Source organism: Oncorhynchus nerka, linkage group LG7 (genome assembly GCF_034236695.1).
Source record: "Oncorhynchus nerka isolate Pitt River linkage group LG7, Oner_Uvic_2.0, whole genome shotgun sequence".
Classification (NCBI taxonomy): Eukaryota; Metazoa; Chordata; class Actinopteri; order Salmoniformes; family Salmonidae; genus Oncorhynchus; species Oncorhynchus nerka.
In genome coordinates, this window is record NC_088402.1 from 64,999,717 (window position 1) to 65,143,895 (window position 144,179).

General features: G+C 41.5%; 3 protein-coding genes across 3 annotated transcripts; all 3 read left to right on the forward strand.

The window, feature by feature from the left end:
- Positions 1 to 27,696: 27,696 nt before the first annotated feature.
- Positions 27,697 to 94,812, forward strand: cntn3a.2 (contactin 3a, tandem duplicate 2). Its single transcript, XM_029664533.2, has 22 exons — positions 27,697 to 27,751; positions 27,900 to 28,035; positions 30,389 to 30,564; positions 30,769 to 30,864; positions 32,519 to 32,722; positions 33,837 to 33,939; positions 34,275 to 34,459; positions 38,801 to 38,937; positions 39,501 to 39,630; positions 39,777 to 39,927; positions 41,583 to 41,710; positions 45,482 to 45,651; positions 47,094 to 47,211; positions 59,303 to 59,461; positions 60,080 to 60,229; positions 72,807 to 72,877; positions 73,747 to 73,981; positions 81,817 to 81,926; positions 84,493 to 84,679; positions 85,059 to 85,171; positions 85,457 to 85,622; positions 91,625 to 94,812. Exons 1-22 carry the CDS (start codon positions 27,697 to 27,699, stop codon positions 91,720 to 91,722), a joined length of 3,078 nt encoding a protein of 1,025 aa, XP_029520393.1. The 3' UTR covers positions 91,723 to 94,812.
- A 2,782-nt stretch (positions 94,813 to 97,594) lies between these two features.
- exosc10 (exosome component 10) lies at positions 97,595 to 110,497 on the forward strand. Its single transcript, XM_029664534.2, has 25 exons — positions 97,595 to 97,774; positions 98,427 to 98,563; positions 99,086 to 99,209; positions 99,316 to 99,420; positions 100,640 to 100,805; positions 101,044 to 101,152; positions 101,243 to 101,318; positions 105,190 to 105,300; positions 105,477 to 105,620; positions 105,770 to 105,960; positions 106,125 to 106,281; positions 106,388 to 106,536; positions 106,811 to 106,861; positions 106,968 to 107,079; positions 107,873 to 107,920; positions 108,031 to 108,106; positions 108,203 to 108,315; positions 108,468 to 108,557; positions 108,641 to 108,709; positions 108,857 to 108,950; positions 109,040 to 109,113; positions 109,210 to 109,387; positions 109,533 to 109,597; positions 109,776 to 109,852; positions 110,148 to 110,497. The coding sequence occupies exons 1-25, from the start codon at positions 97,661 to 97,663 to the stop codon at positions 110,176 to 110,178; spliced, it is 2,661 nt and encodes an 886-aa protein (XP_029520394.1). The 5' UTR covers positions 97,595 to 97,660; the 3' UTR covers positions 110,179 to 110,497.
- A 10,986-nt stretch (positions 110,498 to 121,483) lies between these two features.
- On the forward strand, positions 121,484 to 128,691 carry srm (spermidine synthase). Its single transcript, XM_029664535.2, has 8 exons — positions 121,484 to 121,754; positions 122,516 to 122,636; positions 122,792 to 122,884; positions 122,998 to 123,151; positions 123,298 to 123,381; positions 123,739 to 123,884; positions 126,962 to 127,084; positions 127,235 to 128,691. The coding sequence occupies exons 1-8, from the start codon at positions 121,624 to 121,626 to the stop codon at positions 127,250 to 127,252; spliced, it is 870 nt and encodes a 289-aa protein (XP_029520395.1). The 5' UTR covers positions 121,484 to 121,623; the 3' UTR covers positions 127,253 to 128,691.
- Positions 128,692 to 144,179: the final 15,488 nt, after the last annotated feature.

The window sequence follows — 144,179 nt, forward strand, 5'->3', positions numbered from 1 at the left end:
TGACCAGGAGGCAGAGACCATCGTCGACGCCCTGACAGCGGGGATGTTCAGCAGGTTTGGAGCTGCAGAGTCCATCCACAGCGACCAAGGCAGAAACTTTGAGTCCCGTGTGTTCGCCACCATGTGTGAGAGGCTGGGTATGCACAAGACCCGCACTACTCCTCTCCATCCTCAAAGTGATGGCCTTGTGGAGCGCTTCAACAAAACGCTTGGACAGCAGCGTGACTGGGACAAGCACCTGCCTATGGTCCTCATGGCATGCCGCTCCGCTGTCCAAGACTCCACCTCCTGCACGCCTGCCCTCCTCATGCTGGGGAGAGAGATCCGCACCCCTGCGGAGATGGCGTTTGGTCGGCCCCTGGATAGCCCTCATGTTCCTCCGGGGCCGGAGTATGCCCGGAGACTCCAGGACCGCCTGGAGACAGCCCACACCTTCGCCAGAGAGCAGCTGGTGAATGCAGGTGTGAGGCAGAAAAGGAACTATGACGTGCACACCCGGGGAAGGCACTTTGTGGCTGGGGAGCTGGTCTGGGTCTACAGCCCCCTAAGGAAAAAAGGCAGATGCCCCAAGTTGGACAGTCACTGGGTGGGACCCTGCAGTGTCCTGGAGAGGGTAGGGGAGGTTGTGTACCGGGTGCAGCTTCCTCCCAGGGGGAGAAAGGTGGCACTGCACCGGGACAGGTTAGCCCCATACAGAGGGGCCTCTTCTCCCCAAACCCCAGGAACCCCCACAATTCCCCTCTCTGGCAATGACATTCTCCAGGCACCCACCCTCAGGTGCCGCAGACAAGGCTCCAGACAGCCCACTCCCCCTGTCTCCCCCCCTGTGTCACCGCGTGGTTCCCCAGAACCACGGACTGTATTACCCGTTCCCGCTTCCTTGTCCCCCATATCCCTGCCTTCATCCCCTGGTTCCCAGAGGGGCACTCTGCGACCATCACGGCCACGCAGGCAAAGGAGACCTCCGGGTCGCTTCAGAGACTTTGTTTGTTCCCTCGGGGACGAGGGACTTTGTGGTGGGGGGGCTGTGTAGCGACCCGCACAGACAGCTGTGTGTTATGTGCTAGGCTAGGAGGTGGTTGTGTTGTACTGACCAGTACCCGGTGTTCGCGGGGTCCGACATGTCAATCAACCTGCTATCTGCCAATCACGGGAATGCCTGGAATGTTCTGATGCCGGGCATCCTGGTGGTTGGCGGAGTGGCGTGGAGGGGGGTTGGGCATTGGAAGACCAGGTTCAGCCTTTGTTCTCTCTCTCTTACGTCTGGGCTTCACAAGAGAAGGTCACGATTGGCTTGTGGGTTATCTGTCATCTATTTGGCGTGTGCTACGGCCCAAACAGTAGCCTGTGTAAAGTTGGTTCAATAAACCGTCAATTCGCAAACTCAAGCCTCTGTCTGGACAATTGTTCATTTATGATCTAGTCAGGTCATTACAATATTCATGCTACACCATGTTCAGAAATAAAAACAAAAATAATACATCATCCGAACAGTTCTGTGAATGTGAAACTCGCATACAACACTTTCAGTCTGTGCGAAAAATCATATGCAGTATGATGACCGCCTTACATATTATCTAGACTTTAAAAGGATCACACTGACACTTCAATATAGACCATGCATGTTAAATAATACTTACCTTCGTAGTAAAAAGTAAATCCAACGTAAATGATGATTTGCATGTGGTGCTTCAATCAACTTTGGGTGATAGCGAGCTCGCGCTCCCCCAGAGTTTAGCCCCATAAATCACTTTGCCGGTTGTCAAGAGAATGACCCAAACGTTTGCATAATTTATACATTGGAAACAAATGAATACAACTCCTTGTCATGCAAACTGTAGAGAAAAACTGCGATAATTGCGTTCAGCTTTTGGTTAGACAGAGCGATATACAGAATCATCACAGGTGAGGCCACCGTTGGTACCCACGTGATTAAATAATATACTGGTAAATATAAACTAATATTTAATGTATAGGCAGCTGGCAATATATTTCCCCCTCCGCTGTGCAATGTGCCTGCGCACGGGGTGTTGAAAGCAATTTAGAAGCTTTCATTCAAATCCCAAAATCACATTGATCTGTCAAATTCGTTTTCGATTCGATTCGATTCGATTCGATTCGATTTCTGCCAAATTTAATATAATAAGTTAAATTAACCAAAACCCAATTTTTATCATACCAATCAAAAAAAAGCACTTCAGTGTGATGAACCTTGTCCTTGCCTGAGATGTAAAACATTTTGCTTGCTACCAAAGCTAGTGCCCAGGCTTTAGCTCAGCATGCTAATACAATCTTGTGGTGTGCTGGAGACCAGGTTCAAACCCTGGATGGTCACACATGGCATACTGAATATTCAATAAAATAGATCTAAACTTCATTATAAATTCCAATTACATGTGTTATTGGCGATTATAGAGGACAATCATTGTTCAGTCAGGCATGCTATTGCCCTCTCCACATATCTAAAGACATTTCACATACTGGCTGGACATTTCTTTTCTTCATCTAATCTCAACAAATACTGCAGTAACTTCAATTCACAGAGAATAATTGGAGGATGGCATTTGACAAAGGACACGCTTCTTACCAGATGATTGAGGTGGCACACGTTCTATGACAAATTATTTGACTTTGAATCGCAGAGAATAAGTCCATGGACAGCAAACTAGTTTTATAGGCTCCCACATTTTCAAACTCCATACAATACAGTTTATTTTATGAATTGTGTCAATGACAGATAACTTTGTTTAATTCACAGGACTAAGCTCACTCGGAGCACAGAGGATGAAGAGATATTGTAAATATTACACAGATGTCACAGCTCTCTTTACCTAAGTTATAGCGACGTTATAGCTCTCCTATGTCAAATATATAATATGACTGATGAGAGAGACTTACTACCCAACTTAATGTAGTGTTAGTCACATTCACATTCAAACAACAGTTTTTACCACTCAGTATAGAATTAAAATCAACCCATGAAATCATCAAAATGGACCACCATGAACACAGGGCTTTAAAACTTTAAATATTATTTGGTGCATTATCAATATTAAATAGTAATTTTGTTAGCAAGGATGGGAATCTACTACTCATTTGTGTTTTTTTTGTTGTGTTTTTTAACTTGTATTGTTGAGGGACAGTGTCATGCATATACATGTATTTACCTGGAGTGATTGAGGGTGGAGCTATTACTAATTACTACAGGAGATTATCTGTACTTGAACTTGACCCATGTCCTCAGATATACACTTTGTTCTTCTATCCGCATCCCTGCCTCAGTGTGCTCTATGTTACAGACAGTGACAGTCGGAAAGAACTGTAGAGGGAGACTGATACAAGGGGATAGAGAGAGTAGGGGACGATGCTACTACTAGAAAATACTCTGGTGTTCTACTGCAGCATGTTTAACCTCTGAAAAGAGAGCTTTTACACATAGCCACAGGAAGTAGGGGTGCTGAGGGTGCTGCAGCAACCCCTGATGAATCAGAATGTTAAACCAAAACAAAAGTAGTGCACTGGGCCTTTATTACTTGTGTATGAGCAGACCAAAATAGCCGTCAGCAGCGCGGGGATAAAAAAGTTATGTCAGGAAAAACCATTTTACATTCGTACGGTGTTGTACCATCACAAGTACAGCTCTTCTGGTTTAAAGCTGACCTGTCATCCTTGAGGTAAAGCAAATAACTCAAATCATGTTCAAAATGAAAAGTGCGTATAGCATAGAAGGTTTTGTTGTCATGGTGATGAAGCAAGGTTATGACCAACTTGATAGCCTTGCTTGCCAGGATGCAGAGCAAATGGGGAAATAGAGTGTCTGGCTATGTGAGAATACCAACCAGACAACTGATTCTCCTGTAGTACAACTCTGCCCTCTAGTGATATCAGTTGTCCATAGACAGCTTATACACCATTCAACTCTAAAACCCATTGTCATCATATGGTATGGTTTTCGAGTGTCTCAAATTAGGAGCGCTGGTTCCCCGGTCCATTTATGATAATCTAAAAGGCAAACCTGATCCTAGATCAGCACTCTTACTCTAGGACACTTTATGAGTATGGGACCAGAGCATTTAATTGAAAAAATATAAGGCTTTAGTCACTGGCTCTGGAATGCTCTTGGTGAGCTCGATCCACTGAAAAAAAGACCATTCTGAAATCCTTTACCTTTATAGAAATATAGTGTAACAACATGTAGGTTCAGTGTAGACCCAGTGTGCAAAAAGGGCAAAAGTGATGTGACATAAGTGATTAGACATTCCAACGTTCGAACCCATCAACGCGTTTGCGCAAAATAGTACGCAGCATCGTCTGGATATGTATGCAACAAAAGTTCAACATTCACCTTCTGTTACCATTTCTGTCAAGTCGCCTACACATACAGTTTGACACATACGTTTGATAAATCCAACACAGAACGCATTGCAAATGCCCCTGCAACACAATGCTGCAAGGCAAACATAGTGTTTCATTGGAAATGAATTCAATTCTGGTGTACCAAAATGCAAACGCTGTCGGTGTGATCGAAGGGTAAGTCTTCTACAGTACTTTCACTACAATCCACCAGAGGACACTGTTCTATTTCTCAGACCAGTTTCAAAGGAGAGGACATACAGTTTGACAATTGCTTACACATGATTTCTGAACCTCTGGCTCCTTTTCTATGTCTACACACAAACAAACAAAAACACACACAACATGCAAAGTGTCACACATCTCTTGCAAAACCAAACACTTAATTCAAAATTATTTTAATTCTTCTCAAAATTGTGATTTGCATCAAAACTACACACAAACTATCAAATGATTCGCTCTTATACACGCCAACTACACACGGATGTGAAAAATGTAAAACACTACTATCTTGTGTCTTTTGCGTGTTTAGTGTGCAGCGGAGTCCAAGGCAGTTTGTCATAGCACTCACACGTACATGTACGTGCACAAATATATACAGTATGTATTCATATTCAGTATATATTTACACTAGAAACAGAAATGAAAGGGGGGAAATAACATGTATTTCCTGCTCAAAACATTGTATTTTCATCCAGAATTCGGGATGAACAGTAACAGACAAAATAAATACGGTAGAAGATAAACAAATAAGCTCTGATTTCTAAGCGAATAAATTAGCTATAAGTGTTTTCACACGTGAGCTCTGGGTGTAGGTAATCGGTAAAGGAGTGTGGCATTTTGAAAGGCAGTGTTTTCCAAACAAATCACAAGACCTGTTACTTTTTTTAAAATACTTTCCTTTTATTGTAGGAACACAAAGAAAGTACAAATAAAGTCAAATAAAAGAACAACAAAAAAAATCTGGCAGTTACAGTGCACTTCATACCTTCATCATCATATCATCATATTAGTTACATTGACATCTTTGAATTAGACCTTTTCCAAGTACGAAACCCATTTTTCCCAGTATTCTTGACCTCTCTCCTGTTGAGTTCTTAAAGCAAAGGTCATACTCTCCAAGTGGTGTATTTCTTCTACAATGTCTATCCATTGTGTCACTGTGGAAGGGTCTTTTTGTAGCCATTTCCTAGTAATAGCCTTTTTACTGGCTGCCAGTAGGACCTTCAAGAGGTACTTTTCTCTATTGTGTAAGTAATCAGGTATTTCACCCATGTACAAAAAAATGAATGTTTGTTCTATGTCAAATCCCATTATTTTTCCAATGTTAGATCTTATTTCTCCTCAGTAAGTTTCGATTGCGGGGCAAGTCCAAAAGATATGAGAGTGGTCCGCCCTCAATAGACCGCATTCTCTCCAACAAGGGTGTAGTCAGCCAGTCTGTTTTGATTTCAGTTTAGGTGTTATGAATTCTCTCCATGACCTTGAGTTGGTGGAGCTTTGTTGAGTCTCTAATATGTTCAACCATGTTTCATCAGTTAAGTTCAGTCAATGTTAAGTTCCTCCTCCCATTTCTTTTTAATATAGTTCGTAGAATGTTTCTTTGAGGATTGAATACCCAAGTAGAGATTTTTGTTACTCTCCAAGTTGTATGCATTAGTGAATACTTGGATTAATTTTGGAGGTGCTCGAGGGTCAGTCACTTTTATCTCCCTTAAGAAATAGTGTCGAACTTGTAGGTATCTGTAAAAATCTTGTTTATCCAAGCCAAGTTTTTTTTACTTAGGTCCTGGAAGTTATCTAGGTTCCCATTCCTTAGGATTGTACTGCATTATGTGATGCCTTTCTGCATCCATTGTTTAAACCTGCTGTCCTGAGTTGCGGGGATGAAGCTGGGGTCGTATGCGGGCCAACTCAGCAGTTTGATCTCTCTGTCTAAATTATTTTGTTTAACTACCCTAAACCATGTCTTCAGAGAGAAATTAATCCACTGATTTTGTCTATTGTCTATTTCTTTTACCATGTCCTTATTTCCCAAAACCGACTGTATGGGTGTCTCTGTCAAAGTAGTCTCCATGTCTTTCCATTTGGATTCGTATTCTGAATTGCACCAACACACCAGAGGTCTCAATTGGGCTGACACATAATAATCTTTTAGGTTTGGTAAGGCCATACCCCCACAGTTTTTTGGTAACTGTCATGTTGTATATCTAGTTCTTGGTCTCTTACTGTTCCAGATAAACCTTGATTTCCGTTTATCCCATTCCCTAAACTGTTTAGGCGGGATTTCTATGGGCAGTGGTTGGAACAAATACAGTAACCTTGACAGGATGTTCATTTTGATTGTTTCAATTCTACTACTAAGATCTAAGGGAAGTGAATTCCACCTGTCTAGGTCATCATATATTTTCTTGTTAATGTGATCGTAATTTATGCAATAAAGTTTGGGTGTATCTTTTGGTAAATTTACTCCCAGATATTTAATAGATGAAGAGGTCCAGGTGAAGTTATACCTACTCTTCAGCTCTTCCTGTGGGGTATAATTATATACTAGGGCTTGGGTCTTGTGTATGTTAAGCACATACCCTGAATATGTTCCAAATGTTTGTAAAACATCCATCAATCTGGGTACACTTGAGCCTGGGTCTTTAAGGAATAACAGAACGTCATCAGCATACATGCATATCTTATGTTCACTGCCTCTTATTGTTATTCCCTCTAAGGTTGGGTCCTATCTTATTGCCTGTGCAAGGAGGTACAAGGAGAAGAGCATGGGTGAATGATTACAGCCTTGTCTTGCCCCTCGCTCTAATTTTATCGTTCGTGACAAATGTCCATTTATCTTTATTCTAGCGGTCGGACATGAATACAGTGTTTTGATGCACTGTATCACTTCTTTGTTGAAACCAAATCTTTCCATAACTTGGAATAGGTAATCCCATCCCACTGAATCAACTGCTTTTTCTGCATCGAGGCTGATTAATATTGCACTTGTCTTATTCTGAGTAATGTGGTTCATGACATGTAGTGTTCTCCTTATATTGTCCTGTGTCTGCCTATTTTGTATGAAACCAGTTTGATCTCCGTCAATCAATTCTGGGATTATGTTCTCCATTCTTTTGGCTATTATTGATGCATATAGTTTATCATCTGTGTTGAGAATTGCGATAGGTCTATATGAACTGCATTCTTTCTTATCTTTACCCTCTTTTGGGATTACTGATATGATGGCCTCTCTCCATGACGGTGGGAGACCCCCCTCCCTCAGAGTCCAGTTAAAACAGGCCTTAAGTAGAGGTGCTAATTGTTCTCTGAAGGTTTTGAACCATTCTGAAGGGAAGCCATCAGTGCCTGGAGACTTGCTGACTTTTTGTTGAGATATTGCTTTATCAATTTCTTCGGTGGATATTTCTGAAGTTAGTCTATCATTTTGCTCTGTCCCAATTGACGGGAGATCAAGTGAGTTCAAAAAGTGCTCTATTGTCTGTGCATCTGCCTTCTCTGGTTGCTTGTACAGATTTGTGTAATATGATTCAAATGCATTCTGAATTTCATCTAATTTGCATGTGATCCTTTTTGTTTTGGGGTCTTTTATTTTGATAATGGTATTCTGTGCTTGTTGTTTCCTGAGTGTCCATGCTAGTAATTCGGTTGCCTTTGAGCCTGCTTCATAATATCGTTGTTTCAGGAACCTAAGCTTCTCTATAAATCTGGTCTATTTCCTGTTTTACCTTTGGAATCTCTTGTAATATAAGAGGGTCTTTGCATTGACTATGAGATCATTCTACATATCTTAGGGTTTCCTGTCATTTCAGCAGTTTCTGTGCTTTAATCTTTTTCTTGAGAGATGATGTGGCTATGATCTTCCCTCTAATAACCGCCTTAGCTGCATCCCACAATATAGCAGGAGATACTTCCCCGTTATCATTATTCTCCAGATAGATGTTCAATTCTGTCTTTATTGATTCCTTGAATGCTGGATAATTCAGCATGCTTGTATTAAGTCTCCATATAGTATTTCTTGGTTTGCTATCAAGGTGTAGAGTTAGGTAAACTCCATTATGATAAGTCGCTCTGCCCTATCCTACAATCCTTAAGTCTGTGTCTATCTGCACTGTACATAAAAAAGTAGTCTAACCTGGAGTATTCAGTGTGGCGGGCTGAGTAAAAAGTATATTCCTTATCGGTCTTGTGGGTGTCACGCCATACATCGAGCAGTCCTTGATCCTGCAGTATCCTATTGATCTTTTTGGCAACTAGGCTCATGTTCCTAATTTGGTTTGTGCTGTCCAATTTTGAGTGTAGAATTGTGTTAAAGTCCCCTCCACAGATAAGAGTGCCAGTGGTGTCTGTGGCAATTAAATCAAACACCTTCCCATAGAAGACCATGTCACTCCCTGTTGGTGCGTATACATTAAATAATGTAACTTCCTGTAGAAGACCATGTCACTCCCTGTTGGTGCGTATACATTAAATAATGTAACTTCCTGTAGAAGACCGTGTCACTCCCTGGGGGTGCGTATACATTAAATAATGTAACTTCCTGTAGAAGACCGTGTCACTCCCTGGGGGTGCGTATACATTAAATAATGTAACTTCCTGTAGAAGACCGTGTCACTCCATGGGGGTGCGTATACATTAAATAATGTAACTTCCTGTAGAAGACCATGTCACTCCCTGGGGGTGCGTATACATTAAATAATGTAACTTCCTGTAGAAGACCATGTCACTCCCTGGGGGTGTGTATACATTAAATCATGTAACTTCCTGTAGAAGACCATGTCACTCCCTGGGGGTGCGTATACATTAAATAATGTAACTTCCTTGTTATCCAGTTTACATTTAACAAGTATAAATCTACCCTCCTTGTCTTTTATTTCTGACATATTTCTGACATAAACTCAAAATTAACTGAATTTGGGATCAAGATTGCAACTCCCCTTCTACCCATTTTGTAACAAGAAAAAAATGTGTTCCTATATCACATTTTCTTGAGTTTCTCGTGTTCAGGTGTGGAAAAGTGAGTTTCCTGCCAGAATTGTATGTCAACTCTCTCCCGTTTCATCTTTGCTATTACCTTACTTCTCTTGAGGTCACTCCCCAGTCCGTTTACATTGAGACTTATGACCTTAAATTCCCCATGATGCATCGATATAAATAAAAACCCTGTGCAACACATCTGCCTGCTTATCATGAACCTAAAAATGAACGAAAAATCAAGAACGATAATAAAAGTAAACCAAAGTGGGAAAATACTTTGGTATTTGGACTCCCATGTCAGAGGACTGTCTCTTGCCTCTGGGGTATGAGGGGATGAGCCTGTCCGCAGGATGGGCCCCTCACTCAGATATGAAAATGCGTGACGTAGTCACAAACAAGACCTGGTGGAACCGAAAATAATAAGGGCGCCTATTTCGTCGCTTATACACATCGGTTAATTACAAGTGAAAACTATATTGGTCATGCTTGCATATCATGAATCCTCCCCTTGATATGCCCTTCTGTCGCCCCGTTGTCAATGTGTCATTAATCCTTAGCTAATATATATGTTATTAACGTGACGGTACTTAGTGTGTTCGTAAAGAACACATGCTTTTGGCTGCTCACCCTTGTTCAGCATTGGGGGAAAATAGGGGATATATTTGACCTATTGTAACGTCAACCGTAAAAACCCAAAGACGTAACTGCTCGCGGTAACTATTAATTCTGTTAAATCCGATTCAGTGTTTTACATCTTCCCGTTGGAAATGCCTGAGTCTCTCTCGGATGTGAACGTCCTCTCGCCGAGATGGTTTCCCTCTTTCTCCATGACCCTGCTTGTCAACAATGATCCATGGGAGAGCTTGCTCGAGTCTTTCCACTGGTGATGTCGCCTTTCTCCTGGCGGTATACTCCTCTGGGAAGCCCCTTGACTTCAGGTCCTCAGCCGCCTCGTCTGCATGCTCGTATACCCTTCTCGAATACCCTTCTCTTTAAGCGCTTTCTTAATGGGGGTGTATTCTTTCCTTCTTTTCAGAATCTCTCACACGTAGTCATGATCAAAGAACACTCGTTGGCCTTGGAAGTTAACAGGCTTTTTCCAGGTTGCAAGTAAGACTTTCTCTTTGACTGAGAATTTTAAGAACCGTACTACTATGGATCTTGGTGGGGCGCCGCTGGGGGGTTTTGAGGCCAGAGCTCGGTGTGCTCTCTCGATTCCCAGGTCAGTGTTGTCTTCAAGTATGCCCTTGAATAGACCCTCCACGAAGTTGGGCAGAGAGTATTTTTCTGCGCCCTCTACTACGTTATAAAGTCTAATGTTGTTTCGACGTGAGAAACCTTCGAGTTCTGTCACTTTTGCCTGTAGTGCGTGTTGGCTTTTCAGTGACTGTTCAAGTATTTCCTTGACTGCGGAGTTCTACATGTCCGTTTCCCCAATGTGCTGTTCTGCGTCCCCCATTCTTGTAGATATGCTGTGAAGTTGTCATTTGTTTTCTTCCAGTTTCTGGATAATGTCCTTTTTGAACTCATTTAATTATTTTCTTACATCTTCTCGAAGTTCCTCCTTCATCACCTCAAGAAATGAGGGTTATTTTGCTGCTGCTATCTTATTTGCACTAGCATTAGCCATTTCGGGTTCATCGACGTTTATATCTTCTGCTGTCTTGTTACGGGCTGTTGTTGTAGCTCTGCGACCTTTTCCTATTTTCCCCTTTACCATTTTGCGTAAGTTATTATAATGCTCATAGTAAATGCTTGAATTTAGGGGGGGAAATACCCAACCGATGTGCAGTACGAAAAACTAGGCAGCCATTTCCTAAGTTGCGTCACTGGAAGCCAAGACCTGTTACTTTTGAATGATGTGTCTAATGTAGAGAACTGTGTTTAGTGTTTTGCAAAAACTGTGTTTTACAAATGCAAACTGAGTGTAAAGCAGATGATGTGCTTGCGGTTTTGCAGACTTGGTCTGAAGATTAGGTACATGAGTTAATGGTTTCACTGAGTATACCTCAAGTACCACTTTTAGTGTGAAAGCGATTGTAAAAAACTAATTTTCAACCACAGTATAAGAGCCCTGAAATCTCCAACACCGGCATATAACCTTGCATGATTCTCTATGTCTAAGGAATATACTGTAGATCTGTCCATGCCTGCTTGAATGGGGAATCTGTCCAATTTAACACAACACACTGTGGCAATGTTCTGTTCTGTTCTGTGCTGTCACAAACAACAGTAGATGGGGCTTCTCTGTAAATATATGCAGTGAATTCATTTCCAAAGCATTGTTGATCCCTATGATATTTCCAATGAGAAACACTGTAGCGAATACATTTTCTGTATCTCTCCATTTTAGATAGAACAGTTTAAATATACAGTGGCAAGAAAAGGTATGTGACCCCTTTGGAATTACCTGTATTTCTGCATAAATTAGTTAGAAAATTTGATCTGATCTTCATCTTAGTCACAACAATAGACAAACACACCAATTCTTGTATTTTTCTTGTCTATATTGAATACATCATAAAAATTCATAGTGTAGGTTGGAAAAAGTATGTGAACCCTTAGGCTAATGACTTTTCCAAAAGCTAATTGGAGTCAGGAGTCAGCTAACCTGGAGTCCAATCAATGAGATGAGATTGGAGATGTTGGTTAGAGCTGCCCTGCCCTATAAAAAAAACACTCACAAAATTTGAGTTTGCTATTCACAAGAAGCATTGCCTGATGTGAACCATGCCTGGAACAAAAGAGATCTCAGAAGACCTAAGATTAAGAATTGTTGACTAAAGCTGGAAAGGGTTACAAAAGTATCTCTAAAAGCATTGATGTTCATCATCCACAGTAAGACAAATTGTCTATGAGGTTTAGAAGAATCCTAGAGTGTCAGCTAAAGATTTACAGAAATCTCTGGAACATGCTAACATCTCTGTTGACGAGTCTACGATATGTAAAACACTAAACAAGAACGGTGTTCATGGGAGGACACCACGGAAGAAGCCACTGCTGTCCAAAAAAAGTCTCAAGTTTGTAAAAGAGCACCTGGATGTTCCACAGCGCTTCTGGCAATATATTCTGTGGACAGATTAAACTAAATTGTAGTTGTTTGGTAGGAACACACAACACTCTGTGTGGAGGAAAAAAGGCACAGCACACCAACATCAAAACCTTATCCCAACTGTAAAGTATGGTGGAGGGAGCATCATGGATCATGGTTTGGGGCTGCTTTGCTGCCTCAGGGCCTGGACAGCTTGCTATCATTGACAGAAAAATGTATTCCCAAGTTTATCAAGACATTTTGCAGGAGAATGTTAGGCTATCTGTCCACCAATTGAAGCTCAAAAGTAGTTGGGTGATGCAACAGGACAATGACCCAAAACACAGAAGTAAATCAACAACAGAATGGCTTCAACTGAAGAAAATATGCCTTCTCAAGTGGCCCAGTCAGGGTCCTGACCTCAACCCGATTTAAAATGCTGTGTCATGACCTCGAGAGCGGTTCACACCGGACATCCTAGGAATAATGCTGAACTGGAACAATTTTGTGAAGATGAATGGTCCAAAATTCCTCCTGATTGTTGTGCAGGTCTGATCCACAAATACAGAAAATGTTTGGTTGAGTTTATTGCTGCCAAAGGAGGGTCAACCAGTTATTAAATCCAAGGGTTCACATACTTTTTCCACCCTACACTGTGAATGTTTACACGGTGTGTTCAATAAAGACATGAAAACATATAATTGTTTGTGTGTTATTAGTTTAAGCCGACTGTGTTTGTCTATTGTTGTGACTTAAAATTGGATCTGATCTTCATCTATGACCAAATTATGTAGAAATCCAGGTAATTCCAAAGGGTTCACATACTTTTTCTTGCCACTGTAGAATATCCGTATGGGATAATTATGACTGGGATTTATCAGTACTTTGGTACAGTAGCAGTGTCTATACAATGTATACTCCAGTCGATACAACATAGCTGATGAAAAATATTATACCTGCTATATCATTGGTGCAATGATGCTGTTAAGTTGAAGATTGGGTTGTTCCACCAATTGAGTACCTTTTGGGTGTAACTTTGTAAACAAAATGTGTTATTTCACCTAATTTTAACATTCTGTCATAAAGCGCACATGTTCAACTTAATAAAAAAATCCCATCTCAAGAGGTTAAATAAAAAAAATACTATAGTAAGTTCTTATGAAGTGCCAAATAAAGTAACAGGGTTGACTGTAACAGGGTTGATGATTACATCTTAAATCAAAGGGAGGGGCAATTTTAATGCAAGCTTCATTTTTTCTTTACATTGATAAAACATTTCGGGCCTGTCTATCTATGGGTAACAAGGTTGACGTGTTAAGTTGACCGCTCAGTTCATCCACCACAAAACACTACAAAATGGCCAAAAAGAGGAGAACAAGCTCACCTGCTTTTAGCTATGATTTCAAATCAAACTGTATTTGTGCAGAATACAACAAGTGTAGACTTTACCCTGAAATGCTTACTTACAGCCCTTAACCGACAGTGCAGTTCAAGAAGAGTTAAGAAAATATTTACCAAATAAACTTAAGTTTAAAAAAAATTAAGTTACACAATAAAATAACAATAACGAGGCTATATGCAGGGGGTACTGGTACTGAGTCAGTGTGCGGGGGGTACAGGTTAGTTGAGGTAATTTGTATATGTACTGTAGGTAGGGGTGAAGTGACAATGTATAGATAATCAACAGAGAGTAGCAGCAGTGTAAAAATCAAATGGAGGTTGGGGGTGTCAATGTAAATAGTCCGGTGGCCATTTGATTAATTGTTCAGCAATCTTATGGCTTGCGGGGTAAAAGCTGTTAAGGAGCCTTTCACTCTGGTACCGCTTGCCGTGCGTTAGCCATACCAGGCGGTGAAGCAACCGGTCAGTGTTTTGGACCATGAGAGTTTGTTGGTTATATGGACACCAAGGAACTTGAAACTCTCGACCCGCTCCACTACAGCCCCGTCGATGTTAATAGGGGCCTGTTCGACCCTCTTTTTCCTGTAGGACACGATCAGCTCCTTTGTCTTGCTCACATTGAGGGAGAGGTTATTGTCAAGGCACAACACTGCCAGTTCTCTGACCTCCTCCCTTTAGGCTGTCTCATCATTGTCTGTGACCAGGCCTACCGCTGTTGTGTCGTCAGTAAACTTAATGATGGTGTTGGAGTCGTGTTTGGCCACGCAGTCATGGGTGACCAGGGAGTACAGGAGGAGACTAAGTACACACCCCTGATGGGCCCCAGTGTTGAGGATGAGCATGGCAGATGTGTTGTTGCCTACCCTTGCCACCTGGGGGCGGCCATTCAGGATGTCCAGGATCCATTTGCAGAGGGAGGTGTTTTGACCCAGGGTCCTTAGTTTAGTGGGCACTATGGTGTTGAACACTGAGCTGTAGTCAATGAACAGCATTCTCACATCCTTTTGACCAGATGAGAAAGGGTAGTGTGGAGGGCGATTGCGTCATCTATGGATCTGTTGTGGCGGTATGCAAATTGGAGTGGGTCTAGTGTATCCGGAAGGATGGTGTTGATGTGAATCATGACCAGCCTTTCAAAGCACTTCATGGCCACTAACATGAGTGCTACGGGACGGTAATACATTTTTTTAAACTAGGCAAATCAGTTAAGAACAACGTCTTATTTACATTGACGGCCTAGGAACAGTTCAGGGGCTGAACAACAGAGTTTTACCTTGTCAGCTCAGGGATTCGATCTAGCAACCTTTCGGTTACTGGCCCAACGCTCTAACCACTAGGTTACCTGCAGCCCCATTTAGGCAGGTTACATTCGCTTCTTTGGGCACAGGTACTATGGTGGTTTGCTTGAAACATGTAGGTACCGTATTACAGACTCAGTCAGGGAGAGGTTGAAAATGTCAGTGAAGACACTTGCCAGTTGGTCCAGCATGCTTTGAGTATACGTCCTGGTAATTTGTCTGGCCCCACGGCTTTGTGAATGTTGACTTGTTTAAAGTTCTTGCTCACATTGGCTACAGAGAGCGTTATCACACAGTCATCCAGAACAGCTGGTGCTCTCGGTGTTGCTTGCCTCGAAGCGAGCATAAAAGGCATTTAGCTCATCTGGGTGGCTCCCGGCACTGGGCAGCTCGCGTCTGGGGTTCCCTTTGTAGTCTGTAATAGTTTTCAAGCCCTGCCACATCCGACGATCGTCAGAGCCGGTGTAGTAGGATTCAATCTTAATCCTGTATTGATGCTTTGCTTGTTTGATGGTTCGTCTGAGGGCATAGCGGGATTTCTTATAAGCATCCGGATTAGTGTCCTGCTCCTTGAAAGCGGCAGCTTTAGCCTTTAGCTCGATGCGGATGTTGCCTGTAACCCATGGCTTCTGGTTGGGATATGTACGTATGGTCTCTGTGGGGACCACGTCATCCCAATGCCATTGGATGAATCCCGGAACATATTCTAGTCTGTGCTAGAAAAACAGTCTTGTAGCGTAGCATCCGTGTCATCTGGCCACTTCCGTTTTGAGTGAGTCACTGGTACTTCCTGCTTTAGTTTTTGCTTGTAACTAGGAATCAGGAGGATAGAATTATGGTCAGATTTGTCAAATGGAGTGCGGGGGAGAGATTTGTATGCATCTCTGTGTGTGTGGAGTAAAGGTGGTCTAGAGTTTTTTTTCCTCTAGTTGCACATGTGACATGCTGGTAAAAATTTGGTAAAACTGATTTAAGTTTGCCTGCATTAAAGTCCCCGGCCACTAGGAGCGACACTTCTGGATGAGCATTTTCTTGTTTGCTTTTGGCCTTATAGAGTTGGTTGAGTGCGGTCTTAGTGCCAGCATCGGTCTGATGTGGTAAATAGACAGCTACGGATAACATAGATGAGAACACTCTTGGTAGATAGTGTGGTCTAAGGCTTATCATAAGGTACTCTACCTCAGGCGAGCAATACCTTGAGACTTCTTTAATATTAGACATCACGCACCAGATGTTATTGACAAATAGACACACACCCTTACCCCTCATCTTACCAGACGTAGTTTCTCTGTTCTGCCGGTGCATGGAAAATCCCGCCAGATCTATATTATCCATATTAACATGTTAATTCAGTTCACGTAACAGGGTTGACATTAAAATGAGTGACTGACAGAAATGAATCACTAATAAGTAAATAAGTAATAATCTCCAGAAATGACTTTGTCAAATCAACAAAATGACTAGGGCATAACTAGGGCTTTACAATTATGGTGAAAACATGGAGAAAAGTTAGGGTTAAATGGGTTAAAATCTTCCAAGAAGTCACAGAGGGACATGTCAAAATACTGGACTTTGGAACTTTAGCAAGCTCTATGCAGTCAGGCCATCTGACCAATCTGGACAGTTCCTTGAACTTCATGGTATAGTTTCTGCTCTGACATGCACTGCCAACTGTGGGACCTTACACTGAGTGTACAAAACATTAAGAACACCTGCTTTTCCCATGGCCTAGACTGAACAGGTGAATCCAGGTGAAAGCTATGATCCCTTATTGATGTCACTTGTTAAATCCACTTCAATCAGTTTAGCAGAAGTGGAGGATACAGGTTAAATAATGATTTTTTTAAAAGCCTTGAGACAATTAAGACATGGATTGTGTATGTGTGCCATTCAGAGGGTGAATGGGCAAGACAAAAGATTTAAGTGCCTTCAAACAGAGTATGGTAGTAGGTGCCAGGCACACCAGTTTGTGTCAAGAACTGCAATGCAGCTGGGGGTTTTCACACGCAACAGTTTCCCATGTGTATCAAGAAGGGGTTCTTAATGTTTTGTACACTCAGTGTATATATATGTGTGTGTGTTTCTTTCAAAATCATGTCCAGTCAAATTACTTGGCTACAGGTGGACTCCAATTAATTTGTAGAGTCATCTGAAAGATTATCAAAGGAAAGTTGATGCACCTAAGCTCATTTTGGAGTGGCATAGCAAAGGGGTGTGAATACTTATGTAAATTAGATATTTCTGTATTTAATTTTCAATAAATTTGATAACATTTTTAAAAACATGTTTCACTTTGTCATTATGGAGTATTGTGTGTAGGTGGGCAAGAATATATATATATTTGAATCATTTTTGAATTCAGGCTGTAACACAACAACATTTGTAATGAGTCAAGGGGTTTTGAATGAAGACTTAATATATTTTTTGTTAAATCCCCAATTTTGATCTTGTCTCATCGCTACAACTCCCCAATGGGCTCGTGAGGCGAAGGTCGAGTCATGCGTCCTCTAAAACATGACCCGCCAAACCGCGCTTCTTATAACACCCTTCCTGCACCAATGTGTCGGAGGAAACTTTCAACTGAAGACCAAGGACAGTGACTCTAGTGATTCATTGTCACTCTAGTGACAATGAGTCACTAGAGTATGATGAGACAAGTAAAGCCCCACGAGACAAACCCTCCCCTAACCCAGACGACGCTTTGCCAATTGTGCACCATCCTATGGAACTCCCGATCATAGCCAGTTGTGATACATAGTGACTCCTCTAGCACTGCGATGCAGTGCCTTAGACCACTGCGCCACTCGGGAGGTCCCAAATTAATACTTTCTGAAGGCACTGTATATCATGTGTATATGACAAATAAATAAACTTGAACTTGATAGTTCCATCTGTGCCACTGACTTACTCTGGCTTTAATTCCAGTTTGTCTATGAATTAATAATTGATAGGATGGATTCATGTCTCCATCTTAGGCCTAAATAGCATAATTAATGATATATGAGTGATAAAGTATGGTCACATTTCATTTTGTCTGTTAAACCTACCCTTTGGAATGACTTCGATAGCAACAGTGAATCTATTTCATTTTTAAGTGGAGATCTCTCAACAATCATTCTAACGATAGCACAATTGGTAATAGTCAGTGACAAATATCATAGCTAAGCAGGGCTTGGTTAAAACCAAGGGTTGGAACGGTTGAGGGAACAGAACCAAAAAACAGAAAATATAGAAATTATTTGAGGAACAGAACCCAAAATGGAAAAAAAGTGTTTTATCCTCTTCCGGAACAGAACTGTTATTTTAAAAGCATGGGAACCGGTTAATAACATTATTTTACATTCCGGGCATTTTTTTCCAGTCCCACAAAAATCGCAACACAGCGCCTATGCAAAGCCCTCACTCTCACTCAAAAACTTATTCCAGCGTCTGCCTGCCAGCTGGAAATCTGTGTCAGTGGGTGTGTGTATAGGCTACCTTTCTCTCCCCTCTGAAGCATAGGTTACTGTAGCCTACAGACAACGTTACAAGCATGATTCAGAAATTAGGGAGAGATGTTTAAAAGAATGGATTAACATTTTCAATGCTAGTTAAGGATATTATAGTAATCACGTTTATTAACTTCAAAATGGTAAGATGTGTTTTTAATTATTGTGCTGCTCTGCACACACAAGCATGTTAGCTAGCTAGCTAACGTTTGCTCTGGTCCAACGTTAAAACAACTCGGAAATTCAAAGATATTCAAAGTTCCTCCATATAAGACACTCCTTCGTAGATATAATTCTGTGGGCCTAATTCAGATAATGCATGTCATAACAATATGCCCAACGCTTCAAAGCAAGCTTCCTCATCCTCTCTCACTGGCAAAATTTCAGTTGCCTCTCGTGCCCTACAAAGTGACTGGCAGAACAGTGTGTGTGCTTGTCTTTCATTATGATTAAACCATGCTGTTACGGCAAAATACAATTTTCTCTTAACGACTTTCCTATATAGATTAAATCGCTTACCCACTCCATAGCAAGATGCTCTATCTGCACTGATTGGTAAAGTAAAGATCTGAAGTTGTTTTCAAGGTACAAATTCAACATATTTTATACAATTTGCTTATCATGATGATACTCTATAATCCTGAGGTTGTAATTTCACCCTCAAAACAACAGTTAATGATGAGAACTTTTTTCAAATCCAATATATTTTCCATGTAGATTCCACTTCACAATATGCTGACAAATTACGTTGAAATAACATTGATTCAACCAGTTTGTGCCCGGTGGGATACTACAGAAAATCCTTGGTATGGTGCTTGGACACTAACTGTAGCATGATCCTTACTGATACACTGACAAACTAACTCCTGTTCTGAATACATTAGATGAAATCTCCATTCAGTTATCACTCCATTTGGTTTTGTCAGTGAAGCTTTTAACAGTCAACATGTGCTTTGCACTTGGATGCAGTGGGAGATGCATGCCACCTGTTCCTCTGTGAGAGTGAACGTTTGTATTATAATGTATTTTTTTAAATCATGTTTGTAACACTTTCTATGAACGACTTCATAATTTATGTAGGCTTTTATAAGGTGACATTAGCTGTTACTAAAGTTTATAGCAAGTATAATACACTATATTATTATATATTACACTATATCTAAGAATATATAGTGCATAACAAGTCAAACATACTCTCTTGCAGCAAAAAACACTGAATGTTCTTTACGGTCTCTACCTGGCTTTGGACTAACCCCAGTTACTCAGGTAGCGGTTTTGATTGAATAGTGCCCATAGTGCTGTCTGAGGTTGTGGGACTATTGCCCAGTCCTCCCAAAGCAGGTCTCTAATTCTCCTCTAGAAGCAGCCAAACTGTATTGACCAAGAACAGGATTTATCCCCAACTGGATCTCTCTCTTCTTTAATGGGGCCTGGGCTCCCTCAGAGAGAGAGAGAGAGAGAGAGAGAGAGAGAGAGAGAGAGAGAGAGAGATCGGACCTAATGGACCCCACAAGCATGGAGCTGCAGTGGGCAATAAAAGGTATGCCGGGTCGTTAGTCTTAGGCAAGGCTGTTGAAACCATCCTGGCTAATGAAGTAAGGCTACACCAAGAGTCAACCATAGAGTGTAGGAATTAATGAAGCAACCCAAGGAGGGCATCCTTCCTCAGTGCATTCTTAAATTAGCAAACAGCTCAACGACAAAGCAAAGTTTTTTGTTTTTTTACAGCTATGTTCATAAAAAGTTTGTACAAATCGTGGTCAAGTCTTGTGTAGTCTAGAATACAAAGGTATGGAGGAAACAGGATTTGCAGTCCTGCGTAGTTTAATGCATTTATGCTTTAGAGTATTTATGAGCAGTTTTAAATATGAAAACGATATTGCTTTTTTTTGCTTCATTGCTTGCACAGTATTGAAGATACAAGTAACTAGATAAAGGTAACTTGTGAATATTTCACACAACATATTTGTGTGAAAAGGGAATCTTAAAACTTGGACATTTAGTTGTTTGTGTATTAAACTTCTACTTATTTGGTAGAAACGGCTGAGTCTTACTGCCTGGCTCAAAGATATCCAAGTACCTCAACTCCTCCATGGAGTTGAGCGCAGACTAGTTTTTTAAATAAACCTCGGACTCGTCGATACCTAAAAAATGTACATTCTTAAACCCTTTCCATGTACCTATGTTTTCCCTTTGTTGTTGCGGTCCTTTCTTTGTTTGCTGAAATCCATACTCTTTAATTGAACGTTAATCAAATACAACCACTGACTGTTTCCTCATTGCTGTTGCTCTAAGAGGGCAACTCAGCATGCCCATGTGCTGGCGGACATATTATGTGTTTACGGACATATTCAATCAATCCTTATCCCAGTCTGCTGTTCCCACATGCTTCAAGAGGACCACCATTGTTCCTGTTCCCAAGAAAGCTAAGGTAACTGAGCTAAACGACTACTGCCCCGTAGCACTCACTTCCGTCATCATGAAGTGCTTTTAGAGACTAGTCAAGGACCATATCCCCTCCACCCTACCTGACACCCTAGACCCACTCCAATTTGCTTACCGCCCCAATAGGTCTACAGACGACGCAATCGCAATCACACTGCACACTGCCCTAACCCATCTGGACAAGAGTAATACCTATGTGAGAATGCTGTTCATCGACTACAGCTCAGCACTTAACACCATAGTACCCTCAAAACTCGTCATCAAGCTCGAGACCCTGGGTCTCGACCTCGCCCTGTGCAACTGGGTACTGGACTTCCTGACGGGCAGCCCCCAGGTGGTGAGGGTAGGTAACAACATCTCCACTCCGCTGATCCTCAACACTGGGGCCCCACAAGGGTGTGTTCTGAGCACTCGCCTGTACTCCCTGTTCACCCACAACTGCGTGGCCATGCACGCCTCCAAATCAATCATCAAGTTTGCGGACGACACTACAGTGGTAGGCTTGATTACCAACAACGACAAGACGACTTACAGGGAGGAGGTGAGGGCCCTCGGAGTGTGGTGTCAGGAAAATTACCTCACACTCAACGTCAACAAAACAAAGGAGATGATCGTGGACTTCAGGAAACAGCAGAGGGAGCACCCGCCTTTCCACATCGACGGGACAGTAGTGGACAGGGTACTAAGTTTTAAGTTCCTCGGCGTACACATCACGGACAAACTGAATTGGTCCACCCACACAGACAGCGTTGTGAAGAAGGCGCAGCAGCGCCTCTTCAACCTCAGGAGGCTGAAGAAATTCGGCTTGTCACCAAAAGCACTCACAAACTTCTACAGATGCACAATCGAGAGCATCCTGTCAGGCTGTATCACCGCCTGGTACGGCAACTGCTCTGCCCACAACCGTATAAGGCTCTCCAGAGGGTAGTGCGGTCTGCACAACGCATCACTGGGGGCAAACTACCTGCCTTCCAGGACACCTACACCACCCAATGTCACAGGAAGGCCATAAAGATCATCAAGGACAACAACCACCCGAGCCACTGCCTGTTCACCCCGCTATCATCCAGAAGGCGAGGTCAGTACAGGTGCATCAAAGCAGGGACCGAGAGACTGAAAAACAGCTTCTATCTCAAGGCCATCAGACTGTTAAACAGCCACCACTAACATTGAGTGGCTGCTGCCAACATACTGACTCAACTCCAGCTCACTTTAATAATGGAAATTGATGTAAAACATGTATCACTAGCCACTTTAAACAATGCCACTTAACATAATGTTTACATACCCTACATTACTCATCTCATATGTATATGTATATACTGTACTCTATATCATCTACTGCATCTTGCCATCTTTATGTAATACATGTATCACTAGCCACTTTAAACAATGCCACTTAACATAATGTTTACATACCCTACATTACTCATCTCATATGTATATACTGTACTCGATACCATCTACTGCATCTTGCCTATGCCGTTCTGTACCATCACTCATTCATATATCTTTCCGTACATATTCTTTATCCCTTTACACTTGTGTGTATAAGGTAGTAGTTGTGGAATTGTTAGGTTAGATTACTCGTTGGTTATTACTGCATTGTCGGAACTAGAAGCACAAGCATTTCGCTACACTCGCATTAACATCTGCTAACCATGTGTATGTGACAAATAAAATTAGATTTTGATTTGAATCTCAATAAGGAAAGTCGGTGGTTATATTTGATTAACGTTTTATTAAAAAGAAAGGCACACAACAACATAGGTACACGGTAAGGGTTTAAGAATGGTAACTTCTTAAGTATCAATATATAGCGACCCGAAGGAGTTGGAGGTTAATTTTAAAATCTATGGAAGAGTTGAGGTACTTGGCTAGCAAACAGATAGACATGCAGAGGGAACAAATGAATTGAGGCTGTTATTCTCTAAAACTGGGCTAAACATGGAGGTTGCTCCATTGTGCTATTAACATGTTATCTTGCATCCATTTGCACTTTTCTTTGTAACTCCGGGTATTAGACAAGCTAGTCGTGGTGGAGCATTTACATTCACTTCTCTGAACGGTTGAGAAATAAGGCCTAATGACTTTTACAGCTTAACACACACACACATACAGACGGAGGTAATACCTTCAGGGTTCGGGCTAATCCGTGGTGCCTCGAGGCGGGATAAAAATATTCCTAGAGGCGGCTTTTCACAACAAGCTCCTAGGATCAAGTGCATGAATACATTACGGAGATAATTAAAGGAAATGTCAAATGGTGGCTGTATGGAGCATTATTAACGATGCCCTGGCCATGTTAAAGAATCCTGGGCTGAAGAGACGATGATCAATGTGTGTTTAATAGGTATCTGGTAGACTACACAGGCACTGACTGTAGTAAAAAATAGTTTGTTTCACTGGGTTTGTCCCAGCTATTGACTGTGTGTGTGTGTGTGTGTGTGTGAGCGAGCATACGTGTTAAAGACAGACAACTGGCTGATAAAATGTGGGCCTTGTCTGAAGATAATTTATGAACTACAGTTATAGAGTGGGAAGGAGAGGTCCTCTCTAGAGGACTTGAAATAGATTAATAGCCTATCTTACTTTGTCATCAGAATAGTAGCATTGATTATTATTCCTTTACTCTGAGTGAAAGGAATGTTGGAATGCAAATATAACTGATCCAGGACACAAAGTCAGAACCATCGGCACTATGACACAATGTACACCAGAAGGTGCATTGCTCAAGTGCAAAGCGGCAGGGGATGTCATCTAGGATACTCATGTTAGCAATCTTCCGGTTACCAGCTCACTCCCCACTGGATTTCCCCCATCAGATTTGGGATTTACACCGGCAACTTTGCAGTTGCTGGCCCACCTGTCCAACCTTTAGCCTAGGAAATAACATCATTCTTATGCAGAAATGTCTTCTTCAAGTAGCCTACAGATCAAGGGGGTTTAATATGACACATTGAAACCATGTAAAATATGATTTATAGATCGCTTATTCATGTTTAATTAGCCTACTGTAACCTATCAAGTGCATTGAAATGTCAATATTTTCCCAAAACTTTGATCAGTTGAAAGGTTACTACACAAAATTAAGAGTTGCCCACAATAATTGATCATAGCTTCTATTCAGTCTACACCAGCATTGGGGCAGATTCGGACTGCAATGGATCTACACTGTGCAATATTTCAAGTATACAATATATAACGGGCCAACCAGGACTCAGGGGTAGACGTAACATAGTAAATGTAAATCGGGGACACTCTAATTAGTATGATATGTTACCTTTCGTATGATATGTATTAATTTCTGGATGTTATTCATCCATTTCGTATGATATGTTGTGAATTACAATTTGTATCATATGTTATCAATTGCAATTCGTACAATACGTTACGAATTGCAATGTACAATAAATTAAAATGTTATCAAACATATGCTATGTTACGAATTCCAATTTGTTGTGGCTAATGTTAGCTAGGGTAGGGGTTAAGGTTAGGAATAGGAGTTAGGATAAAGGGATTTAAGGTTAGGGTTAGCAAACATGCTATGTAGTTGCAAAGTAGCTAATTAGCTAAAAATGCTAAAGATGAGATTCTAACTTTGGGTTGCTAGACATTGCCATTATAGCCCACACATCCACCCCAACCAATTTAAGTAACCTACTGTCTTATGTAACCCTATCAAATGTAACATAGGCTAACGTACTAATTTGAGTGGGCCAAATGTACGTTTACTACGTTATCTACTCTTCTGAGACCAGGCTGAAAGTGCAGTTATCAACATATACATTTTTATAATCCTATCAATACATTTTGATATCCTGATCATTTTTACGCAGTGATGTCCCCACAGTTTTTCTGTCTGCGCAGATCTCTGGCGAAGACTGGCGCAGTTCTTTGGCTTCGGCAGGTGCGTCTGCCATACCTTTCCATCTTTTCTGCTTCTATCGTCTGCTTTAGCTACTTCACAGGGAATACGGAGACCTCCGCAAAATACTATTTTTAACATAATCTGCCAACATGAATGTGGCTCGGAGATAGGTCTGCGTTTGTGCTCATCTTTCGTACGGTTGCCGATTTGATTCATGAGCAAACTGTGTGGGTGTTGTTTTTGGGAAAGAGAAAACGACGTAGGCTATGAGACGCTTGCCTATTTAGTGCCTTCGTTCATTGCCTGTTTTTTCTTACACTGACTGTTTTTTCTTACACTGACTGACCAGTGTTTCGGTTTAACCTGTATGAACGAGCTTGTGTTTCCGACATAAATCGGTGGAAAACGCGTCCGTGGCGGGTCAACTATTTATTATGGCTAAAATAATTGAATTAGTGCACTGCTGGTCAGAATATATTTCAAGATAAGGAGAAAACGGCCGCTAGGTAAGGAAATTATCAAGCTTGGCATGTGTGGCCATACCATTGAAACTGAAAAATCACTGAAACAATGTGTGGCTGGATATACATTATGATGGCAATGGTGACAATAAAATGTACTTTCAATAAATTGTTCTTTGATTGGTAGCCTAATTCGTTTTCTTGGTGGGCATCTATCTACCAAAGACATATGCCTATAGGCTTTGACATGAGGTGTTTCCTCTCAATTATAAACTCAATATAACAGTAACATAATATTAATAATAGATATTGGACATATAATGGTTTGTGTGTTTGGTTTGATTAACGTTGATTGAGGAATGAGGAATATATAGCCTAGGCTACTCGCAGAAACTGCAAGCACTCAACGATGTGTTTGCCATTGATACACATTTGTTGTTTTGTACAGTTCATTTCTGAAGCTATTTGACATATAGCCACCCTAATGCTTGTTTGTCAGTTAAATGAGTTATTGTATATTTCTTACCTCATCTTTCACATCTCTTTGTCCTTCCTATAGAACCCATAGGTGTTATCAACATCTATTGACATCACATCTAATTTTACCGTTTCAAATGTAACAAAGCATAGATGTAAAATTGTACATAGGCCTAGTGGGGGGTTGCACTCAAAGCTGCATGTGCATTGAAAATTCCTTGCATTGCCATGATAGAACCATTTAGGTGTTTCCATTGAGCTGCTGCTCAATTATACATTTTTCAAGGGACAAACGATGAGAGGTGGGTGGGTGCCTATTAGTTCAGTATCTTGAATATTTCTCTATGCAGAGAGATTCTGACTAACCTGCCAAGGTATGGCTCTGAATGAATGAGTCTGTCTGTTCATGCTTGGGGAACTAAAACAATAATCAAGTAATATGCATATTCTTCTATTGACTAAGTCAGTGGGAAGTCCTATTATTGTTATGAATGCAGATGTGGTCAGTTTGGGTTGCCTTGCTGTTGAAATGCTGTGGTATTTGGTTACTTGCAGATACAGAGTAGAAGAGAGGGAGATGTGCTTCTTTTATGGGTTTCAATTGCTGTGATACAGGAAGTGACACAACTCCTTATCATCTGTCATTCATCCTGCTACAATTCTTTGGTTTATTTATCACCAGCACATGTGGTGTCACATGATGTGAGTTCTATGTATGGCGACCAAACAGATGAAACCGTTTATTGAGCAGCTCAGGTTTCAAATAACTTATTCTACACAACTCCTATCGCACAACAATCGTCAGCCCACAGTGAAGCCTATACAGTTTGCAAGGCTGTACTGTAGACCTACTGGAGAGGTGAAGCATGCAGAATTCTTCATGAGAAGGCTTGGAAAATCCAATTTAGGAGACTTCCAGCAGGAGAAAAGACCCAGTAAACATGAAAGCCTGGAGGAAATACTCCCTGAGACCTTACAAATCTGACATTACAGCAGCCAACACACAATTAGCCCATATAACTACACCACTAAAGCAGACTAGCCCGAGGATTATACCTTAAATGAGGTGTACATCATGGTTGAATCTGTGTGTGTGTTTGTGTGTGTGTGAGAGAGAGAGAGACAGGGCATTTGTGTGGTATCACATTTGTGTGTGTTTCATTCTTCAGTTTATTTGTGTCTAGTTTATTTGTATTTGGGAATCACTGCTCTACTGCAATTAACCTTAGTATTGCAATGCAGACCACGCAATGACCAGCCACTCGCCCTTGATCATGTACCTGTGGGGAATGGATTTCTCATCAAGCTCTCTAGATTCCCTCAGCATGTGGCAAGACATGCTGGTGTCGGTGAGACTAATTGATTGGATGGCACCCAATTCACAGGTCCAGGCTCCTTGGGCCTGAGAGGATAGATTTGTCTCTGTGAAAGATGGAGCTGGGTCAACAGTTGTTCTCCTAATAGATTGGCGTCTGTCTTGTCCCATATGCCAATGAGTGCTCCCTTGCTCGCTTGTATTGTTTGTTTCCATATCAGAATACACAGGATTCATTAATGCTGTTGCTCAATGGGAATGTTGAAACTGGATATTGAAAAAAAACATGGTTAAGAGAAATGGACGGTTCCCACATTCAGTCCCAACATTCCATCACTCAATATTTCTATGTTGCCAATGTCAATTCCATATCCGTCTTTACTGCCTGTCCAAATTATGGCTAAGCACGAAAAAAGATACAGTATATTTGAAGTTTTCATGAGGTGACATGTATGCTGAGTTTGGTGTTTTTGCTATAATGACTGTCTCCTACAGGTCAGGCCTGTCTGTTCCGGAGAAAAGAGTGTCGTTTAGAGCTTATTGAATGAAAGTCTTATTCGTCCTTCCCTGCCAAAGATGACGTTACCATGGAAACAGCTTCTTCTGCTATCAATCATCGACTGTCTCGCAGGTAGAATTCTTTTTTTTTTCATGTTTAATGATTCTTTTGTAGGGACATTTACGATTTGAGTGTGACATCCGAAAAAGCTGGAACTCATGTCACAGCCAGAATATATGAGTTAAACGTTCTGCTACATTGACGAGTATGTCTTCCCCAGAATGTTTGGACAGTGGATCATTCCATGGTCCAAGATGGAGGATGGAACCCGGTGACTTGTTTATCCCTGTTGATTCTATGGAAGAGGAGGCCACTCTTACATGTGACGCTAAAGGAATCCCCCCTCCTCAATACAGGTAGGATTCTGACTTACTCACCTGGTTTGAATTTCTATATGACTACGACTACAACTATGACTACGTTTTACACCAGTGCCGCGGGGTCTACTGGTTTTCATGTTTGCTTTTCAATCAGCAACTAATTTACACCTGTGAAATTAGGTGTTTTGACTGTCTGGCCGATCAGGGACTTTAATGGGTCAGGTTTATGTGGCGCTTCTCACCTGCTCATGCTTTTCACATTAATAGCTTGTTGTTATTTTACAGAGTTTGGGGAAAAAACAGTCGCGCAAACAAAAACAAAAAGATGCATTGACTGTCAACTGTCTTTGCTGTGTCGTCCACACTACTCCAGCACAGCCGGTGTAAATGAGAAGAATAAAAGTGGTATTGAGCTCACACTACGTTCATAATCACATCTGGTTGGTATCTCCCCAGCTAAGATGAGGTATTTCCATTTTCTGATTAAAGGCGAGACGAGCGTGTTTAGCATTGCATCTCTTCAGGCTTGCTGTGCTCTGCACCACATGCCCTCAACACCTCCTCAGCTCCTCTCTTGAAGTGTAAATGGAATACACTGCTCCCTCCATTTTATCTTCTCTCGCACTCTCTCTCTCTCTCTTGCTTTCTCTCTCACTCCTGCCACTCATGCTCTCATACCCCCAAAAAGGGAACAGGATTTCTGAGGTAAAACACAAAAATACATTGGTCTTGTGCTGCATATTTGGACTCATATAATCAATGAACATGTAAACAGTGTTTATTATATGAGATAAAGAGAAACTGAACTACATAATTCAAATCCAATTCTATTTGTCACATGCTTCGTAAACGACAGGTATAGACTAACAGGGAAATGCTTACTTCCAAACAATGCAGAAATAATTTATTTAGAAAAATAGAAAAATAATAACACAAGTAATGTAACCATGCTGTTTATAATGCATTATGAATAGACTAATATGCTTTTATGGCACATGTTTAGTGCTGTGGGGGCTTCACCCCATAGTGCATTATAACTTACTTGCTATAAGCATTCATAACAGCTCACAGCTCAATTTAACAGCCTTTATATATGCCACAAGTCACCGTCTGGGATCTAATAAGATCCTCTGCCTTCCCCTGTTTGGCAAGAGCCCCAGGTCATCAAATCCTATCAATTAATTGCAATGATATAGTAGCGGGATTGATGGACTGAGTTTCAAGGTGCTTTACCTCTCAAATACTATGACCTATTTTTTAAAATTACTTTTCTGGTTAAAAAACAGTTTTTGTGGCGTCACCAGTAGTCATAAACATCAATTGTAGTCCCAAAATTGAATAAAAAGTGTAAGTAGGATAACTTTGGTCATAAAGTCAGTATATTCCAAAACTGAGATTTGCGAGATTTAGGAAGTGAATGACGTTAACATTTTCCTTGGACTTGATACCAGCTTTGATTATTGTCCTCTTTTCTATGAGAATGCAGAAAGGGTGCAATGAAAGGAATGTGTGAAAGCATTGCTGTGTGGGTAGTGTGAGTTTGCACCTGCTGTGGTGTTTCATGGTGCTAATGTTCTTGTTTAAAGAGAGAAGAACTGAGCATATTATACCAATCGGAAAAAAACAAAGGGCTACTGTTTGTGACTATAGTATGTGCATTTTTGACTATTAGGCCTCGGTGGAGAGTGGAAACAATGTATTTGAGAGTTTGTCTTAAGTGGATGGGATATCCATATCAACCGTAAAACTGTAATAACACTAAATATTATGAATGCATTTGCATATTATTAAAAGGACATGACACACAATTTAAGTTTGTCGGATATCTTCAAACTCCAAAATAAGTCTGTCAAGATGAGTCCACATTCCCTTGCCATCCGTTGTGTAGGTCCAACTACAGTATAAAGTATGTGTCCAATTGAATGGAAAGGATAAGACAAATCTGGTAATGATATGGTTCTTAGCATTTCATTTGGGATTGTGGGATACAGCTGGACCTACAAAGTAGATGGCCTGGGACATGGACTTATCTCAACAGGCATTCTTCTTATTTAGCTTAGCTTGAAGATTTACAAATTGTTATAAATGGTTATGGATATTGGTATGTACTTCAAATATTGACATAGTAAAGACTCATGCACAGTATGTCCCTTCATTTGAAATGACAAAACAACAAAAGCAACAAACAACCCTAAACCGTACCTACCTGTATATGTTATTTTTTATCATTGACCTCAGAATAACAATAAACTTTAAGTACCGTCCAAATAACGGTTGCTGCCTTTATTGAGTTTTAGTGTTCAATTTGCTCCCATAAATCCACTGTGGTATATAGATAGAGATGTTTTGTGAATATTGCCAGCAGCTGATGGTATTTCTGCCCTCACAGATGGTCACTGAATGGAACTCTCATAAATCTGGAGTTGGACCACCGGCGTCGGTTGTCTGGGGGCAACCTCATCATAAGAAGTCTGGACCGCTACCAGGATGGGGGAAGGTATCAGTGTACAGCCTATAACACAATAGGAGCCGTTCTCAGCAGAAGAGCAAGCCTACAGTTTGCCTGTAAGTTAAGAACAGGCCATAATACTGCCTCCTGTCACACTGCATTATATTGCATTATTACATTGTCACCATTGATAATAACACACCATACCTTATGAATGCATTATAATGCTTTACATGCAGGTGGTTCATAGGGGGAAATGAGTGCCATCAGTGCTGTATTTATATTCTTAGATGTCATAAATTGACCTGTTTCTCTTCTAGACTTGGATCATTTTAAACTCCACACAAGAAGTGCGGTGTCAGTTCGAGAAGGACAAGGAGTTGTGTTACTCTGTGGAACACCCACGTCCTCAGGAGGTATTGAATTACTTTTGTTATCTTCTTTTGACACTTGACAGTCCTATATGAGTCCACACGGCATTTCAACTATACTTTAGCACTACTACTTAAGCATGATTTTGCAGTCATATTACAATTTAATCAGTGCTTTTGGTGCAATTATTTCAACTGATAGCACAAAACTCAAATAGTCAGAAATGCTTCATGTCCAAATCGTTTCATATAGGTCAATTCCACACCAGTTTGGCCTAAAGATAGTCATGATGTTTTTGATCTTCCTCTAATAAAATCCATACAAAGGTTGTTTGGGGGAATTAAGAAATATTTAAATAAAGTTGGAACATCTGTGAGATTTTGTTGTTACCCAGGTCTCCACTACAACGATTAGTCTAGATGCTAAGTCTTGGTGTCTTTTCAAAACTTACCGTGCGCTCTGAAATATGAGTAGTGTTTACATTAAGAATGCAATTGATTTACTTTAATATATAGATAACATAAATATAACATATTTAACATATATAACATCTGAGAGCAGTGTGTAGGTATATGGATGTTGACTGTGCGTAGGTGTTGGCACTGAGGAAGAAGTCATTTGATGGTAGGGGTTGTCTCATGACACATCCCTTTTGTCCTCTCCATCCCTTTGGGAGCTTTGCTCAAAACACGTGACGCCAGGTATAAGGGGTTATACCACCCTTTATAAAGCATAGCATTTTTGGAAATTGACATAGTGCACTATGTCACATTTGGCTATAAACCCTATAGAGGGAGTGGTTATGTCACCCTTTATACACAAATCAAATCCAAATGAAATCCATCACAAAGACACATTGTCTTTATGGCTGTGTTTACAAAAGTGGCCCAATTCAGATCTTTTTTACACTATTAACCTGTGAATGTGAAGTCATACTTCCGGATCAGGTCATCTCCCGAGTCTTTTCAAGATTATATCATAAAAAGTATGAAAATACGGTAATTTAAGATATATATAATTATAATCGTATTTGTTTACTGATTTACTCACACCCAATGCCTTTCATCAAAATATTTGAATCTCAAGAAGTAAGACACATGGTTGAAAATGAGAAAAGTGTTGCAGCGTTGTTAGCATACTGGAGCGCGCCTGCTCAAGCTGAGGACCTACAGGATGGTAAGAACCCGTTAGCTACAGGCAATTTGATGTGTTTCATAATAGATGATGCTTTTTTTGTGAATGTTGCCACCCAGTACTTTTTGAAAATGTAAAAAAATATTTGTTTCTGAAGACTGGCAAGCTGTCGAAACACCATTAAGCAGTTGTTGTTTATGTCTGTAGTTCAAATTAAAGAGTTGTAACTTTTTGGCTTCGTGCTTTTTCTTGGGCGTCAAATTTGTAGATTTCTTTTTCTAAACATTTTAATATATATCTTAAATTAGCACGTTTTCATGGATTTGAGGATGCATTTTTGAAGCCCATTCTTAGCCTACAAAACGAGGATCCCAGAAGTAACAATTAGCGTCACTTTCATAGGGTATTGGTGTTTTGACAAATCACATCAGATCTTTGCCAATTGGGCAAAAGATCAGAACTGGGCTGCCTGTATAAATGCAGCATTTGTGTTCTTGGTTTCAAGTTTTGAATGTAACGTCATATCAGTAGTTGGATAAATCTCCCCCTCATTTCCCTTTCTAGACCTTAGTTATTCATGGGTCTTCAATGAATACCCATACTTCGTCCAGCAAGACAACAGGCGCTTCGTATCTCAGGAGACTGGCAACCTGTACATCGCCAAAGTGGAGCCCTCAGATGTGGGCAACTATACCTGTGTGGTGATGAACAGCATCACAAAGGGCAAAGTTCACAGCTCACCCACATCTCTGGTCCTGAGGAAAGACGGTAAGCTTATTCATCAGAAGACCTTGCATAATGATTCATAACATACAGATAGCAGGCATTGTAGGTAGGCATTCATTGAGCCAGATAACATTTTGTAGTATAATAAAAATTGACTTTTATTTTGAAGACACCTTAAACATGATGTTGAATAAATGTGTTATGAATGTGGGTTGAATGATACGGCGACATTCATGAAGGTGTCATGACTGGTTTCATAAAGGCGTTATGTACAGTATACCTCCTTCGTATAAGCTAACATTGTTATTACCTGATATGCATTGTTTAGTTGCCAGGCCATGTTCATTATAAAACTATGTAGGCTTTATCACCGATGATCCAGGTGCCTTATTTTCTTACTCTGCTTTTTAAACAACTGCCTGTACTTGGAGGAATCCAATGAACTGTTCCTTATAGTTACAGTATCTCTGCAGCTCTTCACGCTTTTGCAGAAAGTAAACACTGCCTTTGGGTTAAATTAAACATTTAAATATTAACCATACATTCAAAATCAGCCAGACCCTCAAGAGATAACCTTAGTGTATTCCACCCAGGAACGGAGGCTTTAAATTATTTGATGCTGTTATTTCGCTACTCTCCCTCTAATGCATGCTTAAAGCTGCAATATGTAACTTTTTAGGGCGACCCTGACAAATTCATTAAAAACAAGTGTAAGAATTTGTAGATCTGTCGTCCTATGTGCGCTATTTCTATGCTTCCTGTTCTTAAGTGTAATTTTTGCATCTTTTACTTTCGTTTTTGCACAACAGTTTCAAACAGCAGAAAATACAATATTTTTGCTTATGGAAAATATATTTCACAGAAGTTTAGATGGTACAATGATTATCTACGCTATACTTGCTTGATTTGTCACATAAACTGAAATTAGGTGAACTACTAGAATTTCTGCAACCAGGAAATGATGGAGCGATTTCTGCATAGTGTACCTTTAAGTGAAGTAGTAGTTTAGTTCACCTAAGAAATAGTTTTTATGCATGTATTTTTTTCTGTTAGTTTTACAATGCTTTTGCTGGGCCTCACAATGCAAGGTAGCATAGCTTGTATGTCATGAATAATGGAAGCATGAACAACAACTACTTGTACTTGTACGTCATAGGAGTAATGGGAGAATACGAGCCGAAAATAGAAGTTAATTTCCCCGACACCGTACCAGCAGCAAAAGGATCAGTGGTTACGCTGGAGTGTTTTGCTCTTGGGAAGTAAGCTGTATTTCTTGGAGCATGTTTTCAATCTTCCCTCTTCTTTCACTCACTTAAAGCATTTTGGGATTTTTATAGAGAAGTGTCACTAGGGCAATTATGTTTGTTCGACTGTGGCATCGCTCTATTATTCGTCAGAACAGCCTTTGAATGCAATGATTGTCAACGTCAGTTTGTGAAGGGCCACAAGCATACTTTCTTCAAATGACTTTCTTTATTTAATGGATAGAATACGAAAATGAGTTGCATAAAGTCTCGTTAGATATGGTCTAACAGAGAAGAAGTGGAGTCGACACTCTAGATCTCTAACATGTTTTGCTTTCTGTCTTTCCTAGCCCTGTCCCCGAGATTACTTGGAAGAGGGCTAATGGAGTCCCGTTCCCCAGCAAAGTGAAGATGAAGTACTCCAATGCCGTCTTGGAGATCCCCAGCTTCCAACAAGACGACACGGGGGGCTATGAGTGTGTGGCCGAAAACAAGATGGGGAAGAACATCGCTACAGGCCGATTGGCCTTCCATGGTACTGTCACCCTGTGGGATCGCAAATATAATTTTAACCATCAGGCGAGTCAGTTTAAAAACACTCCTTTTTACAATGACAGCCTGATAAGTGGCTAGAGGCAAGTGCAGCAATAGATAATGAAAATTATATGTACAATAAAGTTACAAAACAAGAATACATACATATATATACATTTTATTTAACCTTTATTTAACCAGGTAGGCTAGTTGAGAACAAGTTCTCATTTACAACTGCAACCTAGCCAAGATAAAGCAAAGCAGTGCGACACAAACAACAACACAGAGTTACACATGGAATAAACAAGTGTAACCGATGTGAAATGGCTAGCTAGTTAGCAGTGGTGCGCGCTAATAGCATTTCAATCAGTGACGTCACTTGCTCTGAGACCTTGAAGTAGTGGTTCCCCTAGCTATGCAAGGGCCGGGGCTTTTGTGGAGCGATGGGTAACGATGCTTCGTGGGTGTCAGTTGTTGATGTCAGCGATCTTTGCAATTTGTTCCAGTCACTGGCAGCAGAGAACTGGAAGGAAATGCGGCCAATGGGGGTGTTGGCTTTGGGGATGACCAGTGAGATATACCTGCTGGAGCGCGTGCTACGGGTGGGTGTTGTTATCGTGACCAGTGAGCTGAGATAAGGCGGAGCTTTGCCTACCAAAGACTTATAGATGACCTGGAGCCAGTGCGTCTGGCGACGAATATGTAGCAAGGGCCAGCCAATTAGAGCATACAGGTCGCAGTGGTGGGTGGTATATGGGGCTTTGGTGACAAAACGGATGGCACTGTGATATACTGCATCCAGTTTGCTATTTTGTAAATTACATCACCGAAGTCGAGGATCGGTTGGATAGTCAATTTCACTAGGGTATGTTTGGCGGCGTGAGTGAAGGACGCTTTGGTGCGGGATAGCAAACCGATTCTATATTTAATTTTGGATTGGAGATGTTTAATGTGAAGGAGAGTTTACAGTCTCGGCAGACACCTAGGTATTTGTAGTTGTCCACATATTCTAAGTCAGAACCGTCCAGTGTAGTGATGCAAGTTGGACGGGCGGGTGCGGGCAGCGAACGGCTGAAAAGCATGCATTTAGTTTTACTAGCATTTAAGAGCAGTTGGAGGCCACGGAAGGAGTGTTGTATGGCATTGAAGCTCGTTTGGAGGTTTGTTAACACAGTGTCCAAAGAAGGGCCAGATGTATACAGAAGGGTGTCGTCTGTGTAGAGGTGGATCAGGGAATCACCCGCAGCAAGAGCGACATCGTTGATATATACAGAGAAAAGAGTCGGCCCGAGAATTGAACCCTGTGGTACCCCCATAGAGACTGCCAGAGGTCCGGATAACAGGCCCATCACAATTCAAAAGGACAAAAACACATGGCAAGAACACAACAAACAGTAAAAACAATCCATATATGGTCAGCAATCATTTGTTAGGACATCAAATACAACAAGCATACCTTTCTACTTTCAAGAGGAATGGATTTATCCATGTGTAAAATGTTCACTACATTTTCCAACCATGAACACACACTATTGGTCATTATGAAAGCTGTGCTATATTCAAGATAATGCACAGGCTCTCATGCCATCATTAAATTGCTGTTGCTACTACTCATTGGCAAAGTACAGCCACTGTTGGTATTATAATGTAATAATATATTGTTTGTTTATTGATTTTACACTGAACAAAAATATAAATGCAACATTCAACAATTTCAAAGATTTGACTGAGTTACAGTTCATATAAGGAAATCCATCAATTGAAATCAATGAATTAGGCCCTGATCTATGGATTTCACATGACTGGGAATACAGATATGCATCTGTTGGTCACAGATACCTTTTTTTAAAGTAGGGGCGTGGATCAGATAACCAGTCAGTATCATGCAGCGCAACATCTCCTTCAAAAGGAGTTGATCAGGCTATTCATTCCTTTACACTTGTGTGTATAAGGTAGTTGTTGTGAAATTGTTAGATTACTTGTTAGATATTACTGCACGGTCGGAAGTAGAAGCACAAGCATATCGCTACACTTGCATTAACATCTGCTAACCATGTGTATGTGACCAATAAAATTTGATTTGATTTGATTGTGGACTATGGAATGTTGTCCCACTCCTCTTCAATGGCTGTGCGAAGTTGCTGGATATTGGCGGGAACTGGAACACGCTGTTGTACATGTCAATCCAGAGCATCCCAAACATGCTCAATGGGTGATATGTCTGGTGAGTATGCAGGCCATGGAAGAACTGGGACATTTTCAGCTTCCATGAATTGTGTACAGATCCTTGCGACATGGGTGATGGCGGCAGATGAATGGCACGACAATAGGCATCAGGATCTCGTCACGATATCTCTTTGCATTCAAATTGCCATCGATAAAATGCAGTTGTGTTCTTTGTCTGTAGCTTATGCCTGCCGATACCATAACCCCCCTCCGTCACCATGGGGCACTTTTTTCACAATATTGACATCAGTAAACCGCTCGCCCACACAACTCCATAGACTGTCTGCACTCTGCCTTGTACAATTGAAACCGGGATTCATCCGTGAAGAGCACACTTCTCCAACGTGCCAGTGGCCATCGAAGATTAACATTTTCCCACTGAAGTTGGTTACGACGCCGAACTGCAGTCAGGTCAAGACCATGGTGAGGACGATGAGCAAACAGATGAGGTTCTTGAGACGGTTTCTGACAGTTTGTGCAGAAATTCTTCGGTTGTACAAACCCACAGTTTCATCAGCATCCGGGTGGCTGGTCGCAGATAATCCCGCAGGTGAAGAAGCCGGATGTGGAGGTCCTGTGCTAGCGTGGTGACACGTGGTCTGCGGTTGTGAGACCAGTTCGAATAACTGCCAAATTCTCAAAAACTACATTGGAGGCAGCTTATGGTAGATAAATTAACATTACATTATCTGGCAAGAGCTCTGGTGGACATTCATGCAGTCTGTGGCATTGTGTTGTGTGACAAAACTGCACATTTTAGAGTGGCCTTTTATTATCCCCAGCACAAGCTGCACCTGTGTAATGATCATGCTGTTTAATCAGCTTCTTGATATGCCACACCTGTCAGGTGGATGGATTATCTTGGCAAAGGAGAAATGCTCACTAACAGGGATGTATGGAACATTCCGGGGATATTTTATTTCAGCTCATGAAACATGGGACAAACACTTGTTGCATTTATATTTTTGTTTAATTTGCATTGTTGTTATCTGTAAGCATTGCAGGCAACTCTGTTTTTGATTTTCAGTTATCATTCTGGTAGAAAACATTTCCAGTTGGGACAGACAGTCTCACATTGGAAGTATATTTGGCAATACTTTTACTTCAATGATTTCATTTTTTTATGCCTGGATTGCTTCTGCTTCCTCTCCTTCTCTTTCCCATGGTCTCGTGGCTGAGGCAAAATAACACTTTCCTAATTGGAGTTGACAGAATGTTAACAAGTGACAATGGTGTTAAAAGACTTTCTGCAAAAGCTCCTTGAAACCCAGTTTGGTGCTGGGAATAGGTCAGAGGTGAGTTTGGCTGTGAAACCGATTAGAATTATGATCTCTACAGTCTGGGAGCGTTGCAGGTGAAGAGCTTTGTGTCATCTCTGTAAGAATTCCTTAATCTCTAGTGCATCCAAGTACATGATAGCGCTGCTTACAGAGGGTGACACAGTTTGAACAGAGAATTGCACATTGTTCCTCACTGTGAAGCCAAGTGCATGTTTGTGTTACTAAAGATAGCAGATACAGTAGATACTGCCCCTTTGCAGTGAAAGGGACATTGTCCTGTGTAGGGTGCAGCTTTCGGATGGGACGTTAAACGGAAGTCCTGACTCTCTGTGATCACAAAAGATCCCGTGGAACTTATCGTATGAGTAGGGGTGTTAACCCCGGTGTCCTGGCTAAAATTTACAATCTGGCCCTCATACCATCATGGCCAGCTAATCACCAACAGCTTTCCGTTGACTCATTCATCCCCTCCCCTCTCCCTTGCAATTCTTCACCACGTCGTTGCTGTAAAAGAGAATGTGTTCTCAGTCAACCTACTTAGTAAAATATGGGTTAAATAAATGTAATAAATAAAAAATACAGTAGAGTTTTGTCTACTGTTTTGCAAAAAAAAAAAGTGTTGAGAATTTGCATTTAGTGTATAAACAATGAGAAATTACTAACTGTAAGAAAAGGTTATTGTTTTGGCCATGTGGATCCCAGTTTTGCTCACGTAGATCCCAGTTTCCTTAACAGTGTTCAAGCAGTCGAGAAAAACTGTAAGAGGACTTCCCCTTTAAAACCCTCTACTAATATGCAGTCAGTCATTGACATGGAGTATTTTGGATCTTTCTTAGCCAAACCTCAGTGGATTCAGACCATGAGAGACACAGCCCTGGCCATAGAGGAGAGGCTTCACTGGGAGTGCAGGGCCAACGGGAAGCCCAAACCCTCCTACAACTGGCTGAAAAATGGTCAAGTGCTGATCACTGAGGTAAACCCCACCTTCCCATCCATCTCTCATGAGTTCTTTGTCAGTCTTACAGAAAGGAAGGCGCTAGCACACTGAACATTTCACAATCGAATCCAACTTTTAGGAGTATAAGCAATATCCAGGCACCTTCCTTACATTGAAACATTGCTTTTGCACCTGTGACATGGGTGTGCATGGAGAGAGATATTGCGTGTGGGTGAGAGAAAGATAGCGTATCAGACTCTCGACAAGCTGCTCCATTTCAAGAGAACAGGCAAACACTCTCCATTATTCATAGCCCATGTTCAGGCTTCTGCGGATTGAGTTAATCTACTGTGAAAAGTATACGACGGCAAACCAAACTTAAGCACCCAGAGAAGTGCATCTAGATGTTTCTAGCACATGCACTTTTCTACCACTTTGTTATTGTTTACATTAGCTGGCTATTTAGTTTAATTTGACTCCTTACCAAAATCCTCCTAATGGTTATTTTTACTGTGATAAGTGTGTTTTATTATATTATGTTCATATGACCTTAACATTTACTTGTACTCCACATGCTACTTGTGTCTGTGCCTTGTCAGGAGAGGGTCTACGTTGACAATGGGGTCCTGTTGATCTCGTCTTTGAACCTGTCTGATGCCGGGATGTACCAGTGTGTGGCTGAGAATAAATATGGTGTCATCTATTTCAGCACTGAGCTCATGGTCTTAGGTATGGTGGCTTTTATCCATTTCTTAAACATTGTGTGACTGTCTAACAAATCCAAAAGGTCATATTACTGTTCTTTGAAAGGTTAGAAGGATTCGATAATAAAGGGGTCAATAATAATGTTTTTTTACGTTTCCTGTATCCTTCAGCCTCTTCTCCAGACTTTACTGGTAACCTGCTCAGAGCCCTACTTAAAGCCAAGGCCGGCACCATAGTGACTCTAGAGTGTAAGCCCCAAGCCTACCCCACCGCTAGCATCCTGTGGAAGAAAGGCAACCAACCCATCCACACCAATGACAGGTAACGTCTTAAAGTACATTCTATATATGGTTCGATTCCCTCTTCCTTCTCCACCCATATTAGTGCTTCATATTACATTGATCAGACGATGATCTGTTCCTAATTTATTTTAGCCTTATTTAGACAGGTACAAGAAGATACTGATTTCTGCAAGATAGGATGTATTTCTCAATTGGTAATTTTTCTTTGGTAGTACATACAACCTCTGAAAAGATAGAGACCTTGTAGATTTTTTTTAAGAAGGAAGAGCTTACATAAAAATAATCTCTACTTATATCATTTGAAATATCAAGAAAATATCTAAATGTCAATGACTTGCTATTAGTTTCATAACTGATTGTGTACACTAAAAATGTTTAAATAGAATGTTCAGAATAACAGACACAATTCAAGGTCAATGGGTTAGAATTTACCCACTGGGCACAGACATCAATTCATTGTCTATTCCACGTTGGTTCAATGTAATTTCATTGAAATGACGTGGAAACAAAATTGATTCAACCAGTGTTTAACCAGTGTGTAGATTTATTTCAAAGAATTTTAGGCACTGTTGCCCACTGGTGTTGATAGGGTTAAACACAAGTTGAATGTAAACAGGGTCATGTTTATTTTCGTTTTCATTTTCCATTACAGAACATTTTTAAAAGTTTTCCGTTCAATGCCTTAATGAAAATGACCCAGTGTAGGGGACATGAGTCGGGGTTATGGTATCCCAATGAGATAGCCCTGCCTGGGAGAATAGCATGGCACCCTTTAATGGTTCAAACAGCCGACCAATCAGTCTGTTACCAGCGCTTAGCAAACGTTTTGTTCTACCAAATACAATGTTATTTTGCAGAAAACAAATTAACAACAGACTTTCAGCATGCTTATTTGAAAGGGCACTCAACATGCTCGGCACTGACACAAATGACGGATGATTGGCTGAAACATGCATGTCTATCTCTTCTGGCTCAAAGTTGGGTAGAGAGTGACTGCATCACTATTGGTCTTTGTGCGAGATGTTGATGTGTTGAAGGTCGCGAACTGTCTGCTTAAACAGATTGGACATTCATCTGTACCACACAAGATATGGAACCAGAGGCCTTTTCACAGTCTTCAGGTCTAGCATAGAAGCTTGGAAACACACAGTATTAAATAGAGCCATAACAACATGTAACTCTCTGCCACCCCAGATAACTCAAGCTAGCAATAAAATAAGATTAAAAAAAACAGATAAAAGAACACCATATGGCACGATGGGGACTTTGAATAGAAAAACAGACATTATGTATTTTGGACTGTATTTTGCATTGTATTATGTATTGTATCACGTAGTGATATGTGATGCGAGGTTGTCTCGCCTGGCTATCTTGAGATGAATGTGGGTCGCTCTGAATGGGAGCATCTGCTAAGTTACTAAATTGTGATGTACATGTAGTATTTTGTATATTATGTATTTTATTTGTGTATTGATTTCTGTTTGGACCCCCATAAGAGTAGCCGCTGCCCCGGCAGCAGCTAATTGGGGATCCTAATAAACACTACTAATACTAGTGCCAGCCTCAGCCCCTGGTGGAATTTCCTATTCGACTAACAGTTAAGACGGTTTCTCCCGTGGGAGACTGGGGTTCAGATTCTACCCGTGTCACCAGTTTCTCCATCTACCCCCACAGAATCACTATCTCTCCAGGTGGAACTTTGAGAATCACTAATGTGACCAAGTATGATGCAGGCAGCTACACCTGCTTTGCCAGAAACCGATTTGGGACCTCCAGCACCACTGGAAGACTCCTCATCACAGGTAAGGTGTTGCATTACACAGTAGTTTAGCCCTAACCAAACCTGCACTCTGTCTAACTAAGGGTTACCAAAGGTAAGAGCTAAGCTAGCTCTTCTCTGATACTGAGCTCAGACTTGAGGGCAGAAAACATGACCAGATTCATGGTTTGCATCCCACAGTTTCCCTACTGTACATTTTGCAGTAGGTATAATAATACATTGGAAAGGTGTTCGTGAAACTACTTTATCTTTGTATACTTGGATGCAGCCAACCAATTGACTCAAACAAATGAAATGACCCTGAGCTGAAATAAAGTTGTAAAAGTATGCTTTTATTGCCGATTTTGAAGTGTATTTCTAGAGGAGGGGTTGTTGGTTGCTCATGCAACTATTAACCTCTTCAATTCTGACGCTCTCTGGTGGCATTTTCTAAACGATGCGTAATATTATATACTACCCTCAAAGTACATTTCAGATTCAAAGCTATAAGTCCTACAAACACGTGCTTAGTACTGTTAGAAAGGTAACTGACTACTTTTTTAGGTTTTAAATAAAATATGTCACCAATTAATGTTACAAAAGGATTAGTAAAATAAAATGATGGCACTCTAAGCATGCACACAGCTATTTTGAAAGTGCAGGGCTTGTGCAACATACATTTTTGTCTCATAGGAATCTTTTGTCTTACAAGAATGATATACATAAATGAGGAGAACGTTTTAGTTTCTATCTATCCATTGATGCAAATATATCCCCTGTCTGATGCCCAGTTCCTCCACTAGAGCGCAATAGGAGATCACATGACATCTCTTGGCCACTTGAAACCAGTTGTGTCTGGTTTGGGTAGTGAGTCACTGTTCCAAAATGGCTGAACAGATTTTCAAGCATGACCATAGGAATCAGGCATTTCAAGTTATTGGGTCAGTGTTTTAAAATAAAACACAGACAGGTGAGAAAACATCAAACTATTTTCCCATTCACTTTTCCTATTGTATATTAGTGAGATAGATCAATGGCGCATGTGGAGGATGCATACAAAGGAAATGTGGCTCGATAAGGAAATGCATTGCTTTATATTGACCATCAGGGTGTACCCTTTCCATGCATACTAAATGTTTTCACTTTTGGTGACTTGATCTGCATAGCATACTCTATGAATATGACTATAGCTCATGATTTATGGCCTTTGTGGGAGGTGTAGTGGGGGGTGGGGGTAATGACATTTCCAGCAGTACGATTTGAGTAAAATATCCAAAAAGACAAGGGCTGTAGCATTCAAATGATATGTCAATTTTTGAACAAAAATAAGAGGGGGGGTTACCCCCCACTCGCCGGGCCCTGTACAGGGCCAAAAGAACAACCCCTCAGAGTTAACAGGTGAGCCGAATGGTAACTGTCGAATAATTTGGCTGCCAAACACTGCATTTATTTTTAAACCATACTATGGTATTTGCGTTTTCCGAGGATTTATTCAGAGAAGAGATATACGTATAGAGAATCATGAGACATCTTTTACATATCTGTCACGTTCTGACCTTAATTTCCTTTGTTTTGTATTTATTTAGTATGGTCAGGGTGTGAGTTGGGTGGGTTGTCTATGTTTGTTTTTCTTGGTTTTGGGAATTTCTATGTTTCGGCCTAGTATGGTTCTCAATCAGAGGCAGGTGTCATTAGTTGTCTCTGATTGAGAATCATACTTAGGTAGCCTGGGTTTCACTGTGTGTTTGTGGGTGATTGTTTCCGTGTCTGTGTTTGTTCGCCACACGGTACTGTTTCGGTTTTGTTCACGTTTATTGTTTTGTATTCATTGAGTGTTCAGTTCATGTTTTTAAATAAACAACCATGGACACTTACCACGCCGCATCTTGGTCCGATCCTTGCTACACCTCCTCTTCAGACGAAGAGGAGGAAAACCCTTACAATATCATTGTTCATGCTGAGGCTCCAAATACAATCCCTTCAATAGTGATACATTTCTTATCCCTTCATTCTTTCTTTTGTGATTTATTGATTTTATTTAGCAAGATAGAGCAAGGTTGTAATTAATTGCCCTGACTTTTGAAGCGCAGCGGCCTCCGACAAACAATGGCTGTAGTGGTTGCAACTCAGTGTGCCCTTATTGTGTGGTCAGCAGGTGCTCTGTGTGTGTAAGCATGTGTCTGTGGGTTAACTCATCTCGTGGATAACAGTCCCACCACCTCGAAGTATAAATCACCTCTGCTTTTTTTATCGGATTTATCTGGGTATTGTAATTGCTTTCAGGATTACCAAAGATTATTCCAGTCATGTCAGCAAACAGTATCAGCTCTTATTAGTAACAAGCCTGTTTAATAACCCTTTACTTGGCTAATCTGTTGTAATACTTCCATAATTCTGCCTGAATACTGTAAGACTTATTGCTTTACATAACCCGTCTGTTTATGACAGCAAGTGTAACATTTCCACTATCCATAATTACCTTGTTTCAGGGTTGAGTAGGTTACTTTCTAAATGTAATCCATTAGTTACTAGTTACCTGTCAAATTGGAATCAGTAATGTAACTTTTGGATTACCAAAACTCAGTAACATATGATTACATTCAGTTACTTTTAGATTACTTTCCCCATAGGAGGCATTAGAAAACATTTTATGTTACCAATTTAATTATTGCAGGATAAATCAATGTAGCTGGCTGTAACGGTTGTCTTCTGTGGACGAAGGATCGGACCAAAGCGCAGCTTGGTTAGAGTTCAACATGTTTAATAAAGACCATAACCGTGAACACTACAAAACAACAAATGTGAAAACCACAACAGTCCTATCTGGTGCATAGACAGAAGACAACCACCCACAAAATACCCAAAGAACATGGCTGCCTAAATATGGTTCCCAATCAGAGACAACGATAAGCACCTGCCTCTAATTGAGAACCAATCTAGGCAACCATAGACTTACATAAACACCTAGAAAGGAAACAGCCACATAAACATACAAAACCCCTAGACAAGACAAACTCATACATCACCCATGTCACACCCTGACCTAACCAAAATAACAAGGAAAACAAAGAACACTAAGGTCAGGGTGTGACACAGGCCATATATGGATGTTACATTTTACTTTATTGGCTTGGTTATGTTACCCATCGCTAACCCATCGCTTTCTACTACTACATAATAATAATACAATGAAATTATATCTTTACATTAAAAACCAAAGTCAACTGTTTTTAATGTAGGCTGGGATCTGCACTATGTAGCTGTTGCAAGAGCGCATTTTTCACTGGCTGTCCACTGGTTTCAAAAACAATGATTTATAAGCAGTTTATACTTCTTGAATTCAGCTATTATTGGGTTCAAATACACATTTAGATTTGTTAACAGCCATCCACAACAACCACAATACGTAAGACGCAAATAGCTAAATAAGAGAGCAGCATTGTGATTCACAAAGTGAATCAGTGTCAATGATTTATTTTTCGCAAACATCCTTTCTGAATTTAAAAGTAATCCTTGAAGTAATTATTTAGTTTTCCAAAAGTATTTGTAATCTGATTACAATATTTTTGCTGTTAACGTTACGGATTACAGTTACCGTTTTAAAAAAAAATCCCATACATGTAATGGATGACATGTAATCTGTTACTCCCCAACCCTGCTTGTTATTGAACAAGATATAGACAAACAGAATAGCTTGACCGAATAGCATTTGATCATACATTGGAATTTTCAGTTTACTTCCTGAATTGACTGAAATGTAATTGACCCCATCCCTGGTGCTTTGTGCGTGGGATTGTTTGTACATTTTGGACAGATCCAACAAGAATTACTCAGGGGCCAGTGGACATGGAGATCATAGTGGGTGAGAGCATCGTGCTGCCCTGCCAGATCGCCTGTGACCCTGTCCTTGATGTCTTCTTCACCTGGGCTTTCAACGGACAGCTCATCACCAAGACAGACAGGCATTTTGAGCTAGTGGGAGGGGTGAGTGACCGACACACTTTCTTCTACACTATTTCTTTGAACATTTGGACATCTGGCATATCTTTCTCAATTCGGTCATATTTGTTCAACTCCAGGGTGTGGTGTCCCCTGATTTCCCCTATTTGTTTTTAGGGGAGACTTTGGCCCTGTTCAAATACTTTTAAACGCACAGACTCTTCCTAACACATTGATTGCTGTAAGCAATGGCTCTATCACATACCTTTAACTTAACCAATCCAGCCATGCTGTCATTGTAAATAAGAATTAGTTCTCAATTGACTTGTCTGGTTAATATTTAAATAAAAATCCAGCCATGTCAGATGAGTGATCCAATCAGATCCTTCAAGGAAGGAAGCAGGCATTCTTTAAAGTATTTTTTGAGCAGGGCCTTTGGCTAGTTGTAGCTCTGGATTGGTTACTGTGGTCAATAGCACATACCCATTATTGCACAATATCCGTGCAAGCCAATTTGTGCTAGGTACACTGAAGCTTGACAATTGAGAGCTATACTTTCATGTAAATAAGAAAGCGGCACGTTCCCATTGGCTTCTGTCCGAATCTTCCGCATGCTCGCGGGAGTTACAGGAAGTAATTAAAACACTTGTTGAGTCTCGACGTTCAAGCTTCTCAAGCACTTGCACGCACTGGCTCGCACGCAAATATCAAACTAGACATTGTCTGTCTTTCTCATTCATTTGAAAAACTCAATAGCAGTCTTTGATAAGTCTTCAATCAATTGTTCCAATTGTATTTTGTCAATAGTAGCTCAACATGATTTATTAAGTTAGCCTGATCAAAACATATTAAACTTTCTACTGCATCTTTGGTTTCAAGTACATTTTACAGTGTCAGAGTTTTTCAACTTAACATGAATCTTTTGCCTCTGTTGTATCCTCTGAGGTTTTATATTTTGATGTTCAGCTGCAAAATGATCACTGATCAAGGTCTTGTAACAGATCTTCAACTGTATTGGATATCAGTGGGGTAAAAAGGCGTCATGCAGTGCCTGGACTACAACAAAAAAACTACTGGATGAAATGGAACACCCACACATTCTGAGAGATTATACATCCGGCATATGTGTGTGTGACTGACAATTTTCTTATCACTAATGAGATTCACTCCTCAAAAATGTCTATAATGTCCCCAAGTCCAAAGAGATTATCAACTAACTTGCCCGCTTCAAGGAATTAATTTCCATAATTAAACCAGATCAGCCTCGCCACTATCCCTCCGCCACAGCCTAAGGAAGGGATTCCACCTTTAATTTAGCATTCGCTGCTGGCAGTCGTCTTCAGAAATGAAAATCTACAGGGCCCTATTTTTTTTTAAATTACAGTGGAGAAAACTGCCCGAAGACCCATAGACGTAGGAGGGGGTTACATTACAAATGCCCTTTACTTACCCAGGTTGTTTGGGATTTCTTATGATTGCCTTTGTAGAGAACAGCTGGGGATCTGATGATCAGAAACATCCAGTTGAATCATGCCGGGAAGTACATCTGCGTGGTGGACACAGACGTGGAGAGCCTGTCAGCAGTAGCCATATTGATTGTAAAAGGTAAGAAACCCTCCTTTTCGCAGAATTACCACTCACTAATTATAACTGGAGTCAGTTCCTGTAAACACAGAGGGAGTATGTTTGAAGGCCCGTTTAGTAGCACCGTTTACAGGGGAATATAGTAGTTGGCTTAATTACAGACATAGAATAGCATCATATAATTGAGCTGTTGTTGCTAGGGGGAAACGTACAACTGACACACAGGAGGCATTCTTAACTATTGAGAGAGAGGCCCTTTAAGGACTACATGACACAATTATATTAAATTAATGACAAGCATTTTGCCAATGTCAGCTTAGGTTGTACATTGAGTCGTCATCAATATTATCTTACTGAATTACATCACTTTTCTGTCACAATATCCAGTAGATGGCGGATCTGAAGGAAATAGAGTAGGCCTACCGGGCCTAAAATGAGTTCTGTCCTGGAGCATCAATCGTCAATGTCATTTTGGGCTTACAACGTGCTCTTTGACAAAAATGTATTCTTAGGGTAACACACAAATGTATGTACAAATGTATGTTGTACAATAGATAAATAAAGATCCATTTCAGTGTTACTGATACCTTTTAGTTCTGAAATGAAAAGGGACTTTTATTTAGAAAACTCCTTACTAATCATATTGAAAAACATTTTTATGAAGGTTGGTATGAATCATACTACAATACTCATAAATGTGTTTCATAAATGTGATGTGAATGTAAAATACCTAAATATGTCCATACAGTTTACTGTATTAAAAAGGGGACATTTTTTAATTCCCATTGTAGTGATGCCTTAAACAAAGCAAATGTAGTATGTTCATTTTAATCTCCGACTATTTTAACGCCCCTGAGAGTCTGACAGTATTCTCTCGGCCCTGCCAAGAATATATAATTAACGAGATAAAGAATTGATCCTTGATTGTAGGTTTTAATGAGGGCGACACATCAAAGCTTATTGGAAAGAGCTAATGAGTTTTACATAGATCGATATCGTACAAATTAAGCTGATGTTGACATTCTAAATATAATATATTTAGCATGTCTTTATTATAGAACATAGATTTACAGTACAGTGTTTAGGCTTTGAAGAACAAAGGTGGGTGTTGTTAAACAACATTAATACAATTACTGCACAATACGACACGACTCAAATTGTTAACGAGCGAATCACAACAACTTTTGACAGCTATTATATATTATTTGATTAAATATCAAGTCACGTTTGCAGTTCTTTATCATGTTTATGAAGTGTTGCACTGGCAAAATGCTCTAATAATTGAAATGTTGTTTAGAATTCTGTTCAAATTCCAGCAAATGAGGAGTGTCAGTGGTCCTAGCATAGATAGGATGAAATATCTATTTAATTCTGTGGTTCTTACTCTCATTGTTTGCTGGTGGTCTATGTATTAGCTTTGGCGAACTGACACCTTCATTACAACAGGAAACAGCAGATGAGCTTTAAACATCAGCCCCTCCAATTGGTTGGATAATAAAACTAAATCATTAAAACGGGGGTTCTCGAAGGCTACAGAGATGGTTTTCATTTTCACCTTTTAATATAGCCCTGTGACTACTACAGTACTGTTGATGAGTGAGAAGAGGATAATTAGAGGGGAAAAATGTATACGCCTGAAGTGGCTTCCTATTCCTTATTAATAGTGTTTTTTCCATTACAGCACATAGTGAGCTTTGGGCAAGAGACATATCTGTCTCTGTATTTTGGCTCTGGCCAATACAAGATAATATACAATAATATACAGTGCCTTCAGGCAGAAGTCACACCCCTTTTTCTCACATTTTGTTGTGTTACAGCCTGAACACACAATAACCCATAATGTCAAAGTGGAATTATGTTTTTCAAAATGTTTACAAATTAATGAACAATGAAAAGCTGAAATGTCTTGAGTCAAGTATTCCACCCCTTTGTTATGGTCAGCCTAAATAAGTTCAGGAGTAAATGTTGCTTAACAATCACATCATATTGGAATGAACGTTATTTACAATAAGGGTTACATGGAGAAAATCGGACCTCTCTGAAATGAAAATGGATGGTCCTCCTTTCAGCAAAATATATTTGACCTTAACCATCCCTAAATGGTTGAAAAAAACAACAACAAGTAACCCTACCCTATACCCAAAATAATAAATAAAACAAAGAAAACGTTTCTACCATCTACCCCCACTTCTTGGACAGGCCAGAGCCTAAGATGTGCAGTTTTAGAAACTGTTCTTCATCTTTTAAGCATTACATAGCAATGCGTGAATTTAGGGCACAGAGCCAGGGCCAGGGCCAGAAGGTTGTGGGTTCGCAGACAACATGGGGTGTAAGATCTCTTTTATAGCAAAAACATTGCATTGTATTTGCAGGTCGGCCTTTTATAAACATTTCATGCAATTCAACATCATTTCACATATTAGCGGAGTCGTTTTTTAATACCACACAAATTACCAAAATTACAGGCTAAGAATTGACAGTGTGTTCATCTTCATCAGTGTGTTCATCTTATCATATTTCTCCAATGCCAAATCAGTGTGTCTTGTTTGTAAAGAAACTGTCCAAGTTTACAAATAATTGAATCTGAGATGTCGTTAGGAATCTGAGCATGGTATTTTCAAAAGTTATGCCTACCTTTCCACCACAGACAGAGTAGGCCTACCGACAGAGAAAAATGTAAGCTTTATCTTCTGGCTACTTCTTCAGTGGCTTAACCCAACGAGAGATGATCAGAAGTGTTTCCCTAAAAAAATTCTGGGTTTAAACATCTATTGTACAGAAAGGGAATAGCTTAATCAATTGATAGTGACCGAATTAGATTACTTCCCAAGCAAAGCCAGCCTCTGAATATCAAAGAAACAAAACAATTCTATCCCCATATGCATCGGAGTGATGTCTTTCCCGGGTATTTTACTGCTTGTTTCTTGACGGCCCTTCACTGACATGGAGGTAGGCTATTTAAAGTAGTGGGTGGAGGAATTGACCGACAAATCTATTGGTTATAGCAGCCTGTAGCCTAATTTTGTTTGTCAAACAGGTAGGTTTACCTCTTATTTCTTAAATAGGAAGAAATAGGCTCCTACCACAAAGCCCTCTTGTTGTTAGTAAAGTCTAAATAAAATAAAGGTGGGTTGAAATGAATTATGCCTACTCGAATTTGTATTCTTTCAGCATCATGAGCTGTCCATTTCCGATTGTGCCACTGCTTCTGCTACAAGTTTCAGCACCACTATGTAAATTACTCCAATCTGGTTTATTGTGAGGTCAATAACTCTGATAAATACATCACGGCCAAGAAACATAATGTTTTTAATAAAAATCTATTATAGTAGTAGCAAGCTATCAAAGTTGACCTCTGGCCCTCCTCATCTTTGCACTCTCTTTCTAAAACTGAATAGAACATAGGCTATAGGCTAGTCCACGCATTTTTGGGACTAGGCCTAATCAACAACAAAAAAATCAAAAGAAACCTTTGGCACTCCTCCTAAACTGTCACCAGAGCCCTACACAGCACAGCTATTGGTTAAGCAGCACACACAAATGTATTTGATCAGAAAGAGCAGAGCAGGCCGGGGCTCAGGGTTGGAATATCCATTGCGCTGTGTAATGCAGCCTTGTTTAATCAAACTAAATCAAACTTTATTTGTCACATGCGCCGAATACAACAGGTACCGTGAACCTTACAACCTTACCGGGTAAAGTAGATAATAAACAGCAAGTAGCAGCAGTGTAAATAGTCCTGGAGAAACTCTCGACTCGCTCCACTGCAGCCCAGTCGATGTTAATGGGGGCCTGTTCGGCCCACCTTTTTCTGTAGTCCACGATCAGCTCGGTATGCGAATTGGAGTGGGTCTAGGGTATCCGGGATGATGCTGTTGATGTGAGCCATGAGCGGCCTTTCAACTCACTTCATGGTAGTCATTTAGGCAGGTTACCTTCGCTTCCTTAGGCACAGGGACTATGGTGGTCTGCTTGAAACATGTAGGTATTACAGACTCTGTCAGGGAGAGGTTGAAAATGTCAGGTAAGACTCTTGCCAGTTGGTCGGTGCATGCTTTGAGTACACGTCCTGCTAATCCGTCTGGCCCGCGGCTTTGTGAATGAGCTCATCTGGTAGGCTCACGTGACTGGGCAGCTCACGGCTGTGTTTCCCTTTGTAGTCCATAATAGTTTTCAAGCCCTGCCACATCCGACGAGCGTCAGAGCCGTTGTAGTAGGATTCAATCTTAATCCTGTATTGACTCTTTGCCTGTTTGATGGTTCGTCAGAGGGTATAGCAGGATTTCTTACAAGTGTCCGGATTAGTGTCCCGCTCCTTGAAAGCGGCAGCTCTAACCTTTAGCACGATGCGGATGTTGCCTGTAATCCATGGCTTCGGGTTATGATATGTACGTACTGTAGGGACGACAACGTTGATGCAGTTATTGATGAAGCCGATGACTGAGGTGGTATACTCCTCAATGCCATTAGATGAATTCCGGAACATATTCCAGTCTGTGCTAGCAAAACAGTCCTATAGCGTAGCATCCAGGTCATCTGACCATTTATTGAGCGAGTCACTGGTACTTCCTTCTTTAGTTTTTGCTTGTAAGCAGGAATCAGGAGGATAGAATTATGTTCAGATTTGCCAAATGGAGTGCGGGGGAGAGCTTTGTATGCATCTCTGTGTGTGGAGTAAAGGTGTTCAATAGTGATGTGCTGGTAGAAATGAGGTAAAATGGATTTAAGTTTGCCTGCATTAAAGTCCTCGGCCACTAGGAGCGCCGCTTCTGGATGAGCATTTTCTTGTTTGCTTTTGGCCTTAAACAGCTGGTTGAGTGCCGTCTTAGTGCCAGCATCGTTTTGTGGTTGTAAACAGACTGCTATGAATAATATAGATGAGTACCCTCTTGGTAGATTATTGACAAATAGACACATACCCCCGCCCTCGTCTAACGTTGCTTCTCTGTCCTGCCGATGCATGGAAAATTCTGCCAGCTCTATATTATCTGTGTCGTCGTTCAGCCACGACATAAGATATTACAGTTTTTAATGTCCCCATGGTAGGATAGTCTTGATCGTATATAATCCATTTTGTTTTTGAATGATTGCACGTTGGCCAATATTTTTATTTTTTTAACCTTTATTTAACCAGGCAAGTCAGTTAAGAACAAATTCTTATTTTCAATGACGGCCTAGGAACAGTGGGTTAACTGCCTGTTCAGGGGCAGATCGACAGATTTGTACCTTGTCAGCTCGGGGGTTTGAACTTGTAACCTTCCGGTTAGTAGTCCAACGCTCTAACCACTAGGCTACCCTGCCGCCCCATATAACGGATCATAGTGGAGTTTTACTCACTCTCCCACGAATTCTCAGAAGGCAGCCCGACCTCTGTCCCCTTTTTCTCCGTTTTTTCTTCACGCAATTGACGGGGATTTGGGCCCGTTCCCTAGAAAGCAGTATATCCTTTGCATTAGATTCGTTTAAAAAAAACATCTTTCCAGTTTGAGGTGTGTTATTGCTGTTCTGATGTTCAGAAGTTATTTTCGGTCATAAGAGACGGTTGCAGCAACATTATGTACAAAAATAATAATAATTTTAAGTTAGAAAAAATGCGAAAAAAAACTAGCAAAATAGCACAGTTGCTTAGGAGCCCCATAAGACGGCAGCCATCCCCTCCGGCGCCATTCTACCTATTTACACCATCCCAGCAGCTATCTTAGAAATACTGTATAACTTTGCTCTGTGCTTCTCCCATCATGCACATCGAAACCTATACGCTGTTGATAATTTGATTGAGACCACACTAAATAGCCTTTAGACGCAATTGATTTATTTGTATTTTATTTTTTTATTTCACCTTTATTTAGCCAGGTAGGCAAGTTGAGAACAAGTTCTCATTTATAACTGCGACCTGGCCAAGAATAAAGCAAAGCAGTTCGTCACAAACAACAACACAGAGTTACACATAGAATAAACAAAACATACAGTCAATACAGTTGAAGAACATCTATATACAGTGTGTGTAAAAGAGGTAAGAAAAGGGAGGTAAGGCAATAAATAGGCCATGGTGGCGAATTAATTACAATATACCATTTAGACGCTAGAGTGATTGACATGCAGAAGATGAATGTGCAAGTAGAAATGCAGGGGTGCAAAGGAGCAAGATAAATAAATAAATACAGTATGGGGATGAGGCAGTTGGATGGGCTATTTACAGATGGGCTATGTACAGGTGCAGTGATCTGTGAGCTGCTCAGACAGCTGGTGCTTAAAGCTAGTGAGGGAGGTAAGAGTCTCCAGCTTCAGTGATTTTTGCAATTCATTCCAGTCATTGGCAGCAGAGAACTGGAAGGAAAGGCTGCCAAAGAAGGAATTGGCTTTGGGGGTGACTAGAGAGATATACCTGCTGGAGCGTGTGCTACGGGTGGGTGCTGCTATGGTGACCAGTGAGCTGAGATAAGGTGGGGCCTTACCTATCAGAGCCTTGTAGATGACCTGAAGCCAGTGTGTTTAGCGAAGAGTATGATGCGAGGGCCAGCCAACGAGAGCGTACAGGTCACAGTGGTGGGTGGTATATGGGGCTTTGGTGACAAAACAGATGGCACTGTGATAGACTGCATCCAATTTGTTGAGTAGAGTGTTGGGGGCTGTTTTGTAAATTACATTGCCGAAGTCGAAGATCGGTAGGATGGTCAGTTTTACGAGGGAATGTTTGGCAGCATGAATGCAGGATGCTTTTTTGCGAAACAGGAAGCCGATTCTAGATTTAATTTTGGATTGGAGATGCTTAATGTGAGTCTGGAAGGAGAGTTTACAGTCTAACCAGACACCTATGTATTTGTAGTTGTCCACATATTCTAAGTCAGAACCGTCCAGAGTAGTGATGCTGGGCGGGCGGGCAGGTGTGGGCAGCGATCGGTTGAAGAGCATGTATTTGGGTTTACTTGCATTTAAGAGCAGTTGGAGGCCACGGAAGGAGTGTTGTATGGCATTGAAGCTCGTCTGGAGGTTAGTTAACACAGTGTGCAAAGAAGTGCCAGAAGTATACAGAATGGTGTCGTCTGTGTGTGTGATATTGCGCGCCCAGCTGAGAATCAGAGATGAGGGCACACATCGATATACAGTATAGCCTAATAAGCAACTAATTCTAAAACCCTGAGAAATATTTAAATTTCATAAATTACAAATGACATAACACTCCCCTTGACTAGATATAAAAAAAAATACTAAACCCTCCCCTTCACTGAAATTAAAAAAGCATGACCCTCCCCCATTTTCTTTCAGGTAACCATTCTATACATTTTCATCCATCTGTAAGTTGCATCGACTCACTCTGTGTGCAATAATAGTGTTTTTTTTAAATCACGTCTCATCTCTGTACCCCACACATACAGTCTCTATTTCCGAATCGACTCTTCAGATATTTTCATATCTTATCGAGTACAGTCTTGTATTTGTGTATTATTATTACCTCACCAGTTCTCATTACTGAACGTCACAAACCCTTGGATATCTGCATGAACCCTAGCCTCCATAATGAATCAGTGATATACAAATTGGATTAATTGTTTATTTACTAACTAACTAATCAAGTCACAGAATTACATAAACAAACAATAGGGTTATTGGTTACTAACACAGTGCATTGATAAGTCCCTAGTATGACGGCTTGGTAGACAATGGAAAGGGGTGGGGACAGATAAAAAGCGGGAAAGACTAAATGGATCCACTACACACAGTTGATAATTATATTAATTGAAATGTATGTATTTACGCCTGTATGCCGTTGTTGTCTTCTCTGTTGGAATCGCCGACCCGTCTGCTGGAGAGTCAGTTCATCAGAGAGTCTCTGGTTAACTTCCCCAGAAGTCACAATGTCTTTCATAGTTGTCGCTTTCTCAGCGGCTCTGGATAGTGTCTGTTGTAATGGATACGTCAGATATACAGATGGTCGTTGCATGGAATAGATGCTTCCGCGGTTGTTGGTTTTCTCGCGCTAGATTTACATAATTTCCAGCTGCAGACTAGTAATTCTACGTCTAGGATTTGCTCTTATTCTGTAGTGATCGATAGTCTCAGAGTTTAACCATTTCCAGCCATGTAGCCAACACTACACGCTGTCTGGTCTCCTGGGCCTGTTGTTATCTTTTCAAAAGTATTCTTATACTTATTCATTAGGGATGAAACAGTTCACAAAACTCACTGTTGGGTATGATACGGTACAGTGGCGTCACGGTTTGGTACGGTTTCGATACATCAACAAAATAAATGCCTGAGAAATATGTCATTTGTATTTAGATTTTCCATTTATTATAATAGTAAACATGGGTAGCTTTAATTCCCAGGAGCATATGGAAACAAAGGGACAACAAAAAACAACAGTGCCTAGCCATTTAAAACAGAACTTCAACAAGAGTGCATAGTCCAATTAAGAAGATTAGTCTCTCCAAATGATCTGCAGTGAGCACAGATCGGCTTGCTGTGACAATGTCAGCCGCTGTGGAGAATACCCTCTCGCTAGGGACAGAGGTCCCAGGCACAGCCAGGTAGCGCCTTGCTAACATGGCAACATGAGGGTATATTAACTCTTTGGTCTTCCACCATGTACAGTTGAAGTTGGAAGTTTACATACACCTTAGCCGAATACATTTAAACTCAGTTTTTCACAATTCCTGACATTTAATCCTGGTAAAAAATTCCCTGTTTTAGGTCAGTTAGGATCACCACATTATTTTTTGCAAGCCTCCTCCAAACATAGCAATAGTCATTATGGCCAAACAGTTCTATTTTTGTTTCATCAGACCAGAGGAAGTACGAGAGGAAGTACGATCTTTGTTCCCATATGCAGTTGCAAACCGTAGTCTGACTTTTTTATGGCGGTTTTGGAGCAGTGGCTTCTTCCTTGTTGAGCGGCCTTTCAGGTTATGTCAATATAGGACTCGTTTTACTGTGGATATAGATACTTTTGTACCTGTTTCCTCCAGCATCTTCACAAGGGCCTTTGCTGTTGTTCTGGGGCAAATGAGTAGTCATGTTACTCGTATTGCCACTCGAATAGTCTATCGGCAATGAACAGAGCCTACACGTTGTAGAAGTTTTATCCACCACTCGTTGGCAATTCCCGTTATAGTTTACAGGGAAACCGAAATGTTCTCAGGTTGTTCCCAGGTGGCAGACCTCAATGATCTCTTCTAGTTCTGCTCCTTTGCATTTAGCTAACTGCTAATTCCTTCATCAGCTAATTGCTGCTACGACGGTCTCTTAGCTCTGTTCTCGCTGGAGTGAAATAACTAATGAGCGGAGCTGCATACAGCTACGAGACAAAACACTTTTCTTTTTTTTAAGACAACTTTATTACTAAACTCAGAAAAAAAAGAAACATCCCTTTTTCAGGACCCTGTCTTTCAAAGATCATTTGTAAAAATCCAAATAACACTAGCAGCTTACAGACGGTAGGCAATTAAGGTCACAGTTATGAAAACTTAAGAAGCCTTTCTACTGACTCTGAAAAACACCAAAAGAAAGATGCCCAAGGTCCCTGCTCATCTGCGTGAACGTGCCTTAGGCATGCTGCAAGGAGGCGTGATAACTGAAGATGTGGCCACAGCAATAAATTGCAATAAATTGCAATGTCCGTACTGTGAGACGCCTAAGACAGAGCTACAATGAGACAGGACGGGCAGCTGATCGTCCTCGCAGTGGCAGTCCATGTGTAACAACACCTGTACAGGATCAGTACATCCGAACATGACACCTGCGGGACAGGTACAGGATGGCAACCACAACTGCCGGAGTTACACCAGGAATGCACAATCCCTCCATCAGTGCTCAGACTGTTCGCAATAGGCTGAGAGAGGCTGGATTGAGGGCTTGTAGGCCGGTTGTAAGGCAGGTCCTCGCCAGACATAACCGGCAGCAAAGTCGCCTATGGGCACATACCCACCGTCGCTGGACCAGACAGGACTGGCAAAAACTGTTCTTCACTGACGAGTCATGGTTTTGTCTCAACGGGTGATAGTCGGATTCACATTTATCGTCAAAGGAATGAGCGTTACACCGAGGCCTGTACTCTGGAGCGCGATTGATTTGGAGATGGAGGGTCCGTCATGGTCTGGGGCGGTGTGTTACAGCATCATCGGACTGACCTTGTTGTCATTGCAGGCAATCTCAACGCTGTGTGTTACAGGGAAGATATCCTCCTCCCTCATGTGGTACCCTTCCTGCAGGCTCATCCTAACATGACCCTCCAGCATGACAATGTCACCAGCCATACTGCTCGTTCTGTGCGTGATTTCCTGCAAGACAGGAATGTCAGTGTTCTGCCATGGCCAGCGAAGAGCCCGGATCTCATTCCCATTGAGCACGTCTGGGACCTGTTGGATCGGATGGTGAGGCTAGGGCCATTCCCCCCAGCAATGTCTGGGAACTTGCAGGTGTCTTGGTGGAAGAGTGGAGTACCATCTCACAGCAAGAACTGGCAAATCTGGTGCAGTCCATGAGGAGGAGATGATGCAGCTGATGGCCACACCAGATACTGACTGTTACCCCGCCCCCTTTGTTCAGGGACACATTATTCAATTTCCATTAGTCACATGTCTGTTCAGTTTATGTCTCAGTTGTTGAATCTTGTTATGCTCATGCAAATATTTACACATTTGAAGTTTGCTGAAAATAAACGCAGTTGACAGTGAGAGGACATTTATTTTTTTGCTGGGTTTATATAGATATTTTTCCCACATTAATTTATATGCCATAATATTTTTTGGTACAATTAAATATATATATATATCTTCCTATCTGGAATATATGAAGGTTCGCAGTACATACCGAACCATGCACCCTGGACCCTGTACCGAACGGTTCAATACGAATACACGTACCGTTTCACCCCTATTATTCATTCATCTTATGCAACATTCAGAAGTAAACCTGACAGTTGGGAAATGTCCACTTTAAGAGATACAGTTATGTGTGTTTCCTGTACTTCATGAGATCACCAAATGAAACACACTCGACATGACTGTCCCTTAAGTGTCCACGGACCATTCCCACATTCTCAAAAATATAAATATTGTTTAATTCTCCCATTTTGGGGATTATTAGTTTCGGCAAGAGAATCTCTGTTCTCCATAGACTCTCTCCCTCAATACTACATGGCAGTTTCTACCAGGTATTTATGACCGTTGTAAAACCTGATGTGGGAGAGAAAATGAGAGAGGGGGAGCCACGATCTACACCCAAAAAGGGCCACGTCGTGACAGATTCAACTACAAAGACCAAGGAGGTCGTCCAATGCCTCGCAATGAAGTGCACCGATTGGTAGATGGGTAAAAATATATATATATATATATCCCTTTGAGCATGATGAAGTTAATAATTACACTTTGGATGGTGTGTCAATACACCCATTCACTACAAAGATACGGGCGTCTTTCCTAACTCAGTTGCCGGAGAGGAAGGAAACCACTCAGGGATTTCACCATGAGGCCAATGGTGACTTTAAAACAATTACAGAGTTTAATGGCTGTGATAGGAGGAAACTAAGGATGGATCAACAACATTGTAGTTACTCCACATACTAACCTAATTGACATAGTGAAAAGAAGGAAGCCTGTACAGAATAAAAATATTCCCAAACATGCATCCTGTTTGCAACAAGGCACTAAAGCAATACTGCAAAAAATAAATTGGCAAAGCAATTCACTTTCTTTCTGAATACAAAGTGTTATGTTTGGGGCAAATCCAATACAACACATTACTGAGTACGACTCTCCATATTTTCAACCATAGTGGGGGCTGAATGTTATGGGTATGCTTGTACTCGTTAAGAACTGGGGAGTTTTTCAGGATAAAAATTAATGGAATAAGTCAAGGGGTGTGAATACTTTCAGAAGGCACTATATGTAATTTAGCAGACAGTTTTATCCAAAGTGACCGACAGTCTTGCGCGCATATAGTAGCACTGTATAGGGAATAGGGAGTCATTTGAGATTGGCTCAGTGTGGATGGCAGCTGAATTAAGGAGCTGTTGCAGCAGCAGATAATAAAGAGGTGTGTATGTGTGTGCGTGCCTGCATGTGCGTGTACAGTAGGGGGGACTCTAACTCTGCTTAATTTGCGATCGAGTCAGGCCCCCCTGGCCCTCCAGACACAGTGGCAGTGGAGGAGGTGACGGACAGCACAGCACAGCTCTCATGGAGCCGCGGCAGGGATAACAGCAGCCCCATCACCAGCTACCTCATCCAGACCAGGACCCCCTTCACTGTGGGCTGGCAGAGGGTGGACACAGGTAGGCCTGCACATTGATCTAGCCTCTTTGTTTATCTGTGAAGATTTAATTGATAGGTCATACATTTCATTAGGGATGGAAATTAAGCTAGCCCGCTAGCCCGTGGCTAGTTCTTTTCAGACTGGGATAGCAGAAAATGTGCCCAACTAGCCTAACGGCTAGTGAAATTCTGTCTTTTCAAATATGTCTTGGCACAGATTTTGGACCCGGGCTAGTAAAAATTGCAGTCTTCTTGGCCGGTTGGCCAGTGCCCAATATCCATACGTTCCATCCCTGCGTTTGGGCTCCCGAGGGGTGCAGCGGTCTAAGGCACTGTATCTCCGTGCTAGGAGCGCCACTACAGACCCTGGTAGATTCCAGGCTGTATCTCAACCAGCCATGATTGGGAGTCCCATAGGGCGGAGCACAATTGGCCCAGCTTCGTAAAAAAATGTGATCATGAACATGTGAAAGAATATTTAATGTTGAACCACAACAACAGATCATGTAGATGCCCTATCCTTGGATTAAAGTGAACCGTGTATATTTTTTTTACCATAAGGGACTATTTGATTGAAATTATGGTTTATCTACGTTGATGGGATGCCTGATCTTAGCCTTATTCCCCTCTGTCCCTAGTTCCTGAGGTAATTGATGGCAACACACTGACAGCCACGGTGGTGGATCTCAATGCCTGGGTGGAGTACGAGTTTCGAGTTGTGGCAAAGAACAGTGTGGGAGTGGGCGAGCCCAGTCCAACCTCCCTCCAGACACGGACAGAGGATGCAGGTGAGTTGTTCACGCAAATTCCACTCCATAAAACGCTTCATAAAATGCTTCATAAAACGCTTCATAAACATTTCATGAGAAGTAGTTGGGTCATTCCACGAATAGAGTGCCTTTTGCATCCCTTCTGATTTTAAGTAGAAATTGTGCACCATATTGAATTTTTAGATCCTGTTATATTGAATGGAAGTGCCCTTTAAAAGGTTGATTAAGTTCTGTTATGATAAGTAAATGCCATAATGTAGATATTTTGTTAGATACTGCTCCCTATTTTTTTCATTTTAGCTGTCAAGCTAGCTATTCGTTCCAAAACACTGAGCTATATATGAACTAGAGGCCGCGTTCAAGATGGACAACCATTGTTTTCAATGTAATCTACTCATGTTTGCATGCACTGTTTCGTGGTTGTCCAGATCCGGTTTTAGAGAGCTGATTACGCCTGCGCATGAGCACTTAGTGCGCACTGGAGCAGCGCGAGAAGTGACAACATCATCAGCTCATCTAGAAATTTGACAAAGTGAATTCAAATAAAATCTTTGGCTGTGAGTGATGGAAAAAAATCAGACAATTTACTTTAATAATTTAAAGAATGTTTTTGTAAAGTGTATTATTTGCAATTTTCTCATTTGACTTCTCGATGGGAGCTGCAGCAGGTAGCCTAGGGGTTAGAGCATTGGGCCAGTGACTGGAATGTTGCTGGATCAAATCCGGAGTGGATAGGGTAAACATCTGTTGTTCTGCTCCTGAATAAGGTAGTTAACCCATTGTTCCCCGGTCACAGTGGATGTCGATTAAGGCCAGCCCCCCCCCACCCCCCCCACCCCTCTGATTCAGAGGAGTTGGGTTAAATGCGGAAGACACATTTCAGTTGAATACATTCAGTTGGACAACTGACTAGGTACTCCCCTTTCCCCCATCTATGAAAACATTAATTTTGGGCTTGACTTCAGAAAAACTGCAATACCAAAAGTGTCCTCTGGGTACAGTGAAAAGCGTGCTTCTAGACCGGAACCCTGGGGCCTTGGTACCAAGTAATGTAAAGAGAGGGAACCGTCAGATGCGTCATAATATCCCGGAAGTAAAGCCGCACTAGAAGACAGATTTGAAATGGAATTACATTGAAAACAATGGAGCAGGGTAGGAAAAATCCCATTAAGTATTTTTGGAAGGTCTGTGGTCACAATTCCACTAAGAAATTAAATACAGTGCATTCTGAAAGTATTCAGACTCTAATCTTAGCAATTTCTTCTTAGCTAGCTACATAGCCGTCTTTGTATCAAAGATAATTGCGTAATTATCGTATTTCGTCATCCTAACGTATCTGCCCAGCAGCTAGCCAGCTAGCTAACGCCCACCGTCTACATAGCTAGCTACATAGCCGTCTCTGTAGCTAGCTACATAACCGTCTCTGTATCAAAGATAATTGTGTAGATAATTGTGTAGTCTAGAGCGATTTTCTAGGTTACCTAGCCAGCTATTGTCGTTCTTTTAACGCAACGTAACGTAATCAACACTGCTAGCTAGCTAGCCAGCTAGCCCCTGAATCAACAACGCAGCCAGCTATTTGTCGTCCTTAACGTAGGAGACACTGCTAGCTAGCCAACAGCTAGCCAACGTCTACCGATTAGAACTCAACAACCCGGTCGCATTCCGCCTCGCTCCACAGGTAGTATCACAGTTTCATTTCATTTCATTACAGTACAACGGTTTGATTTGTTTGATCGTAGCTAGCTACATAGCTAGCTACATAGCCGTCTCTGTATCAAAGATAATTGTGTAGTCTAGAGCGATTTTCTAGGTTACCTAGCCAGCTATTGTCGTTCTTTTAACGCAACGTAACGTAATCAACACTGCTAGCTAGCCAGCTGGCCCCGAATCAACATCGCAGCCACTGCCAGCTAGCCTACAAAGTCAACAACGCAGCCACTGCCAGCTAGCCTACTTCAGCAGTACTGTATCATTTTTAATCATTTTAGTCAATAAGATTCTTGCTACGTAAGCTCAACTTTCTGAACATTCGAGACGTGTAGTCCACTTGTCATTCCAATCTCCTTTGCATTAGCGTAGCCTCTTCTGTAGCCTGTCAACTATGTGTCTGTCTATCCCTGTTCTCTCCTCTCTGCACAGACCATACAAACGCTCCACACCGCGTGGCCGCGGCCACCCTAATCTGGTGGTCCCAGCGCGCACGACCCACGTGGAGTTCCAGGTCTCCGGTAGCCTCTGGAACTGCCGATCTGCGGCCAACAAGGCAGAGTTCATCTCAGCCTATGCCTCCCTCCAGTCCCTCGACTTCTTGGCACTGACGGAAATATGGATCACCACAGATAACACTGCTACTCCTACTGCTCTCTCTTCGTCCGCCCACGTGTTCTCGCACACCCCGAGAGCTTCTGGTCAGCGGGGTGGTGGCACCGGGATCCTCATCTCTCCCAAGTGGTCATTCTCTCTTTCTCCCCTTACCCATCTGTCTATCGCCTCCTTTGAATTCCATGCTGTCACAGTTACCAGCCCTTTCAAGCTTAACATCCTTATCATTTATCGCCCTCCAGGTTCCCTCTGAGAGTTCATCAATGAGCTTGATGCCTTGATAAGCTCCTTTCCTGAGGACGGCTCACCTCTCACAGTTCTGGGCGACTTTAACCTCCTCACGTCTACCTTTGACTCTTTCCTCTCTGCCTCCTTCTTTCCACTCCTCTCCTCTTTTGACCTCTCCCTCTCACCTTCCCCCCCTACTCACAAGGCAGGCAATACGCTCGACCTCATCTTTACTAGATGCTGTTCTTCCACTAACCTCATTGCAACTCCCTCCAAGTCTCCGACCACTACCTTGTATCCTTTTCCCTCTCGCTCTCATCCAACACTTCCCACACTGCCCCTACTCGGATGGTATCGCGCCGTCCCAACCTTCGCTCTCTCTCCCCCGCTACTCTCTCCTCTTCCATCCTATCATCTCTTCCCTCTGCTCAAACCTTCTCCAACCAATCTCCTGATTCTGCCTCCTCAACCCTCCTCTCCTCCCTTTCTGCATCCTTTGACTCTCTATGTCCCCTATCCACCAGGCCGGCTCGGTCCTCCCCTCCCGCTCCGTGGCTCGACGACTCATTGCGAGCTCACAGAACAGGGCTCCGGGCAGCCGAGCGGAAATGGAGGAAAACTCGCCTCCCTGCGGACCTGGCATCCTTTCACTCCCTCCTCTCTACATTTTCCTCTTCTGTCGCTGCTGCTAAAGCCACTTTCTACCACTCTAAATTCCAAGCATCTGCCTCTAACCCTAGGAAGCTCCCTCCTGAATCCCCCTCCCCCTCCCCCCCCCTCCTCCCTCTCTGCAGATGACTTCGTCAACCATTTTGAAAAGAAGGTCGACGACATCCGCTGGTTCTGCTCACACTGCCCTACCCTGTGCTCTGACCTCTTTCTCCCCTCTCTCTCCAGATGAAATCTCGCGTCTTGTGACGGCCGGCCGCCCAACAACCTGCCCGCTTGACCCTATCCCCTCCTCTCTTCTCCAGACCATCTCCGGAGACCTTCTCCCTTACCTCATCTCGCTCATCAACTCATCCCTGACCGCTGGCTACGTCCCTTCCGTCTTCAAGAGAGCGAGAGTTGCACCCCTTCTGAAAAAACCTACACTCGATCCCTCCGATGTCAACAACTACAGACCAGTATCCCTTCTTTCTTTTCTCTCCAAAACCCTTGAACGTGCCGTCCTTGGCCAGCTCTCCCGCTATCTCTCTCAGAATGACCTTCTTGATCCAAATCAGTCAGGTTTCAAGACTAGTCATTCAACTGAGACTGCTCTTCTCTGTATCACGGAGGCGCTCCGCACTGCTAAAGCTAACTCTCTCTCCTCTGCTCTCATCCTTCTAGACCTATCGGCTGCCTTCGATACTGTGAACCATCAGATCCTCCTCTCCACCCTCTCCGAGTTGGGCATCTCCGGCGCGGCCCACGCTTGATTGCGTCCTACCTGACAGGTCGCTCCTACCAGGTGGCGTGGCGAGAATCCGTCTCCTCACCACGTGCTCTCACCACTGGTGTCCCCAGGGCTCTGTTCTAGGCCCTCTCCTATTCTCGCTATACACCAAGTCACTTGGCTCTGTCATAACCTCACATGGTCTCTCCTATCATTGCTATGCAGACGACACACAATTAATCTTCTCCTTTCCCCCTTCTGATGACCAGGTGGCGAATCGCATCTCTGCATGTCTGGCAGACATATCAGTGTGGATGACGGATCACCACCTCAAGCTGAACCTCGGCAAGACGGAGCTGCTCTTCCTCCCGGGAAGGACTGCCCGTTCCATGATCTCGCCATCACGGTTGACAACTCCACTGTGTCCTCCTCCCAGAGCGCTAAGAACCTTGGCGTGATCCTGGACAACACCCTGTTGTTCTCAACTAACATCAAGGCGGTGGCCCGTTCCTGTAGGTTCATGCTCTACAACATCCGCAGAGTACGACCCTGCCTCACACAGGAAGCGGCGCAGGTCCTAATCCAGGCACTTGTCATCTCCCGTCTGGATTACTGCAACTCGCTGTTGGCTGGGCTCCCTGCCTGTGCCATTAAACCCCTACAACTCATCCAGAACGCCGCAGCCCGTCTGGTGTTCAACCTTCCCAAGTTCTCTCACGTCACCCCGCTCCTCCGCTCTCTCCACTGGCTTCCAGTTGAAGCTCGCATCCGCTACAAGACCATGGTGCTTGCCTACGGAGCTGTGAGGGGAACGGCACCTCAGTACCTCCAGGCTCTGATCAGGCCCTACACCCAAACAAGGGCACTGCGTTCATCCACCTCTGGCCTGCTCGCCTCCCTACCACTGAGGAAGTACAGTTCCCGCTCAGCCCAGTCAAAACTGTTCGCTGCTCTGGCCCCCCAATGGTGGAACAAACTCCCTCACGACGCCAGGACAGCGGAGTCAATCACCACCTTCCGGAGACACCTGAAACCCCACCTCTTTAAGGAATACCTAGGATAGGATAAAGTAATCCTTCTCACCCCCCCTTAGATGCACTATTGTAAAGTGACTGCTCCACTGGATGTCATAAGGTGAATGCACCAATTTGTAAGTCGCTCTGGATAAGAGCGTTTGCTAAATGACTTAAATGTAAATGTAAATGTCCTTGACTTTTTAAACATTTTTTTCCTCATCAATCTACACACACAATACCCCATAATGACAAAGAAAAAAACGGAACTATCACATTTACATACGTATTCAGTCCCTTTAGTCAATTACAGCCTTGAGTCTTCTTGGGTATGACGCTACAAGCTTGGCACACTTGTATTTGGAGAGTTTCTCCCATTCTTCTCTGCAGATCTTCTCAAGTTTGGTCAAGTTGGAAGGGGGAGCATTGCTGTACAGCTATTTTAAAGTCTCTCCAGAGATGTTCGATCAGGTTCAAGTCCGGGCTCTGGCAGGGCCACTCAAGGACATTGAGAGACTTGTCCCGAAGCCACTCCTGCATTGTCTTGGCTGTGTGCTTAGGTTCGTTGTCCTGTTGGAAGGTGAACCTTCCCAGCCTGAGCAATCTGGAGCAGGTTTTCATCAAGGATCTCTTCGTACTTTGCTCCGTTCATCTTTCCCTCGATCCTGACTAGTCTCCCAGTTCCAGCCTCTGAAAAACATCCCCATAGCATGATGCTTCACCATAGAGATGGTGCCAGGTTTCCTCCAGACATGACGCGTGGCATTCAGACCAAAGATTTCTTGGTTTCTTGGTTTCATCAGACCAGAGAATCTTGTTTTTCATGGTCTGAGAGTCCTTTAGGTGCCTTTGGGCAAACTCCAAGTGGGCTGTCATTTGCCTTTTACTGAGGAGTGGCTTCCGTCTGGCCACTCTACCATAAAAGCCTGATTGGTGGAGTGCTGCAGAGATGCTTGTCCTTCTGGAAAATTCTCCCATCTGTCATAGTGACCACCTCCCAGACCAAGGCCCTTCTCCCCCGATTGCTCAGCTCTATCAAGAGTCTTGGTGGTTCCAAACGTCTTCAATTTAAGAATGATGGAGGCCACTGTGTTCTTGGGGACCTTCAATGACGCAGACATTTTTTGGTACCCTTCCCGAGATCTGTGCCACGACACAATCCTGTCTCAGAGCTCTACGGACAATTCCTTCGGCCTCATGGCATGTTTTTTTGCTCTGACAAGCACTATCAACTGCTCTTATATAGACAGGTGTGTGCCTTTCCAAATAATGCCCAATCAATTGAATTTACCACAGGTGGACTCCATTGAAGTTGTAGAAACATCTCAAGGATGATCAATGGAAAAAGGATGCACCTGAGCTCAATTTCAAGTCTCATAGCAAAGTGTCTGAATACTTTGTCATTATGGGGTATTGTGTGTAGACTGATGAGGGAAAACATGTATTTAATACATTTTCGAATAAGGCTGTAACGTAACAAAATGTGGAAAAGTCAAGGGGTCTGAATACTTTACGAATGCACTGTATTTGCAGCGGATGCTATTGGCAAGCTATTTGATTGTTTTTTTTATGGGTCCATTATTATCCCATTTTAATTTTATAAGATGATTTGGGCAGAGCAATTTAATCAATTTAATTTGTAAAATTCAATATAACTAAAATATCACAGAGATATCGTAATAAACCCCCAGTAACAACGTATTTTTGTCAGGGAATAGGAAACAAGAACCTCAACCTACAGCAGTCAATTGTTTTTGCCATATTTAGAAGCAAGCACCAACACACTTGATAAAAACTGAAACACACATGTGAAAGCTTAATTACATAAAGGATGGAATATGTCCATGATAAAAACAAGAGAATGGAATATAATTGGATAAATTAGAAAAAAGATTAGTTGAGATGCAGCCAACACTCGTATGTGGATTGCTATTCCTAAAATCAATATGGACATCACCTGGCGCTGAAAGCTGAGTAGGCTAATTTAATAACAAGAGCACTTTGTTGGAGCCCTATTTAAGAAATAAGAGATAGGCTTACCTGTTTGATAGATGCAGTAATGTTATTCATGTATTTGTTGGTAGGCCTAGCTATTTCCTCAAATACTGTCACCAGGCCTGCCTCTATGTAGGTGGAGGGCTTGGTGTATGGCTGAAAAAAGGGGCTCGAATTGAGGGGGTAAAGGGCAAAAAGCATACCCCTTGTTAGCTTGAGGGAGGAAATCAAATGGATCCAGATTACATAAAGCAATCAATAATGATGATAAACTCGATGATTAACACAATGCTTTGTGCTAAAAACGAGCTGTAAAATACACAAGAAAGACACGGCTCTGATGCACATGGAGATAAAGTATATTTGGTTAGTCTATGACATTCAGAGGTTGAGCTACGGCCTTCTGCAGGTTGAGGACACCAACAATATTGACTTTGTTTGGGAAGTATTTAGTAATCTAATACAATCACAATGTGACTGTTGCTATCAATTGAGATATTCAAGTTATGTAAAAGAGAATATGTTTTTAAGCCCAGGCAGCTTTTAGGGACGCACTTGTATCTTTTGCTTTTGGGTTAAGCCACGGACGAGTAGCCAGCTTCAAATTCTTCATCGGACTCAGGCCTCATGTCTGGGGTGGATTCATGATGACGTCTCATATTTAATTATTTACTTACAGCGACAGTTTTGTTGCAAACAAGACACTGGCTTGGCATCTGAGAAGTATGGTAAGATGAATATCACTTAATAGGGTATTAATAGAGACATTGACATTTTTATGTTATTGTCATTTAATTCATTAGCCCACTAACCAGATGTGTTCAATGTGTAGTGTAGGCCTATGAATTGGGCTGCGAGTTTTTGCTAGCCTTTGCTGTTCTGGCCCGCTGACTAGCTACAAGCTCAGGAAGAAATTCGCTGGAGGCCAAACCTAGTTGCCAATCCCTGTTGCATATTGTAAATTCAATCACCCCCTTCACGATCATCATCATTCAGATCGTTCAAAAATGTGTGGATACAGCTAAACTTGAAGAACTCATGGTTCTCTGTGGTTCTCTCTGTGAAGTGACGTTATGCTGTTGCTCGCTAGTGCGGTATGCTGAAGAAACAATATACTGTACAATGTAACAACATTTGCTCGCAAACGGCACAGGTGTGAGATTTGTTTCACTATAGAAGCACTGGTTCTCTTAAATTGTAATTCCAGGTTGCACAAAAATATTTCTGGGCATATTCACAAAAGGGATGTATACAGTCATGACAAGTATAGGGTTGCTATAAGACGAAAATAGGAAAATAATGGAACCATGATAAAACTATGAAATAGCTCCCCAAAACCATCTGATGTTTAAATGTAATTTATTACTAGAATTGTGATAACAGACCTTCCCAAAAATGCATTGAATTGAGTTTTAATATGCTCGACCCTGCTCCATTGTTTTCAATGTAATTCCGTTTCAAATCTGGCTCCCAGTGTGGCTTTACTTCCCGGTTATTATGATGCATCTGACTCAGTGCTTGGCTTAGGCCGGAACTGTCCGGAGTGCCGTCATCCCACCTCCAATTTTGGGGGAACGGCGTACGGGCTCCTCTATTAAACAAAGTGGCTTATCACCAGCCTGGATTCACACACACACAGTGTAAAAAAAAAGGTTGATCAAAGCGGAATTAAGGCGAGATCTGCATTGAATAACAACGGAGAGTGGGCATTCATATCCTGATTCCACTGTTCAGGTTTATTTGCCGCTAGTCTGTAAATCCGGTGTATACGTGTCAGTAGTCTGTTCGAGTTTGAGAATTCGTAGATTGAGAATGCGCCAGACTGAATGTACAGGATGTGCTGTTCCAAATTGGCAAATGAGGGTTCTTACTGTCATGAAAATCCTGGAAAAGTCATGGAATTTTAACGTTTTCCTTTTTAAAATATATGCTCAATCACTTAAAAATGTACATATCAGCCATGATCAGAATTAGGCCTACCCTTCAGTGCGTCTCTCTGTGTGTGCTATGCTTCATCTGCATGTGTGCCAGTGCGAATGGGCTGTTGCTCGAGGAGAGAGAGACATTTCAGCAGCAAGTAGCCTAGAAAATAATTTCATTAACTATATAGCCAATTCAAAACATAACTAGCCGTACTACAAGATCTCGCTTGTTAACTTTTTTGCTATAAGCATTAACGTTGTAGACTCGTTGTCGTCTTTTCACCAGCAGTGTTGCGAAATACTGTACGATTCAAAAGTTGGACAACTACTCATTCCCAGTGGCGGAAGAAGTACCCAATTGTCATACTTGAGTAAAAGTTAAGATATCTTAATATAAAATAATAGTAAAAGTGAAAGTAAAAGTCCCCCATTAAAATACTACTTGAGTAAAAGTCTAAAAGTATTTGGTTTTAAATATACTTAAGTATCAAAAGTAAATGTAATGTTAATATACATTAAGTATCAAAAGTAAACGTATAAATCATTTCAAATTCCTTATATTAAGCAAGTAATTAACATTTTCGGATAGCCAGGGACACACTCCAACACTCACAAACTAAGAAGTTGTGCTTCCTGAGTCTTTGAATCCACCAGATCAGAGGCAGTAGGGATTACCAGTGATGTTCTCCTTATTAGTACATGAAGTGGACCGTTTTCCTGTCCTGCTAAGCATTTAAAATATAAAGAGTAATTTTGTGTGTCAGGAAAAATGTATAGAGTAAAAAGTACATTATTGTCTTTAGAAATCTAGTGAAGTAAAAGTAAAAGTTGCAAAAAAATAAAAAATAAAGTAAAGTACAGATACCCCAGAAAAATAGTGAAGACATCAAAACTATGAAATAACACATATGGAATCATGTAGTCTCCATAAAAGTGTTAAACAAATCAAAATATATTTTCTATTTGAGATTCTTCAAAGTAGCCACCCTTTACCTTGATGACAGGTTTACACACTCTTGGCATTCTCTTAACCAACTTCACCTGGAAGGTGTGCCTATGATGAAAATTGCTCTTATGAGGACCGCCACAGGAAAGGAAGACCCAGAGAGTTACCTCTGCTGCAGAGGATAAGTTCATTAGAGTTACCAGCCTCAAAAACTGTAGCCCAAATAAATGCTTCACAGAGTTCAAGTAACAGACACATCTCAACATCAACTGTTCAGAGGAGACTGCGTGAATCAGGCCTTCATGGTCGAATTGCTGCAAGGAACCACTACTAAAGGTCACCAATAAGAAGAAGAGACATGCTTGGGCCAAGAAACACAATTAATGGACATTAGACTGGTGGAAATCTGTCCTTTGGTCGGATGATTCCAAATGGAGATTTTTGGTTCCACCTGCCGTGTCTTCGTGAGAAGCAGAGTAGGTGAACGGATGATCTCTTCATGTGTGATTCCCACCGTGAAGCATGGAGGAGGATGTGTGGGGGTGCTTTGCTGGTGACACTGTCAGTGATTTTTTTTAAATACAAGGCACCCTTAACCAGCATGGCTACCACAGCATTCTGCGTCGATAAGCCATCCCATCTGGTTTTCAACAGTACAATGACCCAACACACCTCCAGGCTGTGTAAGAGCTATTTGACCAAGAAGGAGAGTGGTGGGGGGCTGCATCAGATGACCTGGCCTCCACAATCACCCGACTTCAACCCAATTGAGATGGTTTGGGATGAGTTGGACCGCAGAGGAAGGAAAAGCAGCCAACACGTGCTGAGCATATGTGGGAACTCCTTCAAGACTGTTGGAAAAGCATTCCAGGTGAAGCTGGTTGAGAGAATGAAAGATTGTGCAAATCTATCATCACGGCAAAGGGTGGCTACTTTGAAGAATCTAAAATATATTTTGATTGGTTTAACACTTTTTTGGTTACTACATGATTCCCTATGTGTAATTTCATAGTGTTGATGTCTTCACTATTATTTTAAAAATTAGGTAAATTACTAAAAACCAAGAAAAACTCTGGAATGAGTAGGTGTGTCCAAGCTTTTGACGGGTGCTGTATATATATTTTTTTGTTTTAGCAAAACAGGTGGGGCTCAAAATAGGTGGGGCTCTGTCCCTGCCCTGAATGACGGGTCGCCACTGCTCCTGCACCTCTCATCCCAAGTCAAGCACTGATATGACAGTTGCTTCTCTTTACATTTCTTGCTTTGTCCGAACCTAGCATTGAATCAAGGCGATTTGTCGCGCTATGCAGAGACGTCCCAAGGATCCCGGATAGCATGGATGATGCAGATGGGTCGCCACTAGTTGCCACAAGTCATGAACCCCCTCTATTTCTACAATTTATTTTATTAAATCTAGCCCTAACCTTAGCGCTAACCTTAACCACACTGCTAACATTTGCCTAACCCTAACATTAAATTATTACATTTTGACTTTGTGGTTGTGGTAACTAGTGGAAACCATGCAGATGTTGATCTTTTCCGAGGCGCAGGTTGCTCGGCAACCCTCCTGGACTTGCCCGGACAGGCCTGCCCCTCACCCGGCTATAGCCAGCGTGAGAAACTTGCTAGCAAAGGTTTGTGCAACGAGACTAAAAAAATTCTGAACTCTGACCCACTAAACATCTTTGCTAGAGTCATGATAGTGTTATTATACAAAGCAAGTGAACTTCAAAACGTGGTGTAGTTTTATTGGGATTTGCAGCTGTTTGTAAGTCATGAATCTACTAGCTTCTGAAATAACTTACTTTAATATAGACCACATGGAAAATTAATAAATCAGATTTTCAATATGAATAAAGACTTGTTAAAGTGCCAAAAATCTGCATTTTGACATGTCCCTCATGTTTTTCTGACTTCTAGAAGAGTTTCAACCTAATTTCTGAAGATGATTATTTCACGTGATTAATTTTGTTTTGTCCCTCATTTTAAGGCCAACGCTGTTAAGTGAACTGAACTCTCGTTTTAATATGGTGATATTATTCCCAAAATTTAAAAAAAACAAAAAAACATTGAACATCTAGTAGTCAAATCATAGTGTAAAAGCAGGTGAGTTGGATCTTCTGGTGTTTTGTGGTGGAAAACTGAGACGGATGACAATAACACATCAACCCTGTTTCCTATAGATACGTAGATAGGCTAGAAATGTTTTAGCAATTACATTTTTTGTGAAACTTGCATTCAATTGCCCCTCCCTGTTGCACACAGCAAGCTTCCATTCTCCATGTCACAAGAGTTATGGCTAATTTAAGATGAACTTAAACCCTGTTACGTCAACCCTGTTAATTGGCACTTACTTTATACATTTTTCTTTATTACTTTATGAAATGTTCTATAACAGAATGTCATAGGTGAAAGATTTGTATTTGCAAATTACACTACCCAAAAGGCAGTCAACTGTTGGAATGACCCAGCTGTTGGATACAACCCTCCTCCAATCGGGCCCGGGCTCAAAAAGTATTTGTTTATATAAAAGATTCTTATTAAGCCGTGGTTAAACGAGCTTGTCTGGCGCAGTGGAGCCAATGGAATTGGAAGTCCCAAAAAACCCAACCATCTGGAACTCCAGACAGGCTCAATCAAATGTTCAAAGTATAAAGCAAAACAAATATTATTTGAACCCAGATCTGCTTCAAATAGCTTTGTCGATACAAATGTCTCAAGCTATCTGAAACAGAAGACATGTATGTGCCAGACTAGTGTTGTCATAAACATAGCCTCTGTTGTGTAGTTCCTGATGCTGCACCCACTGATGTTGGAGGAGGGGGCGGCAGCAGATCAGAGTTGGTTGTTACATGGGAGGTAAGTCGTCGTTTGTTCCAGTCTCCTGTCATTTATTTATCTTCATTTAATAAGGCAAGTCAGTTATGAACAAATTCTTATTTTCAATGATGGCTTAGGAACAGTGGGTTAACTGTGGCAGAATGACAGATTTTTACCTTGTCAGCTCAGGGATTTGATCTTGCAACCTTTTGGTTACTAGTCCAACGCTCTAACCACTAGGCTACCTGCCGCCCTGCTAAAGGAAAACTGTTGTCCTTACTTGTATATCATTTAATAAGGTGCTTATTATTTTACATTAAATCAGTTAGTTGGCTTGTGGGTGTTGTAAATCCAGAGCTGTTGAAATGTGGCTCCGGAGCAGCGGTTGTAATTCCTTAGTTGAGGCGCCCGTATAAGCCCTTGGCAAACAAATGCAGAACATGCCACCTGACAGATGAATTGTTTTCAATTCATGATACTTTGAATGATTAAAAGGGTACAATTCAATCAAATCAGAACCTTGGAAATCCCACACTGTTGCAAAACTGCAGTACTGCAAAGTTACATCAGATAAAATGTTTAGGCATCATAAGTGCCAAACAAATAATGTAATGATGATATAAGCTAAATACATTAAGAATTCTACTCTTCACCTATTATTGAAAATATTTAATTTCAAGAACTGTGGGAATAATGTTCCATTAAAAAGGCTGCAGGGAAATATATAATGCGCCCAATAGTTTTAATATCTGCTTTTCTTGCTCATTTCAATTATAGTCAGGTAGCAAAGAAAACAAATTTGAAGGTCATGGTTGTGAGATTTGATGTGATGGTGTCTGGCGTGATGACTCGCTGAATGTGTGTTTTGTATGTGTTTTAATATCACTATAGTTGTGTTTCACTCCCAGCCTGTTCCCGAGGAACTGCAGAACGGTGAGAGCTTCGGTTACATTATCGCGTTCCGTGGCCTCGGTGAGATGACCTGGACCCACGTCGCCACCTCTGCTCCAGGGGCATCCCGCTATGTGTACCGGAACGACAGCATCGCTCCCTTCTCACCCTTCCACGTGAAGGTGGGAGCCTATAACAGCAAAGGGCAGGGCCCGTTCAGTCCCGTGGTCACCATCTACTCTGCAGAGGAAGGTGAGAGATAAACCATGTATACTCCAACAGTTCCAAAAAAATGTCCTTTCCTTGCTTCATTGGTTTCCACAACCACTTATTTGAAAGGGTATGATAGGATTTATTTTATGTATCCTGACAGTTTGACTGTTTTAAAGCACAAGGCGAGACCCAAATGCACAAATTGGAGGCCAGATGGTTGGAGTCTTACAATGATTATTAATCCAAAAGGGTAGGCAAGAGAATGGTCGTGGACAGGCAAAACGGTCAAAACCAGATCAGAGTACAGGAGGTACAGAGTGGCAGACAGGCTTGTTGTCAAGGCAGGCAGAATGGTCAGGCAGGCGGGTACAAAGTCCAGAAACAGGCAAGGGTCAAAACCGGGAGGACGAGAAAAAGGAGAATGCAAAAAGCAGGAGAACTGGAAAAACAGGGATAAATACACTGGGGAAAACAAGTGACACCTGGAGGGGGTGGAGACAATAACGAGGACAGGTGAAACTGATCAGGGTGTGACAGTATCCCCCCCCCCCTCTCGGGACGCCACCTGGTGTCCTACCTGGGCTCATACCTGGTTGACTGGGGTGTCGGCAGTGGAAGTCGGTGATGAGGGCTGGATCCAGGATGTCTCTAGCGGGAACCCAGCACCTCTCCTCCGGGCCCTAACCCTCACAGTTAACCAGGTACTGGAAACCCCTGCCCCATGGTCGAACACCCAGGAGATGTTTTACAGCCATACCCTCTGCCCAATGCGGTAGCGGGGAGCTGGGGTCTAGCGATGATCTGCTTGTCGACGATACCTGGACTTGGTCTTGAGAATAGCCGCCATGGCTCTTCTCCAGGTACATTGACAGCGGTGGACAAACATCTGGGCCGAGGGTACGCTGACCTCCTGCTCTTGTTCAGGGAAGAGTGTTCCGGGCATACACCACCCAGACAAGTTGACGGCTCCAGGTAGTGGGGTTGGTTGAGACCAGGCACCTTAAGGTGGTCTCCAGGTCTTGATAGGCTCGCTCCGACTGACCGTTAATTTGGGGATGTAATCTGGATGACAGGCTGGCCGACGACCCAATAAGGGTGCAGAATGCCTTCCAGAACTGAGACGAGAACTGAGGACCCCGATCGGAGACCATGTCTATTGGGAGTCCATGGATCCGGAAGACATGCTGCACCATAAGCTGGGCCGTCTCCTTAGCAGAAGGTAGTTTGGCGAGAGGGAGGAAATGGGCTGCCTTGGAGAACCGGTTGACTACCGTCAGAATGACAGTGTTTCCATCAGACGGCGGGAGCCCAGTGACAAAGTCCAGAGATATATGAGACCAGCGACGATGAGGAACCGGTAGTGACTGCAGGAGGCCAGAAGGAGCTTGCGTTGGAGTCTTGTTTTGAGCACACACAGTGCATGCAGTGGTGAAGGCAGAGACATCAAGGACCATTGTGGGCCACCAGAAACATTGTCGAATGAAGGCTAGTGTACGACGGGACCCTGGATTACATGTCAGCCTGGAGGAATGAGCTCATTCCAGGACCCGGGACCGGACTGGACTAGGGACAAACAGCCGCTTAGCCGGGACCCCTTCAGGTCCAGGCTAGGAGCGTTGTGCCTTGCGGACCAGGTTCTCAATACCCCAATCCACAGTGGCAGCAAGGCATGAGGTACGGAGAATGGTTTCAGAGGTTGAGGGTGTGGCAGAGGAACTGTGTAGGCGGGAGAGGGCATCAGGCTCCACATTCTTTGACCCTGGGCGGTCGGAGATGGTGAAGTTATATCTGTTGAACAGGAGGGCCCACCGGGGGCCTGAAGTTGAAGCGATTGGCTGTACAGAGATATTCCAGGTTGTTATGGTCCGTCCAGACCAGGAATGGCTGTTCTGCTCCTTCCAGCCAGTGCCTCCACACTTCCAACGCCATCTTCACCGCCAGTTGTTCTCGGTTGCCAACATCGTAGTTCCTCTTAGCAGGATTGAAATGATGAGACAGGAAAGCACAGGGATGAAGCATCTGGTGCTGGGCAGATCGGTGAAAGAGAATGGCACCCACTCCAACATCCAAAGCATCCACTTCAACCACAAATTGACGCGAGGGGTCCTGATGGATGAGGATGGGTGCTGTTGTGAACCGATGCTTCAGGTCCACAAAGGCTTTGTCGAGAGCTGGAGACCATTTGAACGGTACCTTGGGAGAGGTGAGTGCCGAGAGGGGGGCCTCCAGGGTGCTGTAGTCCCGAATGAAACAGCGGTAAAAGTTTGCAAACCAAGAAACCGTTGCAACTGCACCCTGGACGTTGGTTGAGGCCAATCCACCACTGCTTTCACCTTTCCAAGATCCATCTGAACATCGCCCTCAGCAATGACATCCCAGAAAGGTGATAGTAGAGCGGTGGAACAATTCTCGGCTTTCACGAACAGTTGGTTCTCCAGGAGGCGCTGAAGGACCCGTCTGACATGAAGAACATGTTCTTGTGTAGATCGGGAAAAAACAGGATGTCGTCAAGGAACACGAACACAAAACGGTTTAGCATGTCCCGAAGCACATCATTGACCAAAGCCTGTAAGACAGCGGGGGCATTGGTGAGTCCAAATGGAATGACTTGGTGCTCATAATGTCCACTGGCTGTGTTGATGTCCACTCTTCCCCCTCCCATATCCGAACCAAGTGGTAGGCATTTCAAATGTCCAACTTAGTAAATATGATGGCCCCCTGGAGAGGTTCAAATGCCAAGGAGAGGTAAGGGGTAAAGATTCTTGACAGTAATGTCATTAAGTCCACGGTAGTCAATGCACAGGTCTTGTCCTTCTTCTCCACAAAGAAAAACCCTGCGCCGGCAGGAGATGCAGACAGACGGATGGCCCCAGTGGACAGAGACTCCTCTATGTACTCCTCCATAGCTTTGGTCTCTGGTCCAGACAGAGAATACAAAATCAACCCCAAGGTGGTGTAGTGCCTGGGAAAAGATCAATGGCACAATCATAAGGAGGGTGCGGGGGAAGGGAAGTAGCACGTGCCTTACTGAACACTTCCAGGAGGTCATGGTATTCTGTGGGGATAGCAGACATCCACAGTCTTGCTAACATCCTGAGGAAGATGACTTGAGAAAGGCTGTGCTGCTTGAAGGCAGTGGGAATGGCAAAATGGGTTCCAACCCAGGATGGAGCTTGTGGTCCAATCAATCATCGGATTGGGCTTTTGAAGCCAGGAAAATCTCAAAACCACCGGAACATGGGGAGAGGTAATGAGGAGGAACTGAATTGTCTCACTGTGGTTACCAGAAACTAGTAATTGAACGGGCACAGTACTATAGGTGACTTCCCCTATAGAGCGGCCGTCCAGTGCCCTAGCATCCATGGGCACAGAGAGAGGCTGAGTGGGAATACCAAGCTACGAAGCTATCATGGCATCTATAAGACATTCATCAGTCCCAGAGTCAATGAGCACTCGGAGAGACTTAGATTGGTCTCCCAACAGCACAAGAGCAAAAAGGGGTGTGCGGGTGATAGGAATTAGGGAACTCCCAGTCTGACTCCCCATAGTACTGGTACCCACTAGAGACAAGGGTTTCCTAATAGGACAGGTAGCTATAAAATGTCCTGCCCCTCCACAGTACAGACAACGGTTATTATTCATCCTCTGTGAGCACTCCCAAACTGATAGCCTAGTTCTTCCCAACTGCATAGGCTCAGGAGTATCCAACTCACCCGTCGTAGATTCACGTGAGAGCTCGGGTGGCTTCGATTCCTCTCGGAAGAGCTGCCTTCAGAAACTTCCGGATTCCATAGGAGGTGAACGCGCCATGTCAGGTGCACGAGTGTGCCCGAGACCAGACCTCCTCTCACTCTTGTGTTCCCTTAGGCGTCCATCAATTTTAATGGTTAAGGCGATAAGGGAGTCAAGATCCAACAGCAGTTCCCAAGCAGCTAGCTCATCCTTAACCTCCTCAGATAATCCGTGCAGAAAAGTATCAAAAAGAGACTCCGGATTCCAGGCACACTCGCCGTCCAACGCGCGAAAATCCACCGTGTAGTCTGCCACACTACGGGAGTTTTGACGCAAGTCAAGCAATTTGCTGGCTGCCTTTCTCCCAGATACCGGAGACTCAAAAACGTCTCACCTCTGCAATAAATTCCTCCAAATACCCGCAAATGGCAGATTGTTGTTCCCAAACTGCCGTAGCCCAGGAGAGTGCCCTTCCTGACATTAGTGTAATTATATACGCTATCTCTGATCGGTCTGAAGAAAACGAAGATGGCTATAGCTCAAAAATAAGCGACCACTGAGAATGAAAACCCCGGCAGGCACCAGGATTCCCCGAATATCGCTCTGGACTAGGTAAACGGGGTTCACGGGGAGTCGGGATAGGCTATACCAACTCACCACAGATAGGGGAAAAAAATTACTGGGTGGTTGGGGTTTTTCAGAGGTGGCAGACAGTCTGAGCTAACGCCCTGATTTGCTCCATAATAGCCTTAAATCCATGGTCGTGGCATTCCGTCAAGGAACTGAGCCCTTCCAAAAGGCCCTGTAGCAACTCCTGATGTCTCCCAATGGTGGCTTCCTGTAGGGAGACAGCGTGGTGGAGCTGGTCCAAGTCTGCTGGGTCTGTCATGGCCAGTTCGTACTATCATGACATAAGGCGAGACCCAAATGCAGACACAGGGGGCAGATGGTTGGAGTCTTACAATGATTATTAATCCAAAGGGGTAGGCAAGAGAATGGTCGTGGCAAGGGTCAAAACCGGGAGGATGAGAAAAAGGAGAATGCAAAAAGCAGGAGAATGGGAAAAACACTGGTTGACTTGGAAACGTACAAGACGAACTGGCACAGAGAGACAGGAAACACAGAGATAAATACATTGTGGGAAAGAAGCGACACCTGGAGGGGATGGAGACAATAACGAGGACAGGTGAAACTGACCAGGGTGTGACAGACTGTTGAACAGTGTGTCCAAAATGGCACTATATTCCCTATATAGTGCACTACTTTTGACCTGAGCCATAGGGTGCTATTTCAGACACAACCCAGTTCACATATTGAAAGAATGCATTGTGTTAGGGAGGTGCACATTATGATAATATACTCAAATGTAACTATAAATCAATCAAAACAAAGGGTACCCCACTTTATTTGGATAGCCCCCTAAACATGGTCTACAAATGCTCAAAATATCAACAAACTATCAACTGCAACTCTGTTAATTTGAAATACAACAACATGCAAGAATTAGAGCTAGAGTTAGGGTTAGTGGATAGCTAGTTTAGTTTGTTGAATAAACCATCTATAGGGGACTATCTTAAAGTAACTGTCCACTGTTTCCACATTTCTATGAAATATATGTATATATAATTATTTTAAATATGAGTGAAATAGTTTTCCATCCAACAAAATGGGAATTAAGTAGGTTAAAAAGCAACTTTTCTGTGTTGGAAGGGTGTGGGCATATACCAGTCATAAAAAATATGAATTTGAGTAGACAGCTGATTGGCCAGCTCATCCTCTTCAGGAAGATGACATCATCATTTATGAGGAAATGGCAAACATTGTTTTTAAATGTCTGTTTGAGATTTGTGAAGTGTTTTTTTAATCCAATTTATGCTTTGGCCACAAATACAAGTATAGGATGAATCAACAACATTATTTGGGTATGAATTAACATAATATTAACTTTTAAAAATGAGATTTTCACTGGACAGTTACTTTAAATAAAGTACCAAAGTTAATATACTCAGCAAAAAAAGAAACGCCCCTTTTTCAGGACCCTGTCTTTCAAAGATAATTCGGAAAAATCCAAATAACTTCACAGATCTTCATTGTAAAGGGTTTAAACACTGTTTCCCATGCTTGTTCAATGAAGTAATGAACATGCACCTGTGGAACAGTCGTTAAGACACCTTCAGCTTACAGACGGTAGGCAATTAAGGTCACAGATATGAAAACTTAGGACACTAAAGAGACCTTTCTACTGACTCTGAAAAACACCAAAAGAAAGATGCCCAGGGTCCCTGCTCATCTGCGTGAACGTGCCTTAGGCATGCTGCAAGGAGGTGTGAGGACTGCAGATGTGGCCAGGGCAAAAAATTGCAATGTCCGTACTGTGAGACGCCTAAGACAGCGCTACTGGGAGATAGGACGGACAGCTGATCGTCCTCGCAATGGCAGACCACGTGTAATAACACCTGCACAGGATCGGTACATCCGAACATGACACCTGCGGGACAGGTACAGGATGTCGGCAACAACAACTGCCCGGGTTACACCAGGAATGCACAATCGCTCCATCAGTGCTCAGACTGTCCGCAATAGGCTGAGAAAGGCTGGACTGAGGGCTTGTAGGCCGTTTGTAAGGCAGGTCCTCACCAGACATCACCGGCAACAACGTCGCCTATAGGCACATACCCACCATCGCTGGACCAGATAGGATTGGCAAAAAGTGCTCTTCACTGACGAGTCGCGGTTTTGTCTCACCAGGGGTGATGGTCGGAATCGTGTTTATCGTCGAAGGAATGAGCGTTACACTGAGGCCTGTACTCTGGAGCGGGATCAATTTGGAGGTGGAGGGTCCGTCATGGTCTGGGGCGGTGTCACAGCATCATCAGACTGAGCCTGTTGTCATTACAGGCAATCTCAATGCTGTGCGTTACAGGGAAGACATCCTCCTCCCTTATGTGGTATCCTTCCTGCAAGCTCATCCTAACATGACACTCCAGCATGACGGGCTGTTGGTGGTAGGTGTATCCAATTCAGCTGCCCTGCGCGCCGGGTAGGTAAACTTGCCATTTAATGTGTCTGAAGGTAGGCCTGGAGAGGAAATCAAGTGCATTATGCCACCGCTGGCCAATCAGATTGCTCAGGTGACCGAGTCTGCAGTAACCTAGCAGGCATAAAAGAAAACTATGGCAAAATTGATACTGTGAGATTCCTAACGTTTAAAACCATGAGAGAGACTGTCAATGAATACAGCAAAGAGCTGCTGTTTTTGAGTGAGTTAATGTTTAAGATCTTACTCAGCACTGTCAACACTTTGTATTTAACACTTTTATAACCCATAAAATGCACCTTTTTCCTATTTCCACTCAGCGCTACAACAAGCAGTGCAGCAGTAATGAATGAATAGGAAAGTGTATATAGGCTTGCGTTGTTGTTATTATTAGCGGCTTGGGTCTTTTGTAATATCAAGGAATATTTTACTTTCTCTGTTCATACGAGTAACAACATGGATTTGTGCGGTGCGACCCGAGTTTCACCATCAGCTGGAAGACGGTGTCCCTGTTTGGTCAGTGTCAGTGGAGGAAAGGGAGAGCGGAGGGATGTTGAGAGATGTCCCTCACTCTGCTGCTCTTTCCCTCCGCTGAGACTGACCATCAGATGCAGGCACCATCAGCCCAGTAAAATAAAAAGCTAATTATTTAAATGTGTGCTCACTCAGCTGTGCCTCACAAGTAATACAACAATGGATATATTACCGGTGTGATCATATAGCCTACCTCAAATTTTGAAATAGAATTGTAAAAGAATGTCCCGAACAACAATGCATTGGCAGGCAAATTCATGCAAAGCCAGTATGCTGTTTTAATGTATTGAGCCTATAGCTTACTGCACAAACCTCATTGCAACAGTATTGTTTTTAATTGGTTATTGTTGCATAGGCTTACATTTTTTAAGTCATGTTAATAAAAAGCGTTCGATCTCGGCATGCATTTTCACTCAGAATGTGATCTTGACTCAGAAAAGGTTGGTGACCACTGCAATAAACTGAAGGATCATAAATGTTTGTTTGAAATGGGTTGTATTTGTCTGTAGAGTCGTTTGCCTTGGTTGTTTCTCAATAATGGGTGAAACTCTCCTCGGTTGTGTCTTTTCAGAGCCGAGTGGTATGCCAGGGGGAGTTTGGGCCAGAAGTGTTTCCGCCTCAGAAATTGAAGTGAATTGGCAGGCTCTATCCTTTACTCCTGAAAGAGTTCTCGGCTACGAGGTATATTTCCTGTTTTAAATGTAAATGAAACAGCGAGTTTGTGCAACACAATTACAATGCCTGTCGTCACCCACAGTGTACCTCAAAGCCTCAACTTCAAAACGTCATGTTTCCATGGTAACGGCTGATTTAATTGGATGACTTGTGTGGTAAATTATACAGGCCTTCACAGCAGCATCCCGAGAGCACTTTGGCCCTTTTAAAGAATACAAAGCAAAATGCTGATCTGCCTGCTTTTTTTACTTCCTGTCACCTGTACTCAACACCACAAACACATAATACAGGCTGTGCTTTTGGGCCAGAAACACCAAACCAGGGATGCCAACTTTTGAAGATAGGAAATCTCACTCCAAGCTATCATAAATCCACCCAAAAGCAAATTTTCTGCAATGCTGTATATTTTCCCACAGCTTTGGCCATGACCAGGGTGGAATACATTTTTTTTAAAATCAGGATTAATTTCAAATTGAATACACACTCAAATCTCAACGATTTGGTTTTAAGTTACTTTAAGATTATTTGGACATGAAATTTGGAGACTGCCAACTGGTGGAAAATGCTAACATTAACGGTTGGTGGCCGTGGCTAACCATAGGATGGATTGCAGTCTCCCCTTGTTCATAAGAAATAAACAAGTTAAAATGTAATTAAATTGGTGAACTATTCCTTTAAAATAGGGAGAAATTCCTGCATAGAGGAAGCTCCCCAAGAAGGTTGGCCACCCCTGATCTATGTCTTCCAAATACTGGGGATTTGAACATGTGACATTTGATTTCTACATTCAAAAAGATCTAATGAATATCAATCTTCAGGTGGTTGAGGCTGATTTTCAAAACCTCTCTATCATCTTTCTGTACATAGGCAACATGTTTTGCATTCATACCTACCACATCTGTCTAGCAGCTTGTGCACAATGCTAAAATGACAAAACAGGATATTTGGGACAAGGGGCATTTCAATATAACCTATTCTCATTTTATGACGTAACCTATATTCAGCACTGCCCATAAATGAGTACAAAAATGAATAGCCCTCATTGAATAGCCCTCATTGAATTGTTAAAACCCCCCAAAAGATCCATTCAAAGACAAGTTGGTATATCAGATTTCACATTTAATTACACCAGCAAAATTGGCAAGAAGTGAAATAGTAAAACTATGGTGTATAACAGTAGTGTTCTTGCTAAGATAGGCACACCAATTAGTCTATATGAGATGTTTTTTTATACATTGGATAAAATTAGACTATCATACAATGGTGTATCATACACTACAGTTGAGGAACAATGGGAAAGTAATTTTGCTTTGAAAGTTGATAAACATTTAAACTCACTTTTGAGGAAATGGCCTTTGAATCTTTTGGTACTAATACTGGAGAGCCCTTCAAAAAGACAGAAGCGTGCTATATGGCAGACCAATCCAAACTCATCTCTCAGCATTTTCAGCCCACTCACTATCTTAGCCAATCATGGCTAGCGGGAAGGTTGGTGTCTTTTTAAGTGGCTAAACCAACTAGGCTCGTAATTGAACAATTTTATTCGTATTTACAGATGGCATACAAGTTTGTTATTAAGGCACATGAAAGTTCACATGTTCAGAAGGCATTTCTGCCAACAAAAAAAAGTTTATGTTAAAATGGCTCTCCTGTGAAGTAGTGACCTGCGACATACGCCTAGTTTCCTGAAGCGGCTCACATATTTAGCCCATTGTAGGGGATGACTTAGACCAAATACATTATTGTGAAAGACACCATGGATCTGGGCTAATGCAAGTGGTGAATTAAATCACTATGGTAGGCTATATTATTGCATGCTGTCAAAGGGAAGCATTTTGCGACAGGGGCAGGTTGTGACAGCATATTCATTTGTTTATAATTATGCGTACAAAACAGTGCCACAAGTTGTTGTGCTGCTCTTTGAGAATTGAGTTCATAAACTTTGTTCAGCGTAGAACGAAGGTGCCTGTCCAGTCTGTCGTGGCTGCCTTCCACAATCGTGGGAGGTGTTTTTTTACACACATATCCAATCACCATTTGTACCTGACCCTTACTAAACCAATCACAAGCCTCAATGTGACGCGGTTCACAGTGCGATGGCAGGAAGCTGAAGTATCTCCCAGGTTGAGATGCCACGGTTGAAATGTGAATACACTGAATATACACTGGATTAAATAGAAAATAAAAGCAGTACTTTTTTCAATGCGTGAGAAATAAGAGGTGTGGCGTGTGAAGAGGATCAAATGTGTGTGTCTCACTCCAAAATGCCTGAGAGTTGGCAGCACTGCCCTAAACTTAACCTTAAACCTAACCTTTACCAAGTTCTTGCTTAAAGTATCACCCTTCGGGATTCATGAAAATAATTACCTTAAGCGAGGCGGGAGTAAAAGGCATATAGCCAACCAGAGCTCAGATATTAGCATAAACCAAATCCCCAGTTTGAGATGTCTCCATATGTCCACAAGTCTGTAGCATCGGATGGTTGTTTATTCAGTGTGTCAATGTGTTTGCTTCTGTCCCTATTCAAGTAATACATGAAAAGATAAACTCCCCTTTCCTCCAATTTCAACAGGTGGTGTACTGGGAGGATGACACCAAGCCAGAGACGATGGGGAAAGTGAGGGTACCTGGGAGTCAAACATCGGTCACTGTTAGTGGCTTAGGGCGAAACACTCAGTATTTTCTCACAGTCAGCGCTTTCAACACAGCTGGTACTGGCCCTTTCCTCCCCGCCATCAACGCCACCACCAAGAAATCACGTAGGTGTCTTGAACACACTACAATACTGGCCTAGACGGTCAATGGAGGGAATTCCATCAATTGCTCAGCAAAAGGGAAAATGTATTAATAAACTGGACAAATGTGTTGTGGACAGAGGATTAGTGTTCACTATTCTTTTTAATTAATGCCAAGTGGGGAGGACAGAGGAGGGCGTTATGGCAGTGGTTGGGAAATAGCTCTTATTTAAAGGGTACATTTTAACTGCATGGTGGGTAGCTGTCAGGAGAAAAGTGTGTAGAGTAGAATGAGCCAAGCCATAGAGACACTATGACTGGTGAAGATGACTGGGTGAGGTCATGACTGGTTATGGTAACATACAAAGAAACTTAACGACAGAATGCTGCTTGTGTCCAACAGCACCCGGACAACCTCCTCTAAATGTTGAGTGGACCTTGATTGGCTCCCAGATCACTATATACTGGGAGCCGGTGGTAGCCATGGAAACAGAGTCAGAGGTCACCGGTTACCAAGTGAGTTCATATTATCCTCAAACTTCCCACTTATTTCCAAACTAGTAATGGCAAATTAGTCCAGGTACATATTTATCAATATCTGCTGTACTACATATTTCTGCTGTACCTACATCTTTTAGTTATTTCTGATACATGTCCAGGAAGAATCACGTAGCTTATGTGGTCGTCTGGTCCATCACCCAGTATAGTTTCTAATGATAAATCCCATCCTAATTTTTCACCAATTAACTTGCTGATTATGAAGAATGCTACTCCCATGTTTTCTATTTTCCCCCCCATCAGCTGTCTTACAGGAGTCTGAAACATAAGGAAGAGAACATGCTCTTGACAAACAATTCCACAGCCGAGCTGACCCTCGTTGACAATGAAGACTATGTCATCCACATAAGGTCACTGAGCGAGGGAGGGCTTGGCCCAGCCACAGATCCCATCCGCATCCACAAACTAAGTAAGCTGCTCATAATGTAAAGCATTAACTGATCTGGGTTCAGCGAAAATATACAGTACCAATCAAAAGTTAGGAAACACCTACTCATTCAAGGGTTTTTCTTTATTTGAACTATTTTCTCCATTGTAGAATAATAGTGAAGACATCAAAACTGAAATAACAGATATGGAATCATGTAGTAACCAAAGAAGTGTTAAACCATTTTAGATTCTTCAAAGTAGCCACCCTTTGCCTTGATGACAGCTTTGCACACTCTTGGCATTCTTTCAACCAGCTTCAACTGGAATGCTTTTCTAACAGCCTTGAAGGAGTTCCCACATACGCTGAGCACGTGTTGGCTGCTTTTCCTTCCTCTGCGGTCCGACTCATCCCAAGCCATCTCAAATGGGTTGAAGTCGGGTGATTGTGGAGGCCAGGTCATCTGATGTAGCCCTCCATCATTCTCCTTCTTGGTCAAATAGCCCTTACACAGCCTGGAGGTGTGTTGGGTCATTGTCCTGTTGAAAAACAAATGATAGTCCCACTAAGCCCAAACCAGATGGGATGGTGTATCGCTGCAGAATACTGTGGTAGCCATGCTGGTTAAGTGTGCCTTGAATACATAATAAATCACTGAGAGTGTCACCAGCAAAGCACCCCACACCATCACATCTCCTCCTCCATGCTTCACGGTGGGAACAACACATGCGGAGATCATCCGTTCACCTACTCTGCTTCTCACAAAGACATGGCGGTTGGAATCAAAAATCTAAGATTTGGAATCATCAGACCAAAAGCCAGATTTCCACTGGTCTAATGTCCATTGCACGTGTTTCTTGGCCCAAGCAAGTCCCTTCTTCTTATTGGTATCCTTTAGTAGTGGTTTCTTTGCAACAATTCGACTATGAAGGCCTGATTCACGCAATCTCCTCTGAACAGTTGATGTTGAGATGTGTCTGTTACTTGAACTCTGTGAAGCATTTTTTTGGGCTGCAATTTCTGAGGCTGGAAACTCTAATGAACTTATCCTCTGCAGCAGAGGTAACTCTCTGGGTATTCCTTTCCTGTGGCAGTCCTCATGAGAGCCAGTTTCATCATAGCACTTGATGGTTTTTGCGACAGCACTTGAAGAAGCTTTTAAAGTTCTTGAAATTTTCCAGATTGACCTTCATGGCTTAAAGTTATGATGGACTGTCGTTTCTCTTTGCTTATTTGAGCTGTTCTTGCCATAATATGGACTTGGTCGTTTAACAAATAGGGATATCTTCTGTATACCAACCCTACCTGGTCACAGCACAACTGATTGGCTCAAACGCATTAAGTAACTTTTAACAAGGCACATGCATTCCAGGTGACTTCCTCATGAAGCTGGTTGAGAGTATGCAAAGCTGTCATCAAGGCAAGACTTTTGATTTGTTTAACACTTTTTTGGTTACTACACGATTCCATGTGTTATTCCATAGTTTTGATGTCTTCACTATTATTCTACAATATAAAAAATAGTAAAAATAAAGAAAAACCCTTGAATGAGTAGGTGTATCCAAACTTCTGACTGGTAGAGTATTTGTTAATGAAGATATTAACAAAATACGATAGGCCCTTGGACAAACTTAATGTGACATAATGTGATGTTTCAATCCCCATCGGGACAGGGGCAGGTTATTAGAAATGGATGGATCTTGGAAATATGTGTAGACCGTGTGTGGTGATTCAAAGAAGAGATTGACCGGAGTCTTTCGTAGATTTAATACGTTCTGCTCACAAAGGAGAAGCAAGTTCAGAGGGACCAAGAGTCTTGTCTCAGCTTATATCCAAAACGAGTTACATCTATATTATGTGAGTGCATATTGCCATTCTATTACCATCAGGTAGTTACAGCTGAGATGGCCCTGGAAACACTATTTCCATCAAGATGAAAACAGTTTCTCAACAGAAAGTCATTTAGGAACTTGATAACCTAGCCAAGACAGTTTGTCCTCCTGTGACTGCCCTCTTTTGGGCTCCGAAGTCTCATATTTTGCTGAAATATGCAGCACAATCCATCTATGTCACTAAGTTTCACTTCCCTTCTCACTGGATACTATATTACCTTCCTGGGAGACTTCAGGAGGAGACCTCTTCCTTTCCTTTAAATGCTAATTAGAGGTTCAAGCAGCGAAGCTCGCTTGGGGCCCACAAAAGGCTAGAGCAGGCACTGTTTATTGTTTTTGTTGAAGTTCATTATTAGGTTTGAGAAATCCTATTGTCATTATTTTTAAACCGGTTCTTCCATCACAGAAAATTAACATGCAAATGTCTGTGAGATGGTAAGGCCTAGGAGGGTGCATCTTGGCATGATGGTAAAGGCTTATAGTCCACACCCTCTCATGCAATGCTATGCCAGTTAGCCAGATGGTGGCGCTATAACACACAATTGAAAATGCCCCTCACCCCGTTTGACCTAGAGTCGCAAAGTACATAGGTACATAGGTCCGCCATGAGGGATATTCCGCCATTCAGAATTTTGTGGAAAATACTGGGCAGTCCGGAAGGACTGGGCAGACCTGGATGAAACTTGATATATAGCATCTATGGACCAAGGTCTCCGAAAACAATATTTTCCCGGCTATTATCGCAAACAACATGGCAGCTATGGACAAATAAACATTGAAGTGAGCGTGACCTGACACATAAATGCATATGAATCTGACATGGATATTGATATTGATACATTGTGACAAACACTGTCAAGACTCAACATATGAAAGCACATGCAGATTAACCACACTGTGGCTCTACGACAGGCACATATTTATATCTATTGATCTGTTTGACTTTGGCACACATGATCAGCGATGTGAGTCTAGCTAACCTGTAGAGTATGGTTCAGTTTGACCCAAGGTGGCGCTGTTGGACAGGAAAAAAACATTAACACAAGATTATTGGCTTATAATGGCCATGTTGTTTAAACTAGAGTCTTAGAAAATAAAGACGTGGGTTTTAAGACGTGGGTCCATAGAAGCTATTTACCAAATTTGGTGTCGGTCAGCACAGTGGTTCTGGCAAAAAATACATTCAGTTGTCAACATCATTAAACATTTTTTTAAATTCATCGAAAGCATATTGCATGATCTATTTGATATGGAGTTATGATATTTGGCAGGTGTGTTAAAGTTAGAATCCCTAGTTGCAACATTGATTTTTAGACATAAATGAATGATATTCACTAAGTGTACAAAACATTAGGAACATAGACTGACAAGTTGAATCCAGGTGAAAGCTATGATCCCTTATTGATGTCACCTGTAAAACCAATTCAATCAGTTTAGATGAAGGGGAGGAGACAGGCTAAAGAAGTATTTTTAAGCCTTGAGACAATTGAGACATGGATTGTGTATGTGTGCCATTCAGATGCAATTTAAGGTCCTTTGAACACGGTATGGTAGTAGGTGCCAGGTGCACAGGTTTGAGTGTGTCAAGAACTGCAACGCTGCTTGGTTTTTCCACGCTCAACAATTTCCTGTGTGTATCAAGAATGGTCCATCACCCAAAGGACATCCAACCAACTTGACACAAACTGTGGGGAGCATTGGAGTCAACATGGGCCATTATCCCTGTGGAATGATTTCGATACCTTGTAGTCCATGCCCCGAGGAATGGAGGCTGTTCTGATGGCAAAAGGCGGCAAACTCAATATTAGGAAGGTGTTCCCAATGTTTTGTACACTGTGTATACCCACTGATTCTTGAAGAATATAACTTATATATTCCTCCATGATCTTAGTTCAACTGTAATACCCCCATCAGAACCCAAGATATAAGCTTGTTTAACTCTTTAACAAAAATATAAACTCATCATGCAACAATTTCAAAGATTTGACTGAGTTACAGTTCATATAAGTAAATCAGTCAATTGAAATTAATTAATTAGTCCCTAATCTATGTATTTCACATGACTGGGAATACAGATATGCATCTGTTTGCCTCATGCAGCGCGGCACATCTCCTTCTCATAGAGTTGATCAAACTGTTGATTGTGACTTGTGTAATGTTGTCTCACTCCACTGCAATGGATGTGTGAAGTTGCTTGATATTGGTTGGAACTGGAACACGCTGTCATACACGTCGATCCAGAGAATCCAAAACATGCTCAATGGGTAACATGTCTGGTGAGTATGCAGGCAATGGAAGAACTGGGAAATATTCAGATTCCAGGAATTGTGTACAGATCCTTGCGACATGGGTCTGTGCATTATCATGTTGGAACATGAGGTGGTGGTGGCGGATGAATGGCACGACAATTGGCCTCAGGATCTTGTCACGGTATCTCTGTGCATTCAAATTGCCATTGATAAAATGCAATTGTGTTCTTTGTCCGTAGCTTATGCTTGCCCATACCATAACACCACCGCCACCATGTGGAACTGTGTTCACAATGTTGACATCAGCAAACCGCTCACCCACACGACGCCATACGCGCTGTTTTCCATGTGCCCGGTACATTTGAAACAGGGATTTATCCGATAGTTTCTGACAGTTTGTGGAGAAATTATTTGGTTGTGCAATCCCACAGTTTCATCAGCTGTCCAGGTTTCTGGTCTCAGATGATACCGTAGGGGAAGAAGCCAGATGTGGAGTTCCTGGAATGAAGTGGTAACACGTGGTCTGCGGTTGTGAGGCCAGTTGGACGTACTGCCAATTTCTCAAAAACAACCGTTGGAGGCGGCTTATTGTATTAACATTGAATTCTCTGGCAACAGCTCTGGTGGACATTCCTGCAGTCAGCAGGCCAATTGCACGCTCCCTCAAAACTTGAGTAATCTGTAGTATTGTGTTGTGTAACAAACTGCACATTTTAGAGTGGCCTTTTATTGTTCCCAGCACAAGGTGCACATGTGTAATTATCATGCTGTTTAATAAGCTTCTTGATATGCCACACCGGTTAGGTGGATTGATTATCTTGGCAAAGGAGAAATGCTCACTAACAGGGATGTAAACAAATTTGTACACAAAATTTGAGCGAAATAAGCTTTTTGTGCGTATAGAACATTTCTGAGATCTTTTATTTCAGCTCATGAAACCAACACTTTACCTGCTGCATTTATATTTTTGTTCAGTATATCATTTTTACATTGTGGATGGTCAGTCATTGTATACATAGCTCTGTCTATGAATTTGAGAGTGGTTACATTTCTCCAGGCCAATCCCTCAGCTTTTTACCAAAACAGAGGCGGGGTGCCGCTCTGTTATTGTTTCAACTAAGGATTCTAGCTTTAAGGAGTACAGAAGTAGCTCATCGAGAATCCCATTTTGTCTGGATAATGGTGCTGTGGTGCCATGAATTTTGAACCCAGCTATGGTTGCTTGCAGCTATATTTTGTCATATTGATATTCTGTGTTGAGCCACTGAAAAGGATGGAGAGGATTGCATTCTAAACTGGCCTTATTTATTACATTTATATTCAGATACGAAGTGTGTGTCCCCCTCTACTTTTTTATATTTGTTTTGTCAGAAAATAAAGAAATAAAGAGCCTGTATTTGTACTTTTTGTTTTCCTTTAACACCTATTTTGTGTGGAAGCACAAACCGTATTAGGGCGAAGCAAATTTGCTTCAAATTGGCCCTATTTCTTCTCTTGAGTCAGCTTTCATTTGGTCTTAATTGTTATATTTGATTATGTAACATACTGTGTTGAAGGCATGTGTCAATTAGCTAGGGATGTATATTAATAGGAATGCATTATTATTCATGTGAAAATTACATGGGTGGTGCAAGTTGGTTTAGAGGTTGTGCTGCCAACTCTGGACTACATATATCGCCCCTGGAGACCAGGGTTTGATTCCCTAGTCCCACCCCTTCACCTTTCAATTTGTCTGCATCTCATAACTGGTATCTATCACTCTATTAGATATCATTTTTAAAAAGAACAAAAATAGAAGGGACAAAAACACAAAAATAACATTACATGGGGCAAATAACTATGTTGAGGTATCATCTCTCTCTGTTTCGTAAATCCTTAATGTTGGTGTTGTGCTTTGTTCTAGGTATGAGTGCTCGAGGCTCGAAGGCCTGGAGTCTGAACACATCCCCTGTCTCTCTGCTCCTCAGCATCGCATTTTCAACATTCAGGTCTACATCGTGACAGAATGTCAGGCTACTATCTGGTTTACAGATCAAATAAGCTGTCTCTGCTCCATTCCAAATGACCCATCTACAATTATCATTTTTCTAACTGTGTGAAAGTAATGGTAGAGACCATCCATTTTGGAGGCAAGACAATAAGCGCATTCATTTGGGAATTTGGGAAGACATTTTTGTTGTTGTTTGGGCACATGTTTTGATGAACATTGCGTTTGTTCAAGTGCTGTCAACTTCTGAAGGTATCTATTTGGATTGTACATTTTAGGTGGATGTTCAGATGAATGCGCTATTCTGACTTTTTGGAGCCCTGAATGATACAAATGCCTTACTTCCATTCATGTGCCAAAGTAGTTTGAATCGTTTAGTTGTAGGCTAAATGTTAAGCTAGCAATGCCATGCTTTTTTCCCCTTCATATTTTCATTTGTAATTCAACCATGTCACACTCAAAGCTAGTTATGAAAGTTATTACCTATGGTAATAATACTTGTCATTTAAACTTTCAAGGTTGCGATATGAAGTTGACTTTTGTAATTTTGACGTACTCTGTGGTCATCGAAGCAAAAACTTTTACTGGTGTTTGGCTGAGCCAAGTTAAGTTCTCTTGCTTACTCATTGAGTAGACACAACCATTTGCCTGTGCCTGTGCCTTTGAAGATCTGTGTAAGAGTGTGACAAAGAAAATCGCTTCACTTGACTTATAGTCAGTGTTGTGCAGCATTTCAGAGCTCTTTAAGTGATCATTATCGTATAATTATGTGCTACATGAAACCCATAAGACGAGAGCGGCTTGAGAGAGTGCAAGCCATTTTCTCAATGTTTTCATTTTGTCATTGTGGTAGAGACTTGATTGTATCACGAGGGCTCCTTACAACTGTAATGAGCCAAAATCTAAAAACTGACCTTACAGTGGATGGATAGATTGCATTTAATAGGAGGACTGTCTTTACCACACCTCACCCACTACCAATATGACACCCACCTGGGTGATGCACGGCAGCCATTTTGTGCCAGAGTGCTCGCCCGTTGCGTGGTGAAAATGGTGCCAAATGTGCCAGTCTGACATTGAAATTGAGCCACTAGCTGAGACCCAAGCAGACAGTCATTCACCCCCAAGAAAATCCATGGAGCCTTACTGTATATGGAACTCATGCATGACATTGAGCTGTGTTAAATATGTACTAGACTTGCCTATCATTTGTTCAAGGTTCAATTAACCTTTTCTTGAAACATGTATTTTATTATAGGCCCTACATATTTTTCAGTGTAGCCTCAACTGCTCAGGTGTTGGGTCTTTTACACACCAACTTCACTGGTCATAAAGCAGAGAGCAGCTATATCAGACGGCTGACAGCACATGATACAGTGGTCTATTTAATGCTCTGACTTGACAAATGAAAAGTCTGATATCTGCCATGATTTAGCAGCAATTAAAACATATTAATAAATTAGAGTGAGCCTAGGGGCCTTTATGGGAAAGGGCATAGGACTAATGGTTCTATGACATCACAGAAGATTAATGTATCAGGATTCAGTGAGAGGAGCTAAATCAGAACGATTCCATCAGGATGGAAATGTGTGTGTGTATGTGTGTGTGTGTGTGTTAATAGATGCATATTACCGTGCTTCTCTGTGTGTCGCAGATCAAATCAAACTTTATTTGTCACATAATGCCGAATAAAACAAGTTTAGACCTTACTGTGAAATGCTTACTTACAAGCCCTTAACCAACAGTGCAGTTCAAGAAGAGTTAAGAAAATATTTACCAAATTAACTGAAGTAAAAAATGTAATATTTTTTTTTTTTAAAGATGACAGTGTCTTTTGGAAGGCCAGTGAGTCATTTTTATAAAGCCCCAAATAATTTATTGTACTGGCAATCAAAGATTTGGGACATTTTTGTGCCCACTTTCAAATAGAATAACAACACCATGAAGTTGCACATCTGCAATGGTGTAAACTGAGTTGTGCTTATTAAGCACCAAATGGAAGAAAACTAACTCAAACATGGAGGGACTACCTGAACTAAGAAAGGCTTCTTTTCACTTCCCATTGCAAAATGTTTTCCATTGCGTGCCCTATTGAGCACGATCCAAGTTCAACCGATACGTTTAAAAAAGGCAACAGTTATAAAGGGCTTTGTTGGATGATAAGATCAGATCTCATTACCACTGCTGGCAACTTAAAGAGAGCTGTCTTTGAGTAATGTGTTTTTGTTGATATGCTTGTTTTCGTGGCTTTCTCGTGGTTCATCTGTACACTCTCAGTTTTATTTCATTACAAACCAACCAGTGTTTACAAAGAAACTGTATCTTTATGACTGATTTCAATGTTTAACTGATTAGAAACTCACAATATACAGTCTATGAACTTTGTGTCCTTGATGCAGAAAGGTCACCTCCATCTTGGTTTTGTAATGTATACAGTAAGTACTGTGGAGATCTTGTTTTTTTATGTTTGATTATATGCTTTTTTAGTTTTGACAATTCTACACAAAGGTCAAGTGTTGCTTTAAAGAGATAAACATATAAGCTCTAACTTGTTTAGAAATACATTTTGATTGCTCTGTCGCTCCCTTGTACTATGATATGGACCAATGCCCTCAAAGGGGTTTAAAACCGTGAAGGAAACTTTCATTTGATTTGTCTCCAAAATGCAATATTAATTTTGAATGCAATCCCCATTAAATTCAACCATTCTTAACTATACCCGAGTGATATTGTGACAATTTGGTCAACGGACAGCAAAGTTTTCCCTTATGAATGGTACTAGGAAAACCGATCATCTGTTTTTTATAGCACTATATTTGTACAACATGATTGAAACTTATTGAGCTTGACTAATGCATTATTAAAAGGAAAGACTAACATCAAACAGTACTGGATAGTTAATTGGTTAGCAACACTTGGTCTTTATGTTTCACACTGCAGTATTAAAACAATGTTAAGTGATCTCCATGAGATTGTATCAAGAATGTTTTCACGATGAAAAGTAATTGGCTGATCTTGTATACTGAATCTGTGCATGTACAATATTGTTTGGTGCATTTATGTTTTCTAAAACAAAAAATTAAAGGAAAACGATTTACAGAGGATTTTCTCTTCAGTGTTGTTGTTGAGTTGTGTGAATTATACTGTATAATAGCAGTCTACTTTGACCAAGAAAGTAGAATTAGTCTATTTATTTCATTCATATTTTTCTTCTGATTTGTCCAACTACTGATATTGGTCTGCTGACATTGAACAGTTGACCAAAGGATCCTTCCATAAAGTACACATGAGTGTACCATTAAAGACTTTGTTCTGTGTCTTCCTATTTTTAAAAGATAAACTAGATTTTTGACATATGCACATAGACATTGCATAACTGCAATCACAAGAAAATGATAGTACTGGACACAAGCATAATGTTACTACAATAACAATTTTTCAGGATTACAGCCATGTGTCCATTAATCTCTGTTAAAGCAGAACAAAAGTCCTGCGTAATTGGTCAGATGCTCGGTTAAATTCTGGGTCCATAGGTGTTAAGATAAGAGATATAACGACGATCGGAACCGGAAGGAAAAGCTTTTTGCAAGTTACCCGCAAGTCTATGGGCTAAATTTCTCCTACCCTTCCGATATTAGAAAAATGCAGGTTGCGTTCGACTGTTTAGACGTTGCCAGATCTTACAAAGCCTGGATAGGTATTTTACCGCTGCTCGTTATCTCCCGTTGCATCATGATAATCTACCATCTATGGATCTGCAGTACAATTTATGGTTACATAGTCTGTCCACGAAAGTCTTTTTTTGTAATGTTTTTTTTTTTCTTACATTTTAATTGTCTGACATTTTACTGTATCGTTAGGATCTAGTAACATAAGCATTGTGCTGCTCCCGCTATAATTACTGCTAAACCAATACACTTTTTTGATTTGATTTATGTGTCCAATGTTCAAGTCCAGCCCCTTTCCTCTCACAAACAGCATATGAAGGTACTCTATGTGCTGAAATATCTATCAACCCAGTGTTGCAGAGACGCTTTTTTAAATGTCCAATGCAGCCGTTTTTATCTCAATATCAAATATTTTTCGGGTAACAATTAAGTACCTTACAGTGATTGTTTAATAATAAAAAAAACAGTTTCTTAGAAAAAAAGCGATTTCTCTAGCAAGAATTTTGCTAGGACTGTCTGGGAGTGGTCTTAGGGCTCCCGAGTGGCGCAGCGGTCAAAGGCACTGCATCTCAGTGCTAGAGGTGTCACTACAGACCCTGGTTTGATTCCAGGCTGTATCACAACTGGCTGTGATTAGGAGTCCCATAGGACTCTGTGCACAATTGGCCCAACTTCGTTAGGGTTTGGCTGGTGTAGGCCGTCATTGTAAATAAGAATCTGTTAATGGACTTGCCTGGTTAAATAAAATAGTTGGGAAGGGAAAACTGAAAACTAGCTGTAATTGGCAGAGAGGTTTGGAACACTTTAATTTTGGTGTATTAAATAATTTACTGCCTGGTGAAGTCAACAGGCAGGCCAAAGGTCCATCCCACCCAAACAGGCTGACATTTCAGGCGATCTTTTCAAACAGCTCTTACACTAAAAGGGCATTATCATAATTTTCACAATTTCACAGTACAATCCAAACCGTATAGTGTGGAAATATATATAAAACACAAGAAAATCTATTTAAGATAATAAGAGAAAAGGACCCTGTACAAAGATCAATATGAAGAGGAATGGAAGAGAAAAGTTCTCTCCACACACCACAGATCCAAATAATGACTTGTCAATGTGTCAATGCCCAGAGCGCTGCACTGCACATGCTATTGATCAGTGGATCAAAAGGAGCCCACTTTAACACCTGAAAGACCATTGCTCCTGTACCCAAGAAAGTGAAGGTAATTGAACTAAATGACTATCGCCCCATAGCACTCACTTCTGTCATCATTAAGTGTTTTGAGAGGCTAGTTAAGGACCATATCTCCTCCACCTTATCCGATACCCTAGACCTACTACAATTCTCATACCGCTCCAACAGATCCAGGGACGATGCAATCGCCATTGCACTGCACAATGCCTTTTATTGTCCCCAGCACAAGGTGCACGTGTGTAATCATCACACTGTTTAATGAGCTTCTTGATATGACACACCTGTCAGGTGGATGTATTGTTTTGTGAAATGAGAAATGCTCACTAACAGCGATGTAAACAAATTTGTGCACAAAATTTGTGAGGAATAAGCTTTTTGTGTGTGGAAAATATACAGTATACTGTATATTACCGACTGACATTGCTCATTCTGATATTTCCTCATTTCTTATTATTTACTTGATTATGGATTATGTGTGTATTGTTTTGTATTTCCAGGTATTACTGGACTGTTGGAGCTAGAAATACAAGCATTTCGCTGTATCTACGATAACAACTGCAAATCTGTGTACATTTTGATATATGGAGGAAGATGGGGACTCAGATGAACACTGCCATCCGCTGGTACAATCTTCTAATTACAACAGCCTTGTGGACTTGTGTGAGGAGAGAAATAGAATGCAGTGTCCGCAAAAACAGGCCCGCCCTTTAATTAACCTATGCCTACACAAAGCGTAATAAAATATTTGTGCAGTTCACAGTAGTGCCAACACAGGGTGGGTGCAAGTTGATAGATCATAGGCTATTGAGCAGTGGGAGATGGGGGACAGAACAAACCATTTTAGGGTTATTTTACTAAGGGCACTCTAGTCATTTGGGGGGTTTAATTGTATGTGAGTGATATATGCTATATATATTTTTCAAAGTTACTCAAAACAACTAAAATATGGTGCGTTCTGTCTCTGCTCTATACTCCAGTCCGGTTAGTGGCGCTACTGCTTATCTAATGTTAGTGTTACCCATAAAACCCAACGGTGAAGAAGAAAAACCAAGCGCGGTTGCTTCCTGCCACTCGCATGTACAGAAATTAGAGATGGATTCTTCAAACAGTGACAAACAAAATAATAATCAATCTGTTAACGAAGACCCAGCTGGTGTGGACAACGAGTTTTGTCCCGGTTTCAAGGATGTGGATGCATTTGTGAAGGTAGTGAGCTGACTAACGAGTTGTACTGTGTCCGCAGCATGTAAAACGTGGAACAGCTAACGTTAGCTAACTAGCTATATGTCTCGTAATAGTAGCTTCAGCTACGTTTAGCAAGCCTAACTATTGCTTTAACATAGATTCTAACAAAAAATAATTTATACACAACATAAGCAAGAGCTTTGTCTCGGGTGTTCAGGATGGTCACGCCAGGTTCCACTTCTCGCTAGCGAGAATCCTCACACAGTAATACCAGAGGCCCAACTCAGCGTAAAACCCGAGTCCCTCAGCCACCAGCAGGTGGAGTTGTTTCGACAAGCAAGGATATTTTGTATAGAAGTCTATGAGAATGTCACATTGGGTCAACAACAAAAAATGTGTGACTTATTTTGTACGTGAGGTTGGTTTATTTACTCGAATAGAAGTTTCGTAATGTGTAAGTAGTTAAGTGTACTGCTGTAAGTAAGACACGTGACATCCCGGAAACTTTGAGAAAAAACGCTTTCGGAGTTGTCTGAGATTGCTATTCATGGTATGAGGCTAGTAGCATTTAACCATGTATCTTGTCAGTATATCCATCTTTGACGCTAGCTAGCTGCATTATGCATAAAGGTAATTTTAACTTTGAGTAAGCCTTACCCTTTCTCTTCTATAGTATGGACTGGGCACTGTCGTAGCAGCTACCAAGGCATCTGCCAGTCTACCGCAAGTAGGGGATGAATATGATTTATATCGCAGCTTCCCGGGATTTCAAGAATTCTGTGAAACTCAAGGAGATGGACTGTTGCATTGGTGAGTAATAATTTGTAACCCCGTAATGCATTGCTTTATTTCACAGGAGGTGCAGGTGCCATAAGTTGTGAGGATGGGATCATAGTAATGACTTAAATGGAATTCATGAAATGGTATCGAACTGATTGTTTCCATACGTTTGATACCATTCCATTTACTCCAGTCGTTATTGTGAGCCTCTTCACATCATCAGGCCTGAATGCCGATTGGCTGACAGTCATGGTATATCAGACCATATACCACGGGTATAATCTTTATTTATTTTTACTGCTCCAATTACTTTGGTAACCAGTTTATAATAGCAATAAGGCACCCTGGGTATTTGTGGTATATGGCCAATATACCACAGCTAAGGTCTGTACATAAGAAAATGGCCCTTAGCTGTGGTCGGGCCACATGTACATACTGGTAAAGTAGTACTGGATTGTAAACAGTTTGACATTGCTGCCAAGAAAAATGGTTGGCATAAGTCGCTCATGCACCATCTTCCCAACATGTTTGTCTTTTTCTTCCCATGGTCAGTATGAGTCAGATAATGCACCACCATGGCTGCAGAGCTCACATGAGAGACCGCAACAAACTGACGGGGTTGGAGGAAAGATTTGACTTGGTGGTTGACTCCAATGATGTCATTCTTGAGAAAGTGGTATGTATACCAAAGTGGCAGCATATTCTGAACTAATGACTTTTCTAATTCCCCATTATTTTGGGAATTATTCTGAAGTCAACACTTTTTTCAAATTGATTTTCAGGGTATTCTGCTTGATGATGCTGCCGGGGTCAACAGGAGCCAGCAACCTGTCATGCCCGCAGGTTTTCAGCCCCCTAAGATCGTCGTATCCAGTTGGAATCGTAAGGTGCAGAAACAAATCTTCTTGGCACAGGGGCCACAAACTGACAAACCTGTCAGAACTATTGTCTAAACATCACAACTGTTATCATGGTTACTCCATACATATCAGTCTGAAAGAAGTCGCTGTAAAAAAAGACGCAATAATCTCTACCAGACAGAATGTTGAAAAACATTTAAACGTCCACTGCCGTTCCTACATTTTGGGATCACTTAGAAATGTCATTGTTTTTTTAAAGAAAAACAACAAAAAAATGTCCATTAAAATAACATCAAATTGATCAGAAATCTAGTGTAAACATTCATTTTGTAAATGACTATTGTAGTTGGAAACGGCAGATTCGTTTTAATGAAATATCTACATTTATCAGCAACCATCACTCCTGTGTTCCAATGGCACATTGTGTTAGCTAATCCAAGTTTATCATTTTAAGTCTCGTTGATCATTAGAAAACCCTTTTGCAATTATGTTAGCGCAGCTGAAAACTGTTAATTAAAGTAGCAATAAAACTGGCCTTCTATAGACTAGTTGAGTATCTGGAGCATCAGCATTTGTGGGTTCGATTGCAGGCTCAAAATGGCCAGAAACAAATAACTTTCTTCAGAAACTATTCAGTCTATTCTTGTTCTGAGAAATGAGGGCTATTCCATGTGAGAAATTGCCAAGAAACTGAAGATCTTGTACTACGCTGTGTACTACTCCCTTCATAGAATAGCGCAAACTGGCTCTAACCAGAATAGAAAGAGTGGGAGGCCCCGGTGCACAACTGAGCAAGAGGACAAGTACATTAATGTCTAGTTTGAGAAAGACGCCTCAGTTTTCAGCTGTGCTAACATAATTTCAAAGGGGTTTTCTAATGATCAATTAGCCTTTTAAAATTATGAACTTGGATTAGCTAACACAACGTGCCATTGAAACACAGGAGTGATGGTTGCTGATAATGGGCATCTGTACGCCTAAGTAGATATTCCATTCAAAATCTGTCGTTTACAACATTAACAATTTCTACATTGTATTTCTGATCAATGGACAAAAATGTGCTTTTCTTTTAAAAAACAAGGACTTATATGACCCGAACTTTTGAAAGCTAGTGTACTTTACCGGCTGTCCTTTTGGCGGTAGGAAGTGGAGATAAATGTCCACATCTAATGAAAAGTTAATGTTTATAACGTTGTTTGGAATGGTATGGAAGTATTATTGATTGTTTTTTGTCTTTATTGAACAGGGGGGTGACTCTGGTTCTGGATGTAGTTCAGAGACATTCCGACTCCTCCAAGCCAAAAACGTCACCAGACCTCAGTTGAAATTCCGGGAAAAAGTTGACAATAGCAACACACCGTTTACTCCAAAGATCTTCGTCAAGCCCAATGCAATAAAACCACTTCCTTCATGTAGGTCGCATTTGCCATAATTTCAAATAAATTCAGTTGTAACTTATTTTTGTGTCCAACACTTTCCTGGTATTTAGAAATTACACATCAGCATTGTATTACCCAATATGATCAATTGTGTTCCATGTAGTTGCCAAAAATATAAAATGCTTTACTAAAAAGTACCAATTAAATAAATTGTACATGCAATAATGAAGTGCGATGAAGATGTCCATTGATTCCGTCTTTCCTGTTGTAGATTTTACCAACAAACACATTCGCAAAGAGAGACCAGAGGATTTGGATGTCCCTGCCGCCCTGGCTGATTTCATTCACCAGCAGAGAACTCAGGAGCATGTAGAAGACATGTAAGACATTCTGAGTCGGTGTACTCTCTTGTTCCAAGGTTGAAATGTGATAACATCCCATCTGACATTGCTATAATTTTTCCTCCATAGGTTCGCTCACCCATACCAATACGAACTGGATCACCTTGCGTTACCTGAGAATCTTCTGTCCAAGCCTGAACCCCAGGTAAATTGTTTGGTTAACACTTTATTTGAGGTATAGCGTCATAACTAGGATCCTGCATTTGAGCGATAAAATAAGACACTGCATTTACCGGTATTTCAATCATTATCTTGCTAGTGTCGCTGCAGGTAAAAAGTCAGGAAATGTTATTTACACAAGATGTCTCCAATCAATGTCTGGTTGTGCGTGTGTGTGTTTGGTGGGGGGATTGCCTGAGTCAGGGGAGGCTCTTTGAATCTTGATCGCACAAAACCTATTATTTAGCAGGGAATATTATTTGTAGATAAATGATTATACACCTCACTTTGCTCAAGTTAACTCTTAACGGACTCAATCTAATTGTTAGTCTCATACACAGTTCACTGCCGATATAAAAGTACAGTAAAGTGTGTTTGTGCTAGCTCACTCAACATTGCAGGATAATATCAATAATATACAAAGGTCAAATAAAAATTACTAGTAATTGTAAGGTATATACATAGTATTATAACTGATACAGTGCCTTGCGAAAGTATTCGGCCCCCTTGAACTTTGCGACCTTTTGCCACATTTCAGGCTTCAAACATAAAGATATAAAACCATATTTTTTTGTGAAGAATCAACAACAAGTGGGACACAATCATGAAGTGGAACTACATTTATTGGATATTTCAAACTTTTTTAACAATTCAAAAACTGAAAAATTGGGCGTGCAAAATTATTCAGCCCCCTTAAGTTAATATTTTGTATCGCCACCTTTTGCTGCGATTACAGCTGTAAGTCGCTTGGGGTATGTCTCTATCAGTTTTGCACATCGAGAGACTGACATTTTTTCCCATTCCTCCTTGCAAAACAGCTCGAGCTCAGTGAGGTTGGATGGAGAGCATTTGTGAACAGCAGTTTTCAGTTCTTTCCACAGATTCTCGATTGGATTCAGGTCTGGACTTTGACTTGGCCATTCTAACACCTGGATATGTTTATTTTTGAACCATTCCATTGTAGATTTTGCCATATGTTTTGAATCATTGTCTTGTTGGAAGACAAATCTCCGTCCCAGTCTCAGGTCTTTTGCAGACTCCATCAGGTTTTCTTCCAGAATGGTCCTGTATTTGGCTCCATCAACTTTAACCATCTTCCCTGTCCCTGTTGAAGAAAAGCAGGCCCAAACCATGATGCTGCCACCACCATGTTTGACAGTGGGGATGGTGTGTTCAGGGTGATGAGCTGTGTTGCTTTTACGCCAAACATAACGTTTTGCATTGTTACCAAAAAGTTCAATTTTGGTTTTATCTGACCAGAGCACCTTCTTCCACATGTTTGGTGTGTCTCCCAGGTGGCTTGTGGCAAACTTTAAACAACACTGTTTATGGATATCTTTAAGAAATGGCTTTCTTCTTGCCACTCTTCCATAAAGGCCAGATTTGTGCAATATACGACTGATTGTTGTCCTATGGACAGAGTCTCCCACCTCAGCTGTAGATCTCTGCAGTTCATCCAGAGTGATCATGGGCTGCATCTCTGATCAGTCTTCTCCTTGTATGAGCTGAAAGTTTAGAGGGACGGCCAGGTCTTGGTAGATTTGCAGTGGTCTGATACTCCTTCCATTTCAATATTATCGCTTGCACAGTGCTCCTTAGGATGTTTAAAGCTTGGGAAATATTTTTGTATCCAAATCCGGCTTTAAACTTCTTCACAACAGTATCTTGGACCTGCCTGGTGTGTTCCTTGTTCTTCATGATGCTCTCTGCGCTTTTAACGGACCTCTGAGACTATCACAGTGCAGGTGCATTTATACGGAGACTTGATTACACACAGGTGGATTGTATTTATCATTAGTCATTTAGGTCAACATTGGATCATTCAGAGATCCTCACTGAACTTCTGGAGAGAGTTCGCTGCACTGACAGTAAAGGGGCTGAATAATTTTGCATGCCCAATTTTTCAGTTTTTGATTTGTTAAAAAAGTTTGAAATATCCAATAAATGTCGTTCGACTTCATGATTGTGTCCCACTTGTTGTTGCTTCTTCACAAAAAAATAGTTTTATATCTTTATGTTTGAAGCCTGAAATGTGGCAAAAGGTCGCAAAGTTCAAGGGGGCCGAATACTTTCGCACGGCACTGTATGTGCACAATAGTATATACAGTACAAATTCATGTGCCATGACAAGTATGACTGTATACAAATAAACTGGATAGTGTTTGTCACTCAGTTGAATAAATAGTATAAAATAGAACAGCAGCGTTGACTTTGTCGTTGTGTGCTTGAGTGGAGAGTCAGTGCAAATAGTCTCTATGGTGCAAAGAAAGGCATTCTATTTTTGCTCTATTATAGTGGCCATCGATCAAGTGCACAAGGCTACATGTGTGCAAAAATGAAGTTCACTGAGTAAAAAATGTAATAATCCCCCCTCACTCACAAGTGTTACTGTCAAGTTCAAAACAACAAAAGCAATATCTTTGGGCTACTGCACATTATTACATTGTAGAACAGATGTCCACAGGCAGAAAGTGTACAATTTGCCAGCAGAGCATGATACCCTTTGTTGACATAATTGATCTCTTTCAGGCAGAGAATACACCCGCTATACCCCTTTTTATCCACTGTATTGAAAAAGTGAGAAAGGGGGAAAGTGTGGTGGTCCTTTCACCTCTATAGTGGCATCCAGCTTAAGCCAGCTCCAGCGACACTTAACTGTTTAACAAGCAATGCCTCATTTTCACACAATTCTCTCATTCTGAAAATGAACTTACTGTACTGTAGAGGGAAAACATTAGTTCAGATAGTAGTTAGTTCGTTAGCTAGTTAACATTTCAGATTGCCAGGGTCCAGTAAGCAACTAACGCGTTCTAACTTGAGGAACGGCAAGGAGTGGTATAACGTTACCAGTTCATACTAGATCGAATTGGTTAGGTTACTAACGTTGGTTCATCTGATGTTGTAACATTAGCTAGCTAACGTTAGCTGTCTGACTTTATTTTCACATCATAGACTAAATTATTTGATCAGTTCAGTTGGCTAATGTTGCTCAACATTTCTCTGGCAAGCTATAACGGATAATTTGATCCAGCTAGCAAGATACTTAACAATGCTAACAATACTTGTTCCACCACACATTCTCCCTCACCTCAAACTTTCCAAATGCCAGTTTTCAGTTACAGCTCACGAAGTACGCTTCATCACCTTCTCACCCCGGTCTCTGTGGTCAGGCTTCTCACCTACCTCTTTGTTATCGTTCAGGGGACGCGCTGCTGTAAATTAACCACGCTGATATTGTAACTAGCTAATTGGTTGTCTCTTCTCTCTTCAGTTGCGTGCTGCATTCTGTTATGTGAATGATTGGCTTAGATACACCCAGTATTTGTTCCAAACGCGCATCACTCGTTCACGTACAGCCAGATGTCATCCAAAGCCTCCCCCCCCCTCTAGTTTGCATCCCTATATTAGGGGCAGTTAAAGGGGAGAGTCAATAAAAAAACAACCATGAAAGTATATAGAAAATAATACATTCCAATATTTTCACTTGAAAATACCCTACACGGGCACTTGTTGCAGATTACAATAATATATTCAGCAAAACCTGTAACATTGGACTACTTTACTACAAACAAAAATGTGCATGCCTGAGACCTTGTCAAGTCCATCCGGTGTCACTTTTATTTTTGAATAGCTAAATACACTTTGACGCGGTCATGAAGCATTTTGACCATGACTCCTGACACTTTGTTGACCTTGACATTGCTGGATATCTTTATTGAAAGCTGTTGGATATCTTTATTGAAAGCTAATATTGGTCAAGTTTGCCTCTGGCACAAATAAGCAAATGTTTTTTTTTTTTTTGTGATACATTTTCTCAATTGATGCCAGACTTCCTTTTCTTTGTTTTGATTTTTCAGATGTACAAACCACTTGCTGAGACAAAGTGCTCATTCATTGACAATCTGGAGGATCTGGTGGCAGTAAACGAGAAACTGGCCAAGACGTCAGAGTTTGCAGTAGATCTAGAGGTACAATTGAGGGTTTTACACATGTTCCTCTGTCTGAGACAATTAAATTGTACCTCAAATAACTAAGCTTTAAAGATGGGGAAAATTAATGCTTGCTAGTTTTAGCCTTTTGTGACCTCTCATCTGTCCTACCCAACCAGGATTTTCTGTTGAATCATGTGCATCTTCTCTCTTAGCATCACTCCTACAGAAGTTTTTTGGGCATCACCTGCCTGATGCAGATTTCAACACGGGATGAAGACTTCATTATAGACACCTTGGAGCTGCGTAGTGAGCTGTACATACTCAATGAGGCTTTCACAGATCCCGCCATCGTCAAGGTCATTGCCTGGTTGTCTAAGCACATTTTGGATTTCACAGCCCAATGCCCAATAATGGCAATGGTAGCAGGCTTAGCATTTCAGTTTACAGAAACTTCAGTATAGCCTAGAATTTGAGTCACTAATGTAGGTTTATATGGCTTTCGCAGGTTTTCCATGGTGCCGACTCTGATATTGAGTGGCTGCAAAAGGATTTGGGCCTTTACATTGTCAACATGTTTGACACTCACCAGGCGTCACGTACCCTTAACCTGGGCAGGCACTCGCTTGACCACTTGCTTAAGCTGTTCTGCAACGTGGACTCTGACAAACGCTACCAGTTGGCAGACTGGAGAATACGGTAATGTCATTTCGTTAACCCTCTATTATGCACTTTGATGTTGTAGATGTTCATGTGTGCTCTGATTGTTCATGAATGTCTACTAAATAGTTTTCACTGAAAGCTGTTCATGTTGGCCTGGGAGCAAAATATGATTTGATTGAATTGCTTTTGATTTTCCCTAGGCCTTTGCCAGATGAGATGTTTCAGTATGCCCGGGCAGATACCCACTACCTCCTCTATGTCTACGATCGGCTGAGGGTGGACCTGTGGGAAGTGGGCAATGGGCAGCCTGCCCTGCTGCAGATGGTCTGGCACAAAAGCAAAGACATCTCATTGAAGGTACACTTCTCGAGCTGAATAGCGCGACTGAACATTACCGCACCACCTAGGCCTAATTCCCTTGTTAACTTGTTCAGACAATAACAGTGAAAACCCCTCTCTGCAGAAATACATGAAGCCGCTCTTCACCGAGGACTCCTACATGGACCTGCTGAGGAAGCAGAAGAAGGCGTTCAACACGCAGCAGCTAACTGCCTTCCGACTGCTGTACGGCTGGAGGGACAAGCTGGCCAGACAGGAGGATGAGAGCACTGGGTAGGGAGGGTATTGCCTATGGACCCATTTGTCGTTTGCTCGCTTAGGATCCAGATGCTCAAGAGTATTTGGTTTGGATTGTGAAGTTGGTCTATGAAAGCAATCTTTATACTGTCTGCTACATTTGCTGCCCTCTTTCCCCAGTAAGCACCTCACACTGCTTGATATGTAAAATCACCTGATTAATCTCAAACTGAGATAGAAATAATGAAAATGGCAAGGGTTTTTGTTAAGTATATGACTTTTATTTAAACTTGCTTGCCATGTGTTTCAGATATGTCCTACCCAATCATATGATGATTAAGATCTCTGACATCCTGCCCAAGTAAGTTGAGATGCCGGTCCCCCCAAAAAACACACACCTGTGCATATGCACACACACAAACATTAATACCATGTTAAACAATCCCCATCTGTTTTTCTTCTACCAGAGAGCCTCAAGGCATCATCGCTTGCTGTAACCCTGTCCCCCCATTGGTGCGGCAGCAGGTCAACGAGCTCCACTTATTGGTGCAGCAGGCCCGGGAGATGCCCCTTCTCAAGGTGAGACATGCCTGGGGCAGTGTTGATTGTTTACTACATTTAACCTCAATCAACTACCTGAATTAATTGAGTTATCTATTTTCAATGATGACAACCTCACTAACCAGCCTGACACATCTTGGTTTGGGTGACTTGATGCCGTTATAGTGTCAAATAAGTAACTAGTGAATAAAGGTACCCTAATAAAATCAGATTTTTCTGGTAACATACAGATGATGTTAGCAGATGTTAATGCGAGTGTTTGTGCTTCTAGTTCCGACAGTGCGGTAATATCTAACAAGTAATTAACAATTCCCCAACAACTATCCAATACACACATCTAAAAGGGTGAATGAGAATATGTACATATAAATATATGGATGAGTGATGGCAGGACGGCGTAGGCAAGGTGCAAACGATGGTATAAAAAACAGTATATACATATGATATGAGTAATGTAAGCTATGTGAACATGGTTTAAAGTGACTAGTGATCCATTTATTAAAGTGGCCAGTGATTGGGTCTCAAAGTAGGTAGCAGCCTCTGAATTAGTGATTGCTGTTTTAACAGTCTGATGGCCTTGAGATAGAAGCTGTTTTTCAGTCTCTCCGTCCTAGCTTTGATGCACCTGTACTGACCTCGCCTTCTGGATGGTAGTGGTGTGAATAGGCAGTGGCAGTGTTGTCCTTGATGATCTTTTTGACCTTTCTGTGACATCGGGTGCTGTAGGTGTCATGGGGGGCATGTAGTTTGCCCCCTGCATTTATACAATGGATTTCACTTGAATCAATGTTTTCCGTGTGTGTGTATATAGGCTGAAATTGTGGCTGACAAGAAGAAAACACTCACGCCCATAAAAAAGGTTTGTAAAACTAGTTAATTGATACCACATCCACTTGGTTATACATTTTCACAGGTCATTTATGAGCAAAACTGCCTATCTGAAGTGCCATGCATTGGTTCTTTTTGCAGCCAGAAATTCCTCTTTTTGGGCCTCATGATACATCCAGAGTCTCTGAAAGTGATATCCCCAGCTTTGCCCCAGATAGTAAGATATATATTAAGTCCATTGTTAACATTAATTATGTTGTCCTTGGCTATAGTCAATTAAACCAATGAAAATGTACTTTGCGTCTACTTTCAGAACTTTCAGAACTCTCAACCAAAAAGGGGGCACTGTTTTCTGAAGAGGAGCAGGGAGAGGACATGCATAAAATGATGGGTCTAGTAGTTTCAGCGAAAATCACATTGTTTGAGGTAAGAACTATGATGTCTGGTTGTGTTTTGGCCCATGAATGAATGGTACACTACAGTACACCTCTCAGATTTGTTGTCTGTTATAAGACTGTTTGAAATATGACTGTAATGATCTCGGTTGGTGACTTGCGTGTTTTGTGCTTCTTTTGAAGGAGGACACCGTCAAAGACCCTGGTAACCTCACAGTGGCTCAACAGAAAGCATGCAGGGTTGTCGAGTCTTTTCAGAACCCTTTCCGAATGGTAAGATGCATTGACCTGGTAATGCGTGGTTAACCAATGATGTGTTTTGTTTGTGTTGCTATAATGCATCCTCTTGTTTTTAGTATCTACCGTCAAACGACATCCATATCTCCAAAAATGCTAAGTTCGACCCCTCTACGAAAATATATGAGGTATTTATTAATTCATTGATATTTGTACATAATGATTGTGGCAGAAATTATGCCACTGAAATCTGAACTCGAAGATGGTCAATATTATCTTGAAGTTCGAACTTCATTTGTCCTGCTTGTGTTATATTATCCACTATGTTTCAACAGATCAGTAATAGATGGAAGCTGCAGAGTGTGGAACAGCAGCAGAAGGAGGTAGAGGCCAAAAAGAAAGCGAAGGAAGAGGCAAAGGCAGTAGCAGGTGTGGTGTACTTGACTTGATTCAAATTAACTTTCTGAAATGATTTCAAACCATCCTTTGTGAATATTGTGAGATTTATTGTCCTACAGAGGAAAGGAAGAAGGCCAAGCAGAGCTACCAGGAATCACTTCAGAATGTTGCGACTGTGCGCCAGCAAGCTTCAGTGAGTAGTTTTCACATTTCTTCAGAGCTATAAGAAAACATTTTCAATTCTGTGCAGGGAAGTTATCTCATTACATTGTGTTTACATTTCCATCAGGAATCTATAAAACCAGGAGGAAAGAAAAGGGAGAGGGTTGCCAGTGAGACAGGAGAGTCGACCCCAAAACCTAACAAGAAACTAATGAAAGCTGCTGTGAAGAAAAACGAGGACTCTACAACACCTCTAGTTTTCAAACCGTATGACTACAGCCAGTCAGATTTCAAAGTCTTTGCTGGTACGCAACCACATGTATTTGTTTATGTTCTATCTGACTTTGGTCATGATATTTGTAGTTGGTTGATGCGATTATTTTGCATCTCCACACATGACCTTCCTTTCTCATTGTATGTGGTGAAATAAATAATTTTGTGATGTTCTAGGGGCCAAAGGAAATGATGGTAAACAGTTTGATCCAGACAGACAAGGTCATGAACCCAGGAAAAAGGTATTATTAACATAAAGTTATAATTATTACATTTGCCAAATTAACCCACTGTGTGTACATTGTGCATTCAATGTCATCTTGCTAAGTCTACCTTTAACGCTGGCAAGATATTTGTGGAAAAGTAACAGTTCTCATGGCTATTGTAATATCAAGTGAACATTCTTTTTGGTTTCTGTAGAAAAATGCAAAAGCACAAAAATCGAATGCCTGTGCTGGAAACCGAAGTATGTCCTTTTTTGGTGGAAAATCCGAAAGGTAACAAGATCCATGCTTGCTGTTTTGGAGACACCATCGCACTTGCTCGCAAAGATATTTGCTGTGGCTAATTAACAGTAAATAAGTTAATTGCTTAGCCACAATTAGGCATGGTGTTTAGCTAGCCACCTAAAACTGTTTACAGTTAACAATCTCTTCTACTTTTTCTAGAAAATGGCGGGTATCTCCAGTTTACATTTTACCATTGTGACGTGCATATTAATTTTCTATCACAATTCCAGTTTTGATTGTTCTACTAATATCACTGTGTTGGTTTTCTTTATTCATCTTGCAGAGGAGTCCGTCGTAACTGGCCTAAAAGATAGGTCTACCCATCAATGAACTTTTCTTCTCTTCTCAAAAAGGAAACCTGTTTTAAAATGAGATTTTTTTGTGTGGATCTAGTTACCCTATGTTAGTACAATGGTGCACAAAATATTTTTTTCTTTAACAAAGTATTTGCAGCCTGCTTATTAAAATAGTTTTTAAGGGAATTTGTCTTATTTTATTTGTTGATGGAATCTTCACAAAATGTGCTTGCAAACATTCAGACTAGACTTTCAGGTACATTTTTAACCACACTTGTTGTTAAAGCTCATACAGTTATTGGCTGCCGCTCATTAAAAGAGGAACTGGTCAAAACTATGCAGACTTTGGGAATGATCATTTTGAAGACATTTGCAGTAGTTTTCATAAATTGAGTACCTTTCCAAGATTAGTTTTGTAAATGATGGTTGTCTAATGGGCAACCAGTTCTATTATACCTGGCTGAAAGTAATGGTTGAGAGGAGAGCCAAAGAACAGGAGCGTAGGAAATCCCTATTGTTATACTGACTGTATTAATGCCTGTTGACTGATACTATCTTGTAAAGACAGACAAAACAAGTTAACAAATTGACAAAGTATCTATTCTAAGCTACCTCAAAATACGCAGATGATAAATGGACAAAATATACTGTATATTATATATCCACAGCGACGGATTTGTGCTTTTTTTCAAACACCTATTTTTCAGTGGCAATTGATGGGATTATAACTGACTAAATAGAAAAAAATTAACAAAAAGGAATTTTCATTTCAGTTGACTGAAACGACACAAAACAAAATGATCTGACTACCTAATGCATTGTTTCTGAAACTGGGGCGAGGGGTGTGCAGGAGCAGCGCTTATAAAAATACAAAAAATTAAGAACTTTAAGAGCTTCAGTGATAAACACAATCTCAAACTCTTCTCCAATCCAGTAGGTCAGGTGTTCCTAAACTTTTTCACTCAGGCCCCCCTTTTAAGCGTAAGGGAACATCCCTCCCCTGCACGCACACCACATCTATTTATATAAGCACGTTTCATGACACAAACTGTTTTGTGACTTAAACGTTACAACAATCTATGGGCTAAAAAACATTAGCTGACTAGTTGGGTTAGTTGATCTGGACATTTCTGACAATTTATAAATGGCTCTGTAAGATATGCAATGATTGACAGGATAAGAGGAAAACTGATGCACTACCCAATTAAACCTTGTGCATTCTACTATTACAATTTTCAAGAGTATGGTTGAAAACCTGACTTGAGTTACCCCAGAAGCCTTTCTGACCTAAACTGCACTGCCAATTATGACATCTGTTATTATTTGATCCATGCCATGAAGTAGGGGTGATTAGATGGTAAAACTGCAAGAATTTGTAAGATTTTCACTTTGCGTTGTTTAGATAAATGATCATGGGATTGGGGTATCTATTCATTTGTGGGAGTTTGGAGTTGGACAGGTGCTCTGCTGTACGATAGACAGTTTAGTTTGAGTTGAGTCGGGTCTCTGAGTTTCAAATTTGGGGAAGAAAATTTTCACCATTAAAAAAAGTAAATAAAGCATTCCTTGCATCGATCATCACATTTGGAGACTTATGTAAGAGCCTACTATTCCTGTGATCAGTAGATTATAGTCATAACTTCAATCACTGTTCATAAAAAGGACTATGTAGTGGCGTAGAGTAAGCCTAGGCTATATAAGATTTTTCTTTTTGTGTTTGTAAAACCCATTTCATACAATTCTACACTGTCTGGAGACATTAGCAGAATATTTTTTTAATGTGACAAAAATGTACAGGGTAGAATAGTCCTATAGGCTACTGCTGACAATGACAAACAGATCAATAAAAACATCCTTGTTTGCAACCATCTAATCTATGCCTTTGGAAAGGGTAGACACAAATTGTACAATATGAAGTCCATCTAACCTGGAAGAGGAAATGATTGTCCAATTTTTTTTTTCCAGTGGCACTGACCCAGTGATATAGAGTCACCGGGGATATGGACGATGCTCCCCGCTGGTGCCAATAAGATAGGCCGCTGTTCGCTCAAGTTGTTGAATTTTGATAAGTAAAAGACCATCTCATTGTCTTCTCTTTACACCAATAGCGATTTTCATCCCAAACCATGTTTTCCTGCAATGAAGTTGGGGGTAGAGAATCTTCCTATTTTTTTTACAATTCTAAACTTGGCGAACAGGGAATGAGATCAATATTAGATTAGGAACGTGGCATTTTCTCACCCATGGCTCACAGGTCTGCTCCTAATAATGTCAAGCATATAGGCTTACAAGACCACTAAGCAAAACAGTGCTGGGCAAGGCCATGTGAGTTTTTTTTCCCGCAATGGCTCTCATAGCTGTCAATGGTATTGAAACCGTTTCTTTTTGTGCTCAGTTTTATTAGCCACAATCTTGCGTATATTCATTTAGTTACAACACCCCTCTTATCTCGCTCTCTCATTCACACACAAACCCATTGTAATTATGCGGTAACCTATAAAGAAATGTGCGTGCTGTTCACAACAGGCGTTTTTGCAAACAGCCATGAGTTAAATGAATTTAGGCTGCAGTGATACTGTTACCGAGTCTTGTCTTTTGCTTAGGCTGCTCATCACATTAGGAATTGGATTGTGTTAGTCTGCATAGATGCATGCAATGCTTTTATAAAGGTGATTTCTAGCACCCGCTACTCAAAACAACTTCCCGTAGCTATGCAGGCTTGTCTGCAACCTATGAAAAGGGGAGATAAATACTGATTGTGAGGCCGGTTGGATGTAATTCTCTCAAACAAAGTTGTTTTCCCGCGATTGTATTTTGAAATATTATATGCCTAGAGAGAAAAAAAGACTGGACACTTTTAGAATAGTACCCATTTAAAATGAGTTCAATACAATTAAGCTTGGCAATGAATGTGATATAGTATAGGCAGAGCCGGTCCTGACCTCACTGGGGCCCTAAGCAAAATTCTGCTAAGGGGCCCTCCTACCTGACCCGTGAGACATGTAAACTGTTTGCCATTGCCACACAGTCACACCTGACACCTGTGCTCCCACAACAATCCACCCTCCTTTAAAACAGTTTGCTCCATCTGTCGGTCTAAGAATAAGTAGACCTGTACAGAACAGAATGAGGTATAAACAAACAATATTTATTGAATATAATATTTTCTATAGAATCTTATGAGTGAATATTAACGTAGGAAATGGTAGAAAATAATAAAATATAACATTGAGCTTTGGCTCTGCTGCCTGGTAATTAGTACAGTCCTCACAATATTATACAGTTAGCATTGTCTCTACAATGTAAACATGAGCCTATAGGCTATGGCTGCAGCTTTATGTCTCAAAATAGTCCAATAAAACCTATACAGCTGTGTGATTAACTTTGGTTCCCTCTACAGCCTGGGCATTTTCAGCATCAGCATGGGTACCAGTCTATCTGGACTGTCTGAAAGAAGTTGAGAAAGTATGTCACATAGTTAAGCAGTCATTTACACACATGCACTTCTGCCGTACAATCTTAAATGTTACTAAGTGTAAATATTTTAATGTTTGAATTAAAATCTTAACATCAAAATATTCCTCTTCTGCATTTTCTTGAGGCATCATAGGACATGTTTCCCCACGTCATGATTTATGCTCATGATGGCCAGACCACTCAAACGTTCATGATTTATGCTCATGATGGCCAGACCACTCAAACGTTCACGATTTATGCTCATGATGGCCAGACCACTCAAACGTTCATGATTTATGCTCATGATGGCCAGACCACTCAAATGTTCATGATTTATGCTCATGATGGCCAGACTACTCAAACGTTCCTGTGACATGGAAGACCTCGGGTAGCTTTTGATGAGCTTTCATTTTGAGAAGCTCCTCTCTGCCGATGCTACTGTTACTGGTAGGGTGACTGCAATTCTGAGGGCCATTCAAAGGTTAGGATAGAGTTCCTCCAGGTTGTTCTCACAGAGAAAGGAAAGTAGCTCAAAGACAGTCATCTTATCTGATGGCAGATCAGGTCAATTCTGCATCTCGTGTGCCAGATCCATTCCACTGATGTTAGTCACCTCTGAAGGTTATAGTGTTTTCCATTTCCATGCAGTGAGCCTTTAAAGATTCACTGGACATCTGAGAGGCAGTGCTGAAGTTCAGCAGCACTCCATATTTGGTTTTCACCTGGTTGAGTGTTAGAAATCTCTCATTCATGGATGTCACAGCAGAGTCAACCACAGTGTTGAAGTGGTTGACTTCAAGGTTTTTCAGTGCATCAGTCACTGGATCATCAGGAGCCTCATAGCTGAAATGCCTCCTGCTGTTTCTCAGTCTCTTCTCTTTCAGATCAGCCTTCACATGTATTTCTTCACAAATGCTTTTGGCTGTTGTCTGGGCCTCAGACAATCCAGTTTCCCGGTATGTAGTGAGGGAGGCCTTTGCATTTGAGATTAAATTCACTGCGATATCTAACTGCGTTGAGGTGGATTGGAGGAGCTTGTTCACCTTGTTTGTCAGTCAGTATCTCACAACACAGCAAATCAAGAAGCGGTAGGACCCAACTTCCTCTGCAAGTGCTTGTGCCTTCACTTTGGCCACAGGATCGTTGATCGTCTGTCTGGCTTCCAGTAATGCCTCCCGAACCTCAGAAGCCTGATACCTGATTGCATGAACACTTTGGAGCCTCTACTCTCCCATCTTGCATCACTCCATGACTTCACGGTTATGTTCCCGTGTTTCTTCAAAACACTCCATCTTTATGTGCCAGCTGAAAAGAAGGTGAAGAGCTTTTGCACATGCCCAAAAAACCCAACTGCATCTTTTGAAGATTTGGCAGCATCTGCAATGAAAATATTTAGAGTATGTGCTCCACATGGGATGAACACGGCTCTGGGAGGTTATTTTTTTTAGCAGTCTGGATTGTACACCTTGGTGCTTGCCCTTCACGTTGGCCCCATTATCATAAGCTTGCCCTCAGCAAGCTTCAAATGGAATCTTTAGCTCGTTTTGCTCATCTAAGATGACAGTGGACAGATTCAAGCCTGTTGTAATCTCAACATTCACAAAGCCGAGGATGTGCTCCTTGATCTCTGGCTTTCCCTTTAAAGCAACGCTTCTCAGAATAATGGACATTTGCTCCTGGTGACTAATGTCAGGTGTACAGTCCAAGATAATGGAGAAGTACTTTGAGTCTCTTACTTGAGTCACTATTGCTTCCAGAATCTTGTCACTCACAATCTGTATCAGCTCATTCTGTGTGCGCTTTCCAAGGTAATGAGGATGTATCTCTCCATCTTTATTTTGCTAAGATTATTTTCCATAACACGGTCAATTTTTGCCAGTAATTCAACCTCTTTTAGGAAGTTTCCATTATCTGGTTGGAAGAGTTTGTCTGATGAACACCTGAATGCTAGGTTTCTTTCAGCCAGAGACTGGGTGATTATTAGTAAATGTGTAGGGACATCCCGCTATCTTTCTTTCAGCCTCCAAAATTGTCATTTGTATCTGGTCAAGAGTCTGTCCCCGACTTAGGCACATATCAAGTTCTCTCCACTTAATCATATTGTGTGTGTGTTCAGGACTACCATCATGGTGTTTCAGAATGGCGTTGATATTTGACCAGTCATTCATGCCTTCCTTTATTATTTTGTAGTCTTTTGAAGAAAAGAGCTTACATCAAAAACAATACTAGTACTGGCTGAGGCTGCCTGTACTTCACCTGGGTCTGTGTTGGTACTTGCTGAAGATGGCTGTATTGGGTCTGTGTTAGTACTTACTGAGCTGCCAGCACTGGGTCTGTTTTAGTATTTGCTGAAGCCGGCTGTACTGGGTCTGTGTTAGTACTGGCTGGATGTGGATCAACTGAGTAGATGCTTGTACTGGCTGATGATCCAGCATCTCCTCTACTGACAAACTTAACATAGCACCTGTAAATTATATATATATATTATTATTTTTATCAGCTACATCAGGCCCATTCAAACTGGCTCCCCCAGATTTCCTTTTTATACATTTTCAAATATAAAATACTATTTATACTATGGCTTGGCTGAATACTTGATGGTTATTATTCACTGAGAGATGTGCATCCATATTGCCCAGTATGCCGAGCTAATCAACATTTTAAATTCAATATATAAATCAATAGTCAATGTCAATCCATTGCTTTCAATCTTGCATTAGTCCAGAGTTGTAACTAAAACTTGACTGAGAGACTAGATTATTATTGTCTTGTTTTAAAATTGTGCACCTCTGAGGAGTGCCATCACGCCCATATATAATTGTCTGGATTGGTCTCCAGAGGTTGCTGCTGGAAAGTGCGAGTTTCATTTTGTGCACGTGAATATGAACGCATGTTCACACACGACGCGGTTATCTTTACCCAGCTGCAAATTATAAACACTGTTGCCCATTGGCGTTAATCAAACGTAATAAATAGTTGTATTTCACTCTCACATTTGTCAGGCACAAAATCACAGAACACAGCCCTGGAAGTGGCTGGCAAGCAAGACACAGACAGACCAAGATATGCACTGCCCAGCTAGGTTAGCAAGACAGACAGACTAGAGGGAGATGCACTGCAAGCTAACACATCAACTTAACGTTACTGTTATTTGCTGTTCCCGCAATTCACTCTCCATGTTGTTTTTTTCTCTTTTCGTGACCAGAAGGATAGTTCCGCTTCATCCTCTCATCGAAGTCGTAAACATTGACACCTGCTTTGACATGAGGGGGAAGCGGGGCCCTTGCGCAATATTCGGGGCCCCAGGCAACTTGCGTTGTGAGCGTATGGGGCCGCCCAGATCTGAGTATAGGCTACTACTATGGCAGTACAGAAGTAATAGATTACATTTGACTCCAGGATGCTGGCCTTCTAGGCAGAGTTGCAAAGAAAAAGCCATATATCTGTCACGCCCTGGTCGAAGTATTTTGTATTTATCTTCATGTATTGGGTCAGGCCAGGGTGTGGCATGGGGTTTTTGTAATTGTGGTGTGTTTGTTTTGGGGTTTTGGTGGTGGTATTGGGATTGTGGCTTAGTGGGTTATCTAGCAAAGTCTATGGCTGTCTGGAGTGGTTCTCAATCAGAGGCAGGTGTTTATCGTTGTCTCTGATTGGGAACCATATTTAGGCAGCCATATTCTTTGAGTTTGTCGTTCTTTGCTTCTGGCCATTTTGAGCCTGTAATTGAACCCACAAATGCTGATGCTCCAGATACTCAACTAGTCTAAAGAAGGCCAGTTTTATTGCTTCTTTAATCAGACCAACAGTTTTAAGCTGTGCTAACATAATTGCAAAAAGGTTTTCTAATGATCAATTAGCCTTTTAAAATTATAAACTTGGATTAGCTAACACAACGTGCCATTGGAACACAGGAGTGATGGTTGCTGATAATGTGCCTCTGTATACCTCTGTAGATATTCCATGAAAAATCTGCTGTTTCCAGCTACACTAGTCATTTACAACATTAACAATGTCTACACTGTATTTCTAATCAATTTGTTATTTTAATGGACAAAAAATGTGCTTTTCTTTTCAAAAACAAGGACATTTCTAAGTGACCCGCAAACTTTTGAACGTTATTGTATATTTTTAAGTTCACGTGTACCTTTTATGGAGGGTTCAAGGAAGGCAGCCCAATGGACAGGCACATTTCTTCAGGAAGACGCGTGTAGAGGTGCAGCCATCTTTTTGCGTGTCGTTCACCATAAAACATCACAGAAGAAGAACACATGCTAGGTGCATCATAATGTGACATACAGGTTGATGTCAACAAGCGGGCAGAGTAGCCAATATTTTGTGAGCATGGAGAGGCCGGAGATAGCCAGACTAGTAAATTGGGCTAAGGAAGAGAAGGTGGGTATTGAAGAAAGGCCATCAGTGCATGTTCTGCAAGCAGTACAGTGGATGAAGCCATGGTAGATGTGGTTATGGACAGCGAGGAAGAAGGAGAAGAGCCAAGTGCAGTGGGAAGATGTGTGTTGAGGAAGAATGGTGCCAAATCCAAATGGTATTCTGTAGTCTCTGATGGCTCAGAAATTTAACTTGACAAGAGTGAAGATGAATTACCTGTGGTCTGAGTCTAGCCCCGATGGTCATGCAACGGATGATTCGGGCCCAGTGGGAGTTACATTTTTGGAGAAAGTGGATCCCTGCCTTTTGGCTGATCCATATCCATATCAGGCTGGGTAGAAAAGAAGTTGGGTACTGTTAAATCAGTAAAGGTAGCTTGAAGTGGACTTGTGATGATTTTCTTTGTTTCTTCCATCCAGAGGGAAAAGGCACTTTGTGTTTTTTATTTTTATTTTACCTTTATTTAACTAGGCAAGTCAGTTAAGAACAAATTCTTATTTTCAATGACGGCCTAGGAACAGTGGGTTAACTGCCTGTTCAGGGGCAGAACAACAGATTTGTACCTTGTAAGCTCGGGGGTTTGAACTTGCAACCTTCCGGTTACTAGTCCAACGCTCTAACCACTAGGAAAAAAACGTGTCAATTGTGGGAGTGCCCATGTTGCTGAGGATCAGAAGTGTCCAGTGCGTGAGAGACAGGTTGAGGTTGCCAGGGTCAGAGTAGCCCTTGATCATGACTCTCAGTTCCATTACATTACACATAAGTAATTGGACGAAGGCATCTTCTGTAGGGGTTGCTGTGGTGCTTGGTCTGAAAATGAATATGCATCGCTTGCGGTACGGTTTTGGAAGAATAAGGACCTTTTATCTTTCAAATCGTCAATAAATAATAATAAAATAAAGGTTACATTTGATACATACCTTTTATAAAGTTAGGGTTCCCACATGGCCATATTTCCATGTTACTGCACTTGTTTACGGAAAACAGATGGAAGACAGTGGACTACCTGTGGTAATTAGCTATCTTGAGTCTCTGAACACCTGTGTGTAAACGGAAGACAGATGCCACAAATGTGTTTTCACTGAAAAATACTGTCGGTGTATTTTGCATTTATGAAATTATTTTGATGTGATGTGAAAGTAGAGGGATTTATGTTTCTAGAAACGTACCGCAATTGAGAATCAATTCACATTTGGCCTTTAAACAGAACATGTAAGGTTCTTGGACTCAGGAGTAACGTTAGGCTCCTTTAGTCCAATATTGGGCTAGGGTCAGAGTAGAACAGAAGGTGGCTCAAAGAGCGGCAGGATGATTCGGAATGAAGGAAAGTATATGAGAAGATGGCGGAAACTGTGGTTTTGTTTTAAACTGCTAGTGAGTCGGGTGAAGATAATAGCACAGAGAGGGAGAATGAGTGGGTTACAGTGGCGAAAAAGAAGAGAAACACAAGAAGTAAAGTTGTGGTGGGAACTAGAAAACCCCTAGCCTGGTGTAGTATCAGTTAGGGTCAAAGCACAGTGGAGACTCCCCAGAGGAGGAAGGTGAGGACCATCCTCAGTGAATTTCATAGAAATAAAATAGTGAAACATTAAAATGATCCTTTTTAGATAACTATACTAAATATATTCACGTCCCCAAATAATTTATTAAAAAACACTGTTTTGCAATGAAGGTCTACAGTAGCCTCAGCAGCACTCTGTAGGGTAGAGTCATGGTGTAGCCTCTGGGTACATTGACTTAATACAAACAATACAATACAAAACCTAGGAGGATTGTGGTTCCCACCCGCTTCCATACTTACACAGTAATTATGACAAATTCTGGAGGACAGTGCTCCAACCTATCAGAGCTCTTGCAGCATGAACTGACATGTTGTCCACCCAATCAAAGGATCAGAGAATGAATCTAGTACTGAAAGCATAAACTACAGCTAGCTAGAACTGCAGTGCATAAAATGTGGTGAGTAGTTGACTCAAAGAAAGACAATTGTTGAACAGTTTTGAACAAATGTAATTATAAAAAAATTGAGAAGCAAGAGATTTTGTATTTTTTTAGCTAGAGAATGCAGTTAGCTAGTTTTGCCTACTCAAACACCCGGCTCAAACAGAGAGGGATGCTATGTTACCTAATTGGATATGGCTATCCAACACTGTAACTCTTCCAAGTCAAGGTAAGCTTTTGGTTTTATAAATGTATTGCCACTGTGTCACGACGCCGAGGTCGGTCCCTCTCCTTGTTTGGGCGGTGTTCCCGCGGTCGACATCACCGGTCTTCTAGCCATCGCCGATCCACCTTTCATTTTCCATTTGTTTTGTCTTGTTTTCCCGCACACCTGGTTTGCATTCCCTCATTACTCATCTTGTATAAAACCCTCTGTTTCCCCCCATCTCTGTGTGTGGAATTGTTATATGTAAATGTATTTGTGCCGGGTTATTGTAACCATTGTGTGTTTAGTTTTCTGAGTGCCGTGTTTTGTTCGCCTCAATAAAGGGCTCCGTTTGCTACCCATTTCTGTTCTCCTGCACCTGACTTCCCTGCAGCCAGTTATGCACTCCTTTACACACTGAGGCCTGCCAGTGTAACTGCTTGCTAACTGTACACTGTACTGCATGATTGTAGCGGGTTTACTAACGCGTTAGTTCAAGTAGCTATGATGACTTGACATGAGCTAATATGTTGACAACAATGTAGGCTGTGTGTAGCGGTTATGATATGCAAGTTTGGCTTGGAAAGGTTTTTGTTGCCTGGTCACAATCAGCTGATGTGTGATGTGTTGTGTTGATATGATTTGTTTAATAGACGTCTGGATACTGTGTTTCAGGATTCTGTGGCCATTTACACAGATGGTTCAAAAGATCCAAGGACAGGACGGATCATTACAGATCATCTGGATGTACTGTGTATATACGGCAGAGCTGATGGCCTTACTGTTGGCCTTGCAGTGGGTGGAGGAAGTTAAACCAGACAGAGTAGTTATTTTCTCTGATTCATATGCAATGTTGATGAGTCCCCTCTGAATCAGAGAGGGGTGGGGGCTGCCTTAAATCGACATCCACGTCTTAGGCAAGTCAGTTAAGAACAAATTCTTATTTACAATGATGGCCTACCCTGGCCAAACCCTCCCCTAACCCGGACGACGCTGGGTCAATTGTGCCCCACCCGACCACGGCCTGTTGTGATACAGCCCAGGATCGGATCAGGATATGTAGTGACGCCTCTAGCACGGCGATGCAGTGCCTTAGACCTCTGTGCCACTCAGGAGCCTAAATATTGCTATAGTGTGGGCAGTATCAGAGGGAAGCTGATGAGTATGTATGAGGAAGAAGGGGATACAGGAAATTAGTTTAAAGTGTATATTACCTGCGAGCAACGGGCTTGGCAGGTAGGATTTAGCTTCTCCCTCTCTGTCCCACACTCCAGTGCAGTAGGTGGCGGTAATGAACCATAACTTTGGATGCCAACCACCGATAAAACCACCGAAGAAGATACCAAAGCGAAGAAGGCATGCTACACGCCCCAACGTGGTTCATAGCTCAGTCAGATTTATTTTGAATGAAACATTAACAAATATTTTTTGTTTGTTACTATAACGAACTGTGAACTTTGACTGCATCAATAATGGACAGTATAAAAGACGGATGGTTCACAGAAACGTGTACGTTATGGCCTGGACAAGCGATGAGTCTGCAAGTAGAAGAGGTTCTTTACCAACAAAAATCTAAATTTCAAGATGTCATGGTTTTCAGGAGGTAAGTAAGCTAGCTATTTAACTAGGTAGCTAACGCTAGCTAGCAATACAACTGTTTATGCTAGCTACGTTAGCTAGTTATGTAACGCTGAGTGGCTGGCTAGCTAGTATTTAGTCTGCTTTTAAAATTGAAAGGTTAAGTAACTGTTCTCTCATCTAATCATTATTGCTAGAAGTTTAGCTAGCGCTAACTAGTTAGCTCACGTTAATTAGCTAGCAAACGTATCTACCTAGTTAGCTGACAGCAATACCTTAACGTCGTTAACCTAGCTACTATACGGTTAGTTACCTAATTGGTTCCAAGGGTGTAAATGTTTCCAAGGTTTTCTAGCTAGTTATTTGTTTTGATTGTTTGTCGCGGTCATTTTATTCATGTTCGCTCGTTAGCTAGCCAAAGCTAACTATCTAGCTAGTTTAACTTGCCAGATGTCATGAACCCAAATGTTGCCATCTCTCACTTCCGTCATTGAAATTGCTGCAATATTATGTGTGCTAAGTAATGTAAGTAACCCTGCATTAGCTAGCATGTCTCGGCACAACTTGTCTCATATACGTAACGTTAGTTGGCTAACTAGGTTGCTAGCTTTATCTTGCCAGTCATAACTTTTATTTGACACCCCTAACCCATTCCTGATTTATTATCATGCAACCACATCCAGTCTGTTCCTTTTTGACCTGTTCCTGCTCTTCTAGTGTTTCTGGGGTTATTTGTTTGCACTAATTAGTCATTTGAGTAAGTAATCTCATACCATATATTTTCAGCAAAACCTATGGAAATGTACTTGTGCTGGATGGAGTTATTCAATGCACAGAGAGAGATGAGTTTTCCTACCAAGAAATGATAGCCAACCTACCTCTGTGCTCCCACCCTTGCCCCAAAAAGGTATAGTCATCCCACCATAAATTCAGTTGAACATATTATACTGCAAGACTTAATTGTGCCTTGTAGAGAATCCAGGACAGATGACCTTTTGGGGAAGTTTTGGAAATTGGTGTCTTGTATCACTTATTATAATGAATGTTCCCTTTTCTTTGCAGGTCCTGATTATTGGTGGAGGAGATGGTGGTGTCCTGAGAGAAGTGGTAAAGCATCCACTTGTTGAATCAGTGGTTCAGTGTGAAATCGATGAGGTAGGTACCAAACACTAACTGGAATCATGCTCTTTTCTCAAAATGTAATTGACTGGTAACAGTATAGAAGACAGAAGTGTGAAGTTTGTTATAATATTCACTTTGCCCTTAAGGATGTAATCAATGTGTCGAAGAAATACCTCCCAGGTATGGCGCAAGGGTTCTTCAGTCCCAAACTCACTCTGAATGTTGGGGATGGATTTGAGTTCATGAAACAGAACCAGGATGCCTTTGACATCATTATAACAGATTCATCTGACCCTGTTGGTAAGGAAACAGATGCCTGCGACATGAGTGTTTTATTTGCTCATATTTCTGTGTAATCTGGAAAATAAATGTACCTTTTGATAATTGACGTATCAATAGCTATCTCAAGTAAATCTAATCCAGTTACTTATGTCTTTCTGTTACAGGGCCTGCTGAGAGTTTGTTCAAAGAGTCTTATTATGAACTAATGAAGACAGCCTTACGAGATGGTGGAATTCTTTGTTGCCAAGGTGACATGATTTCTACTGACGCTTCAATCCTGCTTCAGATATCGTTATTAGAAAAAAGATGACAAAGTGTGTGCAATTCATAGCAGTATCACGAGGTAAATAGACAGCCAATCTAAACTGGCCAGGAACCTGTTGCCACCTATATCACATTATTATAGCAAGATTGCCAATAAGATACATGTTCAATTGGTGAGGGGAGTCAGAAGACCATCCCTATCTTTATTTGCAGCAAATGCTGCTCAGCAGCTTACTTATTGCCCTGTGAGGAAATAGTTTGATTTTTTTTGCAGTCGGTTAGATCAATAACACTGACAGAGAATTGACCCACCCTTTTTTGTTTGCCTCTGATTTCCACAGGAGAGTGTCAATGGCTCCACTTGGAGCTGATTAAAGAGATGCGGACCTTCTGCAAGACACTGTTCCCAGTGGTAGATTATGCCTACTGCACCATTCCCACCTACCCAAGTGGTCAGATTGGCTTTATGCTGTGCAGTAAAAATGCTGTAAGTTTCCATCTTTGTCCTGGTTAGCTTTTTTCTGTCTTCAGTAATGTAGTTCTTAGTGGTTCATTACATATAGAATTGAATGAGTTAAAGTTTTTGTGTACTTTTTAAGCAAGTAGTTTTGAAACTAGTGCTCAACAGCCAAAAAAAGGTCCTTGAAAATATATTTGTATTTATGAAGGATCTTCATTAACTGTTGCCAAGGCAGTAGCTACGCTTCCTGGGGTCCAGCAACATTAAGACAGTTATAACATATAAAATATTACATGACATTACATTGCACAACACATTGTGTGCCCTCAGGCCACTACTCTACGACCACATATCTACAATGCAAAATCCATGTGTGTGTAGAGTGCGTGTCTTGTGTGTACCACGTCGTTGCTCTCTGTCCATGCAGGTGTGTGCACAGAGTTAAAATAAATTCTTAGGTGTGCATGTGCTTGGGCCCATCCTGTAACCTCATTACTTTAACCTTACAACATCATTGGAAATGATTCCATCTGCCAATCAACATTGTTCATCAGGTTACAAGCCAGCGATTGACAAAAAAAAAGGACAATATGGAATTATTGATTTGGATCATTGACATTACAGGAAGGCAGGCCACAATGTACTTATCTATAAAAAAGTGGAAACAGTTGCCTTTGATAGCCTCTATGGCATGAATACTGTGTGTTGTGCCCATGATATCTAAATGGATGAAAGAATAAACGTTTTCTTATTAGCCTTTAACTAGGCAAGTCAGTTGAGAACAAATTCTTATTTACAATGATGGACAAAACTGGGCCAATTGTGAGCTGCCCTATGGGACTCCCAATCACAGCTGGATGTGATACAGCCTGGATTTTAACCAGGTACTGTAGTGAAGCCTCTTGCACGGAGATGCTGCGCCACTCGGGAGTCCACGATAAATCCTTATCGTGAAATAGTACCCAAATTCAACAAGAGACATAAGTGATACTATTTAGGAAGATTGTGACCACAATGTTTCTGATCGGGTTGAAAATGATCAATGTATTTGCAGCTGAAATGCCATCTCATCTGTATCCTATACATTTGCTTGTCCAACCAGGGCGGCAGGTAGTGGATCAAATCCCAGAGCTGACAAGGTAAAAGTCTGTCGTGCTGCCCCTGAACAAGGTCGTTGGCCTACCGGGGAACAGTGAAAATAAGAATTTGTTCTTAATTACTTATTAAGCCTAGGCGTCCCGCTAGCGAAACAACTTCCTGTGAAACTGGAGGGCACGCAATTCAAATAAATAATCATACAAATTGTGAATATTAAACATTTAGGTACATACAAGTGTCATATCGGTTGAAAGCTTAAATTCTTGTTAATCTAACTGCACTGTCCGATATACAGTAGCTATTACAGCAAAAGCATGCCATGTGGTTGTTTGAGGACGGCACCGCATATCAAAATATTTTTCCGCCGGCACAGGTTTCATAAATTCACAAATAGAGATTAAATATGAACTTTTTGAAAATCTTCCTCTGATTTGTCATCCAGTGTCCCAGCTATAACATGTAGTGTTTTGTTAGATAAAAATCCTTCTTTATATCACAAAAGGTCTGTTCAGTTGGCGCCATCGATTTTGAGTAATCCACTCGTTCAACATGCAAAGAAAGGAGTCTGAAAATCTACGCCTAAATTTCAAAATACATTTCCATTTGTTCCTCAGATACCCTAAAATATAATCAAACTAATATTTCTTACGGAAAGTATGTTCAATAGGAAACCGATTTTAGCAGGTGCGTCTTGGCGCGCGCAAACACGGGTTTCTATGCCGGTGTCCTCGTACTAAAACTGTTATTTCTTATTCGTTATTTAAGTTATAAGCCTGAAACATTGAACAGACTGCCGACACCCAGTGTAAGCCATAGGAATTGCATCCTGGGAGCTAGAATTGAGTATTCCCTTATACTGGCCATTGGAAGAGCATTGTCTCTCTCTCAAATCTGCTTGGTTTTTCTTTGGATTTTCTCCCACCATATCTATTGTGTTATACTCTCCTACATTATTTTATAATTTCTACAAACCTCAGTGTTTTCTTTCCAATGGTACCAATTATTTGCATATCCTGGCTTCAGGGCCTGACTAACAGGCAGTTTACTTTGGGCACGTCATTCACACAGGAAGTGGAGAAAAAAAGGCCCTTTTAACTGACTTGCCTAGTTAAATATATTTTTGGGATTAGGCTACTTTGTTTCCGGATAAATGCATTGAAAGAGAGAAGTGACACTAGCAAGGTCTAATACTGAGCAAAGTTCCGGTTCCAATCCAAGTGCCATAGACGTTTAGCAAACTCCAGGCGTTTAAATGAAAATAGAGCCATTTGGCCACAAACACACACAAGTGGTGGGATTGATGTCAAAATGAGAATGCATGAGCAGAAAATAACCCCATATCTTCTGTGAAAAATATGGTGGTGGATATTATGCTTTCACTGGTCCTGGGGCCCTTGCTAAGGTCAACAACATCATGAACTTTACCCTGTACCAGGACATTGTTGCCTCTGCGGGGAGGCTGAAACTTGACTGCAAGACGATAACCCCAAGCACACATCAAAATCCACATTTTAATGGCCGACACCGGACTTCAATCCCAGTGAAAACCTGTGGTTTGAATTGAAGAGGGAACTCTATAATCGCACACATATAAAGACTCTGGAAGGGTTCTGTATGGATGAATGGTCTAAGATCCTTCCCAATCCAACTTGTAGAACATTTTATCTGTATATCTAACTTTGGATGCATTCATAATAGTTCTATTGATTTATTCTCACGGTGCTCAAAAAAGGCATGCGCTTAGCTAACATGCATGAAGACCTTAAATAATTGCATTTAAGGATTTCTGGGATTCATGTTAAAAGATGACTACATATGGTTTATAATGCATGTATGAACCTTGCATTGACAGGTCTATTCCAAGATGTGGGAAAAAGTCGTTTTTCAGGCCTCTAAACAAGCAAAGTATTTAAAAACATTCTGAAACCCACTTCCGTAGTGATGACTTTTTTTCCACGGTCAGTCACAGTCCCATATTCTTACAACAATTGTGTTTTTGTATTTAGCAAACCACTTTCAGAGATCCCGTGAGAGAACTATCAACAAATGAGGTGGAAAGTATGAACCTGAGGTATTACAACCCGGAGATCCACAGAGCATCGTTCATCCTCCCTGAGTTTGCAAGAAAGGTAACCCTGTTACAATCATATTTATTGTACATGTCAGACCCCTCATACAGAAATTGAGGGCATTTCCCCCACCCTAGTGAAATTCCTACACCAGGTATCTTCCATCCTTGCGTTGTCTCACTTTTATCCATACTATTTTACTCTTCACAGGTACTGAGTGAAGCATGACTGGCATGATGAACAAAATCTTAATCCTTGACCTGATTCTCTCTGGCAACAGAAGCAACACAAGAGCTGCTACGCCTCTTTTCTCAGTCTCCACCAGGAAGGAAAGACCTTCAGTGGGCAATTCTGTTCCTTTCAGAGTATTAATTCCTTCCAGTGCTTCCTTCCAGTCTTACAAACTATTTGTATTTATTTGTTCTGGAATTTTTGTCATGTCTTGATTCTTAAATGGTAATCACTTATGTCAACATCTAGTTGGAAAATGAGGTGGGATGGAAAACATTCATACCCTACTCTTTGGAGCAATGTGATTCTAACACATTATTAGTATGGATTTAATCATAGTACTTGGTTGTATAAATACCAGATTACCTCTTAAGATTAAGGTACACTCAATTGCAAAACATGCCCACTCTGGTTTAAAGAAAACCAATACAAACGTATTCCTCTTCGCACCTCTCCGTCAACTCATTCACCCAAATAATTCAAGATGATCCAATAGTGCCTGGATTGTGTTTTTCCATTACAGTAGGAAACATTTGTTGAAGTGGTTTCTATCATAGTTTACCTCCAGGCAGACGAATGGTATGATTTTATATTGGTTGAAAATGTATTATCTGCCACAATGGAAAAGCTCAGGTCAGGAGTTGAGAACATTACCACTTTAAAATGTCAACAGAAGTGTTGATTGTTTCCTATATAACACTTGTTTAGATATAGTTTATTCACCAATGGAGATGAAGTTACATGTGTAAGTTGATTGAATGCTGATGATGTACTGCACATCAATTTAGTTGGTTTCTTATCCTTTGCTATTCAATCCCTATATTTGGTACTATATGGTTGTTGATCTAGTATGGAATAATCCAGAATACTGATGTCAAAATTATGCCTTTTGGTTTTTATTTCTTGGGGACCTGATTTGTTATGAACTTAGGTGTGAAATATTGAAAACTATAGATCTCCATGGAGTACGTATCAGTAGTGCATCCATACTAAACCTATGTCCAAGGCAATGGTGTTACACATGAACATTAAGATCATGTTTTTTTATAAGAATGATGAAATATAATAAATCTGAGGTAAACTGGATATCTGAGACTTGTTTCTCTGTTTTAAAGCTCCACATCTCTCGTCCAAAATCAAGTGATTATACAAAAACTGTATGAAGTGAGAAATCCACCTGAACTAGCTCAGGCATGAAAATTACGATGAACCAATTCGGTTTCAATCCCACATTGTAGAATTGTGTCCACTGCACAGGGCCCTTCAGAAAGCATTCACACCGCTTGATATTTTCCACATTTTGTGTAGAGCATGAATTTAAAATGGATTAAATTGAGATTGTGTCATTGGCCTACACACAATACCCCATAATGTCAAAGTGGAATTGTTTGTAGATTATTTTGACAAATTAATTAAAAATAAAAATCTGAAATGTCTTGAGTCAAGTATTCAATGCCTTTAATGGCAAGCCATAAATTCAGAAGTAAAAATGGGTTTAAGTCACATAAGTTGCATGGATTCACTGTGCAATGAGTTTAACATGATTTTTTTAAATGACTCCATCTCTGTACCCCACACATTATCTGTATGGTCCCCCAGTCTAGCAGTGAATTTCAAACACAATGATCAGGGAGGTTTTCCAATGCCTCGCAAGGAAGGGTACCTGTAGGCAGAAGGAAGAAAAACAGGCATTGAATTACCTTTGAGTATGGTGAAGTTATTAATTACATTTTGGATGGTGTATCAATACACCCATTCACTACAAAGATACAGGCGTCCTTCCTAACTAGTTGCCGAGAGGAAGGACGTGAGGCCAATTACTTAAAACAGAGTTTAATGGCTGTGATGGTAGAAGGCAGCATATGGATCAGCAACATTGTAGTTACTCCACAATACTAACCTAAATGACAGTGAAAATAAGGACGCCTGTACAGAATAAAAATATTCCAAAACATGTATCCTGTTTGCAATACGGCAATAAAGTCAAACTGCAAAAAATGTGGCAAAGAAATGAACTTTGTCCTGATTACAAAGCGTTACGTTTGGGGCAAATCTAACACATCACTGAACACTATTCTTATTTTCAAGCATGGTGGTGGCTGCATCATGTTATGGCTATGCTTGTCATCGGCAAGGACTACATAGTTTTTGGGGGGATGAAAAGAAACAATCGAGCTAATCACAAGCAAAATCCTAGTTCTGTCTACTTTCCAACAGACACCAGGAGACAAATTCACCTTTCAGCAGGACAATAACCTAAAACACAAGGCCAAATATACACTGGAGTTGCTTACCAAGATGGCATTGAATGTTACTGAGTGGCCTAGTTACAAGACTTGAACATGGCTTTCTAGCAGTGATCAACAACAGAGCTTGAAGTATTGTGCAATCTAGGTGTGCAAAGATCTTAGAGCCTTGCCCCGAAAGACTCACAGCTGTAATTTCTGCCAAAGGTGATTCTAACATGTATTGACTCAGGGGTGGGAATACTTATGTAAATTAGATATTTCTGTATTTCATTTTCAATAAATTTGCCAACATTTCTAAAAACATGTTTTCACTTTGTCATTATGGGGTTATTGTGTGAAGATGGATGAGATGTTTATATATTTTTTAAATTCAAGCTGTAACACAAAATGTGGCGTATGTCAAGGGGTATGAATAATTTCTGAAGGCACTGTACATGTTAGATCCATAGTTCTCCGATATCATAGATAACTGCCACATCTACCTACAGCATACATAACAGTTTTACCTGCAATGTTCTGCTTTGCTCCCTCTGAGTCTACACGTTAATTCGATATTTCTGAAGTCTGAAAGTAAGCAGTTTATAGTTAGTCTTGCATCCATATCAACATATCGCTGGGTGAGCAGTTTCACTTTAATATTGTCCTGCGGATATTGTATGAAGGAGCACATGCCCTTCTTTCCACCATTGTGAATTATCATGTTATCTAGTTTGTTTCGAGGTTGAACTTATCAATTAAAAAAATATTACATGTTGATTCCACCTTCAAACTTATTGACCTCATAGCCCTATACAATCGTATACTGTACGAAAATGATAAGATTTGGTCACCGATTTCAGCGCCTAAGTTGGAACGTAGTGGCTGTACAGTAACATGCTATACATGTCAGAGCTCAGGGTCTCCGCTTTATAGCTGAGACCGTAAATATAGCTAGATTCCATTTATGGACTTCTCTCTACACATATTCTGACCTTGAACTTATCCTGTTAAACTCTGGTGGCATTTTCTAAACAACGCATTATATTGTATGCTACCCTCAAAGTACATTTCGGTCTCTAAACTATAAGTCCTGCAAATACATGCTTAGTACTGTTAGAAAGGCAAGAACTGTGGAATTCTGATTAAGATGTCAGAAACTACGACTACTACAGAGCCTGAGATACAGCAGCTTGAGCAACGTGCCATGCCTTCTTTTTTTGTCTTACAGGAGTGACATACATACGAGAAAGTCTCTACCTATCCATTGATGTAAATCTGGCCCCTGTCTGATTCCAAGTTTGTCCACGAGATCGTAGTAGGAGATCACAAGGTATCTTGGCCGCTTGAAACCAGTTGCGTCTGGTTTGGGTAGTGAATTATGTAGTGGAAATTCTAATCAAGTAAGGGAGAAGAGACTCAATTTCTTCAATCAATCAGCCTTTAATACCGATTAATTATTGCAATAATGGAGCTTGTTAACGACCACCTGTAGGTGATCGCTGAGAGCCCAATAAAACAAAAGCAAGGGGTTTATATAGAACCCTAAAAACTACTTAATCATGGTTGGTTCCACCCCTCCCCGGCAGATTGGGGCATCATAAGCTACCTTGTTTTCTTCTTGTGGCTATGTGTATCGGGTCTGTGAGGTCATTTCGTACAAACAAGTGATAACAGCAGTTCCGTTACTCCTTTCTTTACCAAGCTAGCCTCTGTTCTCTTCATATCTCCATCTTTGTCTAATGCCATGTGACCAAGTTACTCAGAAGCAAAGATGATTGGAAACAATACAGGTCTATTCTGTTATCTCTATCCAATGTACTTGACTACACTCCTAGACCAGTTGAGGGGAGTGAACCTGGAAGAGCGGAACCAACCCTAAGGTGGGGGAAGTGGTGAAACTATGTTGTATGTGCACACCAATAGGCCTCCTTTATGCCTTTAAGCAGAGAGCTCTTTACCATCACTAACCTCCTATACTAAGCTCCTATTATAAAGCTACAAATATTTATATAGGTACATCTCATAGATTCTGCAAACAGTTACTGTGCCAAAATGGCTGAATGATGATGTAGTACACATACAAATACCTTTTATGGTTAAATACCCATGTTCCAAATAAAAAAATACAAGTTCAAATGGTTTCCATTGCATTTTCAACTCTACTGATGGTTTAATCACAAAAAATATGTTGCGTTACAGTGCATTCGGAAACTATTCAGACCCCTTCCCCTTTTCCACATTTTATTACGTTACAGCAGGTAGCCTAGTGGTTAGAACGTTGGACCAGTAACCAAAAGGTTGCTAGATTGAATCCCCGAGCTAACAAGGTATAACAAGGCAGTTTGCCCACTGTTCCTAGGCCGTTATTGTAAATAAGAATTTGTTCTTAACTGACTTGCCTAGTTAAATAAATAAAACAATTCTAAAATGGATTAAATACTTTTTTTCTCATGAGTCTACACACAATATACCATAATGACCAAGTGAAAACAGGTTTTTAGAATCTTTTGCAAATGTATTAAAAATAAAAAACAGAAATACCTTATTTACATAAGTATTCAAACCCTTTGCTATGGGACTCAAAATGGAGCTCAGTTACATCCTGTTTCCATTGATCCTCATTGAGACGTTTCTACAACTTTATTGGAGTCCATCTGGGGTAAATTAAATTAATTGGACATGATTTGGAAAGTCACAGCTGTCTATATAAGGTTCCACAGTTGACAGTGCCCGTCAGAGCAAAAACCAAGCCATTAGGTCGAAGGAAAGACAGGATTGTGTCGGATTGCTCCGAGACAGGATTGCTCCGAGACAGGATTGTGTCGAGGCACAGATCTGTTGGAAGGATACCAAAAATGTTCTGCAGCGTTGAAGGTCTCCAAGAATCCAGTGGCCTCCATCATTCTTAAATGGAAGAAGTTTGGAACCACCAAGACTCATCCTAGAGCTGGCCGTCCGGCCAAACTGAGCAATCGGGGGAGAAGGGCCTTGGTCAGGGAGGTGACCAAGAACCCGATGGTCACTCAGAGCTTCAAAGTTTCTCTGTGAAGATGGGATACCCTTCAGGAAGGACAACCATCTATGCAGTGCTTTATGGTAGGGTGGCCAGACATAAGCCACTCCTCAGTAACGGCACATGAGAGCCCACTTGGAGTTTGCCAAAAGGCACCTAAAGGACTCTCAGACCATGAAAAACAAGATTTACTGGTCTGATGAAACCAAGATTGAACTCTTTGGCCTGAATATCTGGAGGAAACCTGGTACCATCCTTATGGTGAAGCATGGTGGTGGCAGCATCATGCTGTGGGGATGTTTTTCAGCGGCAGGGACTGGAAGACTAGTCAAGTTTGAGGGAAATATGAATGGAGCAAAGTACAGAGAGATCTTTGATGAAAACCTGCTCCTGAGTGCTCAGGACCTCAGTCTGGGGCCAAGGTTCACCTTCCAAAAGGACAATTACCCTAAGCACACAGCCAAGACAACGCAGGAGTGCCTTCGGGACAAGTCTCAATATCCTTGAGTGGCCCAGCCATAGCCCGGACTTGAACCCGACCGAACATCTCTGGAGAGACCTGAAAATAGCTGTGCAGCAACGCTACCCAACGAACCTGACAGAGCTTGAGAGGATCTTCAGAGCAGAATGGGAGAAACTCCCCAAATACAAGTGTGCAAAGCTTGTAGCGAGGCTGTAATCACTGCCAAAGGTGCTTCAACAGTACTGAGTAAAGGGTCCGAATACTTATTTAAATGTGATATTAAATGTGATGTCTTGTTAGCCGGCCGGACCTAGCCGTCTGTCTGGTCAGACAAATCTCCACACTCCACACTGCCCTATGCCACCTGGACAAAAGGAACACCTATGTGATAATGCTGTTCATTGACTACAGCTCAGCGTTCAACACCATAGTGCCCTTAAAACAAGGACCATGGGACTAAACACCTCCCTCTGCACCTGGATCCTGGACTTCCTGGCGGGCCGCCCCCAGGTGGTAAGGGTAGGTAACAACACATCTGCCACGCTGATCCTCAACACGGGGGCCCCTTAGGGGTGCGTGCTCAGTCCCCTCCTGTACTCCCTGTTCACTCATGACTGCATGGCAGGCACGACACCAACACCATCATTAGGTTTGCAGACGACACAACAGTGGTAGGCCTGATCACTGACAACAATGAGACAGCCTATAGGGAGGGGAGGTCAGAGACCTGGCCGTGTGGTGCCAGGATAACAACCTCACCCCCAATGTGATCAAGACAAAGGAGATGATTGTGGACTACAGGAAAAGTAGGACCGAGTACGCCCCCCTTCTCATCAACGGGGCTGTAGTGGAGCAGGTTGAGAGCTTCAAGTTCCTTGGTGTCCACATCACAACAAACTATCATGGTCCAAACACACCAAGACAGTCATGAAGAGGGCACGACAAAACCTATTCCCCCTCCGGAGACTGAAAAGATTTGGCATGGGTCCTCAGATCCTCAAAAAGTTCAACAGCTGCACCATTGAGAGCATCCTGACTGGTTGCATCACTGCCTGGTGTGGCAACTGCTCTGCCTCCGACCGCAAGGCACTACAGAGGGTAGTGCATACAGCCCAGTACATCACTGGGGCCAAGCTTCCTGACATCCAGGACCTCTATACCAGGCGGCGTCAGAGGAAGGCCTTAAAAATGTTCAAAGACTCCAGCCACCCTAGTCATAGACTGTTCTCTCTGCTACCACACGGCAAGCGGTACTGTAGCGCCAAGTCTACTTCCAAAAGGCTTCTTAACAGCTTCTACCCCCAAACCATAAGACTCCTGAAAAGCTAATCAAATAGCTACCCAGACTATTAGCATTGTCACCACCTCCCCCCTCTTTTACGCTGCTGTACTCTGTTTATTATGTATGCAGTCACTTTAACTCTACCTCCTTGTACATACAGTATTACCTCAATTACTTCGACTAACCTTTTCCAGGTGACTGCCTCATGAAGCTGGTATCTCATGAAGCTGGTATCTGTGATACGTAACGGCATAATACGCAGTCGGAAATTCAGTTTTACAATTATTCGCGGTCAACAACATAAAAAACTTTTGCATTTCACATATTAAACATAATCAACAAGCTTACGAAGTTTAGGTTTGGTGAAAAATGTATGGGATATAACATTACCTCTGGGTGCATTATAAGTAGCCCTGTCCCAGCTATAACAGCCTATAGGGCAGAAGCCTATCTCCTGTTTCAGTAGCGTGAGGCAACTTGATATACAAGTATACCCCCTGGACAGGACGCTAGACTATCTCAATGCCTTACCCCGAATGAATCTGCTTAATGCAGATTGCCAAGCAGAGATGCATTGGGTTCTGCTTTTTAGAGTCTTTGGTATGACTAAACTGGTGATTGAACCCAACCTTCCAATCTCAGGGCCGACACTAACCCCAAGGCCACTGAGTTGATGGGTGAATTATGCTTTAAATAAACAACATCTGCTGCAGATTGTCAGCTGCTTTTAACTCAAAACTGAGGTTAAGTTTTCTCCTTCAGTGATTTCACCTTGAAACGAGTTGTTTGAGGACAATTGTTTATCGAAACTGTCTTGTTCACTTTTAATATCTGCAAAACCATGCCTTCCAAGTTGTAAAGGGGTGGCCAGCCACATAATTGGTTTTAAAAGTCTCCCATGTCAACAAAAACTATCCCATTGACTATTTCCAGTAATAGTTTCTACTCGTTCTAGTTATGATATCATAACACAGTTACGCTACTACAATTAAAACATAAGCCATAATCAAGGGGCTAAGTATACCAAACATTAGGAACACCTTCCAAATATTGAGTTGCACTGCGTAGGGTGCAGTCTTTCGGATGGGACGTTAAAATGGGTGTCCCGACTCTCTGTGGTCATTCAAACTCCCCGGTGTCATGGCTAAATTCCCAACCTGGCCACATCCCATTATGGCCACCTAATCATCCCCATTCGGCCATCAAATTTGCCACCAATGCTACTTATAGGACACATCACTGCACTCTATACTCCTCTGTAAACTGGTCCTCTCTGTATACCTCTCGCAAGACCCACTGGTTGACGCTTATTTATAAAACCCTCTTAGGCCTCACTCCCCCTTATCTGAGATACATACTGCAGTCCTCATTCTCCACATACAACACCAGTTCTGTCAGTCACATTCTGTTAAAGGTCCCCTAAGCACACACATCCCTGGGTCGCTCTTCGTTTCAGTTCGCTGCAGCTAGCGACTGGAACAGGCTGCAAATAAACACTCAAACTGGACAGTTTTTATCTCTGCATTCAAAGATTCAATCATGGACACTCTTACTGACAGTTGTGGCTGCTTTGAGTTGTCTCTACCTTCTTGCCCATTGTGCTGTTGTCTGTGCCCAATAATGTTTGTACCATGTTTTGTGCTGCTACCATGTTGTGCTGCTACCATGTTGTGTTGTCATGTGTTGCTGCCATGCTTTGTTGTCGTCTTAGGTCTCTCTTTATGTGGTGTTGTGGTGCCTCTTGTCGTGATGTGTGTTTTGATCCTGTGCCCCGCACAGGAGGCACTTTGCCTTTTGGTAGACCGTTGTCAGGCGGCAGGTAGCCTAGTGGTTACAGCTTTTGGCCAGTAACCGAAAGATGAATCATTGAGCTGACAAGGTAAACATCTGTCTTTCTGCCCATGAGCAAAGCAGTTAACCCACTGTTCCCCGGGCGCCGAAGACGTGGATGTTGATTAAGACAGCCCCGTGCACCTCTCTGATTCAGAGGGGTTGGGTTAAATGCAGAAGGCATTCAGTTGTACAACAGACAAGGTATCCCCCTTTCCCTTTATAAATAATAATTTGTTCTTAAACTGACTTGCCTAGTTAAATAAAAGGTTGTATAAAAATAAATAAATCCCCCTCATTCCTAATTGGCATATATCACTTCTCCACCTGATAGTTGATGTCTGGCACAAAAATGGTCACCGTGCATCACTGAAGTAGGTGCTACAAGTTGATGGTGGATGAGGTGAGTTTCCCACTACTATGTAAAGCGTTTGACTACCTCAGTTGGTAGAAAAGCACTATATCATTCCAATCAATTATATTTTTATATGATCAAGTCTCTCTATTATGAGTGGGAACATTTGGGAACAGATTTCCAAAATGAAAATCACTTGGAGTTGATTTCCTGGTGTTTTTACAGACTTGTATGTCCAACAATGAAAATTCAACAACAAACAAAATTAAATATATACAGTACCAGTCAAAAGTTTGGACACACCTACTCATTCAAGGATTTTTCCTCATTTTTCCTATTTTCTACATAGAATAATAGTGACGACATCAAAACTATGAAATAACACATATGGAATCATGTAGTAAGCAAAGAAGTGTTAAACAAATCTAAATATATTTTATATTTGAGATTCTTCAAAGTAGCCACACTTTTCCTTGACGACTGCTTTGCACACTTGGCATTCTCTCCACCAGATCATGAAGTAGTCACCTGGAACGCATTTCAATTAACCGGTGTACTTTGTTAAAAGTTCATTTGTGGAATTTCTTTCCTTCTTAATACATTTGAGCCAATCAGTTGTGTTGTGACAAGGTAGGGGGTGGTATACAGAAGATAGCCATATTTGGTCAAAGACCAAGTCCATATTATGGCAAGAACAGCTCAAATAAGCAAAGAGAAATTACAGTCCATCATTACTTTAAGACATGAAGATCAGTCAATGCAATTGGCTCTCATGTGGACTGCAACAGGAAAGGAAAACCCAGAGTTACCTCTGCTGCAGAGGACAAGTTCATTAGAATAAATGAACCTCAGATTGCAGCCCAAATAAATGCATCACAGAGTTCAAGTAACAGACACATCTCAACATCAACTGTTCAGAGGAGACTGCGTGAATCAGACCTTAATGGTCAAATTGCTGCAAAGAAACCACTACTAAAGGACACCAATGAGAAGAGATTTGCCTCGGCCAAGAAACACGAGCAATGGACATTAGACCGGTGGAAATCTGTCTTTTCCAACCACCATGTCTTCGTAAGACGCAGAGTAGGGGAACGGATGATCTCCGCATGTGTGGTTCCCACCGTGTTGCATGGAGGAGGTGGTGTGATGGTGTGGGGGTGCTTTGCTGGTGATACTGTCAGTGATTTATTTAGAATTCATGGCACACTTAACCAGCATGCCTACCCCAACATTCTGCAGCAATACGCCATCCCATCTGGTTTGCGCTTAGTGGGACTATCATTTGTTTTTTAACAGAACAAATGAACCAAAACATACCACCAGTCTGTGTAAGGGCTATTTGACCAAGAAGGAGAGTGATGGAGTGCTGCATCAGATGACCCGGCCTCCACAATCACCCGACCTCAACCCAAATGAGATGGTTAGGGATGAGTTGGACCGCAGAGTGAAGGAAAAGCATCCAACAAGTGCTCAGCATATGTGGGATCTCCTTCAAGTCTGTTGGAAAAGCATTCCAGGTGAAGCTGGATGAGAGAATGCCAAGAGTGTGCAAAGCTGTAATCAAGGCAAAGTGTGGCTAGTTTGAAGAATCTAAAATAAAATTACAATATTTTGTTTGTTTAACACTTTTTTGGTTACTACATGATTCCATATGTGTTATTTCATAGTTTTGATGTCTTCACTATTATTCTACAATGTAGAAAATAGTACAAATAAAGAACAACCCTGGAATGAGTATGTGTGTTCAAACTGACTGGTACTGTATTTGGTACTGGTACTGTATCCACTTCTAAAACCAAAGTTGCGCCCAAACTGGTCTGGAAAGGAGGCTGTTTGTTACGGCAATATTTTGTCTGACAGTGTTTGATTGGTTCTCACAAAAAATGTAAATTCCTCAGGTTGAGAGTTTATGGTTTGGATTTGAAAATAAAATATAAAATATCAGCTGCCAGGAACAGAATCCCCCACAGTCAAATCACATTTTATTGGTCACATACACATGGTTAGCAGATGTTATTGTGAGTGTAGCGAAATGCTTATGCTTCTAGATCCAACAGTGCAGCAGTATCTAACAGGTAATATCTAACAATTCCTCAACAAATACCTAATATGTTACAAATTCCACAAAACCCAATACCCACAATCTAGTAAAGGAAAACCTAATATCTAACAAATTCCACAACAAAACCTAATACACACAATCTAGTAAAGAATTAGGATGAGAACATATAAGTATAAAATATATGGATGAGCAGTGACAGAGCGGCTAAGATGCAATAGATAGTAAAGAATAGATAGTGAAGGCCAGAGTATACATTTGAGCTGAGTAATGCGAGACATGTATACATTCTTAAAATTGCATTATTAAAGTGACTAGTGTTCCATTTATTAAAGTGGCCAATGATATCAACTCTGTAGGTAGGCAGCTGCCTCTGTGCTAGTGGTGGCTGTTTAACAATCTGATGGCCTTGAGAAAGAAGCTGTTTTTCAATCTCTCTGTTCCAGCTCTGATGCACCTGTACTGACCTCGCCTTCTGGATGGAAGCAGTGTGAACAGGTAGTGCCTTGTGCGGTTATTGTCCTTGTTATTTTTTGCCTTCCTGTGACATTGGGTGTTGTAGGTGTCCAAGAGGGCAGGTAGTTTGCCCACGGTGATGCATTGTGCAGACTGCACCACCCTCTGGAGAGCCCTGCGGTTGTGAGCGGTGCAGTTGCCGTACCAGGCGGTGATACAGCCCGACAGGATGCTCTCAATTGTGCACCTGTAAAAGTTACTGAGGGTTTTTGGTGACAAGACTATTTTTTTCAGCCTCCTGAGGTTGAAGAGGCGCTGTTGTGTCTTTTTCATCACATTGTCTGTATGCGTGGACCATTTCAGTTTGTTTGTGATGTGTACACTGAGGAACTTAAAACTTTCCACCTTCACCACTGCTGTCCCGTCGATGTGATTTGGGGGGTGCCTCCCTTGCTGTTTCCTAAAGTCCACGAACATCTCCTTTGTTTTGCTGACATTGAGTGAGAGGTTATTTTCCTGACACCACATTCCGAGGGCCCTCAAGCTGTTATGACTTCTATGAATGGTGGGTGGAGGAGTCAAGCGTAGAGAGCAGGTAGTTCCGTACGTGGATCTTTTCTTCCAATAACAGCGGAAAAAATGGACATGCCAAAACACAAGGGCGCATGAAACAACCCGTCCAAATAAACAGGACTAAAACTGTCCGGAAAAATAGCGACCACAATAATAAACCAACACCATAAAACAGAGAACAAGCCCGCACAATAGCCAGCGGGCCTAGTGCCCTTAAATAGCCTACAAACAAAACTAAACTCAAAACAGGTGTAACCAATTAGACCGAACAAACAGAAACAAAAGGAAAGGGAATCGATGGCAGCTAGTAGGCCGGCGACGACGACCGCCGAGCGCCGCACGAACAGGAAAGAGGCACCATCTTCGGCGGGATTCGTGACACAAGCCTTCCACTGTAGTGTCGTCTGCAAACTTGGTGATTGAGTTGGAGGCGTGCATGGCCACGCAGTCGTGGGTGAACAGGGAGTACAGGAGAGGGCTGAGAATGCACCCTTGTGGGGCCCCAGCGTTGAGGATCAGCGGAGTGTAGATGTTGTTTCCTACCTTCAGCACCTGGGGGCAGCCCATCAGCGAGTCCAGGTCCCAGTGGCATAGGGTGGGGTCAAGACCCAGGGTTTCAAGCTTAATGATGAGTTTGGAGGGTAATATAGTGTTGAATGTTGAGATGTAGTCAATGAACAGCATTCGTACATAGGTATTCCTTTTGTCCAGATGGGATAGGGCAGTGTGCAGTGTGATGGCGAAAGCATCGTCTGTGGACCTATTGGGGGCGGTAAGAAAATTGGAGTGGGTCTAAGGTAACAGGTAGGGTGGAGGTGATATGATGCATAACTAGTCTCTCAAAGTACTTCATGATGACAGAAATGAGTGCTATGGGGCGATAGTCATTTAGTTCAGTTCCCTTAGCTTTCTTGGAAACAGGAACAATGGTGGCCATCTTGAAGCATGTGGGGACAGCAGACTGGGATAGGGATTGATTGAATATGTCCGTAAACACACCAGCCAGCTGTTCTGCTCATGCTCTGAGGGCGCGGCTAGGGATGCCGTCTGGGCCAGCAGCCTTGCGAGGGTTAACACGTTTAAATGTTTTACTCACATCGGCCACAGAGAAGGAGAGCCCACAGTGGTGGTGTCGGTGACACTGTATTGTCCTCAAGCATTCAGTTTTGCATGAATGCTGCCATCAATCCACGGTTTCTGGTTAGGGTTTTAATAGTCACAGTGGGTACAACATCTCCTATACACTTCCTTATAAACTCGCTCACCGAGTCAGCGTATATGTCAACGTTTTGTCTGAGGCTACCCAAGACATATCCCAGTCCATATGATCGAAGCAATCTTGAAGTGTGGAATCCGATTGGCCAGACCAGCGTTGGATAGACCAAAACACGGGCACTTCCTGTTTTAGTTTCTGCCTATAGGAGGGGATCAACAAGATGGAGTCATGGTCAGATTTGCCAAAAGGAGGGCGGGGGAGGGCCTTGATACATCGCGGAAGTTAGAGTAGCAGTGGTCGAGTGTGTTACTCGCTCGTGTACTGCAATCGATATGCGGATAGAATTTAGGTAGCCTTGTTCTCAGATTAGCTTTCTTAAAATCCCCAGCTACAATAAATGCAGCCTCCGAATATATCGTTTCCAGTTTGCATAAAGACCAGTGAAGTTGCTTGATGGCCGTCATGGTATCCACTTGCGGGGGGATATACACGGCTGTGACGATAACCGAGTAGAGTTCTCTTGGGAGATAATACAGTCGGTATTTGATTGTGAGGAATTCTAGGTGAAGTGAACAAAAGGACTTTAGTTCTTGTATGTTGTTACAATTACACCATGAGTCGTTAATCATGAAACATACAGCCCCGCCCTTCTTCTTACTGGAGAGGTTTGTTCCTGTCGGTGCGATGCACTGAAAATCCCGTTGGCTGTATGGACTCCGACAGCATGTATCCAGCTAGCCATGTCTCCGTGAAACAGAGTATGTTACAATCCCGGATATCTCTTTGGAAAACAACTCTTGCACTCATTTCGTTGACTTTGTTAAGTAGGGACTGGACATTAGTAAGTAATATACTCGGAAGCGGTGGGTGGTGTGCACGCATCCGAAGCCTCATTTGAAGACTGCTCCGACACCCTCTCCTCCGACGGGAATGTTTTGGGTTGACCTCTGGAATCAGTTCAAATGCTCTGGGAGGTGCAGACAAAGGATCCGCTTTGGGAAAGTCGTATTCCTGGTCGTAGTGCTGGTTGTGCTGGTAAATTAACGTCTCTCTGATATCCAATAGTTCTTCCCGGGTTTTCTGGGAATAAATAATACATAAAAATACATTAAAAAACGAAATACTGCACAGTATCCTTAGGACTTGAAGCGAAGCTGCCATCTCTGTCGGCGCCATCTACATGATAGTAAGACTGTTGTCAGCATGTCTTTTTTCCATTGAACAATAGTGGATAAGGAGGAATTAATGGATGGATGCGTTCCTGTGAAATAATAGATCAATGGATGGATGAGCCATGAGTGTCTCTCAGATTCAGAGGGGTTGGGTTAAATGTGGAAGACACATTTTGGTTGAATGCATTCAGTTGTGCAACTGACTAGGTATTCCCTTTCCCCTTCATATTATAAAGCTAATATGCTCTCAAAGTACTATTTATAGTTCTGTTAAATGTACTTTTAATTTGTTTTAATGCATTTGTGCCTGCTGTTGCAAATAAATCGTTATATATTTGTATGATTAATGAGCTGATAGATCTTCTGTTAGACACTAATAAAATACCCATCGTGTCTGGCCCTGTAGCCTCTGAATTGTGAAATTGAATGCTTTAGCAGGATGCTTTCTCTTCACAACTGACTACGTGATTACTGCAACTCAATGGGTGTAACATTTGTTGACAATTTCGATACCTTTTGGAAACAAAAGAAGGATGGGATCCACGAAAATAATTTAGGTTCATGGATCCTTTCACAGCACTATAAGGCATTGAGACTAGAGGTCGACCGATTATGATTTTTCAACGCCAATACCGATTATTGGAGGACCAAAAAAGGCCGATACCGGTTAATCGGACAATTTATATACTGTATATTTGTAATAATGACAATTACAACAGTACTGAATGAACAATGAACACTTTCGTTTTAACTTAATATAATACATAAATCAAATCTATTTGGTCTCAAATAAATAATGAAACGTGTTCAATTTGGTTTAAATAATGCAAAAACACAGTGTTGGAGAAGAAGGTAAAAGTGCAATATGTGCCATGTAAAAAAGCTGATGTTTAAGTTCCTTGCTTAGAACATGAGAACATATGAAAGCTGGTGGTTCAATATTCCCAGTTCTTCAATATTCCCAGTTAAGAAGTTTTAGGTTGTAGTTATTATAGGAATTATGACGCGTTGACTATTTCTCTCTATACCATTTGTATTTCATATACCTTTCACTATTGGATGTTCTTATAGGCACTTTAGTATTGCCAGCCTAATCTGGGGAGTTAATAGGCTTGAAGTCATAAACAGCGCTGTGCTTCAATCATTGCTAAGAGCTGCTGGCAAATGCAGTAAAGTGCTGTTTGAATGAATACTTACGACCCTGCTGCTGCCAACCGCCGCTCAGTCAGACTGCTCTATCAAATATCAAATCATAGACTTAATTATAATATAATAAACACAGAAATACGAGTTTTTGGTCATTAATATGGTCAAATCCGGAAACTATCATTTTGAAAACAAAACGTTTAATCTTTCAGTGAAATAAGGAACCGTTCTGTATTTTATTGAACGGGTGGCAACCCTAAGTCTAAATATTGCTGTTGCATTGTACAACCTTCAATGTTGTTGTTAATTATGTTAAATTCTGGCAAATTAGTTCACAGTTCGCAACAAGCCAGGCGGCCCAAACTGTTGCATACACTCTGACTCTGCTATACCCTGACACAATTTCCCTAGTTAATATTGCCTGCTGACATGAATTTCTTTTAACTAAATATGCAAGGTTTAAAAAATATACTTCTGTTGTTGTTTATGGTTAGGTACATTTTTCACGAATGCGCTTTTGTTAAATCATCACCTGTTTGGCCAAGTTGAAGTAGGCTGTGATTCGATGATAAATTAACAGGCAGCCCATTGATTATATGCAACGCAGGACAAGCTAGTTAACCTAGTAATATCATCAACCATGTGTAGTTAACTAGTGATTATGTGAAGATTGATTGTTTTTCATAAGATAAGTTTAATGCTAGCTAGCAACTTACCTTGGCTCCTTGCTGCCACAAGGTCCTTTTGATGCTGCACTCACGTAACAGGTGGTCAGCCTGCCACGCAGTTTCCTCGTGGATTGCAATGTAAATCGACCATAATCGGTGTCCAAAAATGCCAATTACCGATTGTTATGAAAACTTGAAATCAACCCTAATTAATCAGCCATGACAATTAATCGGTTGACCTCTAGTTGAGAAAATGATTATCAATGACCCAAGCTCAGTTAATCCCTACCATTGTGTCACTGAGTTGTCATAATGCTTCAGAAAATCCCAGGGGCGTTGGCAGACACCAGTTGGGGCTCCTAAGAGGAGGAATGGGAAGACCATCCTCCTCAGTGAATTTCATAAAAAATGTAATTGCAAAAACATATCAAAAGTTATCCTTTTTAAATAAAACTATACTAAA

Coding starts and splice junctions, on each gene's coding strand:
- cntn3a.2 (XM_029664533.2), top strand. CDS start 27,697: ATGACGTTACCATGGAAACAGCTTCTTCTGCTATCAATCATCGACTGT. Junction 28,036..30,388: donor ATCCCCCCTCCTCAATACAG/GTAGGATTCTGA, acceptor CTGCCCTCACAG/ATGGTCACTGAATGGAACTC. Junction 38,938..39,500: donor GTCAAGTGCTGATCACTGAG/GTAAACCCCACC, acceptor GTGCCTTGTCAG/GAGAGGGTCTACGTTGACAA.
- exosc10 (XM_029664534.2), top strand. CDS start 97,661: ATGGATTCTTCAAACAGTGACAAACAAAATAATAATCAATCTGTTAAC. Junction 99,421..100,639: donor TATCCAGTTGGAATCGTAAG/GTGCAGAAACAA, acceptor TTTATTGAACAG/GGGGGTGACTCTGGTTCTGG. Junction 109,114..109,209: donor CTGTGCGCCAGCAAGCTTCA/GTGAGTAGTTTT, acceptor CATTTCCATCAG/GAATCTATAAAACCAGGAGG.
- srm (XM_029664535.2), top strand. CDS start 121,624: ATGGACAGTATAAAAGACGGATGGTTCACAGAAACGTGTACGTTATGG. Junction 122,637..122,791: donor CCCACCCTTGCCCCAAAAAG/GTATAGTCATCC, acceptor TTTTCTTTGCAG/GTCCTGATTATTGGTGGAGG. Junction 123,382..123,738: donor TGGAATTCTTTGTTGCCAAG/GTGACATGATTT, acceptor TGATTTCCACAG/GAGAGTGTCAATGGCTCCAC.